This window comes from Rosa chinensis, chromosome 4 (assembly GCF_002994745.2).
Source record: "Rosa chinensis cultivar Old Blush chromosome 4, RchiOBHm-V2, whole genome shotgun sequence".
NCBI lineage: Eukaryota > Viridiplantae > Streptophyta > Magnoliopsida > Rosales > Rosaceae > Rosa > Rosa chinensis.
The window spans coordinates 44,288,206-44,432,384 of NC_037091.1; the positions used below are offsets into that span (position 1 = coordinate 44,288,206).

The following is a 144,179-nucleotide window of genomic DNA, read 5'->3' on the forward strand; positions in this document are numbered from 1 at the left end:
TGTTAAGGGAATAACCTGGTCTCGATTTAAGTGGTGTTGATGTTAATTGAGTTCAGCATAAATAATAGGAAGAATTTCACAAATGGTCACTCAACTATGACTCATTCGATACTTTGGTCACTCAAGTTTTAAATATAATACTTTGGTCATTCAACTATTACACTGTCAATCACTTTAGTCACCCAAGGAGTATTTTTTCTCACTTTAATCACTTTTCCTAATTATTTTAAGGGGAAATGATCATTTACCCAATTTTGGGGTTAATTAACCCCACTTACCCAAACACTCTAAGAGATTGCTCACTTGCCTAACAGTTTTCATGTTTAAACCCCACTTACCCAAAACTCTAAGAGTTGGGCCTGTTTTTTTCAAAATTTTTGACCGTTTTTCCCTTTTGTAACTATCAAGCTCTCAAATCGTAACAGATTGAGATTTAGAGAGAGAAGCTCCCCGATTTTAGAGAGAGAGAGAGAGGATCGGCTTGCAAGGGTCTGGGGTTGTGAGGTCAGAGGCGGCTCGGGGGTGCCATGGTCGTGGCGGCACGATCGGGCTCTGCTTGGACGAAGCCGATCTGGGTTGGTTTCTTGGATTTGATCTGGAGAACGCGTTGTTTGGCTGGGGTGGTGATCCATAGCGCGGCGGGTGGCGAAAGGATGATGAAGGCGGTCTGGTGAAACAGGTGGGCGATGCAGTTAGCCGAAGGTGGAGAGAGAGAGAGAGAGAGAGAGAGAGAGAGAGAGAGAGAGAGAGAGAGAGAGAGAGAGCTGGGGTGGTGATCCATGGCTCGACGGTGGCGGAATGATGATGAAGGCGGTCTGGCGAAACCGGCGGGGCGATGCAGTCCGCTAGAGGTGAAGAGAGAGAGAGAGAGAAACTGGAGGAGATTTTTTGTAGTTCTAACTATATTATTGAGGGACAATAATATGTCTATTGGGGGGCAATAATGTGTCTTAATTGTTATAAAGTTTCCATAATTGTTGTTTATTGATCTTTTACTTTTTGTTCAGAGCATTTTGTTACATTTTCTGACATGTTTTGGTAGTTCTGTCTACATTATTGGGGGGCAATAATATGTCTTAATTGTTATGAAGTCTCTATAATTGTGTTCAGTGATCTTTTCCTTTGTGTTTAGAGACAACTTCTAATGTGTTTTGGTAGTTCTGACTATATTATTGGGGGGCAATAATATCTTTATCCTCATGTTGTCCCCAACTTCCAACCTTGGTTCCTCCGTTGTTATTATGCTCTCCATGAAATGTTGCATAAAAGGTCTGCAATCAGCACTGTGAAGCAGTAAATGAATTCATGTTAGGGTTAATGCTCATTCACCCTAATTCTACAAGAATACTTACTATACACCCCAGTGTATTATTTTTGTTCCTCCTTACACAACTTTTTCCTCTTTTCTCTCCACCTACTCCATCTTATCATTTTTTTTTTTTACCAATAATAACCTTCCGTGTTGACTTGATCAGTTTGCTTTCTTTGCTGTCTCTATCTTTGTTAAAAGTTTTTTTTGAAACGTGGTAGGCCCATCAGAGTTTTATCTGTTTTAAATGTATATGCATGAATTACAATCATCCTCTATTTCAAAGGTAAACAGTGCGATTTACTATTCATAATTTCGATCGTAGACAGACTTGAGTTGATTGCTATCTGCAAAAATACTAGCAAAGAATTGCAAAAGGAGAGAGAAAAATTAAGAAAATTGAAAGCCTATAGAGATAGTCTTAGTAGAGAATCTCCCAGTAGTTGGCTCCAAACCTCTTCAGAGGTTTTTGGCTCCAAACCAGAATCTATAGACTAGAACAAGATATAGATAATCTTTTATATGTTCTAGAAGAGGAACAAAAACCTCTTGATTATTTGAGCATTGGTTAGATCCGCAAATCACTGGTATCAAAGCTTGTAAAATAGCTCAAAGGAGAACCCCTCCTAAATGGGGACAATGTCAGAATTGTTATTAGAGAAAATAAATTCTCTATTAAATTCATCTGATGAGAAGTATCAGAGGCTGTTACTAGAATTATCTAGATGTCAAAACCATCTAGAAAAATTGCCTACTATAATCCACCAATTGGAAAGATTGGAAAACAAACTGGATTATATCAAGGAACTTCCAAAAACGGAAGAAGAAAAGCTGACAGTCGTCAGTAGAAAAATCAATGAACAGCAAAAAACGCTGGATTCTATACTGAAGGACAAGAAAGTGCCTACAGTAAAATCAAAGAGAACTAATGGATTCAAACCATTAGAAAAACCAGATACAAATCTTGTTCGAAACATGATTTTTCTAGAACCATCTACTAGTCAGACTAGTATCCGGTATGAAAACCCGGAAAAAAGAGAAATGAAGATGTTAAGCATCTTTGGAAAAATGAAAGGAGTACAGCTCTTAAATGCTGAAGAGTTCGAATTCAACGAAATCGAATAAGAGGTAAAAAAACTCCTCAATTCCAAAATTAGATTTTAAACAAATCTACAAGAGGGGAAAGTTTGATCTAATGGACAGCCATTATTTTAAACTACTGGAAATCACAACCCCCGCTACAGCAGGAGGAGAGACTGATCTTCTACTGATCACTCCTTTTGAAGTAGCCAGAGCTCAAGCAAAAAAATATCAATTTATGCATATTGGAGCAGTCCAAGTAGGCATAAATCTGCTTGCTCGAGAAGGTATAAACTGTTCAGTCCTATGTGTTCTACAGGACAACAAGTTGACAGACTTCCAAGCTAGTCTGTTGGGAATACTTGAAGCATCCTTATGAAATCAAGTAGCTTATTTCAACTGCTTCCCCAACTTCACCACCAGCTTGAAAGACGCAGCTCACTGTCTACGACTGAGAGTCAAGACAGATGGTATATCAATGAAAGAAGATATGCAAGAACTTGCAATAGTATATAGAATATACTATAAATTGATGAGTACTATAGTAGCCCCCAAGACAAGGATAACAAATATCCCAGGTCTTACTACTGGATTCTTCACCAATCAGAAGAACCATTCACAACAGATTCATAAAGTTACTTGGAATGAAGTGACTTTTCCTCTTGAATGGAAATTATCCGGTCCAAAAAAGCAACCGGAAAGAGCAAAAGCAAAAATCTATGAAAGTAGAAAGACTGGAGAAATCAGTCTCAATTTTGACAATCACAGAAAAAGTGATGTCTGTCCTGAGAACCTCAGGATAAACAAGAATCTCTTCAGAAGAAGCTACAACACTATAGAAGCTAGTGTCAGTGGTACAAAACCCACTATTGAAGAACCAATATCTGAAGAAGAATTATAAGCTGATCTGAACAGATCAGTAAACATGTTTAGAGCACAAAAACTCTATGATCTTTATGAAGAAGTTGAGAATTGTGAAAATCCTGAACGATTAGAAAAACTAATCGAAGAAATGAAAGAGTTCAAAATCAGCAAGACAAGAAAAGTCTTTCCTTATCAAGATATTGAAATGGAAGAAGGAGAAAACTCCAGAACTTTCATTAGCAGAGAAAAAGGGAAAACAAAACTCCCACTTCAGAAAGCCCCCACGGGCAAAAAAGGGGAAAGAAATTCTTAAAGATTTGTCCCAGAGGACAATCTGCCTAGAGTTCCTATCAAGAACTATGGCATCTGGTTAAATCTAGACAAGAGTCTAGACAAAAGAAAAATCATTGACCAATGGGTAGATAGCCTGATGATGGCTTCTGCACTTACCCTTGGCAAATTTGAAGCACCAGATTTGCATGTATACTATGAAACTACTCTTACTGGAGTAGCAAAAAAGTATTACCTATCTTTCAAAGAAACTGCCAGAGGAAGAGACTGGCTAGAAGAAATCAAAAATTCAAAATCTCCGTATGATTTTGCAGTACCCATGTACGATCAGTTCTGTGGAGATCTCTCAAATCTGAGTGAAAAAGCCAAAGAAACGGCAAAATCGAATATCTATGCTCTCAAAATCTGTGACATGAGATATTTCGAAGAATACTTGAATGAATTTCAAGAATATTACTGTACAATTGGTGAACTAGAGAATACTGATCTAGTTAATCTGTTGCACAGAAAACTCCATGAACCATGGAGAATAGTTGTGAGAGAAAGCATAGCTGAAAAACCAATTGAAAGATTTTTAGTTGGAGGAATTGCCGACAGAATCCGGCAATTACTGAAAGAGCAATGCAAAGCCAATCTTAGAGCTAAAATGGCCAAGAAACTACTCAAAGGAGTTGAAAATTTCTGCTATGGAATACTGGATATGCCCACAAACTGGGGATGTCATGAATCCAAATTCCACAGAAAAAAGAAAGAAAGATATTACTCTAAAAAATTCAAAAAGAGTAATCAAAAAAGAGATTGGAAATTCAAGAGAAGTTCCAATTACAAGAAACAGCAGGATGAAGATCCTAAAAAGAAATTCTTCAAGAAAAAGAAGAATACTCATCAGCATAAACAACCAAGCAAGAAAGCTTGCCGATGTTGGTTATGTAAAGCTGAAGGGCACTATGCCAATGAATGCCCGGAAAAGGGTAAAAGATCTACTAAAGCTCTCTTTGAAAAATATGAGTAAAGAGTAGAAGTAGCAAACATGAAAGGCTACGAAATAGCCTATTCTGATGATGAAGAAGATGACGAGTCAGTATATTCTGCCTGGTCTGAAGAAGAAGATTCATCTGAATATGAGTCAGATTCTGAAGTAGAGTACTTCAAATCAAGACAGATGAATATTCTAAGAATCAAAAACTGGGAAGAAAGCAAGACAGAGTCCTTAATGTCTTCTTATCAGGTGAACCCTGGTACATTCGTTTGTGACTAATGCCTATGTCATGAAAAGAATGGTCTCCCTATGTTTTGTGAAGAGTCAAAAAAGACTTATCACAAAGAATGCTTCATAGCTGAAGCAAGAAGAAAAACCAAGAATGACCTTGTCAGCCAATTGGTTGAACAAGAATATGAAGAGTATTTCTCTGAGAAAAAAGAGAAAGAAGTAGAAACTCTATTCCAAGAAATCATGGAACCATCTTCCTCAAAAATAAAGGAAGAAATCATCGGTGAAGAAAAAATCGATGAAGATATTGAACTGGTTGAAACACCAGAAATCGTTCCAGAGGAATGCAAACCATTCGTTCCAAAGGAACAAGCTCAAGAAAATGAGCTTCAACAATCGAAAGTCGTCTCTACTAGTAGATACAACAACTACATAGAGATTGGACTAAAATTCCCTGATCACAAAAATTACCATGTACATGCCTTTGTAGATAATGGATCAGGATTTACTGTTGCAAAAAGATTTGCAATTCCAGATGAACTCTGGAAAGAAGATAAGAAAAAATCTGCTACTGGTGTTACATTTGATGGGAGCCATCTCACCATGAAAAAAGTAGCAAAAAATGTTCAAATCACCATTGGTGGAGGAACATTTATCATCCAGAATGTTTGGCAATCTGAAGGCCAAGGATCAGATTTCTTGTTGGGAAATGATTTTATTCTCCAACAACGATTTATTCAGGATGAAGAAGCAATAGGCTTCAGAAAAGGAGAACGGGTGTTCTGGGCAGACCGACTCACACAAGCAAAAAGTGTGGTAGGTCCTGGTTTTACTACCCAATATCAGAGATCGCAACAAAATTGTGGTGATCTTATCCCCTACAAACCCAAACTCGAAGCCATACTCCAAATCAAGCAACAAGAAGAATTACTTGTTGAAGAATCTTCTGAAGAAGAAGAAGAAACTAGTGAAGATGAAGAAGCTAGTTTCATCCATGAGCACAACATCAAGCATTTTCAGAACAAGCTTGTCACGCCCCTGATTTTACACACAAGAAAATCGATATATATAATCCCATAATTATACATGCGTGAACGTTCAGTCATCAATACAAAATACCTGGAATCTTTTTCCTTTTAACCAAGTACATACTGATGCCCTGAACCCTCAAAGTTAACATACACTCGCTCCATAGAGTATTTATTACAATGCTTACGAATTAAATTGTCAACAACAAAATAAAACGTAAATGCAACTCAGAGTAACTATACAACGGAAGTCCTTATCAACGGTAAAGTCACAAAGATGGCTTCCTACCGTAAAGCTGCAAAAGCGCCACCTCAGCTTCAGCCACGATTTCCCTGACCTGCAGGATTAACCCCTACACCATTCCATTGAATAGTGCACCGGGTTTCCACACAACAAAACCCGGTAAGCTTATGAAGCTCGTATGAGTAACTCAAAACCAATTACACAAATTTCACAAAAGCCTCCTACTCATAACCTCAATCCTAGCATCCAATTACACAAATTTAGGTCAAACAAGACTTCTTCAAGCAATGTTTGACACCATCCTAACGCACTACGGCGAATTCCAAAATCACACTCATTTCCCCTTTTTCCCTAGGAGCTTTTGTCATCAACATGACATCAAAGGCGAAAATCAATGAATCACCTTCTTATCCTCAACACAGAGTACAATTCGTCACCACTGTGGCTCTTAAGATAAATCAAACCATCAATCAATACAATCAAGAAGAAACAAGGCAATCACATATCAAAACAAGCCAAACGATTCATAGTAACCCCTGCATATAATTTAGTTCAGGAGGTCACATTAAATCAAGCAATTCAAGACAAAGTAGTCATCGAAGTCCCACACTCTAATGTCTGTAGGTAGCCCCAACCATCACAGCAGTCCTCTCGATCTTTGTTAACTTAATAACAACTCAGCTCCGCTACCGAGCAATCATCACACTGATCATCACCTAGATTTCAAGGATCATCACATAGATTCACGCAGATATCGCCAATCATCACACAGATAGCGATCACCACATAGATTTCGCTGGTCACCACATAGATAGCGATCATCACATAGATTTTGTTGGTCACCACATAGATAGCGATCATCACATAGATTTCGCTGGTCATCACATAGATAGCGATCATCACATAGATTCACGCAAATATCGCTAGTCATCACACAGATAGCGATCATCACATAGATTCATCATACTGATGTCATCAATTCATTACACAATTATTCCTACCCAAGCTTTACATGACAATCATCACAAAGATTCACCACGAACCCACTAATACATGAATACATATGTATATATATACATCCCATAATATATATATACACACACATAATCATCCACTCAGATTGCCACAATAGCAACTATAGTCGTAGTTAACCTAATAACTCCAAGACAATAGGGTAGTCATGCTCATAACAAATATCGACCATATTCATAACAAATATTGATCCTGCTCATAACAAATATCGATTCTACTCATAACAAATATTGATCCTGCTCATAACAAATATTATCCTGCTCATAACAAATATCGATCATACTCATAACAATATCGATCCTACTCATAACACATATCGATCATACTCATAACAAATATCGATCCTGCTCATAACACATATCGATCATACTCAACAAACGATAACGGAAATTCGTTCACTAATGAACCTTGTGAGATTACTCACCTTGAATCTCCCGCTGCGTCTTCAATACAGAACAAGGCAGCCAATCCACAAAATAGCCGTCCGAGGAGTACTACGTCACGTACCTAAGGAATTACAGCTCTCATTCAGTCAACGAATCACAAGGGATAACGTTCGAAACCCTAAATCGAACCAAAATTCCCAAGGTGACGCCAAATGAGGCGAAACCACATCCGAGACCTCCCAAAGTCCTCGGAATACGTCCACGATCGATGTGACCAAACCACATGTCGATCGGACGCTCAAATCCTCAAGGATCGAATAAATCGATCGGTATGAAACTGCAAAAATCATAACAATCCCATACGAACTCCAAAATTTGCATATTATATATCGAAACGCTTGTATCAACGAGTAGAACATATATAATACCAAAAACAGTTCCTTAAGTGGCCGGAACGCCACCACAGACGGTGGTGCACCGCCGCCGGCCAAAAACACATTATTTCACAAAACTCCCAACATCAAAGTTCTTCATCTAAGCATGCTTGTGAATTCTCATAACTAGCTCGAAGTCAGAAAACAAGCATAAGGGGTCGAAAACTACCTCACAAGCCGTGAACAGTAATCCAATCCGAGTTGATCGAAGTTTCACGTGAATCGATCCAAACAACCACCAAGGATCGATCGACGAGGCCGCTCTGAGTTCAACCAAGAAGACTTGAAGCCTTGCCGACGTCGGAACAAGGAATTCCGACCAGGTCCGAAATCCACAAACTGAACTGCCTTGCAGCGCCGAGGTGAAGGAGAATCGGCGCTAGAGGACACCAGAGAGACGACCAGACGGAGGAGACGATCCTATCTGGAAAGTTTCGTCGCCGGAGACCGCCGCAGTTCGCCGGAAAAGTCGGGTCGGATCGACCGGGTCCGGGTCGGGTCAGTCGGATTATTTCGATTCTGAAGGTGCAGCCGAGAGAGAAGAGAGAGAGAAAGTAAACTTCCGAAAATGGAAGTAATGAAAATAGTAAGTTTCCAACTTGGGAAACTTCTATTTATACCAAAATGGAAATTCCTTCCAATGGCCATAACTTTCTCATACGAACTCCAATTTCCGCGTTCCACATGTCCACGAACTCGTATCGACGCGCTCTACAACTTTCGTGAAGGAAGTTTTTGGATAATCCCAACGAATAAAAAGTCAACCTTTGGCAACCCCCCTAAAACTATATTCTTCAATTAATTATTCGCCCGAAACACTTCCGCTCCATCCACGAGCCACGAAACCGTCCAATAGTTATAAAATTAATTCTGGAAAATTCTCGGAAAATAATTACGAATTTCTGGGGCATCACAAAGCTTGAATCTCAGAAAATTCCCACTCTTGAAAAAATCAAGAAACTACTCGAACAGAATATCGATGTAGATCCTCAGAAGTTTTGGGAAAAAGACCTAGTGGTCTGTGAATTGAGATTGCATGACACGAATGCCATCTGCCATGTCAAAGCCATTCCTTAATACAAAGAGGAAGATCAGAAAGAATTCAGAAAAGATATTGAAGATCTCCTGAACAAGAGATTAATTCAACCTTCCACTAGCCCTCATCATGCTCTAGCATTCTACGTGAGAAATCATGCAGAAAACCTCAGAGGAAAAGCTAGAATGGTAATTGACTACAGAGATGTCAATAAGAAGACTGTCAAAGACAGTTATCAAATTGCTCAAGTAAGAGTATTGATCAACCAGCTCAGAGGAGCTAAAGTCTTTTCGAAATTCGATGCAAAGTCGGGTTTCTGGCAGGTCAAGATGCATCCTGAGAGTATTCCTCTCACTGCATTTGGAACACCACAAGGTCATTACGAATGGCTGGTAATGCCTTTTGGTCTAAAGCAAGCTCCCTCAATCTTCCAAAGAAAGATGGACAACATCTTCAAACATGTTGCGGAGTTCTGCGTCGTCTATATAGATGACATTCTGGTCTTCTCCAAAAACAGAGAAGAACACATGAAACACCTCCACGAGGTTGTAAAGCTGATAGTTCAGCATGGAATTATACTAGGAGAAAAGAAAATCTTCTTTATCCTCGATGAAGTTGATTTCCTAGGAATAAATATCAAGAATGGAGTAATAAAACTCTAACCTCATATCCTTCAGAAGATCTGGAAATTCCCAGATAAAATTCCTGATGCTAAAAGTCTAGAGAGATTCTTTGGTGTCATAAATTATGGAAGAGATTTCATCCCTAAAATCTCAGGGTTAACAGCAATGCTATCTTCTAAGACAAGTTCCAAAAGAAAATGGAACTTCACTGAAGATGATGAAAAAATTGTGAAGCAGATAAAAAATCTCTGCAAAAACCTCCTTCCTCTTCAACAACTAGAAGAGAATGATGAAATTATCCTCCAAACAGATGCGAGTGATAATTACTGGTCCGGTGTGGTTCTGGCAAAAACGCCTGGAACTAACATTGAAAAGATCTGTAAATTTTATAGTGGCAAGTTCAGCCCTGCAGAACTGAATTATCCCACAGGGGAAAAAGAAATTTTGGCTGTCAAGAAAACAATTTTAAATTCTCCAGCTTTTCTTGGAAAACCCTTTACTGTCCGCACTGATTGTGCTAGAGTAAAGAATTTTAAGAATTTTAAACTTGACAAAGCTGCTGATAGAGGAAGATTAGCAAATTGGCAATTATTTCTTAACCAATATGATTATACTGTTGAATTAATTGCAGGAAACAAGAATTATCTTCCAGACGCATTGACCAGAGAAATGGCAATGTTTAGCCAAAGAGATGACGACGAAGGTGGTAATCCCAGAAGCAGAAGAACTGGGAAAGAACAGGAACCTGAAGAGGATCCCAAAGAAACCAAAGAAAAGGTCCTTAAAAGGTTTCTGCTAAGCTCGAAAGGCTTGGCCTCAACTGATCAATCCCAGGGTAAAGGATTGGCTAGCCCGTCTCAAATGGCAGACGGTAAAGGCTCATCAAGACCGTTGATGGCTGCTGCTTTGCCAAAAAGCAGACCAACTCCAACTGGAGTTATAAATGTTTTTAATTATGAATTAAGAACTTTTGATACTCCTGTGTTCAGAACTGGCAGGAGACTAGCTTATCATCAGAAGGCAATCCTGGATAATCTTTTATTTTCCTTTCAAGAAAGAAGCAGTGGTCTGATGTTCCTAGCTCTCTTTGCACTAGCTGAAGAACTCTACGAAAATGGCAAGCCACAATTCTAAGAAAGTCATACACAACAGAGTGCTGTAAGAAAAGAAAAAATTCACTTCCTTGAAAGTCCAGAAAGTGCTAGGATCCCTATCATGGCACTCAATGAATCAGACTGGCATGAATTCCATAGTCTGATAGGAAGGCATAATCCAGAAGACCTAGTTCCTCCAACTCTCTTTATTGTTTCAGGACCTTATGTTGGGAGATACTTAGTCAATGTTCAGAGTGAACATCCTCAAGAACACAAGCTTTGGCTTGTTGAAAATGGTTTTGTCCATAATCTGTGGACCAAAACAAATGATGATCTGAAAGGTTTGCCACCTATTATTGTCAACACAGTCAAAAATATAAGAAAAAATGACTTTATGCTTTGTCTGAAGTTCAGATCCACTCCTCTAGAATGGATCCAGAAGGCAAACGGTGAAGTTGAATATATTTCTCCATATCACTATGTGAGAATTATTCAAAGGAAATATCTTCAACCAGCCTGTGTAGGGTACAATGGTCAACCAAACTCAAGCATTCCATGGATGAAGGCCATGACTCTAGAATACATCAAGAAGATCATCTCTGAAGATATCCACAATACCTTCCTGGCAGCAGGAGAGAAAACTATTATCACTGTTACGATCATCCTGATGTAGTCAGCAGTGACCTATTCCTATCTCTCACCAGAAAAGAGATAGATTCGACAATGGCATGTATGCACTGGGTGGAAAAGCTTGAAAATGACAACCACTACAAAATGTATGTTGATACTGACGTCGAAGATAATGCTACCACTGTTAGAATGGCCCAGGCAGACAACAGCTCCTTTGTCTTTGGCCACAATTCAGAAACAGACGAGAATATGTAGCATCACGGGTGAAGCCACAGATGAAAGAATAAAGCATCAAAACAAATTGCAACTGTTATCTTTTTCAAAAAAGATACCTTTTGCTTTTCAAAAAGAAGAAAGTGAAAAACATTTCACCCAACCACTTTTGCTTTTCCCTGTCCGACCTTCACCAGCAGAAGCACTCAGAAAAGCAGAAGTTCACGGAGTTTTCCTGTACATTTTTATGTTTTGAATTCCAGTTTGAGTTCCGCTCTCTATATAAAGAGCCTTTAGTTTCATTTGGAAGAGATCAGAAAAAATTCCTCCATCAAAACTTTTCATATTTAGTCTAGATCAGAAAATTGAGTAGAAGAGTCTTCTCTCAAAGAGTACGAAAGCCATAGTAGCAGTGTGCTTTCCTGTTCGGTGTGCAGTAGTGTGCTTTCATTACAAGTAAGTACCTGTTCTCATTCTTATGGATAGCTAAACAGCTTTTGCTGTTTACCTGAGAATGAGGCTCTGAATGTTTAGACATGTATATATATTGAAATAAATAAAACCAGATGCCTATCTATTTCTTTAAATATTGTTATATCCTTTTCAGTTTAGTTTCTTTCATGCATCTCTTTCTATCTATTCTCTGTTCATATCCTGTAGAAACCAGAAGTTTCAAAATTCTCTGTTTATCATATGAAACCATTTTTATGCCTCTGAAAAAGACAAGCAGCAGTGATTCCGCCTGTTAAAGTATCAGCAAGGCAGGGAGCAGTTAGGAGAAAAACTTGGGCATGTTGAAGGCTAGATTTGTTTTCTTTCAACAAGCCTAAAAAGGATTTACTAAGGTAAATAGGTTGAATCCAGAGACCTAAAGGTCAACATAGGATACTGTCCTTTGTGGTCTTTTCACAAAAGAATAGTAAGATACATAAGCACGTGTGTAGTTAGGCACAATACTTGGGATATTTGGGTAAACGGGAAATAGCCCTTCATGTTAACTTAATTGGGGACAATAAACCAACATTATTGGGAGGCAATAATCTGTCTATTGCCCCCCAATAGACCACTCTAAAAATCACCAGTTTCTATCATTGACAGATTATTGTACTTTAATAAACTCAAAATAACATAAGACTTATCAAAGCTCTAATTTTAGCAATAAATGAACCACAGTTAAGAAATTATTGGGGGGCAATAATCTGTCTATTGCCCCCCAATAGACCACCAAAAAGACACTCAATTTTCAATCAACAACAGATTAGTGTGTTTTAATAAACAACGCAGTGATTATTGCCCCCCAGTAGACATATTATTGGGAGGCAATAATCTTTTTTCTTTATTGGGGGGACAGATGATGCCGGTGCGAGCCCCGACCCGGAACAAAACCCGAACCTGAACTCCATGGCTTGCAGAGGTTGCAATTGCGACTATCCTCTTCTTCTTGCGTCTTCTTCGCGTGGCAGTGGTGCTCGGGATCGGAGATGCAATTGAGGTCGACTGCGACAATAACAGATCCAGCACATTGCCGATTGGAGATTGAGGGCAAAGGGACGACGGAGAAAGATAAAGAAGAGGAAGTAATCGGACTTGGAGGTCGCAGAGGACGTAATCGGACTTGGTGGCAGAGGACGTAATCGAAGGGTCTTGGCGATATTCCTGCAATGAACTGAGAGAGAGTATGAGGGCAATACTGTCAAACACTCTTAGATTTGGTAAATGAGGTTAAAAAACTCTTAGTGGAGTAAATGGACAATTTTCAGGCTAAAATTGGGTAAGTGGTCACGGCCCCTTATTTTAATACATATTTCTCAATTTTTTCACAATTAAGTTACCAAAGTGATATATTTGAAACTTGAGTGATCATTTGTGAAATTTTCCCTCATTTTATGTGATCTTATCCGCACTGTGTTTTACCTTTGCATGAAACCTCTGCGTTGCTATTGGCCCGTTCCTTTTCAAAACGAGACTTTTCTTTACAGTCGTTAGCAAAAGAAGAAGCTGAACGTCGCGTCACTAACCATGTCTCTTGCTTATATCTCTGAGACCCAAATCCCTCACCGGCCTTCCACACCTTTCTGCTACTTCACCTCTCAAATGGGTCTCCACAGCCACCACCCAAAACCCAGACGACCATCTGCGTCCCTTCTTCAAATCCAGAACGAACCGAACCCACATCGGCTACGAGCGCCAATTGGTCTCTCTTTTAAAATCCTGCGCAACCCTTTCTGCCCTCCTCCAAGGCCAGCAACTCCATTCCCTTGTTCTCAAGTCCGGTCTCGACTCTAACACTTCATCAACAACAGTTTGATCAGCATGTATGCCAAATGCGGCTCCATTTCCGGAGCCGAATCGTTGTTCGGCTCTTGTTCTGTGCCGGACGCGGTTTCCTGTAACATCATGGTAGCTGGGTATGTGAAATCTGGTGACTTGCACAATGCGCGCCAGGTGTTTGATAAAATGTCTCGTATGCTACTATGATAATGGGTCTTTCTAGAAATGGGTTTTGGAGAGAAGCTGTCGAGGTTTTTAGGGATTATGGGAATGCCGGTGTGATGACGAATGAGCTGACAATGGGGACTGTGATCTCGACGTTTTCGCATTTGGGTGGGATTTGGAACTGTAGATTGCTTCATGGTTTGGTGGTTAAGTTGCAGCTTGATGGAATGGTGCTTGTTTCGACGAATTTCGTGAAGGTGTATTGTGCTTGTAAGAGTGTGTGGGAAGCGAGAAGTTTGTTTGATGCGATGCCCGAAAGGAATATAGTTTCGTGGACTGTCATGTTAAATGGGTACTCTAAGGCTGGACTTGTGCATTTGGCCAGAGAGTTGTTTGAGACGATTGATATGAAAGATGTGGTTTCGTGGGGTACGATGATTGATGGGTATGTGCAAGTGGAGTGCTCGAGTGAAGCTTTGATGATGTATCATGAAATGCTGCGTGCCAGGTTGGGACCGAATGATGTTATGCTTGTTGACTTAATTTCAGTGTGTGGGAGGTTGGAGGCGATTCATGAAGGTCGGCAGTTTCATGGGAGAATTGTCAAGGAGGGTTTTGACTGTTATGATTTCATACAGGCAACGATCATAAATTTTTATGCAGGTTGTGGGGAAATGATTGCTGCTCATCTTCAGTTTGAAAAGGCATCAAGGAGCATGTAGCATCTTGGAATGCTCTTATTGCAGGGTACATAAGAAATCAAATGATTGACCAAGCAAGTCTATTGTTTGACGAGATGCCTGAAAGGGATGTTTTTTCATGGAGTTCCATGATTTCGGGTTACACACAGACTGAGCAATCTAAATTGGCTCTGGAACTTTTCCAAAGAATGGCATCTAGTGGGATACAACCAAATGAAATAACAATGGTAAGCGTTTTGTCTGCAATCGCTGATTTAGGCACATTGAAAGAAGGAATATGGGCTCATGAATACATATGTGAAAATTCTATTCCTCTGAATGACAATTTGAGTGCAGCTATCATTGATATGTATGCCAAATGTGGGAGTATCAATACTGCCTTAAAGGTGTTCTATCAAATCCAAGACAAAACCTCTTCTGTCTCACCATGGAATGCCATTATATGTGGGTTGGCGCTGCACGGACATGCAGCAATGTCTCTTGAAATATTTTCAGACTTGCAAAGGCGTGATATCAAACTCAATTCAATAACATTCATCGGAGTCCTAAGTGCTTGTTGCCATTCTGGTTTGGTGGAGGCTGGGGAGAGGTATTTTAAGAGCATGAAGAATGTATACCACATTCAACCAAACATTAAGCATTATGGTTGTATGGTGGATCTCCTGGGTAGAGCTGGCCGAGTAGAAGATGCTGAGAAAATGATAAGAAGCATGCCCATGAAGGCTGATGTTGTGATATGGGGCACATTATTGGCCGCATGTACAACACATGGGAATCTAGAAATAGGAGAAATGGCTGAAAAGAATTTGAAACTGTTGGATCCATCTCATGGGGCAAGTACAGTTCTCATGTCCAACCTACTTGCAGATGCAGGGAAGTGGGAGGAAGCCTCTTTGGAAAGGCGAGTAATGCAGAGCCTAAGACTGACGAGATCACCAGGGCACAGTGATGTTGTTTGGTAAGGGTAACTTAAATATCGAGTTTGGTTTTTAAGAATCCTCCTAGGAGATATGCTTAAGCTGGCAAGAAAAACCAACTTCGGTGGATGGAAGGAACCAAATTTTTCATCCTGTCAGATTACGTCCGAAGTCTAAGACAAGATATATTCCAAGGGAGGTGATCGATTTAGCAACTCTTCTGCACATCAGGGAAGGTTGCTTAACTTTGGTCCAGAGATCACCAGTTGCAAAGGGCTTGAATTTCTCTGTTTTCCTCTTTCAAGCTCCATTGAAGGTAGCTTCCAAGCTTAAAGCATCAACTTTCAATATTTGTAGAGTCACTTTTTTTTTTCTTTGTTCCATTACACTGTTGTATACATAATAACGCATTTGAACTTTTTATATGAAGTATGGGATCATGCTTGTTTTAATTGGGATTCAAGAACAAAATCAGATACTCCTTCGTTTATTTTCAGGTTCTTGGTGATTTAACCATAATCAAATTGTTTTATCATGGTTTGTACCCTTAAGGCTTGCTGTTGTACTGTGGTGTCATTTTTTTGTTTTATTTGAAATGTTTCTTGGGTTTGTTACTGTGATTCAATGACTGTCAGGTAGTTTTTTCATTTCTGATTGAGTGGCATTCGATAATCCTATTGTGAAACATTCACAAGGTAATATTTTTTTTTATGACATAAGAAATGACTGAAATATATAAATGGGTGGCGCAAAAGTTTCTTTTCACTCATTTGCAAGTGAAAATAACAATTATCAGATTGGGAATGAAAATCTTGGAATAACTACAGAGCCCATGATGACATTGCATGCTACATAGAAGCTCCATTCTCCAAAATAAAAAGGGGCAAATATTCAAGTATACAAATATGTCTTTTCTCATTTGTCATCCATTGAGCTTAGAAGTGGGAATGGGTCCAACAGATGCAGATATGCACACTCAATGTGGTATCCAGGTTCTCTGCAAAAGTTATGTACTAATCACTTTAGGGTTCTAGTGTAGAAGCAAGCACATATGGTGGTGAACTCGTGATTTTAACTGAATTCTTCATGTAATGCGTGACTGATTTTTTCTTCAATAGTGAATTATGCACACAGTAATCTTCAAACTTTTCGTATCTCATTTTCCTTTATTTTTTTGCTTTATTTTACAGGAAGCTGACCAGGGACAAGAGAGATGGAAAGAGTTTAATAAATTGATGTTGTCAGTGAGCCTCTAAACGTTGACAGGCATATGAATATCCCTAAGTGGGTGAGGAGGAGTACTGCAAAGTTTTTTTGGCCGATAGCTATTTCAAGAACTAATCCATGAGTTTGTAGGGTAAGTTTGATCATCACTGGTTTTCCTATTCCATAGACTTAGTCTACTGTATGGTATATGCTTGTCCACATATTTCTTTTAGATTAGCAAGTAAACATATTTTGAATGATTTTTAAAGTTCTTGGGCTTCAATAACTAATTTCAGATGATATAAACATGATTAAATAGTATGCGATTGTTTATATGTCCCCTTATTGCTTGCTGTGATACAGTAGTCTAAGTATTTTGTTTTAGTGCTAATTCTTTCTGGGGTTTTGTTACTGCTATTCAATGTTCTGTAGCTGATTTTATATTGATGGAATTGAATTTACATTGAGATAACCCTTCTGAAAGAATGTACAGGCTGGTTGCTAGGTAAACTGTACAGCATAAAAAGGTAGAATCAAAATAAGTGACACCATATTTTGTTCACTCACATGAGTAAATTCCGAATCATGGTTATGTGATGAAACCCAAGAACAAATTTCATAATAAGTGGCAATATCTTCTTTTCAGTTATCTAGGCTTGTTTCTGACTTATAGGTTTAGGCTGAAAATCAGTTTTACAAGTGGAAACACATGCACTGAATACTATTTAATGTTCCCGTGAATGTTCAGCAAGTGAATGCAGAAAAAATTCAATGTCGGAAACATTAACAAGTAAACTGGTCTTTAATTCAATGTTTGCACTGATCAGTGTGTGAAAGGTAGCTTGGAGAAACTCTGGGTATTATAATTTCTTGTGAGTTGCGATGAACCACCACTTGAACATTAACAAGTAAACTGGTCTTTAATTCAATGTTTGCACTGATCAGTGCATGAAAGGTAGCTTGGAGAAATTCTGGGTATTATAATTTCCTGTGAGTTGCCTTACTGAAATTGTATTTATGCCAGTAGCCATCTCATTCATTTGTAGTGGCTTTTGACACACTCGTGATCTTTGGAACAATGACAAAAGTTTACCGGCGAAAGAAAAAGGTCCTTGCCAGGAACACAGCGCTTGGCTATAACTTACATGCTCTGAAATTTGAATGATTACAGTATTATAGTAGCATTTCATGGATTCTAGTTCAATTTATCTTCAATTATATGCCTCATTTCATCTTTTGTTACTTAATATTAGTAGAGATACCAATTATTTCAATTCATTTCCAATAATTTGTCTTGTTTCATCTTTTTCTTAATGGTCATACAGATACCTACTCCCTTGTGTGGTTGCTTCCGTAATTCCAATTGTTGGTGGGGGTGGGACTGGCATCGGTCACTGAGACCTTGTTTAACTGGTGAGATTCAAGTCATATATATCATTAATGCCCACAGAAAACATAGACAAGAAGCTACAGCATAAGAATTGATCGATGAATAAAGGTAAGATTTGATATATTGTTGTATTGCTTTGTATGTGAATACAGATTCTGGAGGGCTATGTCTTTTTTTCTTCTGCACTGGAGTGCTCCTACTTGAACTGCATCACATCCCTAAAAGAGGAGTTGGAATTTTTCTTCACATGTAATTCTCATAAGCATCAACTGTATTCAAATTCTCTCTTACCTCATTCCATAGTGAATTGCAGTGGTAGTTTGATGTGACTTCACTTGCAAGGTCTTGCATGCCAATTCAACAATTTTGGTATCACAATGTAAAGAGCTGACAGTATTGCAATTACTTAAACAATGATGCGGCTACTTTTTATTTATTTATTTAATTTTTTTATATTATAAAGTGATGTTTCTGCACATTGTGAAAGTGCATGACATGAATGACTTTAAAATTCAGTCAATGCCCCTATTGCAGCCTATTCTAATTTGCTCCAGTTCTTTGGCGCAGTTGATTCCGGGAAGAACAAGAGAGCCTGGGAGCAGTTCTTAGAATTGAGATGGGTGCTTTTGCAACACCAGTTATAAGGTCTTTTTCTCCTTTGACAACAGAGTTTGATCGCTAAAGCAGGTATTCGATTGGCCCTTGAAGTTGGAATTCTACCCCTTGAAGTAGAGCCTGATAGTATGAAGGCTGGTAGCTTGGTAACCTCTAATGACTTGTGTTGGGAGAAGAAAGGGGTAACTGCGGACGATAATAAATGCTGTTGAACTGTGGTGCACCGAAGGTCTGCTTCCAACTGAGGGAATGCAGCACAGTATTTCAAGGAATGTATTGATTTCTTTTGTAGTGAAATTGGGTGGAAATTATTTCAACAAAGTTTGAGTTGCTTTAAATTCTACTGTTAGATGTAGATCTAAGAGTGGTTGAGCATAATTTCTTTGCTCATTTACTGAGAAGGGCAATACCACTGCTTTACTGCTTTAGGATTTACGGTCTTCCTCAAGATCTATTGAGCAAATGCATGTTAGATCACAGGAGCAAGCAGAGAAGAGAAGGATCGGTCACAGAGTATGGGGACTTTGGGGAGAATTTGGAGTGATGAGATAGAAAGGCCCTCAAGTTCTAGAGCTTCCTAGAGGAACAAGGTGGCTAGCCTTACTCCTTGCTAAAATCCCCATTTACTCTTTGCTAAATTTCATTAAATACTGTACTTCAACGATAAAAATTTAAATATTAGTTGAATTTGTTATAATCTTTAGCTTCAGATTGTCTATCAGTTGTAACAACTATCAAGTTCCCTTACCCTTTGCAATGGCATTGCCTGATGCTTCAGAAGATATCTGATCGCTTGTATTGTATGGTCAGGACCTTTAGCTTCTCAACTCTTGTGCATGTATTTGTATGAGAAGGGATTTCAAGATATGAAACTAATCTTTTAGAAGTAAAGCCTCTGTTGGGGACGCTAGTCCATGTTTTCTTTTCTACTGTCTCTGTTACTTTGTTAGAGCTTTCCTCTAGATATTTGTTTATTAGTCCTCTTGAATTACTGGTTTACTGTGGAATTAATGTCTTAGCAGCTCACATTAGTTGAATCATTGGTTCTACTTTTCTGAGCCAAGGTTGTAGTTGAACTTGGGAAGCAGGCCACAACTTTATCTGGAATACAGATTTCTCTTTTATATGTTCAAGTAATAATTGCTAGGATGCTATTTACACTTTCAAAATGTTTATCCACACCAACCAACAAAATTTTAAACTCAGTGACTTGACATAACATCCTTCACCAAAATAGTCTTAAATCATAGAAGTCCGGTGGGAGAGTTCTGGAATACGCAGGCGGAAACTTACAGCCATTGGCAAGGGTGACGTGGCGCGAGGGGAGCCACTTATTTAGTCAAAGGAGGGGCTCAAAGTAATTTCGCAGTTGACGGTGCCGTTAGGGTAAAGCATGTTTTACAGAGTCCTTGTGGCGCATCAGTCACCACAACAGCATCCCATCCTTTCCTCTCCAAACCGCATCAACTCAGACCTCACCACTCCACGTCATAACCAAAATCCAATCTTTGAACACAAACCAAGGCCATGATTTTCGTGGGTTTTCCGGGAAAGCAATTGGGTTTTTGTTTGAAAGGAAGTTAAGGGTTTTGTGAATGCAAGAGAGGATGGCGTTGACGAAGCTGAGGAGCAGAGCAGAGCAGAGGGGAGAGTACTATCCCGGAGCGGTTTAGGTACTTGACCTAAGAAGCTCCTGACCATCCTGTGAGGTGGCCTTTGTTTCTGGGTAAAATGCTTCACTATCTTTGTGTGTGTGTGTATATATTTTTGTATTTTATGAGAAATTGGTGATGATTGGAAAAGTGAGCAAAATGAAAGATTGAGTCTTTGGGCTTGTGTTGAATTGGGGCTTGGTAGTGTGGCAATTTCATAGTATTGTTAAAACTTGTAGTTTGGTAGTACTAATTTGTTAATCTTCTGTAATTAACCTTAGGGGATGATGTTAACAATCCCTGTTGTTTGAAATTTGGAACTCTGCATGGGCATCATTTGTTTCTATTTTTATAATATCTATGATATTTTCTGTTATGTAGTTATTTATGACCCTGTTTCTCTGGATTTGTAGACAATAGCAAGACTCGAGAAGTTTAAGAAGACCCTGTCTGTGAAGCCCACAGCCCCAGATAGTGAATCTGGAGATGCTGATGGTGAAGATTTATCTGATTGGCAAAAATCTCGGTTAAAATTTGCTCCTGAGACTGGCAAGGTAAGCTTCTCTAGATCATATTTGATTATGCCTCTGCATTAATTAATTATGTTCACTCACTTACAAAGTATATCTGAATCAGCAACAATGCATGTCCTGAATGTAACAATATATTTTATTTGGCTTAAAATTTCCTGTAAATCACTCTGCAAATGACTCGCACTGAGGACGTAAACCACAGATATGAGCTAGCTCTTTAGTAGAGTTTTTTGAGAACAAAAAGGGAGAGATGAGAGATAGAGGTGAATAGAAGAGGAAGAAAAACTAAAAAGCACGGAGTACAAGTTAGGAGAGGTCATAATATGAACTTGTTGCTGAACAATAAGGTAATGTAGAACAACTAATTGTCTAATTTGGTAATCACCTTTAGCAAACCAAGTTGGAAGTTGGGGTCAGGAAAATTCTTTGGAATGATCATTGAATGGTGTTAATAGTTCTTGATTACCAGATGACATTTGTTTTTAATAAAGTTTAGTAATAGCCAACTTAATTAAAGGGCTTTAATACTAGCTACTATCTCCTTACCGAAGAGAAATGCCCTTGAAATTGCTGTTCACTAAGTGTAGAATAAATTCACTGTTGGCTTAACATGATGACTCTAATGATGCTTGGAAGATCTATTTGAGTGCTCCTCAACTAATGGTGTTTCTGTTTGCACTGATCACTTGATCAGATTATCTCAGGAAAGATCATAGTGCAGGGAAGATCATCCAAGTCAACAAAGGTTGGGGATATCAAGAAAGCTTGTAAAAGACGGGTAAGAGGCAGAGAAGATGGCTACTGATGTCAATTCATATTTTGCAGTCATCAATTGATGCTTGAAACTTGCTTTATCCTCTCTGACTTCTGCAAGAAAAACAGAGGCCAATGTCAATAGGCTCGATATGTTTTTATACGTGAAAAAATTCTATGTAGTCTATAATTGAAAGATGGGACAACATTGCTTTTTGGTAACTAGCTGAGTGTTGAGAAGCACTATCTAGTATCAGAGAAACATTATCTTCCGCATTTTTGCTGCAAAAAGGTGCTGGCCATGACTAGCAATTTAATCATATGCTTTGACATTTGTGAAAAGAAAATTAGCAATTCCTGTGGTTATAAAGCAACTATCGTTCTCTTAAATCTTACACTTTTTTTTCCAAACGAATAGGTAATCATTCATTAATCATAAGAAAGGTTACAAACTTACAAATATTAGCATTGATATTTATCAATCACATAAGCCTGGCCCAATTTCAATACAAAAGATATTAATACATTCCTTCACTATGAATCTAGCCAACACATGAACCACTTTGTTGCATTCCCTCAGTTAGAAGCAGACCTTGGTTGCACCACAATTCTTCAACAGCACTCTTTTAGATCCCTCTGGGGTCTTGGGGATGTCTGATAAAATTAGAACGACACTATTATCATCCCACTCTCTGTCAGCACATCTCATTAGAGACTACCAAGCTACCAGCCGCTCTACTATCAAACTCAACTTCAAGATGGAGAATTCCAACTTCAAAGGCTAATCAGATACCTACTTTTCAGGCCATCAAACTCCATTGTCAAAGGAGAAAAAATCCTTATATGGTGTTAAGAAAGCACCCATTAATTCCATCTCATTTCTAAAAACTTCCCCGTCTGTGGATCTCTTGTAATTATAGAACCAGAACAAACTGATCATGGGCTGCAATAGGTGCATTGACTGCATTTTAAGGTCATATTCCTGTCATGATTTTCACAATGTGCAGACACATCACCTGAAAAAAATAGGCACATTTCATTGTTTACATGTTTGCAATACTAACAGCTATTTGCATTATAGATTCTGACCAAAATTGTTGAATTGCGAAAGCAAGACTTTGCAAGTGAAGTACATAAAACTATAAATGCAAATCTCTATGGAATGAGGCAAGTAACAAGAGGTGGTTCATCGCAACTCAGAGGAAATTATTAAACCTCGAGTAGCTAACTTTCTTGCATGCCATGCCATCAGTGCAAACATTGAATTAAACACAAGTTTACATGTTAATGTTTCCTACATTGAATATATCTGCATTTAATTGCCAAGCATTCATGATTCAGTGTAAGTTTCAGCAAACAGATGCTATTTTATGTGTCAGAAATAGACATCCATTGAATAAAAGAAAGAGGTATTCCATGCAATACTATGCACTAGACAAGAAATGACCATCTTATGCGCTGCTCATTAGTGAACAGCCTCTACTCTCAACAATATACATCAGTGCAGGAAATTACCCATGTTTTGATTTTTGAAATTAATGAGAACACAACCCTCAATTTGTCTGTAACTCTTCAATAAAAGGGACAAGCTTTCACTGAGAATTCTTTCATCTCAATTCACTCAACTATGCCAAGATCCAACAATTCCCAATTTACTTCACAGAAAAGATGCACTAAAAAGAAAATCGCTGAATAGCTACAACTAACAACTAGGAGAGCTATTTTAATATGTAAAGAAGAGCATATCCTACTTATAAAGAAATGAATCTTTGAAAAAGTGAAGAAAAAAAATGTATGAATCCATGAACAGGAGTCATGATAGTAATAAATTATCTGTATGATATAATTTACTCAACTATGCCAAGATCCAACAATTCCCAATTTACTTCACAGAAAAGATGCACTAAAAAGAAAATCGCTGAATAGCTACAACTAACAACTAGGAGAGCTATTTTAATAAGTAAAGAAGAGCATATCCTACTTATAAAGAAATGAATCTTTGAAAAAGTGAAGAAAAAAAATGTATGAATCCATGAACAGGAGTCACGATAGTAATAAATTATATCTGTATGATAGAGCAAGAGATACCTAGTACAATCTCACTATCTTTAACAAAGCCTCAGAGCACATTCCTTTCATTTTGTGCCACGTTCCATACAATCCCCAAACATCTGTTCCAGTTCCACTTGAAAACTACTGCATATAAATGAAAAGTATCACATCTCCTGATGCAGTCTGTAACAGAAAATATTTAGGGTCTAGGAATCAAGGGTCACAGTTTAGAATTTGTTAACCCAATTGAAAAGGTAGAGAAAATTAAAAAAAGGCAAAATATGACCTGTGTAAAACAAAAGAAGTCAACCACTGGAGGACTAGATACCAGAATACTTGTTCTTTCTATATGCTGATTCTACTCCTGCCAGGAGTGCCAGCTCCCATAAGCCATAACATTAGTTAAACTGAAGTTACAGAACACATAAATACAAACAAGACAAAACTATCATAACATTATGATAAAGGAAACAATGCTTTAATCTAAAGTAACCTGCAATTATGGGAAAGACCACCATTTGTGGAACCAAAGTGAAACCGAAAACAAAAACAAATACATAAAGCAGAAATTTAGTTGAAACCAAAAACAAAAGTTAAGTTGGCATGAAAATCGTAACTGGGTACCAAAGTAAAGGCAGAAGGAAACCCCCAGAAAGCAAATACATCAAATACTATCGATCAGAGAGATAAAAACATAAAAAGCATCTTCATTCATCTATAAGAAAAAACCCAGTTTTGAAATAGTAAATATTGAGGAAAAAGAAAGTACCTCAGCAGGGCACTATTACATATTTGAGTTTAAATAGACAGAGGCTCACTCTCAAACTGAAACTCTAGAACTTTGACTGCAGCTGCTGTCCCTGCCTTATACCTGCACAAAAGGGTTCATCAAAATTAAAATCCTTAAGGAGTTGACAAAGCACAAAGAAAAAGTGAACGTGACGCTAGTGTCGTAGATTGAAGGAAACTTAATTATAAATATCTGCTTGGTATCAAAGTGTGGCCAACAAAAGACAATAAAGTTAAAAGCTGTGAAGAGGTGGTGACATAGAAAGATCAAAGAAGAAGGGTTGACGGTGGCATTCTAATTCAATCATAAAAGTTTGATCTTTGACAATCAAGTGTGCAATGACACACCTTTGTTCGAGCACAGTATTATCAAAGCATTTATTGGAACCAAAATTGCCCAGGTACTAAAATTTGATTAACTCTTGTTCTCTTCCCTCACCTTGATAATTTGTTATGATATATTATAACCCAGTTAAACCAATATCAAAATCAAACAGAATAGTGAAGAAAAGCAACAATGAAGGCAAAAACACACAACTTCCATTCCCCAGACTAACACGGTAAGACTATAACATCTTAAATCCACAAAAATGAATGCATACTCAACTCAAAAGGAACCTGGTTGATTACCATATACCAGTTCAACCCGATGTCTTTTAAGTTTCAATTAGAGCCCAAACTCAATAACCCGATGTCTTTTATTGGTACGGTTTCTGCAACGGCTAGAATGAAACAGCGACCTTGAATCTTGAATCTTGATATCGCTTCTGCAAAGGCTATAATGAAACATGGGGCTCCGTTAAAAGCAGCAACCATTTATTCCCCTTCCTCTCGCTGTGGGTTTCCTCTCTCCTCGATCTCGTAAGAGCCGGTGGAGATAAACTTCGCCCTTCGCGCTTCTGCTCAGGCGATGGCCTGTTTCTGCGGCTTCTTGCCTTCTTTTTTCAATTCTGATCTTCGATTTTGTGTTTCCTTTTCGCTATGCTCCAATGTCTTCATCCAATTCCAATGTCCATAGCCTTTCAAAGATTGGAATTTGGTTAGACAGCGAAAGGGAGTGATTTGGTTATGAGGTCCAGTGGTGACAGGAGAGAGAGAGAGAGAGAGAGAAGTGATTTTGGGTCTGAGGAGGGGTTTGGAGAGGAATGGATGGGATGAACTCCAGTTCCATTGTGGTGGCTGACGAGGAGGGCTGTAAAACATTTTTACTCTAACGGCACTGTCAACTGTGAAATTACGTTGAACCTCTACATTGATCCATTAAGTGGCTCTCCTCGCGCCACGTTAACCTCTGCCAGTGGCTGTAAGTTACAGCCTGCGTATTCCAGCCTCCTCCAGTGCGGTGATCATCATTTTAATCATTCAAATATATATTCTTATGGAATCACAAATTGAAAGCTATGTAAAATTATTTCCCAGAGTCAAAATGAATGGACCACGAGCTACAATGATGAAAACAAAGCAGCTGTGAAATCCGCTGATTGAGGAGACTCATCAAGACTTTATGGAATGGTTCTTGAACCATGTCGAGTGAGTGAATGGTACCATCATTGAAGAACTGTTTTATTGTCAAATTGTCATTTGGAAGATGACGGTAGTTTGGAGTATGGATTTACCAACTGCTCTTGCTTGCTAAAGTACCACATTTATTTATCTACATTTTTGTTATTGATAGAGCTATAGCTTCAATAAAAATACGCATTAATTTAGTATAATCAGTAACTCAAAATCTGCACTGCTCTATCAATTCAGTAATCCAATGATATTTAGAAGGTTCCTGCCTTCCTTCCCAAGCTACTAGGGGCGGCTCTTTAGACTACTTTCAATTCTTAACTAAGGACACCTGAAATTTTGATATATCTATATTTTAAATATGAATCTGCTCAGGAAATCCCCTTCAAGCTACTATCAACATCTGCCATCCAATTTCTTGATGCTACTCATGCTAGGTGCTTGACTAGTCTCCTAGCTTGTTAAGTAGTGATAAATTTCTTGTCTATAAGAATGTCAGGGTCTGTGGAAAAAATTTTGAAAATAATTTTCTCGACTATAGGGATTTTTTAATATTTTTTTTAAGGAATTTGGAACCCAGCCAAGCTGAGAGGCTCATCCCCACGCCTGACTTATTGTACTAGCAATAGAATTATGCATCAAATGGGGGCATAAAACCTTGACCTCAAGCATCAGTATATATGAATTCTCAACGAGTACATCCTAAATAATATAGTAGGAGACTCGTTTAACCATATATCATTTAATTGATTAAAACTAACAAGATGGGCAAGTCTATAAGGATATTTCTTGTCTAGAAGGATATCATCTTGTTAAGGTGGAGATATGTAGTCGAGGCAAAAATATCTGGTCAAGGTGGAAGTATCCCGTAGAGGCAAGAATATCTAGTCGAGGAGGAAATAACTTGTCGAGGAATATCTCAAGAGAAGGGAACCTTTCACAGAGGATTCGAGTGAGGAGAGGTTTGCTGGAAGAAAAATCTGAGTAAAGTACAACCCCTTTGAGATACAATCCATTTGATGCATAATCCTTTTGAAGAAGAATCCTCTTGAGGTCGATGGAATGTGGCAGAATCCATCAGCAGGTTATTAGATCATTCAAGTCTGAAGCTAGCGGAAACACTTTCTCACGTTGCCCAAAGAGTGGGGTCATGAGTCCATTCTTGCTTGACTTGCAGACAAGCACACCACTACAAGCACTGGTCAGAATATTCGCTCAAGCTAACATATAAATACTTGGTGGAGTAAATATTCGAGGTAAGCAATCAACCCCATATGCCCATCTAACTTCAATTTTGAGATTTATAGATTTATTTTGTTCTTTTCAAAGCACCATTTTTTATTGCAAATACTCAAATAAACATAAAAGATTATTTTTACGTGCCATCGCATGTGTCACGCATTATTCAATTACAAAAAGTCAAGTCAAGGACTCTTGTCATCAAAAAAGTCGACGACTCTCGGCCTCTGTGACTATTTTTTTTTTTTTTTTTGAGGAGGGGCCTCTGTGACTATTGTTCACCATTGAGATTGAGTTTCAGAGTGAGAGAGATTCTTGCTTCTAAAGACGACGGAAAGATGCATGTACTCTCTGTCCTTACTCCCGTTGCCGGAGGAGTAGTGAGTAAGGTGGCTTTACTTGCTACTGATCAGTTGAGACTCGATATCATCTGGGGGTTCCGCGAAGAGATAAATAAGCTCAAAGAATCCTCAATTCTGATTGGAAATATAATCCATGATGCTGCTCACGAACCTGAAGATGAGGATCTGTGGGCAAGAGCCGAGTGGATGAAGAGGTTGATAAGCGTAGCCTATGATGCAGAAGATGTCCTGGATAAATTTCAATATGAAGTTTATCGGATCGTTATAAAGGAGACAAGCCTCGATAAGAAGATACTCGGCTTCTTCTGCAGCAATCCTCTTGTATTTCGTCTCAAGATGGCCCGCAATATTTACAATATCAACACGTCCTTGGAGGATCTCTACAAGCAAGCAGCTGGCGTGGGAGTCGTCAGATCAAATGGAGGTGCAGCAGCCAGTCAAGGTATGCAGGACAGGGAAACAACCTCATTCTTTGAGAAAAATGAATTCACCTTCAAAGATGCAATCACTGTTGGAAGGGATCAGGTTGTGTCAGATATAATTGCAACCTTGACCAACTCCAACAATCAAGAAAATATTCTTTCGGTGATGGGCATTGTGGGATTGGGAGGCCTAGGTAAAACAACTTTGGCTCGCTTAATTACCAAGCAACTGAAACAAGGTGAAATGGAAAAGCACTTTGATACAACGCTCTGGGTGTACGTATCTAATACTTTTCATGTCAATTCAATTTTACATCGAATGGTGCAATCATGTGGCGTGACAGGAATTGACCCTTCAAATCAGCAAGCATTGATGGAAAGCCTCCAGCAGAAGTTGGAACAGAAAAGGTATTTTCTTGTACTTGATGACGTCTGGAATGAGGATGCTAATAAGTGGAATGATTTGAAGAGTTGTTTATTGCAACTAAATTCTGCCAGAGGAAGCTCTGTGATTGTCACCGCTCGTAGATCCAATGTTGCATCAATCATGGAAACACTTCCTAGGTGGAATTTAGAAACTTTATCGGATGATGAATGTTGGTCCATATTGAAGGATAGAGCATTTGTAGATCCTAATGCTCCCATAGCTTCAGAACTAGAGGAAATTGGAAGGGACATTGCCAAAAAGTGTGCTGGTCTTCCATTGGCAGCCAAGGTACGGTATCTTCAATCACCTAGCTTATTGATTATTTAATGTGTAGAAGAACTATTTGATACATAGAGATTAAGTTATGCTGAAATTTAAAACTCAAATAACTACAGGTTTTGGGAAGCTTGATGCGTTCTAAGACCAGTATGAAGGAATGGTTGTCAATTCTAGAAAGTCCAATATGGCAGTTATCATCCGACAATGAGGATAGTAGGATCATGTCGGTTTTGAAGTTGAGTTATGACAACTTGAAATCACCACTGAAGCAATGTTTTGCATATTGCTCCATCTTCGAGAGAGGTTCCTCAATTGAAAGTGATAGCTTGATCCAACTATGGATGGCTCAAGGTTTTCTCCATCCTTCTTATGGTCACCAAACCAAGCAAGAGATTGAAATGGAGGATATAGGCAACAAGTATTTTGAGACTCTACTGGAGAACTCCTTGTTTCAAGATGCTACAGAGTATGAGGATGTCTGTGGTGTTATCATCACCCGATGCAAGATGCATGATCTTGTGCATGATCTTGCAAATGAAGTATCCAAGTGTGAGAGCTTGATGCCAGACTTCACTCATGAGAAGGATCATCGTGATATACTTATTCGACATGTTGCACGGATTCCTACTCCAACGCTAGAAGAAATGTCAGAAAGAAGTATTTTAAGACTGCGATCACTCTTTTCAAATGGCCCTGTCTCTAATACCATTTTCCAAAAGCTTACAACTTTACATGTCTTAAGTTTCTCTAGTGATGAGATTATGAAGTTGCCAAATTTACTCGGCAAGCTGAAGCACTTGAGGTATCTAGATCTTTCCTGTACAGACATTGAAGCACTCCCAAAGTCTATTGGCAAGCTCTATAACCTCCAAACATTGAGATTACCGCGGTATCTCATAGAGTGTCCGAAGGAGGTTCAAAATTTGATCAATTTAAGGCATCTTTATTGTGGTCTTGAGGGAATGAAATTTAAGGCTGGGGTTTTGGAGCGGTTAACTAATCTCCGAAGATTGTCTTCCTTTAATGTGGGTGAGGAGAGAGGTCCTGCAATTAAGGAGTTGGGTGGGTTGAACCAATTGAGAGGCCACTTACTTATTGATGGACTAGAACATGTAAGGGATGGAGAAGAAGCAAAGAAGGCTCGCTTAGTGCGGAAGAGTCACTTACGCAAGTTGACATTTGGATGGACACACTATTGGCTACGTAATGAAAAGCAGACGGATGTACTAGATGGCTTGGAACCTCATGGTAACTTGCAAAGCTTGGAGATTTACCATTTCAAGGGTGCTAGATTTCCGTCATGGATAACGAGTCTCCAAAATTTGAAGCAGATTCGATTAGTCGAATGCAACAATTGTGAAGGAGTCCCAACACTCGGCCATCTACCTAATCTAACATCTCTTGCGATTAAAAGGATGGAAAAGCTGAAACGTGTGGGAGCTGAGTTTTATGGTTATAGTGATACTAGCACAACTTTATTTCCAGCTCTGAAAACACTATCCATCTCTGAGTGCCGAGAGCTCATTGAATGGACGGAAGCACCGAGGATATTAGCTGAAAGAGAGGTCGTCGTCGTATTTCCTTGCCTCGAAGAGTTGAGGCTATCTGGTTGTGACAGCCTAGAGTCGATTAAGATCACACAGGGCATCGCAGCTCTCCGTCAATTGAAGATCGATGATTGTATGGGATTATCAAGCCTAGAGGTTGGGCTCGATTACTGCACCTCTCTTCAGCAATTGAACATCTTCAATTGCGGTAATCTGATGACAATTCCAACCGCACAAGGCATGCCGTCTCTCCGGAAATTGAATATCGAAAGTTGTGAGGGATTGTCAAGCCTAGGAAGTGGGCTCAACTACTGCACCTCTCTTCAGGAATTGAAGCTATTGAGATGTGATAATCTAACATCAATTCCAATCACACAGGGCATCACATCTCTCCGGAGCTTGACGATTGTTCGTTGTCAGAGATTATTAAGCCTACCGAGTGGGCTCCAATTCTGCACCTCTCTTGAGGATCTGATGATAACTCGTTGCTCTAGTCTAGTATCATATGTGTGCGACCCCCCGGACTCAACGAATCAACCGAAGGAAGTCTCTACAGGAGTTGCTGAGTATTTGTCTGTACAGGAGGAGGATTGCCCTAGTCTAGAATCTATTCCGCCTAATCTCCATCAGTTGTTGATATGTCATTGTGGGAAATTCAAATATGTACCCACAGGAGGATTTCAACGCCTCACTCGTTTGAAGAGGCTCACAATTGGTCCCTTCTGGGAGGAGCTGGACGCCTTCCCTGATTTTCAGCATCCACCACCACATGATTCACAACTTGAAGACTTAGAGTTGCACGGGTGGCCTAAGGTCAAGTCTCTGCCCCAACAAATTCAGCACTTGACTTGTTTAAAAGAACTCTGGATAAGTGATTTCAAGGGACTAGAAGCTCTTCCTGAGTGGTTGGGAAATCTTACATCTCTTGAGGCTCTGAAAATCGGGCTTTGTGAGAATCTCAAATATCTACCTACACAAGATGCTATGAAAAACCTCACCGAATTGAAGTCGCTCTTCATTAGGGGATGTCCCCTGCTCAAAGAAAGATGCACCAAGGAGACTGGCCCAGAATGGCCCAAGATTTCTCACATCCCAGATCTTCGGTGTAATTTAATTCTGACCAAATTCTTCTTATTTTCTCTTTTCTACAAATCTCTTTCTTAGTATATATGTCTCATTTTTCATCTTTCTTAACTCAGTTTGCGATTGAAGATATGCAATACCTGCCTGACAAAACTACAAGTTTGGTCCTTCTTTTAAGAAGAAAATGTGATATCAATTGATCTCATTCAAGTTACAAGGTTAATCAATTCCCAATTGCCAGAGATTTAGTCCGATTTCCAATGCATTAACTAATCGTTGGCATAAATTATATCTTAGCCGGCTCTATCATACTTAATGGGAAGACTGATCAGATGATGCTGAGTGGGTGAAGATCCAGTTGCAGTAGTTCATTCACCTTTCCCATGCCATGTACAGGTTATTTGCTATGTTTCATTGAAGATGAGGTGACCATGATACCGGAGAAGTATACTTTAATCATTTCAAACTAATCATATTATAACTGCTGTCACATGGATGATATAGATACTATTAGAAATCAGTTTAGGATATCTCTTAGAATTGAACATTTTTTCCATGATTTGGTTTGGATGCCATGTTCCTTTCTTTAAGGAAGACTTGCAATGAAATAAAAACATATAACTACCTTTTGATTAACAGTTGATTCCTCGATTACACTGGCAATTATCATTCCTTGCTGATTTAATATTAAGTAATCTTTCTTTCTACAAATATACAAGGTCTGGATTTCTTTTAACTGCAGCCAGAGTTATCTTAAACCAGTGATGCAATGACTTGCTAAAGAAGTCTCCCCAGTATTGTTTTCTTCATTCGTTTATGAAACTTAATGAACATGGCATTTATCAATGCAAGCCTACTAGGATGATTTCTTAATTACTTTCCTTAAATTTATATTCATAAGTTCTATTGTCATTATAACCTTTTTTACTTTCTTTCTGTCAGGTATGGCATCAGGTATATGAATGTAGGTGTATATGTGGAAGCTACGCAATCAAAATATGCACTGAGGACAGCCGACGTGAGTGGCTGACATCTTATATTCCAAAGGTAGAGTGTAATTTGGTGTTTGCTCTTGTTCCCTCTGTTGTTTCATTTATATGTCCTATTATTTCTTTTCCATTACTAGTTTTTGTGATGGGGAAGTTCATTCTCTAGTATAACCAAAAAGACATTAATATGGATGAACATTATTGCTCTGCTTTTAGGTTGAGGGAGAGATGTTCAATGGTCTTAAGATTCCTGCCCTGATGGTTTGTAAAATTGAATATGGATGGTTGTGAAAGAAATTTTGAAGCTGCGATTGGAACCAGAGGATTCATTAGAGATGACAGTGGGCCCTCATTAGTCGGGTTTGCAGCTAACTTAGGAACTGGGGAAATGCTTGCAATGGAGCCCTTGGCATTTTTATAGACTTAAAGTAGCTTGGGCATTGGCTTTAAAAGAATACAACTGGTGCACGAGCAAATGGGATTAGCTATCCCAATTGTCCTAGTCATCAACCATTGATATTTGGCGTTGTGACATGGGTATGCACTTTAGTGGGAACGACCTGGATTACTAGTAATCCTTTTGCGATTCTGTCACTGTCATCTCCTTGAAATCAGTGTGATCAACACCTTCATTCTCTTGGTAACTTAATCGAAGGATGTCAAGCACTCTTATGTAAAGATATTGTTAGTAAAGTGTCTGCCAGACAACTTCAGACCCTTAGTCATTTGCGGTTGTCAGACAATCATGGTCCCTCCAACAATGATGTGAAAAATTACTTACCACTGAATTCAATAACATTCATCGGAGTTCTAAGTGCTTGTTGCCATTCTGGTTTGGTGGAGGCTGGGGAGAGGTATTTTAAGAGCATGAAAAATGTATACCACATTCAACCAAACATTAAGCATTATGGTTGTATGGTGGATCTCCTGGGTAGAGCTGGCCGAGTAGAAGATGCTGAGAAAATGATAAGAAGCATGCCCATGAAGGCTGATGTTGTGATATGGGGCACATTGTTGGCCGCATGTACAACACATGGGAATCTAGAAATAGGAGAAATGGCTGAAAAGAATTTGACACTGTTGGATCCATCTCATGGGGCAAGTACAGTTCTCATGCCCAACCTACTTGTAGATGCAGGGAAGTGGGAGGAAGCCTCTTTGGAAAGGTGAGTAATGCAGAGCCTAAGACTAACGAGATCACCAGGGCACAGTGATGTTGTTTGGTAAGGGTAACTTAAATATCGAGTTTGGTTTCTAAGCATCCTCCTAGGAGATATGCTTAAGCTGGCAAGAAAAACCAACTTCGGTGGATGGAAGGAACCAAATTTTTCATCCTGTCAGATTACCTCTGAAGTCTAAGACAAGATATGTTCCAAGGTAGGTGATCGATTTAGCAACTCTTCTGCACATCAGGGAAGGTTGCTTAACTTTGGTCCAGAGATCACCAGTTGCAAAGGGCTTGAATTTCTCTGTTTTCCTCTTTCAAGCTCCGTTGAAGGTAGCTTCCAAGCTTAAAGCATCAACTTTCAATATTTGTAGAGTCACTTTTTTCTTTTTTTTCTTTGTTCCATTACACTGTTGTATACATAATAATGCATTTGAACATATGAAGTATGGGATCATGCTTAGTTCTTCTGTTTATGGCTAAGCAACTTAACTTTGGTCTTTTATGGTATTTGGTTAGATTGCATAAGAACATTTGCACTGATTGTTTGATTAAATGGATCTGGAAGTCTATCTGTTTTGTTATGCTTGTTTTAATTATGATTCAAGAACAAAATCAGATACTCCTTTGTTTATTTTCAGGTTCTTGGTGATTTAACCATAATCAAATTGTTTTATCATGGTTTGTACCCTTAAGGCTTGCTTTTGTACTGTGGTGTCATTTTTTTGTTTCATTTGAAATGTTTCTTGGGTTTGTTACTGTGATTCAACGACTGTCAGATAGTTTTTTCATTTCTGGTAGATTACAGAGTGGCATTCGATAATCCTATTGTGAAACATTCACAAGGTAACATTTTTTTTTATGACATAAGAAATGACTGAAAAATATAAATGGGTGGCGCAAAAGTTTCTTTTCAATCATTTGCAAGTGAAAATAACAATTATCAGATTGGGAATGAAAATCTTGGAATAACTACAGAGCCCATGATGACATTGCATACTACATGGAAGTTCCATTCTCCAAAATAAAAAGGGGAAAATATTCAGGTATACAAATATGTCTTTTCTCATTTGTCATCCGTTCAGCTTAGAAGTGGGAATGGGTCCAACAGATGCAGATATGCACACTCAATGTGGTATCCAGGTTCTCCGCAAAAGTTATGTACTATTCACTTTAGGGTTCTAGTGTAGAAGCAAGCACATATGGTGGTGAACTCGTGATTTTAACTGAATTCTGCATTAACTGAATTCTTCATGTAATGCGTGACTAATTTTTTCTTCAATGGTGAATTATGCACACAGTAATCTCCAAACTTTTCGTATCTCATTTTCCTTTATTTTTTTGCTTTATTTTACAGGAAGCTGACCAGGGACAAGAGAGATGGAAAGAGTTAAATAAATTGATGTTGTCAGTGAGCCTCTAAACGTTGACAGGCATATGAATATCCCTAAGTGGGTGCAGGGGAGTACTGCAAAGTTATTTTGGCCGATAGCTATTTCAAGAACTAATCCATGAGTTTGTAGGGTAAGTTTGATAATCACACTGCTCATGGTTTTCCTATTCCATAAACTTAGTCTACTGTATGGTATATGCTTGTCCACATATTTCTTTTAGATTAGCAAGTAAACATATTTTGCATGATTTTTAAAGTTCTTGGGTTTCGATAATTAATTTCAGATGATATAAACATGACTAAATAGTATGTGATTGTTTATATGTTTCCTTATTGCTTGCTGTGATACAGTAGTCTAAGCATTTTGTTTTAGTGCTAATTCTTTCAAGGGTTTTGTTACTGCTATTCAATGTTCTGTAGCTGATGTTATATTGGTGGAATTGAATTTACATTGAGATAACCCTTCTGAAAGAATGTACAGGCTGGTTGCTAGGTAAACTGTACAACATAAAAAGGTAGAATCAAAATAAGTGGCACCATATTTTTGTTCACTCACATCAGTAAATTCCAAATCATGGTTATGTGATGAAACCCAAGAACAAATTCCATAATAAGTGGCAATATCTTCTTTTCAGTTCTCTAGGCTTGTTTCCAACTTACAGGTTTAGGATGAAAATCAGTTTTACAAGTGGAAACACATGCACTGAATACTATTTAATGTTCCTGTGAATGTTCGGCAAGTGAATGCAGAAAAAATTCAATGTCGGAAACATTAACAAGTAAACTGGTCTTTAATTCAATGTTTGCACTGATCAGTGCGTGAAAGGTAGCTTGGAGAAACTCTGGGTATTATAATTTCTTGTGAGTTGCGTTGAACCATCACTTGAACATTAACAAGTAAACTGGTCTTTAATTCAATGTTTGCACTGATCAGTGCATGAAAGTTAGCTTGGAGATATTCTGGGTATTATAATTTCCTGTTAGTTGCCTTACTGAAATTGTATTTATGCCAGTAGCCATCTCATTCATTTGTAGTGGCTTTTGACACACTTGTGATCTTTGGAACAATGACAAAAGTTTACCGGCAAAAGAAAAAGGTCCTTGCCAGGAACACAGTGCTTGGCTGTAACTTACATGCCATGTAACTTACATGCTCCAAAATGTGAATGATTACAGTATTATAGTAGCATTTCATGGATTCTAGTTCAATTCATCTTCAATCATTTGCCTCATTTCATCTTTTGTTACTTAATATTAGTAGAGATGCCAATTATTTCAATTCATTTCCACTAATTTGTCTTATTTCATCTTTTTGTTAATTCTCATACAGATACCTACTCCCTTGTGTGGTTGCTTCCCTAATTCCAATTGTTGGTGGGGATGGGACTGGCATCGGTCACTGAGACCTTGTTTAACTGGTGAGATTCAAGTCATATATATCATTAATGGCCACAGAAAAAATAGACAAGAAACCACAGCATAGAGAATTGATCGATGAATAAAGGTAAGATTTGATATATTGTTGTATTGCTTTGATTCTGGAGGGCTATGTCTTTTTTTCTTCTGCACTGGAGTGCTCCTACTTGAACTGCATCACATCCCCAAAAGAGGAGTTGGAATTTTTCTTCACATGTAATTCTCATAAGCATTAACTGTATTCAAATTCTCTCTTACCTCATTCCATAGTGAATTGCATTGGTAGTTTGATGTGACTTCACTTGCAAGGTCTTGCATGCCAATTCAACAATTTTGGTATCATAATGCAAAGAGCTGATAGTATTGCGATTACTTAAACAATGATGCGGCAACTTTTTATTTATTTATTTAAATTTTTTTATTTATTCTAAAGTGATGTTTCTGCACATTGTGAAAGTGCATGACATGAATGAATTTTAAATTCAGTCAATGCGCCTATTGCAGCCTATTGTAATTTGTTCCAGTTCTTTGGCGCAGTTGATTCCGGGAAGAACAAGAGAGCCTGGGAGCAGTTATTCGAATTGAGATGGGTGCTTTTGCAACACCAGTTATAAGGTCGTTTTCTCCTTTGACAACAGAGTTTGATTGCTAAAGCAGGTATTCGATTAGCCCTTGAAGTTGGAATTCTCCCCCTTGAAGTAGAGCCTGATAGTATGAAGGCTGGTAGCTTGGTAACCTCTAATGACTTGTGTTGGGAGAAGAAAGGGGTAATTGTGGACGATATTAAATACTGTTGAACTGTGGTGCACCCAAGGTCTGCTTCCAACCGAGGGAATGCACCAAGGTATTTCAAGGAATGTATTGATTTCTTTTGTATTGAAATATGGTGGAAAGTATTTCAACAAAGTTTGAGTTGCTTTAAATTCTACCGTTTGATGTAGATCTAAGAGTGGTTGAGCATAATTTCTTTGCTCATTTACTGAGTAGGGCAACACCACTGCTTTACTGCTTTAGGATTTATGGTCTTCCTCAAGATCTATTGAGCAAATGCATGTTAGATCACAGGAGCGAGCTGAGAAGAGAAGGATCAGTCAGAGAGTATGGGGACTTCGGGGAGAATTTGGAGTGATGAAATACAAAGGCCTTCAAGTTCTAGAGCTTCCTAGAAGAACAAGGTGGCTAGCCTTACTTCTTGCTAAAATCCCCATTTACTGCAAAATTTCATGAAGTACTGTACTTCAACGATAAAAATTTAAATATTAGTTAAATTTGTTATAACCTTTAGCTTCAGATTGTCTATCAGTTGTAACAGCTATCAAGTTCCCTTACCTTTTGTAATGGCATTGCCTGATGCTTCAGAAGATATCTGATCGCTTGTTGTATGGTCAGGACCTTTAGCTTCTCAACTCTCGTGCTTGTATTTGTATGAGAAGGGATTTCAAGATATGAAACTAGTGCTGAATTTTTTAAAAGCAAAGCCGCTGTTGGGGAGGCCGGTCCATGTTTTTTTTTTCCTACTATCTCTGTTACTTTGTTAGAGTTTTCATCGAGATATTTGTTTATTAGTCCTCTTGAATTGTTGGTTTACTGTGGAATTAATGTCTTAGCAGCCCACAGTAGTTGAATCATTGGTTCTACTTTTCTGGGCCAAGGTTGTAGTTAAACTTGGGAAGCCGGCCACAACTTACAGGATTGTATCACGAATAAGATTTCTCTTTTATATGTTCAAGTAATAATTGCTAGGATGCTATTTACATTCTCAAAATGTTTATCCACACCAACCAACAAAATTTTATACTCAGTGACTTGCATCCTTCACCAAAATAGTCTTAAATCATAGTAGTGCGGTGATCAATCATTTTAATCATTCAAATATATTTGCTCTTATGGAATCACAAATTGAAAGCTATTTGAAACTATTTCCCAGAGTCAAAATGAATGGACCACGAGCTACAATGATGAAAACAAAGCAGCTGTGAAATCCGCTGATTGAGAAGACTCATCAAGACTTTATGGAATGGTTCTTGAACCATGTCGAGTGAGTGAATGGTACCATCATTGAAGAACTGTTTTATTGTCAAATTGTCATTTGGAAGATGATGGTAGTTTGGAGTGTGGATTTACCAACTGCTCTTGCATGCTAAAGTACCACATTTATTCATCTACATTTTTGTTATTGATAGAGCTATTGCTTCAATAAAAATATGCATTAATTTAGTATAATCAGTAACTCAAAATCTGAACTGCTCTATCAATTCAGTAATCCAATGATATTTAGAAGGTTCCTGCCTTCCTTGCCTAGCTACTAGGGGCGGCTCTTTAGACTACTTTTAATTCCTAATTAAGGACACCTGAAATTTTGATACATCTATATTTTAAATATGATCCTGCTCAGGAAATCCCCTTCAAGCTACTAATGTGCCATCCAATTTCTTGATGTTGCTCATGCTAGGTGCTTGACTAGTCTCCTAGGTTGTTAAGTAGTGATAAATTTCTTGTCTATAAGAATGTCAGGGTCTGTGGGAAAAATTTTGAAAATAATTTTCTTGTTTATAAGGATTTTTTTTTTAATTTTTTTTTTTTAGGGAGTTTGGAACCCAGCCAATCTGAGAGGCTCATCCCCATGCTTGACCTATTGTACTAGAAATACAATTATGCTTCAAAGGGGGGCATAAAACCTTGACCTCGAGCATCAGTACACATGAATTCTCAAAGAGTACATCCTGAATAATAGCAGGAGACTCATTTAACCATATATCATTAAATTGATTAAAACTAGCAAGATGGGCAAGTCTATATATAAAGATATTTCTTGTCCAGAAGGATATCATCTTCTTAAGGGATATCTATTCGAGGCAAAAATATCTGGTGGAGGTGGAAGTATCCGGTAGAGGTAGGAATATCTAGTCGAGGAGGAAATAACTTGTTGAGGAAGATCTCAAGAGAAGGGAACCCTTCAAAGTGGATTCAAGTGAAGAGAGGTTTGCTCGAGGAAAAATCTGAGTGAAGTACACCCTTTGAGATACAATCCATTTGAGGCATAATCCTTTTGAAGAAGAATCCTCTCGAGGTCGATGGAATGAGGCAGAATTGGTCAGCAGGTTATTAGATCATTTGAGTCCGAAGTAAGCGGAAACACTTTCCCACATTGCCCAAAGAGTGGCGTCATAAGTCCATTCATGCTTGACTTGCAGACAAGCACACCGCTACAAGCACTGGTTTGGATATTCGCTCAAGCTAGCATATAAATACTTGGTGGAGTAAATATTCGAGGTAAGCAATCAACCCCATGTCCCCATCTAACTTCAACTCAAACAATTACTGACTTATTAATCGGAGTGTCTTTTGTGGGTACTCCCTCCATTTTCAAGCCTGACTTGCTAGACGCAAAATCTAACATCATAAGTTGCTGACCAATTTCTCAACCGCAAACATTTCATTCCTGCTCTAGTCTAAGAATGAGCAAAAGGGGATTCCCCTCCCCCGCCTCAAGTTTCCTCCACGCCCCCATTCCCCATCTGGGGATATTTTCAAATGGGGGATTCCCCGCCCCCGCATTTGCCATTTTCTCTATATGAACTTTTTTGGTTTTCTATTTTGAAATTTTTTATTTTCTATCTTTTTAAATTTTTTTTCCTTTCTTTTTTTGACAAAAAATAATTCACAAATCACAATTATACGACAATCCAACAGTAGGATCCTCACAGATCACCTAGAGGATCATCTTTACCGATTTATACGATGATCCAAAGGTCGGATCCTTACGGATCGCCCTTAGGTTCACCCTCTCAAAATTATACGAAGATCCAACGGTCAGATCCTCACGGATCACCTATAGGATCATCTTTACCGATTTATATGATGATCCAACGGTCAAATCCAAATCCTCATGGATCGCCCTTAAGATCATCCTCTCAAAATTATACGAAGATCCAACGGTTGGATCGTCCCGGATCGCCCTTAGAATCATCCTCACAAAATTTTATGACGATCCAAAGGTCAGATCCTCACGGATCACCTTTTGAATCATCTTTTCACAATTATACGAAGATCCAACGGTCGGATCCTCACGGATCGCCCTTAGGATTATCCTCTCAAAATTATGTGAAGATCCAACGGTTGGATCGTCCTAGATCGCCTTTAGAATCATCCTCACAAAATTATACGACGATCCAACGGTCGAATCCTCACGGATCTTCTTTTGAATCGTCTTTTCATAATTATACGAAGATCCAACTGTCGGATCCTCATGAGGAATAAGAAAAATTATAAAAATGCCCAGGTTGAAAAAAAAAAAAAAAAAAAGGGAAACCCTGCCCCCGCTTGACAAATGAGGGGAAAACCCGCGGGTACCCCACCCCCGTTTGCTCATTCCTACTCTAGTAAGAAGAAATGGGTGAGGAAATCTACTACATAATTTTTTCGCACCAACAGTTGGCGTTGTATGTGGGAATCTCGTTTTCCTAAAAAACTAACATGGTGGGAGTGGAAGGTCTCAATCTGAATTCACCCGACAAGACTGGATCGGGTGGATGGCAAAACGATTAGAATGCAAACATTCTAAAAAGATGAAGATGATGGAGGAGGAACTTGCTCAGCTGCAAAAAAAACAAGAGCTCTGAAAAATCCCATAAACAGAAGTGGAAGGAAAGTGAAGGTCCGCACCGACCAAGAGAGTCAAAGATGAGAGCTGGATGTCTCAGATAGAGAAAATACTGAGAAAAGTACGAAATGTTAGTCCTCAAGAATTGACCACGTCACTTGGTAAGCAATTTTGGTACACAACTTTGAGATTTTATAGATTTATTTTTTTATTTTTTTCCAAGCACCATTTTTTATTTTTATTGCAAATACTCAAACAAATGGAAAAGATTAATGGAGGTAGTTACGTGCCATCGCATGTGTCACGCATTATTCAATTACAAGTTTACAACAAGTCAAGTCAAGGTCTTCTAAAAAAAAAAAGTCAAGTCAAGGACTCTTGTTATCAAAAAAGTCGAGGACTATTGTTCACCATTGAGATCCAATCTCAAATTGAGAGAGACTCTTGCTTCTAAAGACGACGGAAAGATGCATGTACTCTCTGTCCTTACTCCTGTTGCCGGAGGAGTAGTGAGTAAGGTGGCTTTACTTGCTACTGATCAGTTGAGACTCGATATCATCTGGGGGTTCCGCGAAGAGATAAATAAGCTCAAAGAATCCTCAATTCTGATTGGAAATATAATACATGATGCTGCTCACGAACCTGAAGCTGGGGATCTGCAGGCAAGGGCGAAGTGGATGAAGAGGCTGATAAGCGTAGCTTATGATGCAGAAGATATCCTGGATAAATTTCAATATGAAGTTTATCGGATCGTTATAAAGGAGACAAGCCTCGATAAGAAGATACTCGGCTTCTTCTGCAACAATCCTGTTGCATTTCGTCTCAAGATGGCACGCAAGATTTACAACATCAACACATCCTTGGAGGATCTCAACAAGCAAGCACCCAGTGTGGGACTCGTCAGATCAAATGGAGGTGCAGCAGCCAGTCAAGGTATGCAGGACAGGGAAACAACCTCATTCTTTGAGAAAAATGAATTCACCTTCAAAGATGCAATCACTGTTGGAAGGGATCAGGTTGTGTCAGATATAATTTCAACCTTGACCAACTCAAACAATCAAGAAAATATTCTTTCGGTGATGGGCATTGTGGGATTGGGAGGCCTAGGTAAAACAACTTTGGCTCGCTTAATTACCAAGCAACTGAAAGAAGGTGAAATGGGAAAGCACTTTGATACAACGCTCTGGGTGTACGTATCTAATACTTTTGATGTCAATTCAATTTTACGTCGAATGCTGGAGTCATGCGACGCGACTGGGGCAAATCTTTCAAGTCGGGAAGCATTGATTGAAAGCCTCCGCCATAAATTGAAAGAGAAAAGGTATTTTCTTGTACTTGATGACGTTTGGAATGAGGATGCTAATAATTGGAATGATTTGAAGAGTTGTTTGTTGCAACTAAATTCTGCCAAAGGAAGCTCTGTGATTGTCACCACCCGTAGATCCAATGTTGCATCAATCATGGAAACACTTCCTAGGTGGAATTTAGAAACTTTATCGGATGATGAATGTTGGTCCATATTGAAGGATAGAGCACTTGCAGATCCTAATGCTCCCATAGCTTCAGAACTAGAGGAAATCGGAAGGGACATTGCCAAAAAGTGTGCTGGTCTTCCATTGGCGGCAAAGGTACGGTTATCGATCTTCGATCACCTAGCTTATTGAATATTTAATGTGTAGATGAACTATTTGATATGATAGATTAATTTGTGCTAAAATTTGAAACTCAAATAACTATAGGTTTTGGGAAGCTTGATGCGTTCTAAGAACAGTATGGAGGAATGGTTGTCAATTCTAGAAAGTCAAATATGGCAGTTATCATCCGACAATGAGGATAGCAGGATCATGTCGGTTTTGAAGTTGAGTTTTGACAATTTGAAATCACCACTGAAACAATGTTTTGCATATTGCTCCATGTTCAAGCGAGGTTACTCAATTGAAAGGGATAAGTTGATCCAACTATGGATGGCTCAAGGTTTTCTCCATCCTTCTCATGGTCCCCAAACCAAGCAAGAGATTGCAATGGAGGATATAGGCAATAAGTATTATGAGACTCTACTGGAGAACTCCTTGTTTCAAGATGCTACAGAGGATGAGGAAGAGGATGTTGTTATCATCACCCGATGCAAGATGCATGATCTTGTGCATGATCTTGCAAATGAAGTATCCAAGTGTGAGAGCTTGACACCAGACTTCACTCATGAGAAGGATGATCATGATTTACTTATTCGACATGTTGCACGGATTCATACTCCGACGCTTGAAGAAATGTCAAAAAGAAGTATTTCAAAACTGCGATCACTCTTTTCAAATGGCCCCGTCTCTAATACCATTTTCCCAAAGTTTAGAGTTTTACGTGTCTTAAGCTTTTGCCATCCGAAGTTGTTAGACCAAGAAAGAGAGAATCAGGAGTCGCTAAATTCAAGTGACTTTCTGAAACACATGAGGTATCTGTTGAGAATCTCTCATGATATGGAAAGATTTAGATGTAAATGCTAATTGTTTCCCTTCACTTTTTGTCAATCGTTGTAGTTTATTTTTGTGATAATACTTAGGATCTAGATTATTCCATACCATAGAAGGTAGATTGTTTTCTTATATATCTTGTAATATTCTGAATTGTAATCATCATCAATATACCAATTATCATTTTTACATGGTATCAGAGCAAAACGCTCTTGGACCTAAATTTCAAAATATTTTCAACCAGTGTTGGAATTTCTTTGAGAAGCTTTTAACTTCTCCTTTTGTTTATCATGGCTGCCGCTCATTCTACCATCCATAAACTTCAAGCAATTGCTCCCAATCTTACCATTGAACAATGCCTACAAATTATGGCATTGGTAAAGAGTAAGGGTGTTTTTTCATCTCAAGCAAATGGTACAGGTTTACCACATTCCTCTTCTTTTCTTAATCATTGGATTATAGATAGCGGGGCAACAGACCATATTACATCCATTCCTAATTCTTTATCAAATCTTGTTCCTACACCTTCATTTCCTCCTGTGAAATTACCTAACGGTGAACATGCTCCCATTCATTCAATTGGGGATTTTTCTTTTCATTCTAATCTTCGTCTAAATGACGTGCTTTGTGCTCCAAGTTTTAAGGTTAATCTTATCTCAGTAAGCAAGCTTACAAAATCTCTTAAATGTTTCATCACTTTTTTTCCTGACATGTGTCTTTTGCAGGACTTGGTTACGAAGAAGATAATCGGCTTGGGTAGGGAGCATAACGGTCTCTATTACCTCACTCCAAATTTAGCCACTAAACCTTCACATATTTCTTCTGCCAATCATGCAGTCATGTCTACCACCTTGTGGCATCGACGTCTTGGTCATCCTTCTCCAAATCGCTTGCAATTGCTAGCCAAAACAATTCCAGGTGTTTCTTGTAGTGCAGATAAAGTATGTGATGTCTGTCCATTAGCCAAGCAAACACGTCTCTCATTCAATTTGAGTACTATTTCCACAACAAAACCATTTGCTCTCATTCATTGTGATATTTGGGGTCCTCACAAAATTGCATCTCATTCCGGTGCAAGGTATTTCTTGACAATTGTGGATGACTTTAGCAGATGTACCTGGTTGTATCTTATGCATGCTAAATCTGAAACTCAAAATCTTCTGAAATCTTTTTTTGCCTTTACTGAGACACAATTCAATCAAAAGGTACAACACATTCGTTCTGATAATGGAAGTGAATTTTTATCCATGCGTTCATTTTTTCAAGCTAATGGCATCATTCATCAGCACTCTTGCGTTTACACACCCCAACAAAATGGAGTTGTGGAACGAAAACATCGCCATATAATCACGATTGCCCGTGCTTTACTTTTTCAAGCTAATCTTCCATTAGAGTTTTGGGCGGAATGTGTTCTCACAGTAGTTTATCTTATCAACCGTCTGCCTGCACCACTTTTGTCTGGTAAATCTCCATTTGAAAAAATATTTCAACGTGTTCCCCAATATTCTCATATTCGTGTTTTTGGTTGTCTTGCATATGCCACTAATGTTCACCCCAAACAAAAATTTGATCCTCGTGCTCATAAATGCATATTTGTTGGATATCCTTTTGGTCAAAAGGCATATAAACTTTATGATCTAACTACCAAAAAGTTTTTCACTAGTAGGGATGTTGTTTTTCATGAGGATATATTTCCTTATAAGCAAGATTCTCCTAATCTTTCTCTGCAGCCTCATGATGCAGTGCTTCCTAATGTGATTCCTGAAAATGATATTCCTCAAGAACCCTTGTCTGCATCTAGGGTCTCTCCCATTGAACACACCCTTCCTCAAGTTGACAATTCTTTATCTCCAAATGTCTTGTCTGACCATGAGACCCATCCCAATGATCAGACACCTCCATCACCATCTTCACATCATTCATCCCCTCCACTTGACAACTCTTCACCTTCATCACCATCTTCACCTCCAGTACCTAATGAGGATACTGTACCTGCACTTCGCCGCTCAGAACGCGTTAGAAAACCAAATGTCAAACTAAAAGATTATGTTTGTTCTCATGTTGTGCTGCCTACCCAGGAGGATTCATCGTCTTTGTGGCCATTTCCTAATAAAGGTACGCGTTATCCACTTTCTAATTACATTTCCTATCACCGTTTTTCTTCATCTCACCGTTCTTTTATTGCCAATATTACTCGAAGTGTGGAACCTAATAGTTTTGCAGAGGCCATAAAAAATCCTCAATGGCAAGAAGCAATGACATCTGAAATTCAAGCTTTGGAGGCTAACAACACCTGGAGCCTTACTCCTCTTCCTCCCGGCAAGGAACCCATTGGCTGCAAATGGGTGTACAAGATCAAGTATAATTCAGATGGCACAATTGAACGTTACAAGGCCCGCCTCGTTGCCAAGGGTTACACCCAAGTTGAAGGAGTGGATTATTGTGAGACTTTCTCACCCACTGCCAAGCTCACCACATTTAGGTGTCTCCTCGCTATTGCTGCCTCCCGAAATTGGAGTCTTCATCAAATGGATGTACAAAATGCGTTCCTTCATGGTGACCTTCATGAAGAGGTTTATATGCTTCCTCCACCTGGATTCAGTCGACAGGGGGAGAATCTGGTATGTCGACTAAATAAGTCATTGTATGGTCTCAAACAAGCTTCCCGAAATTGGTTCTCCAAATTTTCCAATGCTATTCAAAAGGCTGGTTACAGGCAATCCAAGGCTGATTATTCATTATTTACACGTGTGGTTGGTAATTCTTTCACTGCTGTGCTCATTTATGTTGACGATATTGTGATCACTGGAAATGATCCCAAAGCCATTGAATTATTAAAGGCATTTCTTCATAAGGAATTTCGCATAAAGGATCTTGGCAATCTTAAATATTTCTTGGGCATTGAAGTCTCACGGTCCAAGAAAGGAATTTTCATTTCTCAACGAAAATATGCATTAGATATTCTACTTGATGCAGGTCTTACAGGAGCACGTCCATGTCATTTTCCTATGGAACAAAATTTAAAGCTTACACCTACAAATGGGGAAATTCTTAAAGATCCCACACGTTATCGGAGATTGATTGGGAAACTCATTTATCTCACTGTGACAAGACCAGATATTGTGTATTCTGTTCGGATTCTTAGCCAATTCATGAATCAGCCAAGGAAGCCTCATATGGAAGCTGCCATGAGAGTATTGCATTTTATTAAGGGAAATCCGGGTAGAGGCATTTTCTTTCCATCAGAAAATGATTTGGCTTTAAAAGCTTATTGTGACTCAGATTGGGCAAGTTGTCCAACAACAAGAAAGTCAACAACTGGATATTCTGTTTTCCTTGGTAATTCATTGATTTCATGGAAATCTAAGAAGCAAAGTAATGTGGCGTGTTCATCAGCAGAAGCCGAGTACCGTGCTATGGCAATGACTTGTCGAGAATTAACTTGGTTGAGGTACATTTTACAAGATTTTGAGATTATTCAAGATAAACCTGCTTCTTTGTATTGTGACAACCAAGCTGCATTACATATTGCCGCCAACCCGGTTTTTCATGAAAGAACAAAACATATAGAGATTGATTGTCATGTGGTTCGAGAGAAGCTACAAGCTGGATTGATTTCTACTAGATATGTTCCTTCTTCTCTACAAATCGCAGACATTTTCACAAAGGCATTGGGAAGAGATAGTTTTGAATCTTTAGTTTCCAAGTTGGGACTTCATGACATTCACTCTCCAACTTGAGGGGGAGTGTTGAGAATCTCTCATGATATGGAAAGATTTAGGTGTAAATGCTAATTGTTTTCCTTCACTTTTTGTCAATCGTTGTAGTTTATTTTTGTGATAATACTTAGGATCTAGATTATTCCATACCATAGAAGGTAGATTGTTTTCTTATATATCTTGTAATATTCTGAATTGTAATCATCATCAATATACCAATTATCATTTTTACAGTATCTAGATCTTTCCAATACAAAAATTGAAGCACTCCTAAAGTCTATTGGCAAGCTGAAGCACTTGAAGTATCTTGATCTTTCCGATATAAAAATTGAAGCACTCCCAAAGTCTATTGGCAAGCTCTATAACCTCCAAACATTGAGATTACCGTGGAATCTCAGAGAGTGTCCAGAGGAGATTCAAAATTTGATCAACTTGAGGCATTTTTATTTTGTTTGGGGAATGAAATTTAAGGCTGGGGTTTTGGGGCGGTTAACTAATCTCCGAACATTGCCTTTCTTTAATATGGGTGAGGAGAGAGGTCCTGCAATTGAGGAGTTGGGTGGGTTGAAACAACTGAGAGGCCACTTAACTATTGGTTGGCTAGAACGTGTAAGGGATGGAGAAGAAGCAAAGAAGGCTTTCTTAGTGGAGAAAAGTCACTTAAGTGTGTTGACTTTTAGATGGTTGAGGCCGTTCAGCGACCTCAGGCCACCTAACGACAATGAGACGGATGTTCTAGATGGCTTGGAACCTCACGGTAACTTGCAAAGCTTGTACATTTACCGTTTCTCGGGTGCTAGATTTCCGTCATGGATAACGAGTCTCCAAAATTTGAAGCAGATTGGATTAGAGATCTGCAGCGGTTGTGAAGAAGTCCCAACACTCGGCCATCTACCTAATCTAAGATCTCTTCAGATTATTGGGATGGAAAAGCTGAAACGTCTGGGAGCTGAGTTCTATGGTTATAGTGATACTGGCACAACTTTATTTCCAGCTCTGAAAACACTATCCATCGGTGACTGCGAAGAGCTCATTGAATGGATGGAAGCACCGAGGATATCAGCTGAAGGAGAGGTCGTGAAGGTATTTCCTTGCCTCGAACAGTTGAGCATATATAATTGTTACAGCCTAGAGTCGATTCGAATCACACAGGGCATCGCATCTCTCCGTCAATTGAAGATGAGCTATTGTGAGGCATTATCAAGCCTAGAGGTTGGGCTCGATTACTGCACCTCTCTTCAGGAGTTGTATATGGGGCATTGCCGTAATCTGGTTTCAATTCCAACCGCACGGGGCATGCCGTCTCTCCGGAAATTGAATCTCGTAGCGTGTGAGGGATTGTCAAGCCTAGGAAGTGGGCTCAACTACTGCACCTCTCTTCAGGAGTTAGATATAAGCCATTGTCATAATCTAACATCAATTCCAATCACACAGGGCATCACATCTCTCCGGAGTTTAAGGATTCATGAATGTCGGAGATTATTAAGCCTACCGAGTGGGCTCCAATTCTGCACCTCTCTTGAGGATCTGGAAATAAGGTGGTGCCCTAGTCTAGTATCCATGTCAGTATCATATGTGAAGTGCGACCACCCAGAATCAGCGAATCAACAGGAGGAAGTCTGTACAGGTGTTGATGAGTATTCGTCTATCCTGGAGGAGGATTGCTCTAGTCTAGAATCTATTCCAGACTCACCGAATCGACCGAGGGAAGTCTATACAGGGCTTGTTGAGTATTTGTCTATACAGGAGGAGGATTGCCCTAGTGTAGAATCTATTCCGCCTAATCTCCGTCACTTGTTGATATGTCATTGTGGGAAATTCAAATATGTGCCCACGGGAGGATTTCACCGCCTCAATCGTTTGAAGAGGCTGACAATTGGTGCGTTCTGGGAGGAGCTGGACGCCTTCCCTGATTTTCAGCTTCCACCTAATTCACAACTTGAATACTTGAAGTTCAAGGGGTGGCCTAAGCTCAAGTCTCTGCCCCAACAGATTCAGCACTTGACTTGTTTAGAAACTCTCTCAATAGATAGATTCAAGGGACTAGAGGCTCTTCCTGAGTGGTTGGGAAATCTCACATCTCTTGAGTGCCTGTGGATCTGGGAGTGTGAGAATCTCAAGTATCTACCTACACAAAATGCTATGAAAAACCTCACCAAATTGAAGGAGCTCAATGTTATAGGATGTCCCCTGCTCGAGGAGACTGACCCATAATGGCCCAAGATTTCTCACATCCGGAATTTCAATGTAATTTTTTGACCAGATCAATCTGTTTTCATTTTATTTTCTTTTTTCCTACAAATTTATTTCTTATTATGTCTCATTTTTCATCTTCCTTAACTCAGTGGACTGATGAAGCTGCGGAATCCCCCTTACTGAACTAGAATGTCTGTTCACGTTACAAGGTTAATCAATTCCCAATTGCCAGAAATTTATCCCTAAAGATGGGTAAGCTTTTCAAAGCACCACCTTTTCTTCTATTCTCACATCTCTTTTTTCACTTTAACCAGCAATGAATTATCCAATCCTACTTTTTCCTTTTGGCATAAATTATATCGTAGCAGGCTCTATCATACTTGACGGGAATATCAAATGATGCTGAATAGGTGATGATCCAGTCCCAGTAGTTCAATCACCTCTCCCATGTACGGCTTTTCTGCTGAGTTTTATTGAAGATAAGGTGACCGGCCATGACACTGGAAAAATTTACTTTAATCATTTCAATCTAATTATATCATATTTGTTCTTTCATGCAGGATAGACATACTATTAGAAATCATTTTAGTCTGTTATAAACTTATAATTTAACATCTTTTCCATGAAATCCTGTTCTGGTTTGGATGCCATGTTCCATTCTTTAAGGCAGACTTGCAATGAAGTAAAAATATATCTATACCCTGTTTGATTAATAGTCAACTCCTCAGTTGCCATTTTCGTTTTCATTCCCTGCTGATTTAATATTAAGTAACTTTCCTTCACAAATTACAAGGATTGGATTTCTTTTAGCTGCATACAGAGTTTTCTGAAACCAGTGGTGCAGTGACTTGATAAAGAAGTTCCACAACATTGTTTTCTTCTGATGTTTGTCACATAATGAACTTGGAATTTATTGATGCAACCCTACTAGGATGATTGCTCAATTACTCTGCTTCTGTTTATATTCATAAGTTGTATAGTCATTGTAACCTGTTATACTTTCTTTGTCTCAGGTGTTAATCAGCACCAGCTATGAGAATGAGAAGTTGCGAATGATCCACCTAAAGTGGAAGCTATGCAAACAAAAGATGAGGACAGCTGACATGAGTGGCTGACTTCTAAAATTCCCAAGGTAGATTGTAAGTTTCTTACTCAAATGAGTAATTTGTGTATGTTCTTGTTCCCTGTATTTCATCTAGTTTTGTAACTTATCGGTTATCCTCATTTCTTGTGTCCCATTATTTCTTTTCCTTTGTAAGTACTAGTTTTTGTGATGAGGAAGTTCATCCTCTAGTATAACCAAGAAGACATTGATAAGGTGTACATTATTGTTCTTATTTTGGGTTGAGGGAGAGTTGTTCAATGGCAATTCTTGTTAGTAAAGTACCTGCCAGACAACTTCAAACCCTCTTTCATTTGTGGTTGTCAGACAATTGTGATCCTTCCAACAATGATGTGAAGATTTACTTACTGCTGAATCTAGCAGAAACCTCACCATATTACTGCAACTAGAAATTATTGTTTTTCACCGTCTATGTGAAGTTACGCTGAGGGGTCCCAATTGTGAGATTACTTGTATTCCAATAATCTGGATGGATGGCAAAGTTAACATTAATATCCTAGATGCTCAGATCTTTGTTTAAAATCAACTGTAAACTTTCGAGATACCTTTCACCTCCACATCTGTAAACTATCCACAGATTTTTTCCTTCGCGACTATTCAGTGTAGTGTGTCATTTCTTTGTTGTGGAAAAGCTGTTTGAAGCATTCAATAAAAGAAGTAAACTTGTTATCCTTCTCTGTTTCTTTTCCTCAGCACTGATGAATCATGTTTTTGAAATCAGGTCTGAATTAAAGCTATGAGAGACCTTCTTAAACAGTGGGATATTCATGGGGTTCAAGTTCCAGGGGAAACATGTGCCTTGAATGTTTAAACTTTCAGTTGTGCATGATTACTTCCATTGATGTTCTAAGTTAAACCATATCCTAAAATAATTGTAAGCTTTTCTAACCCTACCTCTTCTTCCCTCCTGGTGTTCCTCTTTTATTTGATTCACCAGTTTTCAAATGCATTGTACTCTGCTCTATAGGCTATTAACTTCTGCTTTTCCCGGGCTGGCTTTATAATTGTTTTGTCATCATTTGTAATTACTCGCCAGGCCCCTCTATCCTGCTCAAATGGAAGAACAGCTTAACTTGACATTGTCCAAACAAAGTTCCGGTACTTCAGTTCTCCATCTTCCGGTACTTCAGTTCTCCATCTTATGCATAAATTCATTTTATTGAATGTTATGCTGTCTCATGTTCTGTTTTATTCCTTTTATTTTCCCTCTTTTGATGGGTTTTTCTTTTTCTTCTCTCTTCGTAGTCAAGTGTTTCATAAACTTTCAAGTATCAAGCATCTTGTATACTAAACTTAGCAAAATAGAATGTAAATCAGTTACCTTTTATTAGTTTCAACTATTCTCTGTATTTCCAATCTCTGCAATCATCTGCTTCCTAGTAACACTTTGTGGTACAATAATGATTCACCTTTACATAATGATAGCATTCATTTATCTGAGGTAAAACCCTGGATAAGTTTTTCCTTTGCAAAACCATTTCTTTTTTGTTGATTTAGTGCTTTCTTCTATGTGCTTTGGATAAACTTATTGATCAATTTGTTCTAGTGGGTTTTGGGAATTACTTTTTTTTTTCCTAATATCCGCTCTGACTCCTATCTTCTCCTACTCAGATTGTCCCAAGGATTAAGGAATTGGAGCACCCAAATCGTGATCTCAGGTGGCTGCTGTTTGTTTGGCTCTCGCAAAGGCTGGTAACTTTACCCGATATTGAGAACAAACTGCATCTGCATCTTGGATAAGCCATTCAGTCAAGCATGCATGGTTTCTAGGAAACAAGCCTTCTATTGTCTGCGAGCTATATGAAGAACCTCCTGTCAGATTTCGCATTTCTGTGCTCTCTTGGTGTTTCCATGAAAGCTTAACAAATGGAGCAACAAACAAGTCCTGGAGGACCTGGTCAATTTGGTACCACGGGCTTGTTTATGAGTTACTCATACATGTTGTGGAGCTTATTGTGAGCTTCTCGGCAGTTCTTTTACTTTCAAGTATCAAGCCCTATTATTGGATATTTGAGCAATTATCTGTGGCTTGGCATCAGTTGCCGTAGTCTAAAATATTTTCGAGTGTCAGTCTTTTGGTTGAAAGTTTTCATGGATGTTTGGGTGTAATGGGGTTCTCTGTTGAGAAGGGTTGTGAGAAAGAACGAGATCACTTAACAAAGAACATGTTAGTGTCTTCTTGCCGTGGAAGTAGCTCAAATTGGGGTGAGCCATATTAAAATTTACCTCTTTGTTGATTGTTGTGTTGTTCTTTATGATTCTATATTTTTCTTTCTATAAAATGGTTGCGATCTTGCGCTAGGAATATGAATTGGCGAAATTCCAAGTATACAACTAATCGAAGATTCCCTTCCGTATTCAAGGATCTGATCTGGGCAGCGTGGTGGTCGAAACAAGGTTCGTTGCCTGCCGTAGGGACGGGGTTGAGGTAGTGATGGCGGCGGCGGTCTGACGGAGGCGGTGGTGCAGCAGTGGTGGCGGCACGTTGCTAGTGGCTACTTGCGGGGTTTGGGCAGGGTTTGTCTCTTGGGCAGCGACCGGTCTGCTCCTGTGGTGGGTGATTGGGCTTGGATCTTGTTCGGCCCGAGTGGGTTTTGCTGTTTTTTATTTTAATTTTATTTTACGTTGTTTTTTTACTTCAATTCTGTAATTTTATGGCATAGTAGTGGGCTTTGCCCCAGATTGTTCGGCCTAGCGAAGCGGTGAATTCCTTCCTCTATCAAGAAGTTGCAACCTCGTGCAGGAAGGCACTCACTCCTTAATAACAAAAACAAAATCACATTTTAGGAGGCTTGAGTGATGCCTTGCAATAGGCTTTACTAATACTAAATGAGGAAATTTATTCGGTAGCTTTGACGTAGTCATGATGGCGACAGCTAAATTAGAGTATGGCAGTTGTGTTTTCTATTTTGCTATGTACTCTATAAGTTTTCTATGTTTTATAAGCCAACAAGCATATGTAAGTGTAACGTTATGTGTGTGAGAGTTATATATATGGACCATGGCAGGTCTCTTTTTATAATGTTGCCACTAAAAAATAAAGTTATAGTTTCCACTAAGAAAAAAAAAATACACAACTAATCTTCCATCTTTTGGATTTAAACGTTTTGCCTTTTCTTTAACAATTTTTTCTATCGTCCATATGGCAAACAGACCAAATACATATATTTGCTATGCTGCTCGAAAGCTGCTCCCAAAACAAAACCTTAAAGTTGCTATTTGTCCCCTGCTCTCCTTCATGGCTTCCGTCGACGAAGTTACTGCTACCTTTACTGCTTCTCTCGCTCTGTTGGGATCAGATGTGGTTGATATCTCCTATATGGATAGAGGGAGAACTCAACATGGAACATAGGCCTTCTTGCTTGCTCATCCCCTGACGATGAAGAAAATCGATGCTCTTGAACTGCAACGCCATTTCCGGTGTATATGGGTTCTTGACAGCGGCTTTAAGGTGCAGAACAAGAAACCAGATTGATTTGTGTTCACCTTTGACCTGTGCCGAGACCGGAACAAAGTCCTCAAGGGGGATCGTGGTATTTCAATCAATCACTGGTTGTGATGCCGGCCTACGACAGCATCTCCCTATTGAATATTGGCTTTATTTAATTGGTGGGCAAAATCCAATTGAATGGCCCATGGTGATCACTTGGGCAAGGCCCCTAGGTTAATCAGGATAACATATATATATATATATATCCATGTCTAGCTTGACTAGGATATATATATATATATATATATATATATATATATACAGATCCGATCCAGAGCGGAGCTCCGTTTTGGAATTAACGTGTGAAGTTCGAGTTTTGGGTCACTTTTCGGTCGCATATCCACATCTCGACCGTTCAGTTTTTAGGTACTAGTGTATAGATCATCTCTGAAAATTTTCAACCAAATTGATGATCGTTAAGGTATCTAACTCGCTTAAACCAATGGACGGACTGAATTTGTCAACCTGAACCGTACTAGCTTTAAGGCAGTTAACAATGCCTTAACGATCATCATTTTGGCTGAAAATTTGCAGAGACGATCTATACACTAGTACCTAAAAACTGAACGGTCGAGATGTGGATGTGCGACCGAAAAGTGACCCAAAACTCGAACTTCACACGTTAATTTTCAAAGCGGAGCTCCGCTCTGGATAGGATCTGTATATATATATATATATATATATATATATATATATATATATATATATATATATATATATATATATATGCTGCTGCTGCCAGAAATAGATAGAGAGGGAGAGTTAACCTAGTTATTGGGTTATTGGGATTTTGGGTAGAGTTTATTCTAAAACTCTAATTGTATTCTCTCCAAATTGATTATAGTGGAATTTCTCGCCGGCTCCGAAGTGGACGTAGCTCAATCACATTGATTGAGTGAACCACTATAAATTCTTGTGTTCTTGTGTTTGCTTTTTTTTTTTCATTGTTCGGTTGCTTATCTAGTTCCACATCAATATTGTGTTTGTTACGCTTCCGCACAACAAACTGGCATCAGAGCTCTGGTTCTGAATTGGGAGTTGATTCATTGATTGGAAATCATGGTTGACAAGAAAAAGAAAGGGACCGAGTCTTCAGGTTCTTCGCGTTGGTCGACTTCCAGGCCATCAATTGGTAATGCCAAATTTGAAGTTGAAAAGTTTAATGGCACCAACAATTTTGGCATGTGGCAGTGTGAGATGATGGATGTCTTGTGTCAACAAGAATTGGATATAGCTCTGGAAGATAAACCTGCAGACATAGATGATGTAGAGTGGGCGAGAATTAACAAGTGGGCTTGTGGTTCTATCAGAATGTGCCTTGCTAAAGATCAGAAATTCTTTGTCATGAAAGAAACTTCTGCAAAAGCGTTGTGGAAGAAATTAGAAGACCAATATATGATCAAGAGTGCTGAAAATCGGTTTCACCTGAAGAGGCGGCTTTTTCGATTTAATTATCGACATGGTGTTTCTGTGTCTGAACACATCAGTGATTTCAATAAGATACTTGCAGATTTGGCTAATTTGGATGTGAAAATTAGTGATGAGGATAAAGCGTTGTGTTTGCTAAATTCTCTTCCTGACGAGTATGAGCATTTGATTACAACTTTGTTGCATGGAAAGAATGATGTGAAATTTGATGATGTGTGTAATTCATTGATAAATAATGAGTGCAGAAAGAAAGAGAAGCAACTTCAGAATGTTTCAGGTGAAGCACTTGTAGTAAGGGGCAGATCTAATGAGAGAAAACCTACTGGAAAAAGAGGTAAATCTCGTTCCAAGTCAAGAAGTAAATTTCCTGCAAAAGATGAGTGTGCTTTTTGTCGCAACAAAGGTCATTGGAAGAAAGATTGTCCTAAGTTGAAGAATAGAGACAAGAAGGATTCTGAAGTGCATGTTGTAAGAGATGATGAAGATGACGATTTTGATTTTGCTTTGAGTTGTTCATCAGCTTTTGAAGATTTTGAAGAAGAAGAGATTGAGTTTGCTTTGGCTAGTTCATCTGCAGTTGGTTATTCTGACAAGTGGATTATGGATTCAGGTTGTTCACATCATATGTGCCCTAATAGGGAATGGTTCTCTACTTTCAAGGAGTTGAATGGTGGAGTAGTTTTGATGGGAGACAACAGTCCTTGCAGAACAAGAGGGATTGGTACAATTCGTCTCAAGATGCATGATGGAGTAGTCAGAGAGTTAACTAATGTCAGGTATGTTCCAAATTTGAAGAAAAATCTTATCTCTTTGGGAACTTTAGAATCAAAAGGGCACACAATTACATTGAAAAGTGGAGTTGCTAAAGTTGTCTCTGGTTCACTTGTGATGATGAGAGGTGAAAGGTTCAGAAATTTATATTTTCTACAAGGGTGCACAGTGATAGGTGAAACAGCAATATCTGAGACTATAGATGATGATGCAGACAATACAAAATTATGGCATATGCGTCTTGGACATGCTGGTGAGAAAGCAATGCAGGGATTAGTGAAGCAAGGTCTATTGGAAGGTGTAAAGACCGGAAAATTAGAATTTTGTGAACATTGTGTCTTGGGAAAACAGACTAGAGTTAAATTTGGCACTGCAGTTCATCAAACTAAAGGTACTCTAGATTATGTTCACACTGATGTATGGGGACCTATCAAAACTGCATCTTTGGGAGGTAAGCATTATTATGTCTCTTTTGTTGATGACTTCTCTAGAAGAGTATGGGTGTACACCATGAAGCATAAAGATGAAGTCTTAAATATATTTGTGAAGTGGAAGAAGATGATTGAGACTCAAACCGGTCGAAAAATTAAGAGGCTCAGGTTAGATAATGGTGGTGAATACAAATCTAATCCATTCTTGAAACTATGTCAAGATGAGGGCATTGTGAGACACTTCACAGTTAGAGAGACACCACAACAGAATGGGGTGGCAGAGCGCATGAATCGGACTTTATTGGAGAAAATTCGGTGTATGTTGTCTAATTCTGGATTAGGCAAAGAATTTTGGGCTGAGGCAGTTGTGTATGCAAGCCATCTTATTAATAGGTTACCTACTGCTGCACTTGAGGGAAAAACTCCCATGGAGGTATGGTCTAGTAAACCTGCTACTGATTATCATTATTTACATATTTTTGGTTGTCCTGCTTATTTTCATGTCAGGGAAAGCAAGCTAGATCCAAGGGCCAAGAAAGCTATATTCTTGGGATTTAATGAGGGTGTTAAGGGATTTAAGCTTTGGTGTTCAGATGTGAAGAAAGTTGTTGTAAGCAGAGATGTGACTTTTGATGAGGCTATTATGGTTGATAAGAACAAGCAGAAAAATTTTGATGAGCAGAGAATGACCGTAGAGAGTTTGTAGCAGGTGGAGTTACAGAAAAAAATTGTTGAAACTCCAATTGATCCAGTGAGTCCTAATGTTGATTCAGATGACTTAAATATTGAGGACATGAGTATTGAAGTAGATGCTCCAACCCAAGAGCCTACACAGCAAGATGGACCAATTGCAACTACAAAGGGAAAAAGGAATGCTCAAAAGCCAGCTTGGCTTAATGATATGGTGACTTATGCACTTCCAGTTACTGAAGAAGAAATTCCTACTACTTATGAAGACGCTGTCATACATGCAGATTGTGTAGAATGGGAAAAAGCCATGAGTAAGGAGATGAAGTCTCTTCACAAGAATAAAACATGGGAGTTGGTTCAGTTACCGCATGGGAAGAGAGCAATTGGTTGCAAGTGGGTGTTTGCTAAAAAGGAAGGATCACGGTATAAGGCTAGATTGGTAGCTAAAGGCTACGCACAAAAAGAAGGAATTGACTACAATGAGGTATTTTCTCCTGTTGTTAAGCATTCTTCTATTCGTATTTTATTGGCCTTGGTTGCACAGTTTGATCTTGAGTTAGCACAGCTTGATGTAAAAACTGCTTTCTTACATGGTGAATTAAAAGAAGAGATATATATGACTCAGCCAGAAGGGTTTAAAATTGCTGGTGAAGAAAATTGGGTCTGCAAACTGCATAAATCATTATATGGTTTGAAACAATCTCCAAGGCAGTGGTACAAGCGGTTTGATAAATTTATGTTCGGTCAGAAGTACACTCGGAGTCTTTATGATCCATGTGTTTATTTTCGCAAGCTACAGGATGGGACCTTCATTTATTTGCTCTTATATGTTGATGATATGTTAATTGCATCTAAGAGCAAGGTGGAGATAAATAAATTAAAATCACAATTGAGTGGTGAATTTGAGATGCAGGACTTGGGAGAAGCTAAAAAGATTTTGGGCATGGAAATTGAAAGAGATAAATCAAGAGGCAAAGTTTGTTTGTCACAGAAGCAATATTTGAAGAAGGTACTGCATTGGTTTGGCATGAATGATAAATCTAAACCTGTAAGTACACCTCTTGCCTCTCACTTTAAGCTTAAATCTACTATGTCTCCTAGCACAGATGATGATATGAAATATATGGCTAAAGTTCCTTATGCTAGTGCTGTTGGTAGCTTGATGTATTGTATGGTGTGTACTAGACCGGATATTTCACAGGCCTTAAGTGTGGTGAGCAGATATATGCATAACCCAGGTAAAGGTCATTGGCAAGCAGTGAAGTGGATTCTACGATATATTCTTGGTACTGTGGATGTTGGATTAGTTTTTCAGCAAGATAAGACGAGTCAATGTGTTGTTGGATATGTGGACTCTGATTTCGCAGGTGATTTGGATAAGTGCCGATCTACTACAGCTTATGTGTTTACTCTTGCTAGTGGACCGGTGAGTTGGAATTCGAATTTGCAATCTACAATTGCTTTGTCGACTACAGAAGCTGAATATATGGCAGTAACAGAGGGTGCAAAAGAAGCAGTTTGGCTTCGTGGTTTACTTGAGGACTTGGGAATTATTCAAGAATATGTGGATATTTTTGTGACAGTCAAAGTGCTATTCATTTAGCAGAGAACCAAGTTACTCATGCTCGTACTAAACATATCAATGTCAAATTTCACAAGATTCGTCAGATGGTAGAGGACGGTGATGTTCAACTCCTCAAAATTGGAACTGCAGATAATCCTGCTGATATGTTGACAAAGTCGGTTCCATTGAGCAAGTTCAAGCATTGCTTGAACTTGATTGGTATTTGTAGAATTTGAAATTCCCTACGGGGATGTTGGAGCGGTGATTGGTTTTGAAGTTCTATTTTGGAGAATTTACATCAAAATAAAGCCAAGGTGGAGATTATTGAATATTGGCTTTATTTAATTGGTGGGCAAAATCCAATTGAATGGCCCATGGTGATCACGTGGGCAAGGCCCCTAGGTTAATTAGGATAACATATATATATCCATGTCTAAATTGACTAGGATATATATATATATATATGCTCCTACCGCCAGAAATAGATAGAGAGGGAGAGTTAACCTAGTTATTGGGATTTTGGGTAGAGTTTATTCTAAAACTCTAATTGTATTCTCTCCAAATTGATTATAGTGGAATTTCTCGCCGGCTCCGAAGTGGACGTAGCTCAATCACATTGATTGAGTGAACCACTATAAATTCTTGTGTTCTTGTGTTTGTTTTTTTTTTTCATTGTTCGGTTGCTTATCTAGTTCCACATCAATATTGTGTTTGTTACGCTTCCGCACAACACTCCCTGCTGCAGTCAGTGCAGATGGAGGCTCTGTTTTTCTGGGTTCGTATCAGCAATATCCCGCATGGATTGGAGGACAAGAAGATGATCAGGAACATCGCTTCCATTGCTGGTACATACCTGGATATCGATCAAAAGCTGCTAGACTCCACTGGTAAGATTTGTGTGTATGTCAGTCATGAAATCTCGAAGCCTTTCTTCCCCAGGAAAACCCTAAAACTTGCTCAGGGTGTTCTTGAAGAAATCTCGTTCTATTATGAGAACCTAATTGGCAAATGTCGGAAATGCAACCTAATCTATCATGCACAGGTTCCCCAGGAACACCCTAAAGCTTGCTGTCACGCCTTGACTCGAGCTAATTTTCTAATCTCGAGTTAAGGTGTGAATCACATCTTAATTATAGAACTAATATTTTTATAACCAAAATGTAACAAAATAAATAAATAAATCGTGAACTAAAACTAGATAACAAGATCTCAAAATTCCAGCGGAAGCATATATTACATAGTCTTTATCACATAGTACACTAGTACTCATTCTTTATTCCAAACAAGCATAAAGGAAACACAAGTTTCGCAACCCATTTGACATTATATACATATCGGAACTTCTTGCTCTAGTATCTTGATTCCATAACTGCAAAATCTGTTAAGGGGTGAGCTCAACCAGCGGCTCAGTAGGGACATAAAACTTCCTCATGGATAATTGACCAAAGATAATACCATCATATATTTCAATTATAACATGCATATCAAACAATGATGCAATCCAACTCTATCTATATACCCGTTAATTCATATACCAGAATACGCAAGCATACAAGTCCCATACCGTGTACTTTACAGTTTTGCAACTGTGACTTGAATATCCAAACATATAAATTAATCCCCTGACTCAATCAAATCCCCTAAAACCCCTTTTCCTAGTCATCTTGTCCGAAACATTGATCTCCAAGCCCAAATCACCCAAATATATCGACAATTATACAGTCGATATTCTAAACCTAAATGTGCACACGGGCTCGCCTGAGCTTGATCTCTACAATGTTCAAACTCAACTACACAAAAGATAATTCTCACAACACCAAATAACCATAATTTTCACCCAACTCCTTTACAGTCGATGAATAGCAACCACTATGAAAACATGCACTACATCGATCAGCGTACATTTAGTACATATAATTCAAATATCATCAAAGAAATCATTCAAAATAATATTAACCAGAATAATATAAACACAAAGCACATAAAATCAATATCCAATCATAAAAAGTTTCCCCAAGATCCCCTACCTTATTTCCGATAATCGTGGATAATACAAAATAAAATCAATCCTCCTAGGTCGTCAAAAATAATTTCTTCAAATCAGACTTTTCTTTCCACTAACAGAAAGAGCTCGTCAAGACGAATCTATAGGCGAAAATGGATCCTAAATCGGACTTATGGTTTAAAAGATATGATAAAAACAAGTTCTAGAGCGAGAAAATGATAGAGAGAGAAAACTCTCCGAATTGCCTACATGCAGCGGTAAACCCAGGTATCTACCATGCTCTTCTACTCTCTGTACGGCAAGAATAGTTGTCATGCTAATTTGCATAACAATAGGCACATTTCTGCTAAAAACCACACTACTTTTCTGAAAATTAATCTTCTGTCCCAAAGCTTTTTCATAGATATTGAGAATTTCAACAATAGTATGACATTCATGAATCGTTGTAGCTCCAAAAAGAAAACTATCATCCGCAAAGAACAAATGATGTAGTGTAGGGGCTTCAGGATACAACTTCAAACCTTGAATAGCACCTACATGAACTGCTTGAGAAAGAAGAGCTGAAAGCCCTTTAGCACATAAGATGAATAGGTATGGAGAGAGTGGATCACCCTGCCTTATCCCCCGAGTCGGAGTAATTATCTCAGTTTGTTCACCATTAACCAGGATGGCATAGGTAACAGACTCCACACATTTCATAATTATATTGATCCACCTCACATCAAAACCAAACTTGGTTAACATAGTTCGCAAGAAGGTCCACTCTAGACGGTCATATGCTTTTGAGATGTCTAACTTGAGAGAGAAGAAGCCTTCATTTTGAGTCCGCAATTTATACATAAAGTGTGCAGCCTCAGTTGCAACCAAAGTGTTGTCTGATATCAATCGTCCTGGGACATACGCACTTTGTAGGGGAGAAATAATCTCAGGTAACCACTTTTTTAACCTGTTGGCAATGACCTTGGAACTTATTATGTACAGAACATTACAGAGTGCGATAGGTCTAAAATGAGTGGCACCAGTGGGATTCTTGACTTTCGGAATAAGGCAAAGATGAGAGAAGTTGGAAGCTGCCCAAATATCTCCTTTTTCCAAAAAAATTCGAATTGCAACACAAACATCAAAACCAACAATATGCCAATATTTTTGATAGAAGAAAGGAGACATACCATCAGGCCCCGGGCTTTTAGAAGGATGCATTTGAAATAATGCACACTTAATTTCAGCATCTGTATAAGGCTGCAGTAAATCATCATTCATATAAGGTAACACTTTTATTGGGGTGGCGCAAAAAATAGTGGAGAGTACACTATCATCCGTTCCCTCAGTTGAAAAAATAGTTTTATAATAATCAACCAACATGCCTTGAACAACAGTAGGATCACTTTTCCAAATACCCACATCATTCACAAGCCCTCTGATGCAATTTTTACACCTCCTATTAATGGCCTTTCGATGAAAGAAAGCCGAGTTTCTGTCACCCTCCTTTAGCCAGACCACCCTAGATCGTTGTTTCCAATATTTTTCTTGCTGTGAAGGAAATTGACTGTGTCTTACATGAAGGAGACGTTGCTCCTCATACTGTTCTGGAGAAAAAGGTTGCCGCATTATATCCGCCAATTTCTCCCGAATCTCCCTCAATTCCACTTTCTGCCTCTCAAACTCAGTGGTGTGCCACTTCATAAGTTGTTTTCCAGTGGCCAAAATCTTTCAACCAACCTGCTGTAGCATGTTGCCTACCGTAGGGATTGCCCAATTCTTTCGAATAATGTCAGAACATTGTTCATGTCCGTGCCATATCTCCTCAAATCTGAATCTGCGCCAAGGTGTTCTAAACCTATTTCTGTTAGTTCTCAGTTCCACTACAATGGGACAATGGTTTGATTCATTAGGTGGCAACACCACCGTTTTGCTATTAGGAAACATGGTTCGAAAGGAAACTGACTGAAAGCTTCTATCCAGCCTTTCCTTGGTAAACTTGTTGGACCAAGTATACCTACTACCCTAGAAACCCATGTCGATGAAGCCACAGTCAATCATCGTTTGCCGAAATGCCGCCATAGGAGCACCAGCACAAGGGGGACCTCCAGATTTGTCTGCTAGACACATAACCTCGTTGAAGTCACCTGCCATGAGCCAAGGCAGATGACAAACTTCTGCAGCTAGGCACGAATTAAGTCCCAAGTTCTGCTACGTTCACCTCTGGCTGCAAAGCGATACAATCCTGTGAAGCGATACTTCTCCTGTTTAGCCGGATCACTAATCTCAACATCAATATTATGAGGGGATTTCGTTCTGAGATCAACATGAATTTCACTACTCCAAAGCAGCGCCAAACCCTGGGATCCATCCTCATGAGGGTAGCATATATGTCTTGCAAAACCAGGCCTGTTCGCAAGAGAGGCAATATGAGATGGATGAGCAAGGGTCTCCGCCAAAAAGATCAGATTTGGCTTCTTTAATTGAACCAGATCAATAAGGGCTCGTTGGGTCTCGTTGCACACAAAACCCCTGCAATTCCATTCTAAAACATTGCCTTGCAACATAGTACAAGGTTGGATACGAATCAGATTCGCTGTAGATGCGAAACACCAGGAACCCTAGCACCACCTTGTTTTTCTTATGTGTTATAAGGATATCATATAATTTAAACCTAGTCTGACATTTAATTAGTTACATATGAGTTATTTATCTTCTTCAAAAAATAAATCTATTTTTTTTATAAGAGAAAAGGAGTTTTTGTTTTTATAAAAATAAGAGAAAAGAAGTTACAATAAAGTTCCTCTTTTACAACCTACACCTAAGCAGTCAAGTAATGCTTATTACAAGCAGACAAAAGAAGAGAATTCTTCAGATACTTGCAGGGGGATGATGCATGTCATGTATCAACAATTGCATCGGCTAGGAAATTATACTCCCCTTTTCTAGTTGGACGTATTCTTTGAGCAAAAACAAAATCCTCCACGTTGGGTTTACTTCCTGACTGGTTTCGTTTTGGTCGATTAAAGGCTGTCTCGACATCTCAAAGATATATTGAACAAAATGTTAATGATTCATACGAGATATGAGCCTCAACAATAGACCCTTTTGGTTGTTCTTTATTGCGCACATATTTTTTTATATATTCTCAGCAACCTATGAATTAAAAATAATTACTTAGTTTATAAATGCACACTGAAAGAATATAAATAAGTTCAAACAAAATAACATACATTACCTCTCAATTGGATACATCCAATGATATCTTATTGAACTAGCAAGTTTAGCTTCGTGTGGCAAGTGGACGGCTGAATGAACCATTATGTCAAAGAATGATGGAGGAAAAATTTATCAATAAGCTTCGATGAATCTATTCTTCTCCATCTTATAGATATTTATAAAAATTACATATTGTAGCAAATAGAGAAGTAAACAAAATAAATATAAGTTGAATAGGATTAGAATCATAATCCAATAAGGAATAGAGAACCTTTTTTTTTTTTGAGTTGAAAAGGTCATCCATTATGCAATTCAGCAAGATGTACAATGATGACTTGCTCGTAAAGGCAGTCAGAAAAAGCCATCACACAGAGTACACATCAAAGTACACTCCCACTCGAGCATACAATGACGCACAACCCTAGCACACCCACCTTTTAGGATTAAGCGCAAATACAAGAAAAGAAACTACCCCAAGAAAAAATAAAGTACCCAAGAAGCAGTTCTTTCTCTTGTCGATCTTTCTCACTCAAGTAGAACTAATAACATTGGACGAGGTAGTCACATCCTCAACCAAATAAGAACCAGCAGTCTCCACCTTATGAAAGCCTAATATGAAAATAAGACTGATAATAAAAACCGAAAACCCAGGATCCAAAAGAATCCACCCCAGGCCCAACAACTTGTGTGGAACCCAACCACTCTTCTCCCATGAAACCCTAGCATCAAAGCAGCCGTCCCACTCATCGGGAACACCATTAGCACTACCGCCACCGCCACAGCCATTGTCGCCGCTGCAAACGACCAACAGCATCAAGACCGCCAACGTTGCTACGACCATCACCAATCCCATCGCTCCCAGCTAGTCGTCCAGACTAGCCACCACATCGCCACCATCCTCCGCAACCCGGACAGCATTGACGAACAGTACGAAAAACAGATCCAATCCACCCGGTTCGAATGACGTGGGAAGAAACAGGAAACAGCCAAAAGGCTCACTCACATTCCTTCCACCATCAACGAGTAGCCCAGAAAAAGCCACATCGCTGCTAGACTCGAAACCATGCTGCACCACTGTTGCAGCCACCATCAGAGCACCACCACCGAGAAATCCCCCCGACCATAAGGCAAAGGCGCCTCTGGGCACCAGAAGATGACCATATGCAACAAACACAGAGACTCGATGAAGCCAAAGCCCACTGCCTTCCCAGGAAGAGCGATCAGAGAGAAGAGAAAATCCCACCTTTCTGATCGTAGGTTTACCGCCGGAACTAGCGTTAGATAGCCGCCAGCGGACATTCTCTCGTGAGAGAGTCAGAGAGAGAGACATAATCCTAAGACCCAAAAAAAGGAAAAGTGAACCTAATCAAACCAGTCTAAGTAATATAATTCAAGTAGGAAAGAAATATTTCAACTGGACAAGAAAGTACAAACAATAGCAAAAAATTCACAAAGAGGGGATTTCTCTTCACCCAGAGTTCACTTGAGGGGATTACTCTTCACCCATGTTCATATTGAGGAGATTTCTCCTCACATAAATTCACCTTGAGGGAATTTCACGTTACTCAAATCAACTTTGAGAGGTTTCACCTCACCTAGATTCATCTTGAGGGGATTTCGCCTCACCCAAATCTACCTTGAGAGGTTGCAACTCACCTAGATTCACCTTGAGGGGATTTTGCCTCACCCAAATCAACCTTGAGAGGTTTCACCTCACCTAGATTCACCTTGAGGGGATTTTGCCTCACCCAAATCAACCTTGAGAGGTTTCACCTCACCTAGATTCACCTTAAGAGGATTTCGCCACACTTAAATTTGCCTTGAGAGATTTCACCACATAAACTCCATATTCCATTATGTATGTTCTCTATGAATAATCGAGTAACTTTTTGATTTTTTTTTATTCGTTTCTCACATTTTAAAGATATTTTTTCATTTTATCGGAATATATCTCAAATATCTAATATATCGGAGAAATTTTATAGAAACGATGGAAGGTAAAATATTTTTCCCCTATGATATATTAGTAGGTTGTGAGAAAGTTCAATTTGTCACATAATCATTAAGCGACAACGGGTCTAATTTGTCGTCTAATTGGGCTTTTGTGAGAAAATTAAAGTTGTCACATAAACACTAACCGACGACTCGTACAAGTCGTCGTTTAATTGGTTTTCAACAAGGGAGTTCAAGTTGTCACACAAACATTAAGTGACAACCTGTAGAAGTCATCACATAATTAGTCTTCTGCAATAAAATTAAATTTGTCACATAAACATTAATTGACAACTGATAGAAGTCGTCACCTACTTGGTTTTTAGCGAGGAATTTCAAGTTGTCCCATAAACATTAAGCGACAACCCGTTGAGATCGTCACCTATTTGGCCATTTGTGAGAAAATTAAAATTGTCACATAAACATTAACCGACAACTCGTAGAAGTCGTCGCTTAATTGGGTTTCAGTGTGGAAGTTCAAGTTATCACATAATCATCAAGCGACGACCTGTAAAAGTCATCACCTAATCAGGCTTTTGCGAGAAAATTAAAGTTGTCACATAAACATTAACCAACCGCTAGTAGAAGCCGTCGCCTAATTGGTTTTTAGTGAGGAAGTTCAAGTTGTCACATAAACAGTTAGCAACAACCCGTTAAAATTGTCACCCAATTGATTTTCAGGGAGGAAATTAAGGTTACCACTTAAACAATAACTGACAACTCCTGTGAGTTCTCGCTAAATCAGTCTTCGGCGATAGAAATCTAGTTGTCACATAAACATTAACTAACCGCTAGTAGGAGTCGTCGCCTAATTAGTTTTCAGTGAGGAAGTTCAAGTTGTCACATAAACATTAAGCGACAACCTGTTAAAGTTGTCACCCAATTGATTTTCAGCGAGGAAATTAAGGTTAATTACCACATAAACAATAACCGACAACTCCTGTTTTGTCGCTAAATCAGTCTTCGGCGACAGAAATCTAGTTGTCATAGAAAGATTAAACGATATTTTCAGAAATTGTCGCATAATTAATCTTTTGTGTGAAAGTTAAAGTTGTCACACAAACATTAACCGATAATTGGTACAAATTGTCACCTAATTGACATTTTACAAGGAATTGAGTGTCGCATAATGTCAAATAGGCAACAACTGTCAATTTGTAGCAAATACCAAGTTTTTGCAACGATTTTTAGGTTGTCACAATGAAATTCCTCGCTTTTGCTAATTTCTCTTGTAGTGCCTCTTGATATATCTAAGGTTAAAGCTTTGAAGCTGAGGTGATGTCTTTAAGGATGGCTTTGAGTCGCTAAGGTGGATGATTGGTTCCATGGAAGCTATCTACCAATAGTTTTGAATCTCCTTTAACTTCCAGATGAGAATAGCCATGAATTATTGCAGCATGAAGACCAGCCCCAGGGGCAAGAGCTTATGACATTAAAACATCATTGAATTCTTGTTCGTTAGAGGCAGCTTAAATAGGATTTCCTTGATAATCTCCAAGAACAAAAGAAACAAACAACATTGATGGGGCTTTTTGTGTGGATGATGGTTGTGGAGGTATTGGTGTAGTAGTCAGAGATCATGAGGGTAGGGGGATTGTAGCCATGGCTAGACCCTTTTTACATGCACACTCAGCCCTTAGTATGGAGGCAGAGGCGTATAGAGTTGGTCTTCTTCTTCTTCTTAGTACTCACCAAGGTTGGGTAGACATAGATATTGAGAGCGATTCGGCTCTTTTGATTGCTGCACTTAGAAGTGAGGAGGAGAATCTTTTGGTGGTAAGTAGAATTTTAGATGATTGTAGAGTACTTTTTTTCTTTTCAATCAGTTAGAATTCAACATACCTACAGGGAAGCAAATGGTGTTGCAAATAAGCTTGCACACCTTGCTAGTGTTTTTGTTATTGATGATGTTTGGTTAGATGAGACTCCTGCTATTATTCAGGATGTTCTCTACGATGATTATTGTCACTGTTTTCTTGTAGCTCGGGGTTCAGGTTTTATGTCCCCCCCTCCCAATGCAAAATTATACTATCAATAAAATAAATGGAATCGGGTGTGGGATTGAGCCTCCCAGGTAGGCTAAGTTCCAAACCACTTAAAAAAAAAAAAAAAAAATCTAATTTGTAATTCCTTTCCTTATAAGGAAAAAAAAAGTTAAGAAAAAATTAAAGAAAAAAAAGAAATTGTAAGAATAAAATAAAGAAAATATGAGTGGAGGTGATTTGTTTTTCAAGTGGTGCCAGGAAATGGACAGTTGGACGCAAAAGCTTTTGCCCATCATGTTGGAGTTGCCACGCTCCCGCGAAGGACGTGGGAAACACGCTTGGTAAGGGTAACTTAATATTCATGGAGAGAACTGGGGGAATCAAATGTTTGTGAGCTTTGGGTGTAACTGGCCGGGATTCTCTGTTGAGAAGGGTTGTGAGAAAGTACGAGATTACTTTAACAAAGAACATGTTTGTGTATTAATATTGCTGTTGAAGTAGTCCAACATCTTCCTCTAGAATGCGCCCCTTGCGCTTGAAGACAGAAGATCAGTACTTCTCTTCCGTCGTGCTGGCGTGTCCTCATGATGCAGTCGTCGGACGGGATTACCTCACTTACGATGGCGAGAGATATGGCTTTAGGGAGTAGTTTGGTGGAGGAGATCGTGGTGGTTGGAGGTTTCATGTATATTCTAGGTGGCCAGGTTGCTGGTTCGTCTTGCTGCTCCAAGTTTTTGTGGCATGCGGGCACATACATATATAGGGGCTAGTGAAATACATCATAAACTAATCAAGTGAATCAATTCTGAATGTGGTTCTATTTATCATCAATTTTGCTTCGCCTCAACTATTTTGAGTTTTGTACATTGTACCTAATAATGAATAATTAGCAAACTACAAAGACCCCCCTAGTAGAAGTCCAAAACACAAATAACTCCTCCACTTTTGATTTTATACATCTAAGGACAAAAGTTTACACTTAAGGACATTTTGTCTTTAGTAAGTCTTTTACTTTCCTTAATAGTTATCTCTTCCTTTGGTAAAAATAAAATTGACGGAGCGTAGTGGGCCCATGCTTTTGAATTTGTTTGTTTAACCATATTGCAGGTATAAATCCATCCTCTATACTCGAAGGTAAACGGTTATTTTTACTATTCATAATTTCGATTGTTGATAGACTTGAGTTGATTGCTATCTGCAAAATTACTACTAAGGAACTGCAAAAGGAGAGAGAGAAATTGAGAAAATTAAAAACCTATAGAGATAATCTTAGTAGAGATTCTCCCAATTACTGGGATATTATCTATAGACTACAGACTAGAATCTATAGAATAGAAGAGGAGATAGATAATCTCTTAGATGTTCTGGAAGAGAAACAAAAACCTCTTGATTATTTGAGCATTGGTTAGATCCGCACATCACTGGTATCAGAGCTTGTAAAATAGCTCAAGGAGAACCCCTCCTTAATGGGGACAATGTCAGAATTGTTATTAGAGAAAATAAATTCTCTATTGAAATCTTCTGATGAGAAATATCAGAAGTTGTTACTAGAAATATCTAGATGTCAAACTCATCTAGAAAAATTACCTGCTATAATCCACCAATTGGAAAGATTGGAAAACAAACTAGATTATATCAAAGAACTTCCAAAAACGGAAGAAGAAAAGCTGACAGTCGTCAGTAGAAAAATCAATGAACAGCAAAAAACGCTGGAATCTATGAAAAATATACTGAAGGACAAGAAAGGGCCTACAGTAAAAAAGAAAACTAATGGATTCAAACCATTAGAAAAACCAGACACAAATCGTGTTCCAAACATGATTTTTCTGGAACCATCTACTAGTCAGACTAGTATCCGGTATGAAAACCTGGAAAAAAGAGAAATGAAAATGTTAAGCATCTTTGGAAAAAAGAAAGGAGTACAGCTCCTTAATGCTGAAAAGTTCGAATTCAACGAAATTGAACAAGAGGTAAAAAACTCCTCAATCCCAAAATTAGATTTTAAACAAATCTACAAAAGGGGAAAGTTTGATCTAATGGATAGCCATTATTTTAAACTACTGGAAATCACAACCCCCGCTACAGCAGGTGGAGAGACTGATCTTCTATTAATCACTCCTTCAGAAGTTGCCAGAGCACAAGCAAAAAAATATCAATTTATGCATATTGGAGCAGTCCAAGTAGGCATAAATCTGCTTGCTCGTGAAGGCATAAACTGTTCAGTCCTATGTGTTCTACAGGACAACAGGTTAACAGACTTCCAAGCTAGTCAGTTGGGAACACTTGAAGCATCTCTGTGCGATCAAGTAGCGTATTTCAACTGCTTCCCTAACTTCACCACCAGCTTGAAAGATGCAGCTCACTGTCTATGATTGAGAGTCAAGACAAACGGCATATCCATGAAAGAAGATATGCAAGAACTTGCAATAGTATATAGAATATACTATAAATTGATGAGTACTACAGTAGCCCCCAAGACAAGGATAACAAATATCCCAGGTCTTACTACTGGATTCCTCACCAACCAGAAGAACCATTCGCAGCAGATTCATAAAGTTACTTGGAATGAAGTGACTTTTCCTCTTGAATGGAAATTATCAGGTCCAAAAAGGCAACCGGAAAGAGCAAAAGCAAAAATCTACGAGAGTAGAAAAACTGGAGAAATCAGCCTTAATTTTGACAATCACAGAAAAAGTGACGTCTGTCCTGAGAATCTCAGGATAAACAAGAATAATCTTCTGAGAAGAACCTACAGCACTAGGGAAGCTAGTGTCAGTGGTATAAAACCCACAATTGAAGAACCAATTTCTGAAGAAGAATTGGAGGCTGATCTAAACAGACCAGTCAATATATTCAGAGCTGAGAGGCTCTATGAACTCTATAAAGAAGCTGAGAATTGTGAAAATCCTGAACGATTAGAAAAACTAATCGAGAAAATGAAAGAATTCAAAATCAGAAAGACGAGAAAAGTCTTTCCTTATCAAGATATTGAAATGGAAGAAGGAGAAAGCTCCAGAACTTTCATTAGCAGAGAAAAAGGGAAAGTAAAACTCCCATTACAGAAAGCCCCCACGGGTAAAAAAGGAGAAAGAAATTCCCAAAGATTTGTCCCAGAGAACAATCTGCCTAGAGTTCCTATCACGAACTACAGCATCTGGTTAAATTTAGATAAGAGTCTAGATAAAAGAAAGACCATTGACCAATGGGTAGATAGCCTGATGATGGCTTCTGCACTTACCCTTGGCAAATTTGAAGCACCAGATTTGCAGGTGTACTATGAAACTACTCTTACTGGAGTAGCAAAAAAGTACTACCTATCTTTCAAAGAAACTGCCAGAGGAAGAGACTGGCTTGAAGAGATAAAAAATTCAAAATCTCCGTATGATTTTGCAGTACCCTTGTACGATCAAATCTGTGGAGATCTTTCAAATCTGAGTGAAAAAGCCAAAGAAACGGCAAAATCGAATATTTATGCTCTCAAGATCTGTGACATGAGATATTTCGAAGAATACCTGAATGAGTTTCAGGAATATTACTGTACAATTGGTGAACTAGAGAATACTGATCTAGTTAATCTGTTGCACAGGAAACTCTCTGAACCATGGAGAACAGCTGTGAGAGAAAGCATAGCTGAAAAACCAATTGAAAGATTTTCAGTTGGAGGAATTGCCGACAGAATCCGGGAATTTACTGAAGGAGCAATGCAAAGCCAATCTTAGAGCTAAGATGGCCAAGAAACAACTCAAAGGAGTTGAAAATTTCTGTTATGGAATACTGGATATGGCCACAAACTGGGGATGTCATGAATCCAAATTCCACAGAAAGAAGGAAAAAGAAAAATATTACTCTAAAAAATTCAAAAAGAGTAATCAGAAAAGAGATTGGAAATTCAATAAGAGTTCCAATTACAAGAAACAAAAGGATGAAGATCCTAAAAAGAAATTCTTCAAGAAAAAGAAGAATACTCATCAGCATAAACAACCAAGCAAGAAAGCTTGCAGATGTTGGTTATGTAAAGCTGAAGGGCACTATGCCAATGAATGCCCTGAAAAGGGTAAAAGATCTACTAAAGCTCTCTTCGAAGAATATGAGCAAATAGTAGAGGTAGCAAACATGAAAGGCTACAAAATAGCCTATTCTGATGATGAAGATGATGACAGGTCAGTCTACTCTGCCTGGTCTGAAGAAGAAATTTCATCAGATGAGTCTGAGATCGATTCTGAAGTAGAGTACTTCGAATCCAGACAAATGAATGTTTTGAGAATCAAAAATTGGGAAGAAAGCAAGACAGAATCCTTCATGTCTTCTTATCAGGTGAACCCTGGTACATTCGTTTGTGACTACTGCTTATGTCATGAAAAGAATGGCCTCCCTATGTTTTGTGAAGAGTCCAAGAAGACTTATCATAAAGAATGCTTCATAGCTGAAGCAAGAAGAAAAACCAAAAATGGTCTTGTCAGCCAGTTGGTTGAGCAAGAATATGAAGAATATTTCGCTGAGCAAAAGGTGAAAGAAGTTGAAACTCTGTTCCAGGAAACCATGGAACCATCTTCCTCGAAAAAGGAAGAAATCATCGATGAAGAAAAAATCGATGAAGATATTGAACTGGTTGAAATACTAGAAAATGTAGAACTGGTGAAACCACCAGAAACTGTTCATCTCTTAGAACGACAAGAGGCTACTGAAACATGGGATCTACTTGGCCAACCATCAGGCAAGTTTGATTATAAAGTCAGATATGACCCTCCGTCATGGTTCGGTGACCCAGACATCAAAGAGATAATTCCTACAAACTGGGATGATACAAAACCTTCTAGTTTTGATAAATCACCTCATCCAGAAAAAGTTCCAAAAGAAGAATGCAAACCATTCATTCCAAAGGAACAAGCTCAGGAAAATGAGCTTCATCAATCGAAAGTCGTCTCTACAAGTAGATACAGCAACTACATAGAGATTGGACTCAAATTCCCTGATTACAGAAAATATCATCTACATGCCTTTGTAGATAATGGATCAGATTTTACAGTTGCAAAAAGATTTGCAATTCCAGATGAACTCTGGAGAGAAGATAAGAAAAAGTCTGCTACTGGTGTTACATTTGATGGAAGCCATCTCACCATGAAAAAGTAGCAAAAAATGTTCATATCACCATTGGTGGAGGAACATTTATCATCCAGAATGTTTGGCAATCTGAAGGCCAAGGATCTGATTTCTTGTTGGGAAATGATTTTATTCTCCAACAACGATTCATTCAGGATGAAGAAGCGATAGGCTTCAGGAAAGGAGAAAGGGTGTTCTGGGCAGACCGCCTCACACAAGCCAGAACTGTGGTCGGTCCCGGTTTTGCTACTCAGTATCAGAGGTCGCAACAGAATAGTAGTGATCTTACCCCCTACAAACCAAAATTCGAACCCATACTCCAAATCAAGCAACAAGAAGAATTACTTGTTGAAGAATCTTCTGAAGAAGAAGAAGAAGAAGAAACTAGTGAAGATGAAGAAGCTAGTTTCATCCATGAGCATAACCTCAAGCACTTTCAGAACAAGCTTGAGTCTCAGCAAATTCCCACTCTTGAAAAAATCAAGAAAACACTAGAGCAAAAGGTGGATACAAATCCTCAGAAGTTTTGGGAAAAAGACCCAGTGGTCTGTGAATTGAAATTGCATGACATGAATGCTATCTGCCATGTCAAAGCCATTCCTCATTACAAAGAGGAAGATCAAAAAGAACTCAGAAAAGATATTGAAGATCTCCTGAACAAGAGATTAATTCAACCTTCCACTAGCCCTCATCATGCTCCAGCATTTTACGTGAGAAATCATGCAGAAAACCTACGAGGAAAAGCTAGAATGGTTATTGACTACAGAGATGTCAATAAAAAGACTGTCAAAGACGGTTATCAAATTGCTCAAGTAAGAGTATTGATTAACCAGCTCAGAGGAGCCAAAGTCTTTTCGAAGTTCGATGCAAAGTCGGGTTTCTGGCAAGTCAAGATGCATCCTGAGAGCATACCTCTCACTGCATTTGGAACACCACAAGGCCATTACGAATGGCTAGTAATGCCTTTTGGTCTAAAGCAAGCTCCCTCAATCTTCCAAAGAAAGATGGACAACATCTTCAAGCATGTGGCAGAGTTCTGAGTCGTCTACATAGATGACATCCTAGTCTTCTCCAAAAACAAAGAAGAACACATGAAACACCTCCATGAGGTAGTAAAGCTGATAGTTCAGCATGGAATCATCCTAGGTGAAAAGAAAATCTTCTTTATCCTTGATGAAGTTGATTTCCTAGGAATAAACATCAAAAATGGAGTAATAAAACTCTAACCTCATATTCTTGAAAAGATCTGGAAGTTCCCAGACAAAATTCCTGATGCTAAGAGTCTAGAGAGATTCCTTGGTGTCATAAATTATGGGAGAGATTTCATCCCTAAAATCTCAGGGTTAACAGCAATGTTATCTTCTAAGATAAGTTCCAAAAGAAAATGGAACTTCACAGAAGATGATGAAAAAATCGTGAAGCAGATAAAAAATCTCTGCAAAAACCTCCCTCCTCTGTAACAACCAGAAGAGAATGATGAAATTATCCTCCAGACAGATGCGAGCGATAATTATTGGTCCGGTGTGGTTCTGGCAAAGGCGGCTGGAACTAACATTGAAAAGATCTGTAAATTTTGTAGTGGCAAGTTCAGCCCTGCAGAACTAAATTATCCCACAGGGGAAAAAGAAATTTTGGCTGTCAAGAAAACGATTTTAAATTCTCCAGCTTTTCTTGGAAAACCCTTTACTGTCCGCACCGATTGTGCCAGAGTAAAGAATTTTAAAAATTTCAAACTTGATAAAGCTGCTGATAGAGGAAGATTAGCAAACTGACAATTATTTCTTAACCAATATGATTATAATGTTGAATTAATTGCAGGAAACAAGAATTATCTTCCAGACGCATTGACCAGGGAAATGGCAATGTTCAGCCAGAGAGAAGACGACGAAGGTCGTAATCCCAGAAGCAGAAGGACTGGGAAAGAACATGAGCTTCAAGAAGATCCTATGGAAACCAAAGAAAAGGTTCTTAAAAGGTTTCTGCTAAGTCCTAAAGGACTAGCCTCAACTGATCAATCCCAGGGTAAAGGATTGGCTAGCCCGTCTCAAACGGCAGACGGTAAAGGCTCATCAAGACCGTTGACGGCTGCTGCTTTGCCAAAAAGCAGACCAACTCCAACTGGAGTCATAAATGTTTTTAATTATGAATTAAGAACTTTTGACACTCCTGTGTTCAGAACTGGCAGGAGACTAGCTTATCACCAGAAGGCAATCCTGGATAATCTCTTATTTGCTTTTCAAGAAAGAAGCAGTGGTCTAATGTTCCCGGCACTCTTTGCACTAGCTGAAGAACTATATGAGAATGCCAGACCACAATTTGAAGAAAGTCATATACAGCAGAGTGCTGTAAGAAAAGAAAAAATTCTCTTCCTTGAAAGTCCAGAAAGTGCTAGAGTTCCTGTCATGGCACTTAATGAATCAGACTGGCATGAATTCCATAGTCTGATAGGAAGACATAATCCAGAAGACCTAGTTCCTCCAACTCTCTTTATTGTTTCAGGTCCTTATGTTAGAAGATACCTGGTTAATGTTCAGAGTGAACATCCTCAAGAACACAAGCTCTGGCTTGTTGAAAATGGTTTTGTCCATAATTTGTGGACTAAAACAAATGATGATCTAAAAGGTTTGCCGCCTATCATTGTCAATACAGTCAAAAATGTAAGAAAAAATGACTGTATGCTTCGACTGAAGTTCAGATCCACTCCTCCAGAATGGATCCAGAAGGCAAACGATGAAGTTGAATATATTCCTCCTTATCATTATGTAAGAATTATTCAAAGGAAATATCTTCAACCAGCCTGTGTAGGGTACAATGGCCAACCAAACTCAAGCATCCCGTGGATGAAGGCCATGACTCTAGAATATATCAAAAAGATCATCTTTGAGGATACCTACAATACCTTCCTGGCAGCAGGAGAGAAAATTATCATCACTGCTTACGATCATCCTGACGTAGTCAGCAGTGACTTATTCATATCTCTTACCAGAAAGGAGATAGATTCGACACTGGCATGCTTACGATGGGTGGAAAAACTTGAAACTGACAACCACTACAAGATGTATGTTGATACAGATGTCGAAGACAATGCAACAACAGTAAGGATGGCCCAGGCAGATAACGACTCGTTTGTCCTTGGTCACAATTCAGAAACCGACGAGAACATGTGAAGCAACAGGTGTAGAAAACACCGAAAGTCCTTTTGGATTTTTCCCAAAAGTGACTTTTGCTTTTCAAAAAGCAGGTGAAAAACATTTCACCTAAAGGAATCTGCTTTTTCCCCGGCCGACCTCCATCAGCAGGAGCACTAAGGAAAGCAGGAAATCACGGAGTCGTTCTGTACATTTTGTTGTTTTGAATTGTAATTTGAGTTCCGCTCCCTATATAAGGAGTTTTATCTTCCCTTAGAAGGCATTCGAAGTAGAAAACATCAGTCTAATATTCGAAAATTGAGCAGAATCAGATTCTCTCAAAAATAAGGAAGCCATAGTAGCAGCAGTAGCAGGTTTTATATAAATCTCTTTATGCAAGTGTGCATCTGATTCCAAGTAAGTATTTGTAATCAAGTTATGAGTAGCTAAGCAGCTTCTAGCTGTTTGCCCAAGAGTGAGGCTCTGGGTTCTGTATCTGTATTTATGTTTGCTGTTTCTGCATTTATGTTTTGGTAACAGTAGCAGTTAGTAAGCAGTAGCAAGCTTTCTATTTTATTTTAAAAGCTGACTCTTATCATACTAAGGCAGCAGTGATTCCGCCTGATAGTAGCCGCTTAGACAGGAAGTCGTTAGGCGAAGTTGTGGCATGTTGAAGGCTAGTCCTTAGGCTGATACTGTGTTTAGTCTGGAAAAGTAAAATATAAGCTGATACTGTGTAAAGAACAAAAAGAGGTAAAAGGAGAATAGTGTGTGTCCTTAATTGTATAAGGGAAAAGGTTGTGGACTTTGTTGTCAAAAAATCTATTGTCTGGTAGTGCTTTATAATTAACCCATGAAAAATCTGCATTTTTTTTTAATTTTTTAATTTTTTTTATCGGAATTGCACTCGGATACCTAGGCACCCTGTATGAAACTTCTGCGTTGCTATTGGCCCGTCCCTTTTCAAAACAGAGCGGGAATAGAAAATCGATTCAATTTTGGTGTAATTAAGAGACTTTAAGTCACTAACTACAATTTATAAACGTCGCGGGAATTTTCATGGCGCTATGCTAATCTACAATTTACGAACCATTTCAATCGTGACCTCTGGTTTCCTCTCATGCTCATATCTCTGAGACCCAAATCCCTCACCGGCCTTCCACACCTTTCTGCTGCTTCACCTCTCAAATGGGTCTCCACAGCCACCACCCAAAACCCAGACGACCATCTGCGTCTCTTCTTCAAATCCAGACCGAACCAAACGCACATCGACTACGAGCGCCAATTGGTCTCTCTTTTAAAATCTTGTGCAACCCTTTCGGCCCTCTTCCAAGGCCAGCAACTCCATTCCCTTGTTCTCAAGTCCGGTCTCGACTCCAACACTTTCATCAACAACAGTTTGATCAGCATGTATGCCAAATGCTGCTCCATTTCCGGAGCTCTTGTTCTGAGCCGGACCCGGTTTCCTGTAATATCATGGTTGCTGGGTATGTGAAATCTGGTGACTTGGACAATGCACGCCAGATGTTTGATAAAATGCCTATGAGAGGTTGTGTCTCGTATACTACTATGATGATGGGTCTTTCTAGAAATGGGTTTTGGAGGGAAACTGTTGAGGCTTTTAGGGATATGAGGAATGCCGGTGTGATGCCGAATCAGCTGATATCAAACTCAATTCAATAACATTCATCGGAGTCCTAAGTGCTTGTTGCCATTCTGGTTTGGTGGAGGCCGGAGAGAGGTATTTTAAGAGCATGAAGAATGTATACCACATTCAACCAAACATTAAGCATTATGGTTGTATGGTGGATCTCCTGGGTAGAGCTGGCCGAGTAGAAGATGCTGAGAAAATGATAAGAAGCATGTCCATGAAGGCTGATGTTGTGATATGGGGCACATTATTGGCCGCATGTACAACACATGGGAAATCTAGAAATAGGAGAAATGGCTGAAAAGAATTTGAAACTGTTGGTTCCATCTCATGGGGCAAGTACGGTTGTCATGTCCAACCTACTTGCAGATGCAGGGAAGTGGGAGGAAGCCTCTTTGGAAAGGCGAGTAATGCAGAGCCTAAGACTAACGAGATCACCAGGGCACAGTGATGTTGTTTGGTAAGGGTAACTTAAATATCGAGTTTGGTTTCTAAGAATCCTGCTAGGAGATATGCTTAAGCTGGCAAGAAAAACCAACTTCGGTGGATGGAAGGAACCGAATTTTTCATCCTGTCAGATTACCTCCGAACTCCGAAGTCTAAGACAAGATATATTCCAAGGTAGGTGATCGATTTAGCAACTCTTCTGCACATCAGGGAAGGTTGCTTAACTTTGGTCCAGAGATCATCTGTGGGAATGGGTCCCACAGATGCAGATATGCACACTCAATGTGGTATCCAGGTTCTCCGCAAAAGTTATGTACTAATCACTTTAGGGTAGTGTAGAAGCAAGCACATATGGTGGTGAACTCATGATTTCAACTGAATTCTTCATGTAATGCATGACTAATTTTTTCTTCAATAGTGAATTATGCACACAGTAATCTCCAAACTTTTTGTATCTCATTTTCCTATATTTTTTTGCTTTATTTTACAGGAAGCTGACCAGGGACAAGAGAGATGGAAAGAGTTAAATAAACTGATGTTGTCAGGCATATGAATATCCCTAAGTGGGTACGGGAGAGTACTGCAAAGTTATTTTGGCTGATAGCTATTTCAAGAACTAATCCATGAGTTTGTAGGGTAAGTTTGATAATCACACTGCTCATGGTTTTCCTATTCCATAAACTTAGTCTACTGTATGGTATATGCTTGTCCACATATTTCTTTTAGATTAGCAAGTAAACATATTTTGCCTGATTTTTAAAGTTCTTGGGTTTCGATAGCTAATTTCAGATGATATAAACATGATTAAATAGTATGTAATTGTTTGTATGTTCCCTTATTGCTTGCTGTGATACAGTAGTCTAAGTATTTTGGTTTTAGTGCTAATTCTTTCTAGGGTTTTGTTACTGCTATTCAATGTTCTGTAGCTGATTTATATTGATGGAGTTGAATTTACATTGAGACAACCGTTCTGATAGAATGTACAGGCTGGTTCTAGGTAAACTGTACAACATAAAAAGGTAGAATCAAAATAAGTCACCATATTTTGTTCACTCACATGGGTATATTCCAAATCATGGTTATGTGATGAAACCCAAGAACAAATTTCATAATAAGTGGCAATAAAGAGTTGTTGGTCTAGCGGTGAGGACCTTGGTTTGCTCCCAAGTGGTCTGGGGTTTGACCCTCTCCCAAGGTACCCACCTAGCAATTGCTAGAGTTTCCAGTTCCCCAAATGTTGTGGGGTCAGGCGGGGGACCTAGGGATTAGTCGGGTCAAAGACTCGGATACCCTAGTCTCAAAAAAAAAAAATAAAAAAAAAAAGTGGCAATATCTTCTTTTCAGTTCTCTAGGCTTGTTTCCGACTTATAGGTTTAGGATGAAAATCTGTTTTACAAGTGGAAACACATGCACTGAATACTATTTAATGTTCCTGTGAATGTTCGGCAATTGAATGCAGAAACAATTCAATGTCGGAAACATTAACAAGTAAACTGGTCTTTAATTCAATGTTTGCACTGATCAGTGCATGAAAGGTAGCTTGGAGAAATTCTGGGTATTATAATTTCCTGTGAGTTGCCTTACTGAAATTGTATTTATGCCAGTAGCCATCTCATTCATTTGTAGTGGCTTTTGACACACTTGTGATCTTTGGAACAATGACAAAAGTTTACCGGCGAAAGAAAAAGGTCCGTGCCAGGAACACAGTGCTTGGCTGTAACTTACATGCTCCGAAATTTGAATGATTACAGTATTATAGTAGCATTTCATGGATTCTAGTTCAATTCATCTTCAATTATTTGCCTCATTTCATCTTTTGTTACTTAATATTAGTAGAGATACCAATTAGTTCAATTCATATCCAATAATTTGTCTTATTTCATCTTTTTCTTAATGCTTATACAGATACCTACTCCCTTGTGTGGTTGCTTCCCTAATTCCAATTGTTGGTGGGGGTGGGACTGGCATCGGTCTCATATATATCTTTAATGCTCACAGAAAAAATAGACAAGAAACCACAGCATATAGAATTGATAGATGAATGAAGGTAAGATTTGATATATTATTGTATTGCTTTGTATGTGAATACAGATTCTGGAGGGCTATGGCTTTTTTTCTTCTGCACTGGAGTGCTCCTACTTGAACTGCATCATCACATCCCCAATAGAGGAGTTGGAATTTTACTTCACATGTAATTCTCATAAGCATTAAGTCATTAACTGTATTCAAATTCTCTCTTACCTCATTCCATAGTAAATTGCATTGGTAGTTTGATGTGACGTCACTTGCAAGGTCTTGCATGCCAATTCAACAATTTTGGTATCATAATGCAAAGAGCTGATAGTATTGCAATTACTTAAACAATGATGCGGCTACTTTTTATTTAATTTTTTATTTATTGTAAACTGATGTTTCTGCACATTGTGAAAGTGCATGACATGAATGACTTTAAAATATAGTCAATGCGCCTATTGCAGCCTATTCTAATTTGTTCCAGTTTTTTGGCGCAGTTGATTCTGAGAAGAACAAGAGAGCCTGGGAGCAGTTATTAGAATTGAGATGGGTGCTTTTGCAACACCAGTTATATGGTCTTTTTCCTTTGACAACAGAGTTTGATCACTAAAGCAGATATTCGATTGGCCCTTGAAGTTGGAATTCTACCCCTTGAAGTAGAGCCTGATAGTATGAAGGCTGGTAGCTTGGTAACCTCTAATGACTTGTGTTGGGAGAAGATATGGGTAATTGTGGACGATATTAAATGCTATTGAACTGTGGTGCACCGTGCACCCAAGGTCTGCTTCCAACCGAGGGAATGCAGCAAAGTATTTCAAGGCATGTATTGATTTCTTTTGTATTGAAATTGGGTGGAAAGTATTTCAACAAAGTTTGAGTTGCTTTAAATTCTACCGTTAGATGTAGATCTAAGAGTGGTTGAGCATAATTTCTTTGCTCATTTACTGATTAGGGCAACACCACTGCTGAGTAGGGGAACACCACTGCTTTACTGCTTTAGGGTTTATGGTCTTCCTCAAGATCTATTGAGCAAATGCATGTTAGATCACAGGAGCGAGCAGAGAAGAGAAGGTGGCTAGCTGTATGGCGACTTTGGGGAGAATTTGGAGTGATTATATACAAAGGCCCTCAAGTTCTAGAGCTTCCTAGAGGAACAAGGTGGCTAGCCTTACTCCTTGCTAAAATCCCCTTTTACTCCTTGCTAAATTTCATCAAATACTCTACTTCAACGATAAAAATTTAAATATTAGTTAAATTTGTTATAACCTTTAGCTTCAGATTGTCTATCGGTTGTAACAACTATCAAGTTCCCTTACCTTTTGCAATGGCATTGCCTGATTCTTCAGAAGATATATCTGATCGCTTGTATTGTATGGTCAGGACCTTTAGCTTCTCAATTCGTGTGCTTGTATTAATTTGTATGAGAAGGGATTTCAAGATATGAAACTAGTGCTGAATCTTTTAAAAGTAAAGCCTCCGTTGGGGAGGCCAGTCCATGTTTTCTTTTCTACTATCTCTGTTACTTTGTTAGAGCTTTCCTCTAGATATTTGTTTAATAGTCCTCTTGAATTGTTGGTTTACTGTGGAATTAATGTCTTAGCAGCTCACATTAGTTGAATCATTGGTTCTACTCTTCTGAGCCAAGGTTGTAGTTGAACTTGGGAAGCAGGCCGCAACTTTATCCGGATTGTATCACGGATAAGATTTCTCTTTTATATGTTCAAGTAATAATTGCTAGGATGCTATTTACACTCTCAAAATGTTTATCCACACCAACCAACAAAATCTTATACTCAGTGACTTGACATAACATCCTTCACCAAAATAGTCTTAAATCATGGTAGTGCGGTGATGAATCATTTTAATCATTCAAATATATATTTCTCTTATGGAATCACAAATTGAAAGCTATGTGAAATTATTTCCCAGAGTCAAAATGAATGGACCACGACTGACAATGACGAAAACAAAGCAGCTGTGAATTCGGCTGATTGAGGAGACTCATCAAGACTTTATGGAATGGTTCTTGAACCATGTCGAGTGAGTGAATGGTACATCATTGAAGAACTGTTTTATTGTCAAATTGTCATTTGGAAGATGATGGTAGTTTGGAGTGTGGATTTACCAACTGCTCTTGCATGCTAAAGTACCACATCTATTCACCTCCATTTTTGTTATTGATAGAAATATAGCTTCAATAAAAATATGCATTAATTTATTATAATCAGTAACTCAAAATCTGCACTGCTCTATCAATTCAGTAATCCAATGATATTTAGAAGGTTCCTGCCTTCCTTTCCAAGCTACTAGGGGCGGCTCTTTAGACTACTTTTAATTCTTAATTAAGGACACCAGAAATTTTGGATATATCTATATTTTAAATATGAACCTGCTCAGGAAATCCCCTTCAAGCTACTATCAACATGTGCCATCCAATTTCTTGATGATACTCATGCTAGGTGCTTGACTAGTCTCCTAGATTGTTAAGTAGTGATAAATTTCTTGTCTATAAGAATGTGGGTCTGTGGGAATTTGACAATAAAAAGAATGTGGGTATGTGGGAAAAAAAGAATCCTCCCAAAAAAAAGAATGTGGGTCTGTGGGAATTTGACAATAAAACAGCTCTCATCCTTTGAGACACAATCCATTTGAGGCATAATCCTTTTTAAGAAGAATCCTCCCAAGGTGGATGGAACGAGGCAGAATGGGTCAGCAGGTTATTAGATCATTTGAGTCCAAAGCAAGCGGAAACACTTTCCCACGTTGCCCAAAGAGTGGCGTCATGAGTCCATTCATGCTTGACTTGCAGACAAGCACAACACTACAAGCACTGGTCGGGATATTCGCTCAAGCTAGCATATAAATACTTGGTGGAGTAAATATTCGTGGTAAGCAATCAATGTCCCCATCTACAGCCACTTCAACTCAAACCATTACGGACTTAGTAATCAGAGTGTCTTTTGCAGGTACTCACTCCATTTTCAAGCCCGACTTGCCAGACGCAAAATCAAACATCATAAGTTGCTGATCAATTTCTCAACCGCAAACATTTCATTCTTTCTCTAGTCAGAAGAATTGGGTAAGGAAATCTATTACATAATTTTTTTGCACCAACATTTGGCGTTGTCTGTGGGAATCTCATTTTCCTAAAAAACTAACATGGTGGGGGTGGAAGGTCTCAATCTAGATTCACCTGACAAGACTGGATCGGGTGGATGGCAAAACGATTAGAATGCAAACATTTTAAAAAAGATGAAGAAGATGGAGGAGGAACTCGGTCAGTTGCGAAAAAAACTGGAGCTCCGAAAAGCCCATAAACAGAAGCGGAAGGAAAGTGAAGATCCGCACCGACCAAGAGAGTCAAAGATGAGAGCTGGATGTCTCAAATAGAGAAAATACTGAGAATCTTGTCCTCAAGAATTGACCACGTTACTTGGTAAGCAATTTTAGTACACAATTTGGAGATTTATAGATTTATTCTATTTCTATTTTTTTTTTCAGTACCATTTTTTATTGCAAATACTCAAATAAACGGAAAAGATTAATGGAGGTGGATGTTGATGTGTCACGCGTTATTCAACAACAACAAGTCAAGTCAAGGACTCTTGTCATCAAAAAAGTCGCCGACTCTCGGCCTCTGTGCTATTGTTCACCATTGTGAATCTCAAATTGAGATTGAGATTCAGAGTGAGAGAGACTCTTGCTTCTAAAGACCACGGAAAGATGCCTGTACTCTCTGTCCTTACTCCCGTTGCCGGAGGAGTAGTGAGCAAGGTGGCTTTACTTGCTACTGATCAGTTGAGACTCGATATCATCTGGGGGTTTCGCAAAGAGATAAAAAAGCTCAAAGAAACCTCAACTCTGATTGGAAATATAATCCATGATGCCGCTGATGATGAAGCTGAAGATCTGAAACCGCTGGCAAGGGCCGAGTGGATGAAGAGGCTTATAAGCGTAGCTTATAATGCAGAAGATATTCTGGATGAAGTACAATATGAAGTTCATCGCATCGTTATAAAGGAGACAAGCCTCGATAAGAAGATACTCGGCTTCTTCTGCAACAATCCTCTTGTATTTCGTCTCAAGATGGCCCGCAAGATTTACGAAATCAACATATCCTTGGAGGATCTCAACAACCAAGCAGCTGGCGTGGGACTCGTCAGATCAAATGGAGGGGCAGCAGCCAATCAAGGTTTGCAGGACAGGGAAACAACCTCATTCTTTGAGAAAAATGAATTCACCTTCAAAGATGCAGTCACTGTTGGAAGGGATCAGGTTGTGACAGATATAATTGCAACCTTGACCAACTCCAACAATCAAGAAAATATTCTTTCGGTGATGGCCATTGTGGGATTGGGAGGCTTAGGTAAAACAACTTTGGCTCGCTTAATTACCAAGAAACTGAAAGAAGGTGAATTGGAAAAGCACTTTGATACAACGCTCTGGGTGTACGTATCTAATACTTTTGATGTCAATTCAATTTTACATCGAATGGTGCAATCATGTGGCGTGACAGGAATAGACTCTTCAAATCGGCAAGCATTGATGGAAAGCCTCCGGCAGAAGTTGGAACAGAAAAAGTATTTTCTTGTATTTGATGACGTCTGGAATGAGGATGCTAATAAGTGGAATGATTTAAAGAGTTGTTTGTTGCAACTAAACTCTGCCAAAGGAAGCTCTGTGATTGTCACCACACGTAGATCCAATGTTGCATCAATCATGGAAACACTTCCTAGGTGGAATTTAGAAACTTTATCGGATGATGAATGTTGGTCCATATTGAAGGATAGAGCACTTGCAGATCCTAATGCTTCCATAGCTTCAGAACTAGAGGAAATCGGAAGGGACATTGCCAAAAAGTGTGATGGTCTTCCATTGGCGGCAAAGGTACGGTATCTTCAATCACCTAGCTTATTGATTATTTAATGTGTAGAAGAACTATTTGATATGTATAGAGTAAGTTATGCTAAAATTTGTAACTCAAATAACTATAGGTTCTGGGAAGCTTGATGCGTTCTAAGAACAGTACGAAGGATTGGTTGTCAGTTCTAGAAAGTCAAATATGGCATTTATCATCCGACAATGAGGATAGTAGGATCATGTCGGTTTTGAAGTTGAGTTTTGACAATTTGAAATCACCACTGAAACAATGTTTTGCATATTGCTCCATGTTCGAAAGAGGTTACTCAATTGAAAGAGATAAGTTGATCCAACTATGGATGGCTCAAGGTTTTCTCCATCCTTCTCATGATCACCGAAGCAAGCAAGAGATTGAAAACGAGGATATAGGCAATAAGTATTTCGAGACTCTACTGGAGAACTCCTTGTTTCAAGATGTTATAGAGCATAAGAATAAGGATGGTTTTATTATCACCTATTGCAAAATGCATGATCTTGTGCATGATCTTGCAAACGAAGTATCCAAGTTTGAGAGCTTGACACCAGACTTCAATCATGAGAAGGATGATCATGATATACTTATTCGACATGTTGCACGGATTCCTACTCCGACACTAGAAGAAATGTCAAAAATAAGTATTTCAAGATTGCGAACACTCTTTTTGAATAACTATGTCTCTAATACCATTTTCCAAAAGCTTACGACTTTACATGTCTTGAGTTTATCTAGTTATGAGATTAAGAAGTTGCCAAATTTACTTGGCAAGCTGAAGCACTTGAGGTATCTAAATCTTTCTGATACAGGAATTGAAGCACTTCCAAAATCTATTGGCAAGCTCTATAACCTCCAAACATTGAGATTACCGGAGTATTGTCTCAGAGAGTGTCCAAAGGAGATTCAAAATTTGATCAACCTGAGGCATTTTTACTTTGGTGAGGCACTGGAATTTGAGGCTGGGATTTTGGGGCGGTTAACTAATCTCCGAACATTGGCTTCCTTTAATGTGAGTAAGAAGAAGAGAGGTCTTGCAATTAAGGAGTTGGGTGGGTTGAACCAATTGAGAGGCCACTTAATTATTAATGGGCTAGAACATGTAAGGGATGGAGAAGAAGCAAATAAGGCTCGCTTAGTGGAGAAGAGTCACTTAAACTCACTGACTTTTAACTGCTTCTCCTGGACCATGCCAACTGATAACAATCAGACGGATGTACTAGATGGCTTGGAACCTCATGGTAACTTGCAAAGCTTGAAGATTTCCGGTTTCATGGGTGCTAGATTTCCGTCATGGATAACGAGTCTCCAAAATTTGAAGCACATTACGATAGATAATTGCTACAATTGTGAAGTAGTCCCAACACTCGGCCATCTACCTCATCTAAGATCTCTTGAGATTGAATGGATGAAAAAGCTGAAACGTCTGGGAGCTGAGTTTTATGGTTATAGTGATACTAGCACAACTTTATTTCCAGCTCTGAAAACACTATACATCATTGGGTGCGATGAGCTCATTGAATGGATGGAAGCACCGAGGATATCAGCTGAAGGAGAGGTCGTGAAGGTATTTCCTTGCCTCGAAGAGTTGCTGATAGTTGGTTGTGACAGCCTAGAGTCGATTTGGATCACACAGGGCATTGCATCTCTCCGTCAAATGAACATCTTCAGTTGTAAGGGATTATCAAGCCTAGAGGTTGGGCTCGATTACTGCACCTCTCTTCACGAGTTGGAGATACGTAAGTGCCCTAATCTGGTTTCAATTCCAATCGCACAGGGCATGCCGTCTCTCCGGAAATTGAGGATTGCTGGTTGTCAAAGATTATTAAGCCTACCGAGTGGACTCCAATTCTGCACCTCTCTTGAGTATCTGGATATAACTGATTGTGACAGCCTAGAGTTGATTCGGACCACACAGGGCATCGCATCTCTCCGTGAATTGATGATCAATAATTGTATGGGATTATCAAGCCTAGAGGTTGGGCTCGAATACTGCACCTCACTTCAGGAGTTGAGTATACTGGGTTGCCCTAATCTGGTTTCAATTCCAATCGCACAGGGCATGCCGTCTCTCCGGAAATTGAACATCTCTGGGTGTAGGGGATTATCAAGCCTAGAGGTTGGGCTCGATTACTGCACCTCTCTGCAGGAGTTGGAGATACATGATTTCCCTAATCTGGTTTCAATTCCAATCGCACAGGGCATGCCGTCTCTCCGGAAATTGAACATCTCTGGGTGTAGGGGATTATCAAGCCTAGAGGTTGGGCTCGATTACTGCACCTCTCTGCAGGAGTTGGAGATACATGATTTCCCTAATCTGGTTTCAATTCCAATCGCACAGGGCATGCCGTCTCTCCGGAAATTCAGCATCCAATGGTGTGGAAGATTATCAAGCTTAGGAAGTGGGCTCAACTACTGCACCTCTCTTCAGGAATTGGAGATAAGGGATTGTGATAATCTAACATCAATTCCAATCACACAGGGCATCACATCTCTCCGGAAATTGAATCTCTACAGGTGTGATGGATTGTCAAGCATAGGAAGCGGGCTCAACTACTGCACCTCTCTTCAGGAGTTGGAGATAAGGGATTGTCATAATCTGGTTTCAATTCCAATCACACAGGGCATCACATCTCTCCGGAAATTGAGGACTGATAGTTGTCAGAGATTATTAAGCCTACCGAGTGGGCTCCAATTCTGCACCTCTCTTCAGCATCTGGGTATTGGTCCGTTGTGGGAGGAGCTGGACGCCTTCCCTGATTTTCAGCTTCCACCTAATTCACAACTTGAATACCTAGTGTTGCAGGGGTGGCCTAAGCTCAAGTCTCTGCCCCAACAAATTCAGCACTTGACTTGTTTAAACTTTTTCTTCATACATAAATTTATGGGACTGGAGGCTCTTCCTGAGTGGTTGGGAAATCTTACATCTCTCGAGTCTCTGACAATCTCATGCTGTGAGAATCTCAAGTATCTGCCTACACAAAATGCTATGAAAAACCTCACCAAATTGAAGTACCTCTACATTGGCGGATGTCCCCTGCTCAAAGAAGGATGCACCAAGGAGACTGGCCCAGAATGGCCCAAGATTTCTCACATTCCAAAAGTTCTCTGTAATTTTTTGACCAAATTCTTTTTATTTTCTTTTTCCTACAAATTTCTTTCTTATTATGTCTCATTTTTCATCTTTCTTAACTCAGTTAGCGACTGGATGCCTGCCTGACAAAACTACAATGTATGGTCGTCCTTTTAAGAAGAAATGTATTATCAATTGTTCTCATTCAAGTTACAAGGTTAATCAATTCCCAATTGCCAGAGATTTAGCCAGATTTCCAATGCATTAACTAATTGTTAGCATAAATTATATCTCAGCAGGCTCTATCATATTTAATGGGAAGATCAGAAGATGCTGAGTGAGTGAGGATCCAGTCGCAATAGTTCAATCACCTTCATGCCATGTATGGGTTATTTGCTATGTTCCATTGAAGATGAGGTGACCATGATACCGGATAAATATACTTTAATCATTTCAAACGAATCATATTATAACTGCTTTCACATGGATGATATAGATACTATTAGAAATCAGTTTAGTATGTCATCATCTTATAATTTAACATTTTTTCCATGTGTTGGTTTGGATGCCATGTTCCTTTCTTTAAGGAAGACTTGCAATGAAATGAAAACATATCACTAACCTTTGATTAACAGTTAATCCTCGATTACAATTTGCAATTATCATTCCTTGCTGATTTAATATTAAGTAACTGTCTTTCTACAAATTTACAAAGTCTGGATTTCTATTAACTGCAGCCAGAGTTATCTTAAACCAGTGATGCAATGACTTGATAAAGAACTTTTCCCAGCATTGTTTTCTTCATTCGTTTATGGATCTTAATGAACTTGGCATTTATCGATGCAAGCCTACTAGGATGATTTCTTAATTACTTTCCTTACATTATATTCACAAGTTCTATTGTCATTGTAACCTTTTATACTTTCTTTGTGTCAGTTATAGTATCAGCTATATGAATGAGAAGTATCCACCTAAAGTGGAAGCTATGCAATCAAAATATGCACTGAGGACAGCCGACGTGAGTGGCTGACATCTTATATTCCAAAGGTAGAGTGTAATTTGGTGATTGCTCTTGTTTCTTCTATCACTTTCATCCAGTTATTTAACTTATCGGGTATCCTCATGTTATATGTGTCCTCTTATTTCTTTTCCTTTATAAGTACTAGTTTTGGTGATGGGGAAGTTCATTCTCTAGTATAACCAAAAGACATTGATAAGGATGAACATTATTGTTCTTATTTTGGGTTGAGGGAGTGATGTTCAATGGCAAGTGTTGTTAGTAAAGTATCAGCCAGACAACTTCAGACCCTCATTGATTTGCGGTTGTTAGACAATTGCGATCTCTCCAACAATGATGTGAAAAATTACTTAATGCTGAATCTAGCAGGGACCTCACCAATTACTGCATCTGGAAATTCTTGGTTTTCACCGTCTATGTGCAGTTATGCTAAGGGGTCCCAATTGTGAGATTTTTTGTATTCCGATAATCTGGATAGATGCCAAAGTTAGCATTCATATCCTAAATGCTCACATCTTTGTTTAAAATTCACTGTAAACTTTGGAGATTTCACCTCCAAAACTGTGAAGTACCCACAGATTCTTTGCCTTATGACTATTCAGTGTAGAAAGTGTGTGATTGCTTTGTTGTGGAAAACTTGTTTGAAGCGTTATTAAAAAGAAGTGAACTTATATATCCTTCTCTCTTTCTTTTCCTCAGCACTGATGAATCATCCTTTGAAATCAGGTCTGCGTTGAAGCTATGAGAGACCTCCATAAACTAGCGCAGATTCATGGGGTTCAAGTTCTAAAGGAAACAAGTGCCTTGAGTGTTTGAAATTTCAGTTGTGCTCGATGATTTCCATTCACGTTCTAAGTTAAACCAGTTCCTAAAATCATTGTAAGCTTTTCAAACCCCTACCTCTTCTTCCTCCCGGTGTTCCTCTTTAATTTGATTCACCAGTTTTCAAATGCATTGTACTCTGCTCTATAGGCTACTTACTTACTACAGTTTTTCCTGGGGCTGGCTTTATAGTTGTTTTGGCATAATTTGTAATTTCTCACCAGGCCGCAATATCTTGCTCAAATGGAACGACTTAACTGGATCTGGTGAGAACTAAATTCAGGTACTTCAGTTCTCCATCTTATGTATGTATTCATTTCATTGAATGCTATGCTTTTTCATGTTCTGTTTTATTCCTTTATCTTCCTTCTTTTGATGGGTTTTTCTTTTTCTTATCTTTCTTTTAAGTCAAGTGTTTCATACTTTCAAGTATCAAGCACCTTGTATACTAAAACTTGGCAAAATAGAATGTAACACCAGTTATCTTTTATTAATTTCAACTATTCTCTGTATTGTCAATCTCTGCAATCATCTGCTTTCAAGCAGCACTTTGTGGTACAATACTGATTCACCTTGACATAATAATACCATTCCTTTATTTAAGGTGAAATCCTGGATAAGTTTTTCCTTTGCAAACTGTTTCTTTTGTGTTGACTATGCTTTCTTCTATGTTCATTTGGATTTGTTCTAGTAGGTTTGGAAAATTACATTGGTGTTTTTTTTTTTTTTATAATGTGCACTCTGACTCCTCTCCTCTCTTATTCAGATTGTCCCAAGGATCAAGGAATTGGAGCACCCAAATTCGTGATCTCAGGTTGCTGCTGTTTATTTGGCTCTTGCAAAGGCTGGTAACTTTGGCCTATATTGAAAACAAACTCCATCTGCATCTTGGATAAGCCATTTAGTCAATCATGCAAACAAGCCTTCTATTATCTGCGAGCTGTATGAAGAACCTCCTGTTACAGATTTCGCATTTTTGTGCTCTCGTGGTGTTTCTATGAAAGCTTAACTAACGGAGCAACAAATGAGTTCTGGAGGAACCGGACAATTGGGTACCGTGGGCTTGTTTATGAGTTACTCGTATATGTTGTGGAGCTTATTGTGAGCTTCTCGGCAGTTCTTTTACTTTCCAGTATCAAGGCATATTTTTGGAGATTTGAGCAATTATCTGTGGCTTGATTTTCATGGAGAACTGGGAGATCAAATGTTTGTGAGCTTTTGTTGTAATTGGGGTTCTCTGTTGAGAAGGGTTTGGAGAAAATATGAGATTATTTGAGAAAGAACATGTTAGTGTATTATTGCTGTGGAAGTAGCCCAAATTGGGGTGAGCCACATGAAAATTTTGCCCTTTGTTGATTGTGTTGTTCTTTATGATTCTAAATTTCTCTCTCAATAAAATGGGTGGAGATCTTGCGCTTGGAATACGAATTGGCGAAATTCCAAGCATGTAATAAAGGGATCGAAGTGTACAACTAATCAAAACTTCAAAAGACCTCTCCGTTACATCATCCTCCTCTAGAACGCGCCCCACGCACTTGAATACAGATGATCACTTCTCTTTCGTATGGCGGCGCGTCCTCATGATGCGGTCGTTGGACGGGATTACCTCACTTACGACGGCGAGAGATATGGCTTTAGGGAGTAGTTTGGTGGAGGAGATCTGTTTGGTCTATTCTCGGTGACCGGGCTGCTGGTTCGCCTTGCTGCTCCGAGTTTTTGGGTGAGTGTTGGTCCCGTGGCGCGCGCATACACAGAGACACACAATTGAAGCACAATTGAAGTTTGATACATTTTAAGTTTCAATTTCTTTTCTAAAATTTGTGGGTGCCCCACTCGAGATTAATTTCTGGCTCTGCCACTGATAACTGATCAAGTGAAATAATTCTGAATGTGGTTCTATTTATCATCAATTTTGCTTGCCTCAACCATTTTGAGTTTGTACATTGTATTTAATATGAGTAATTATAAATACACATCCTTTTTTCTTAATACACACCCGTCAACATATTTTTGTCATTTTTGCTCCAATTTTTTCTTTTTTACCCTTCCCTTTCCTCTGTCTTTATACCCAACTGCAATCCCTTACCTTTCTTCCGATTTATACAATAATTACAATAACAACCTATACTCTTCCTCTCTTTTTTCTCTTCCATCCCAGCCTATTTTCTATTTTTCTTTGATTAATGATTGATTATTGAATTTCTTCCAATTCAATACTATTATTTTGGTCCTGTGAATATAAGTTCTTCCAATGCTCAAGTTCCTAGTGCATGCCTTTTGTTTATTTGCCACTATTCCAAATGAAATGATGACCGAGCATTTTATGTTCTTGTATGTACTGTAATATAAAGAGTTTTGAAGGTTTGAGCTTGATCAATAAGACAACAACATCTACAACTCTTCAAGATAGATACTGCTGCGTAGAGGAAACTAAAAATCGTTTGGGTTTCTATTAGATGCTAATAGTTTGGTTTTTAAATCTCTTCTTTGCCAATGAATTTTGGCAGGATTGCTTGTTGGTGGACTCGTTGTGTTCTTCTGGTGAACCCAGATTTTTTTTTTTCTGTATTAGTTGAGAAAAGGGTAAATTTGAGATTTAAATTGTTCAAAAAACGGGGGTGTGTATTAAACAAATTGGGATGTGTATATAAAAATTCTCATTTAATAATCCTGCATGATTTTTTTTTTGTTTTATCTTTTTTTTTATCCGAATTGTTCTAGAGCTATGCACTAAGATGATATCTTGGTAATTTGGAATGGTGCGGCTATTGCCACCCTATTTATTTCTTTGTTCACCCTACTTGCTCATTACGCCCTACATTTTAATTTCAATTATTAAATTTTCTTATCTAACCCATTTCTCTTTCCAGAAATATCCTTACATGATATATTCAATTAAAAAAGAAATGTTTTTTAACAAAAATCTCTCATTTACTTTATATAAAAAAATTTAAATAAAATATATTAAAGTTTCCTAATAAAATCATAATTTGATTTACTTCCATTTTTTTAATTTTTACATTTAGTTTTAATGTTCGTATATTTTAATCTATATCAAAAAAATTAGTAAGTTAACAACTATGAGCAAATGAAAAAAGAGATTGCCTTTTTTTCTTCGTGTTTTAAATTTTTACTTTCGGTGTTCATAAAGGATATTCAAAGATTTTGATGAAGTTAACAATAATGGTTTTGTGAATTGAATAATGAATTAACGATAAAGATGCACCAAAAAGACAGAAAAATAGTAATAAATTCAAATTTGGGTGGAGAAGATGAAACTAATGTTATTCGATGAGAAATTAAGTAGTTTTGTATTTAATTAATTAATTATGTATTTAGTTAATTATGTATTTAGTTTTCCTTACAGATTAATTTGGATTTAGAAAATTAGTGTACTTATTTGAAATTTTACATTTGGGTAATATAGTCTTTCTTTCTTTTTTGGTCTAATAAATTCATTCATTAGATGAAACCCATATTACAAAGGTAATACAGAAAAGTAGGAGTCCTAGGCCCGAAGACCCAATAGACAACCCATAACCTAAACTAGAACTAACTGACAAGCCGAGGCCCAAAAGCCCAAAATACCAGAAAACCTAGATCTAAAACCAAAGTCTTCGCTGCAACACAGGCTGGCCGCCGTGAGTACCACCATGGCCAGATGAGCTCCGACAGAAGCTTGACTTCCAGAGGCCAAATAACTCTCCACCATCATTCTCCACACTGAAATTGCATGCACAGGAAGAAACAAGAAAAACAGAGAACTTAGTAAAGGTAGTCGTGGAGGTGGAGACCACCATGCATCACAACACCACTGGTCCGGCGATGTCCACACACTGCGGTGGCTTGCCGGTACTGCTGCAATCATCAGGTGTGAAGTTAAGTGAACAGATCCCTGTCGAGACTCCAAGGGTTGGAAGTGAAGATGGGGTTGTGGAAAAAGAGAAAAGTCGGATGAAGATGAGAGGGTGAGGTGTCTGAGATGGAGGAGGATGGGAGGTTTGAGAATAGATCTGGAAATCTGATGAGAAATTGGGCAAGCACAAGGAGAGATAAAATGGAAAAGAGACATGAAAAGATTAAAAACTGAGACCAAAGCTCAGAAAACCTCACCACAAAAGGGTGGAGACGCACCACTGAGGGCGGAGAGACTGGAGGGGCGTTGCCGACTCTCAAAACGGCAGAGAGAGTGAGCTGAGAGAGAGAGAGACCACCCCCAACTCTCAAGCTGTCAATCTAGATACAGAGGGATCAAGATCTGGGCAAGAGAGAAGGGGGAGGGGTGATGGTGTTTTTAGATCTGTTTTCTCTCTCTAGATTTTAGAGAGAGAGGCTCTAAAGCACTTTTAATTCACATATTTGTAGGATGAACAAAGAAAATGATAGGGTGGCAATAGCCGCACCCATGAGAATAGACATTTAACATACCTCTATTACCCCCCAATAGACATTTAACAGACCTCTATTGCCCCCCAATAGACATGTATTGCCCCTCAATAAAACTTTTTTCCCCTGTTTTCATTCCATCTTGACCTTTTGCCCCCATTTTACCCAAAAAAAATAAATAACTAAATAAAAGAAATTGATTTGGGCACCGAACCGAGAAAGCCGATTCCCAACTCCCAAATTGCAGTACCCAGTACTACTCTGCCTCTGGTACTCTCATCTATAGTTCTCTCTTTCTTTCTAGTAGCTTTACTTCCAAAAACCACCACACTTCATCATCAACCTGAGTCCCATCCCTCATCAAACCACTAGCTTTCGAAGACTATAACAATCCAAAGAAGAATATTAACCTCAGAAACCAACAATGCGAAGCTATATTAACAAACCAGCTAAAGCGACTTCCTTCAAACCTTCCCTACTGCCCAATCCCTTCGAAACAACGTCTTCACCGGAGATGATGGTAACGGAATTCCCCAAACCATGATGAGCTACTTGACGAGGATTTTAGGTATTATCTCATGCCAGAAAAGTTCGCCAATGAGGAAGATAACACCGGCGATTGTAATCACTGAAAATTAGGCCCTTTCCGCCGGCGACCATGGTAGCGCTGGGCAACTACTCGAAAATCCTTCGGGGCTAAAACGACCAGTGCCGGAACGATAACAGCGACGACGGCGAGGCTGTGGAGGCGCGGAATCAGCGATCAATCAAACGACGACAAGAACGTTTGAGTGGCTGGAGCTCCGATCAGAGCTTCTTCGTCGTCTTCAGGCTTGGACTGCATCTCCGGCACGGCGATCACAGAGGGAGAGAGAAACCATAGGTGGAGATCAGGGGGAGAGAGAGAGGAGAGAGAGGGATTGCTGGCAACGTGGAGAGAGAGAGAGAGGACAGAGGACAGAGTGGCGTTGTGTAGTTTTTTAATTATGATAAGGGCAAAGTTGTCATTTCTCTTTAAATTGAGTTAGTGGGAATAAAAATCTATTGCTGGAGTAAGTGAGATAATTTTGACTCATTTTGAAGCTTTTGGTCAAGGACCCCTAAACAGTAATCGTGCACTCAAACTCTCTTAAGGAAAGCTCAAATCTTTAAAGGGATAGAAGTAGGAAGGGATCCAGATGAGCCTTTAGCTTGACACAAATGAACACCGCACAAAATGGATTCTTCTTAATTATAATCCATTTTCTGCAAGCTACAACCAACGAATTTGTCAAAAATCACAAAGAATATGCTAATTTGAAAGCATGGATATTATTCAAGGCTTAATTTATAAGTTAATTAATATATTATACAAGAGTTTTGAACTGACATGACTTGCATTTTGATTAATCAATTAAGTAATATAATTAGCAATGACAAGTTTATTAATGTATTATAAAAGAGTTTTGAACTGACAGAACTCAGACTTTGAATAATCAAATAAGTAACATAATTAGCAATGGACAAGTGGGTTAATTTGATAATATAATGAAATCCAATCGTGATCATTCATATCTGTTCTTACTTCTTATGCAGATGCTAAGTTGGCAAAATGGAATTTCATCCCAACTTGATCCTATTAGGAGAAAGACCAGGAGGACATAATTGATTAACACCAACTCAGGGCACAAGTCAAAGTCTTCCAAGGAATAACTGGACAGAAGTCAATGTCACCAAGCTACAATACATGGTACACCAGTTGATTTTCTGAGGACAAAAACCATCTACATTGTTTTTTTCATATAAAGTGAAAAGCAGGATATAGTGGGAGATAACATTATGAACAACGAAGCAAAAGATTTTTCACTTTTGGTTAGAAATAGATGTAGGCTGATTCATCAAGAAACTTCTTAGTAGAAGCAAGAGAAGCAAGACAGAAGAATCAAAATCATTTCCAAACAAAATACATAAAAAACCTAAAACGAAGTAGGCCAAAAACAAAAGCAATATGACGTTTACTCTTTCTTTCCTCCTCATTACCTAACAAAAAACGTGCTCCCCAAGCTACTTTTCCTCCTAGTTTATAAGGCCTATTCCCAATCATTTTCTGCACTGTCAAAAACACCAAAAACTACAAACACATAGACCCAAATCTTGCGTCTATTTCCACTATTCAACTCATATTTTATTGAAAGAGAGAGAGGCATTTAGCACCATGGTTCTGCATAATTCTGCAGAAGGCGAAGAAGGAAACATTCGGCTGGAGATTTCTGACCTTCAGAGGCTGAGTGAGACCGGCAGTGTAGGCAACACAATGTTTCAGCCACAAACCAGTACTGAGAAAAGAGAGAGCAACAATTCAGCTTCTGTTGGTCCATTAACAAAGCCAATGGTTCGTGCACCCGAAAAGAAGCTGACCCTTTTCGCTCTCCGCCTAGCAGTGCTCGAAAAAACAGCAACCGGCCTTGGAACTCTCAGTTTCATCTGGGCCACGGTCATTCTTCTAGGCGGTTTTGCTATTACTTTGGAAAATTCAGACTTCTGGTTCATCACCATCATTTTGTTGATTGAAGGGACTCGGATTTTCAGCAGGAGCCATGAGCTTGAGTGGCAGCATCAAGCCACATGGTCCATCACTGATGCTGGGATCAACAGCTTTCGAGCATTGAGAATGAGTTCGAGCTTCATATTTGGGAGCATCAAGGCTTTTTTCAAGCCTGTTCTTGCAGTCAGGAAGCAAAGTCAACTCATTAGACAGATTGCAGGGACTAATGATGAAAGAAACTTGAGAGGTTTCAACGTTCAAGGAAAGACTATTCGGACTTGGACAAGCTCAGAAGTCCCTTTCCTTCCATATGCTCAATGGATTTTTCAGGCGAGACACATTAGCAAATTGCTCTATTGGCTTCAGCTTTTATCAGCTTCAGCTTGTATTGCTCTCTCATTGATAAAGCTCATCAAGCACAACTATGGTGATGTGGAGAAAGGAGACACTGACAAGAGGAACCGGAAAGCTGCTCTGAGTGTTTTCTATTCCTTGGCCTTGGCAGAAGCTTTGCTGTTTCTGATGGAGAGGACTTACTGTGAGTACAAGGTGAGCTACTGTAAACTTTTGGAAGAGGTGAACAAGGAGTGTGAGTTGGACCGTTCAGATTTGGTTTCGATTAGAAGGTTTTTCTATGATGCCTATTCAAAATGTGTCAATGGAAGCATTTTTGATGGCTTGAAGATGGATATGGTCTCTTTTGGCATGGACCTATTGGGTTCAAATTCCACAGATGAGCAGCTAATTGGAGCTAAAATTCTTCGCCAATTCGCTATGAGCCCCCGGTATTCAGATGACACCTTACAGAAGATAGGGATAAATTTATCAGTTATAGAAAGATTGGTTGAGATACTGAATTGGACTGATCCAGATGAAGAAGTGATTAGAAAAAGGGCTGCAGAAATACTGTCAAAACTGGCTGGGAAGAAACAAAACTCTATCCGAGTAGCTGGAATTCCTGGTGCAATGGAATCAATTTCATCTCTGCTCCAAAGCAGCAGAAGCTCAAGTGGTGCATGTGATGAAATCAGTGAAAAGAAAACTCATTCTGATCATGGTAACTATGATTTGTGGACATTCAACCATTTAGGCCTGCTTATTTTGAAGAAACTTGCGCGTGATCATGATAACTGTGGCAAGATTGGAAACACAAGAGGCCTCCTGCCAAAGATCATAGACTTCACACATGCTGAGGAGTTGTTGCTCAAGGCAGTAGATGTTACACCAGCTCAGCTACGGACGCTGAAGCGATCATTGCAATTGGTGAAGAGGCTTGTGAGCACAACAGGCAACACAGGAAAGAATCTCTGGAGACAGATTTCGGAGATAATTTTCACAATCCGCAATATCAGAGATATCTTGAGGCATGGTGAGAAGCATCCAAACCTGCAACTTTTGGGCATTGAAATCTTATCTAGTCTAGCACTGGAAGAGGAAGCAACAGAGAGAATAGGAGGAACAGGTGGAGTGCTTAAGGGGTTGTTCAACATTTTCCTTCAAAAGGAAAGGGAAAGTGAGGAAACTGTGGTCACTAATAGAGAGGTGATAACTAGTGCTGGGGAAGCTCTAGCAATGCTGGTATTGGAAAGCAGGAACAACTGTCATCGTATCTTGAAGTTTTGTGTAGTGGATAACCTTGTTGTAGCTCTTGATTCTCCATTGGTTCGCATCAATGCTGCTAGAGTTTTGAGGAACTTGTTCACATACAGTGGCAAAAACTGTTTCAACCAGCTCAAGGGAATTGCAAATGCAGCACCTACTGTAAGTACTATCTTTCTACATTATCTACTTGTATTTTTTTTTTTTTTTTTTTTGAGAAAATAGATAACTTCATTCATTTATCCATAGCCAGAAGGCACGTACATCAAATGCGGTCTTACACCAAAATCATAAATGGTATAAACTACCAGACAAAGGACATATGACCCTCAATGTTAACACATTCACTCACTTATTGAGCCTAACCACAAGAAAGAAAATCCTCCCTACCAACTTTACTAGAGACCTCAATCCCACACATTCACTCACTAGAGACCTCAATTGGTGTACAACTAGAGAAAATAAGATGAAAGTAGTAGAAGACTCAACTTCTAGTATTAGGCAAGGAAACCTTGAAAAGCCTAAAGCTTTCCCTTGCCCTTGTCGCTAGGGCTGAGATCAATACCAGTAACTGCAGGGTAAGAGAGTCGTAAAGCAGCGACATTCGGCTTCTTGGTAGGGCGATGATTCTTGTTCCTACTCCCAAGTAGCTTCCCCGACTTCTTCTTCAACATCACCAAAGTGACATCCATCCAGGTACAAAGGAGGTGAGCCTTGAAGGCTACGTTGATCAGTCGGCAGGTCAGAGGCTTCCCAATCAAAAAAGATTTGGAAGACCGACGAACAGGGCTGCCACCAATTCTCCCCAGATCAGGAGCACTACCTCCCTCTACAAGCTCAAGGGAGGCAGCATAGATAGTGGTGATAGCATCAATGGAGGCCATGTGGCTGAGTGAGGGTTGAGGGTGAGAGACGTAGAGAAGAAAGTTAGGAGAAGAGGAGGCGAGGGCGCCGTAGAGAGCTAGGGTGAGAGAGAAAAGCTACCCTAGGGTTTTTTTTTCTGACATTATCTACTTGTATTGGTTACCAGACCGTTTGATATATTATGATGTTGAGATGTTCTACGCCAATCTGAATTGGATCGATCAGAAACAAATGATCAATGATTTAGATTGTTAGTCTTATAACATGTCATACTTGTTCTAGGTAATAATCGTTAACTGTTATGCAAGACAAATGTTGATTCATTTATTCTGCATTTGGTTCACAATGCAGGTGCTCAAGGAAATCATGTCAGAAGAGCACAAACTAAATGTTCTATCACTCTTGTCTCCCGAAGAATCAAGCCTCATGTTTGAGAGAGCTGGAGTTACAGAGGCAGAAGTCGCTTACGAATTAGTCGAGATTCTGAGGAAGTACAGACACCCACGAATCAAAGTTCCAAGAATAAGGAGGTTTTCCATAGAGCTAGCAATTTGGATGATGAAAGACAAACCTACAAATATTCAAAAATTCAAGGAATTGGGGATGGAAAAGGAGCTCGAACATGTGCTAGAGACCACAGCCGAGTTGGAAAGCTTCAACATTTTCTCTGGTACAGTGGGAATGAGCAGGCACAATACTACAATTCACTCATTGGTAGAAACTGCTTTAGAGTTGTTAACTGATGAATGATGGGAAAGCCGATGCTTCATGGATTTATTGCAAATGTGCATCGAGATGAAGTGATCTTGTATATATGTTTGGCCTAAAAGTTAAACAAATTCTTTTCTTTAAGTTATAAATGTAACTAGCTAAATTCTTTATTAATTGTGAAGAAAGATTCTTCTTCACTTTAAGTTAGTCAGTACAAATGAATTTTAGCCATATGAGCTATTGAATTGAAGTTCTACTTATTGAGAATTTTGTTTTTGGTCACAACTCACAACTTAGATTTTAATTACTTTTTAGATGAATATGGAAGAGACTAAAAGCAACATCTTTTATGGAATTTTTCCACAATTGATCAATGAGTTGAAAACTAAAATTAGGAAGGTGGAACTTATATATTGTCTCTCGGGATAAGTATACAATGTGGCTCTTATCAAAAGTATTCCGATAATGAATAACTTTATCAAAAAACGGGGCATTTCATTATACACCCAATTTCTAAAACATCTAATAGAAAAAACCCACCTATTATTTCTTTTCAATTTACACCCTATTATTGCCAACTATGATGAAATATTAGATTTCATTTTTTGAAGAATTACACAAATTGCCATAATTTAAATCTGGCAAACATAAGTCAACTAGCAAAATTAACGTCATCTCTAAATACCTTAATTGTAGATCATTTTTATTGGTCCCATTATTATCGCAATTTTCATTAAATTCATCATGATTGCTAGAATTATGGATCTTTTTTTACATAATTTTCTGAATTCAAAGGTTATATAGATTTAAGTGAATGTGATATTTACTTTTCGGTAATTTAAACTTTCTATTTTAAAAGTAACTTTCTGTTTTACTTACAACCTAACCGAAAGGTAGGGGTTTAAAGTTTTTAACCCAACTAATAGATTGTTTTTTTTTTTTTTTAATTACAACCTAAAGATTAGACAGGTATGTTTAGCTAACTTGATTTCTAGAAATTTTCATATCAACCTATTTATTAGAATCATTTTCAACATCAGCCTCTTTTTTAGGTATTCTATCATTGCGAGTTGACCATGTTTATTAGGTTGAAAGTTTCTATAATATATGCGTATACCTATATAATAAAGTACTTGATCATCAGAACACTTTTTCTAGTTAATTTGATTTCAAGTATGCATCTAATATATAAGAGGTTTCTTTTTGTTTCTTTTTGTATGACACAGACACCTCTATATTACGATCATTTTTTTTTTGTATCATACCTCTTTATTAGGTTTTCTATTATATTATACCTATGATCGTAGAAGATACGACCTTTTTTTAGATTGAAGGTTTATGGTATTCAAGCCTCACTTACATCTAATTACTCAGTAGGTAAATTAGAAATGTAGTTGTTGAGAGTAGAAAGCTATCATGGGATTATTATGACAATATACCTAAAAAGAAGAAGAAAGTAATCCAAGAACAAGATACATACCTTCTAATTAGAAATCTTTCGAGAATATAGAGAGCCACCAAGTGTGAACCTAGAAGTGAAAACACAATAACAAAAGCTTTTTTCCCATTTCTTGACCCCATCTCGAATCCTTTTCTTTTCTTTAAGAACATTTCTTTAGTCGTTCTTTATAGACACAAGAGAGAAGTATCATACCTGCTTGCCCCCCGCCCTTTCTTTCAAGCAAGAAAAACATTTTCTCCCAGTGATTGAATCAAAATCTCTTTCCATCTTTCGAAAACAAAATACCTACATATAAGGAAAACAATAATTGAAATTTGTGCTAGAAATGAACTCCTATTGTAATGAGCATATATAGAAATATATACTCAAGTCAGTAATCAAAATATAAAGTAAGGACGTAATTGATTATGATTGATTTTTTAGCTTAATATTTCAAATTCAAATGGATGATAAGATTAAGCAAGTTACTTAATTCAACCCTCCATAATCAGAAGGGCATTTTAGATATATCAAAAGAATGAGAAAAACCATTAATTATAGACATATACTCTATATGGACGGTTTGCTTATGTAGAGTGGGTGTAAATTGAAAGAAAAATATCTATGGGTTTTTCTCAATAGAAGCTTATAGTTTTGGGTTTATATCTAATTTTCTCTCAAAAAACACTTTTCTTTTCTTAGAAATTTGTTTGAGAAGTACAATTTTTATAAAATATGATAGGAGAATTGATAAAGGAAATAGGGATCATACGACTGAGAAACAGAAGAATTCCGTACGGGTACAACTCTTATTTGAATGAAGTGAAAAAAATGCAATTAGGTCATGTATAGAGAGAAAAAGATGCTACAAGTACAAATAACTATTATATGACTATTTTATATGTCTTGCTATATTGTGCTGTAGAGGCTCGTTCTAGAGAGAATCCCCATGCTTTAAGAATTTTGAAGATTTTTACTATTTTACACTAGTATATGACCTAACTCAGTGATTTCAACTGTTGTTTTTTTGGATTTATATGAAAGAATTGTGTCTATAAAAAAAATCAACCAATCCATAATCATTTGGTCATTCAAAATTATGTAAACAAATGTAATCTGTTAGATAAAATCAAAATGATCATTGTGTTAATCAAAAGATTAAACGTGTTCCAATTTGACTAATTTTTTGTAGGATTCATATGTGTCTAGAGAATGAATGGTTTAGATTATTAAATTACATACTAAAAATAAAAACATCCTCACATTTCTAGTTTAAGGAGGTTCTCCTTAGATCCTCCCTCTTGTGCTGTATAGAATCATTAATTGGCAACAAGAGTTCTTTAGTTTTAGGGAAAAATTCTGTTTAGTCTTGTACTATGACTCTATCATCGTTTCAGTCCCTGACATTCTAATTTAATTTGAAAAGTCCCTGAGGTTACAATTTTCGTCTAATAGGTCCTCACCGTTAAGATTCCGTCAAATTGGGCTGTTAAGTTGCTGACGTGGCAATCTAAGTCACGCATCTAATTGTGTGCCACGTCAGCCAGTTAACGGAGCATTTAGACGGCGAGGACCTATTAGACAGAAATTGTAACTTCAGGGACTTTTCAGATTAAATTAGAATGTCAGGGACTGAAACGATGATAGAGTCATAGTACAGGGACTAAACAGAATTTTCCCCTTAGTTTTATTATTCCATTGGATATCAAAGTTGAGATAAGTACGTGGGAAAAATTCACCAATGGTGTCTAGACACTTAGGGGACTTTCAGAATGATACCTGAACTTACAAAGTTATCAATGTGATACCTGAACTTATTTTTTCGTATCAATGTCGTACCTATGGACGATTTCCGTCATGGCTCCATTATCAGTAGGCACGTGAGGCGCACGTGATCAAAAAAATGAGGGCAAAACAGACTTTTTATACCTAAATCCCTCTAAAGTAGATCAAAAACTCAATTCCCTCCAAGGAGGTTCGAACCCCTAACCTCTCTCACACCAACTCAACTCCCCACCACTAGAGTGCAAACTGTTCCCAATGCAATGCCTCCAAACTTTGTATTTATACTCTTTTTATGCGATACCAAATAATTAAACAAAATATATAAACCTTGGAAGGCATGAGGTTCGAACACCCAACCTCTCACGAAACAACTCAACTCCCTACCACTGGAGCGCGAAGAGTCCTTGATGCAATGTCTCCAACCTTTTTATTTATAACATTTTTAGGCAATACCAAATAATTAAACAAAACATAAATACCTTGCAAGACGTGAGATTCTAACCCCCAATCTCTTTCACAATAACTCAACTACCCACCACTGGAGCACGAGCTACAGCTCTTATACTTCGAACAAACTTTATATTTATACTTTATACACCGGGGGGGAGAGAGAAGATTCTGTTTTGTGTTTAATCTATCACCTAAGAATACTAGAAATATAAAGTTTGTTGGATTTATAACAGCGGCAGCTCGTGCTCCAGTGGTGAGGAGTTGAGTTGTTGTGAAAGAGATTAGGGGTTCGATTCTCATGTCTTGCAAGGTGTTTATGTTTTGTTTAATTATTTGGTATCGCCTAAAAATGTTATAAATAAAAAAGTTGGAGACATTGCATCAAGGACTTTCGTGCTCCAGTGGTAGGGAGTTGAGTTGTTCCAAGAGAGGTTGGGGGTTCAAACCTCACGCCTTCCAAGGTTTATATATTTTGTTTAATTATTCGGTATCGCATAAAAAGAGTATAAATACAAAGTTTGGAGGCATTGCTTCTGGGAAAGTTTGCACTCGAGTAGTGGGGAGTTGAGTGGGTGTGAGAGAGGTTAGGGGTTCGACCCTCCTTGGAGGGAATTGAGTTTTTGATCTACTTTAGAGGAATTTGGGTATAAAAAGTCTGTTTTTCCCTCATTTTTTTTATCACGTGCCTACTGATAACGAAGCCGTGACGGAAATCGTCCATAGGTACGACATTGATACGAAAAATAAGTCCAGGTATCACATTGATAACTTTATAAGTTCAGGTATCATTCTGAAAGTCCCCTAAGTGTCCAGACACCGTTGGTGAATTTTTCCCTAAGTACGTAGTACTTAAACTTGAGATTAATTTTTGGCTCTGCCACTGATAACTGATCAAGTGAAATCATTCTGAATGTGGTTCTATTTAACATCAATTTTGCTTGCCTCAACCATTTTGAGTTTGTACATTGTATTTAATAATCCTACATGATTTTTTTTGTTTTATCTTTTTTTTATCCGAATTGTTCTAGAGCCATGTGATAGTTTTGTATGAAAAGCAGAGAAAAACAGAGAGAAAACAAACTTGTATTGAGAAATAGAGTTCTGATTCACTGATAAAGAATAGTAGATGCAGTGCTTATACTATGTGAGAATGCACAGATGCAAGCCACGTGTTATCTAACTAATGATCAGGATTGAAAAGCTAATGGTGCCTTAACACCCCTCCTCAGCTTGAAGATGGGATACAAGCTTCAAGCTGACTAACACTCCGGTTTGGAGCATCAAGCTGCTGCTCTTTGGTGAAGATATCAGGCTACATACTCGCTTCATCCAAGAGGAATGAGTGGCAGTGATTGGCATAGCTTTAGAGGATAAGAGGCATGCCTACATTTCAACATAGTAGTATCTAGAGGAGTTGCCATAACTGTAGTCACTGGAGCAAAATTTACAAGGCCATCAACTTCAAATGTGGTAGTAATAGATGTACTTGGCACAATGGTCGATAACAGGGAACCAAGTAAGTCCATTGCAGCATTGTTTGAATTAGGTGGCGCAGCCGAAACAGAACCATGCGGATCAAATTCATCAAAAAGCTGTAGTTCCTGTTTTGCAGAGGATGCAGAAGTAACTGAAGCACTAGTTACTTGCCTTGGATTATAGCTTGCAGGAGTAGAAGAAGATCAGGGAACAGAAGAAGTTTGAGCAGTGGTTGCTTTGCTTGGACTACTGGTTGCAGGTGGAGAAGAAGCTCTAGGAGTAGAAGAAGATCTGAGAACAGAAGAAGGAAGAAGTTTCAACTCTGGGAGTAGAAACTCTGATATCAACAACAGGGACACTAGCTTGTGCCTTTCGATCATCCCTTATCTTGTAATCCCCCATGACTTGATCAAATTTATTGACAGCTGCATTTGAGTTGAAGTTGCCCCTGAAAGTTCCTATATTTTGCGACTGTACCAACTTGTGCTGTGACATAGGTCTACGAGAAAAGCTTCCAACATTATTTGGCTGTGTTATTTCATTGCCCTCCATTAAATTCTCAGCAGGATATTGAGGATACTCAATGTATGAAATGTTCTGTGACTGAAAATTCCTGTAATGCCACTTATATGTCGAGTGATCATGTACAAGTTTGTTGCAAACTTGACGCACAATGGAGCCACCAAAGCCTTGATTTGAAATGTCAGGTAAATGAGATACACCTCCTTGTGAACTGTAGTTCTTGTTTCCTCCATTTTGTTGCTGTTGAACAACAGGTTGTTGTAGGAAGAAGCCATTACCATTATACTGTGAAACATTTCCTTTGTAGTTTGAAGCAAGTTGCTGATGTTGGGGATAGTAACCATTTTGATGTGAATAACTTGTTCCAGTGCTCAAATTATGTTTCTGCATCCCTCCATTGTAGAACATATGACTTCCCCCTCCATTTTGAGCAACAAAAACAGCAGGGGACACCATACTACCAATATCAGCACCATTCCATTACATTCCTTGATTTAAACCTGGATTACTAGCAGGCATTCCATTCTGCATAGTCTTCATAGATTGATCCACAGTAGACTCCTTATCAAGTAAAAGAAAACGAAATTTAATCATTGTCATAGTTGTAATATGAGATTTGATCACGATTTTGAAAGTTAGGTACTCAGAGGGAAGGCCATTGACAGCAATGATAATAATCGCTTCATCGGGAATATGAATGCCAACAGAAGCTAATTGATCAGTAATGTCCTTGATACGCTGAAATACTTGTCTATAGTATCATTACCTTTCTGGATTGTGTACAATTTTGTTTGGAGTTGCATTGCGGTTGTTCTAGAAGAGACACCATATCTCACCCTCAAATTTCTCCAAACTTCACATGAATTATTGCTTCCAACCACAAATGATAATGCTTCACTAGATAAAGTGGCGGTGATAAGAGTCATCAATGCTCTATCATTCTTTTCCCATTCTTGAAACTCCCTTGTAACTCCAGCATTTATGGTACCATCAGTCACCAAGAATTGAGGTGGAGAAGAATATGAACCATCAATGCATCCCTCTAAGCCAAGACTTATGAGCATATTTTTCATTTGAAATAACCAAGTAATGTAATTGTTATCATCCAGCTTCACAGGCAGTAAATTGCAAATGCTCGAAAGCATATAGATAAGTGGCTGGTTGTTGTTTTTCATGGCAATAATGATAACAAAATACCAATGCTTCCACTTCAAGTGATTATGACACAATCAATAAGAAGCAGTAAACTTCATCCTTTATCAACCACATAAGAAGAGATTTTCCATTATGACCTTTACTGAGAAACAAAACATCCAGACAAACCCCAAAATATGCCACCAATTATCTTCACTTAATCAACCAGACCATAAGGCTTGAATCCGAGTATGAATAAGAGAATCTGAGAGCTCAAGTAACTAGAAGAGCAGAAACTGTATGCTAGAGATGAACAACTTCAAGGAATGACCAAATCAAACATAGGTAATAAACTGAAAGCTTGAATATCAATTATCTCTTGCACAAACGAGAAGCAACAAATCTGAGTCTTCAATTTCTTCAAACGAAAAAAAAAACTAGGGTTTCAATTTTCGCTTTCAACTTCACTATGAATCTTGTATAGAATATGAAAGTAGTATACTGTAATCACCGATCCAAGGCTTCGAAGCCACAAATATCAACAAATTTCAATAATCTTGATGAAAATCCCTAAATCTTCCAGATCTAGAAGGATGAACTTATCTGAACCAATCTGAAACTTGAATCGATCTCTGATATGCAAGAATCTGAAGCAAGAAGATAGAGAAGCTTCATGAAATACAAGCAGCTAGAGCTCCGATACCGAATCCCGATCGAACCTGGCTCTTGATGCCATGATAGTTTTGTATGAAAAGCAGAGAAAAACATAGAGAAAACAAACTTGTATTGAGAAATAGAGTTCTGATTCACCGAGAAAGAATAGTAGATGCAGTACTTATACTATGTGAGAATGCACAGATGCAAGCCACGTGTTATCTAACTAATGATCAGGATTGAAAAGCTAATGGTGCCTTAACACCATGCACTAAGATGCAATCTTGGTAATTTGGAAGGGTGCGGCTATTGTCACCCTATTATTTTCTTTGTTCACCCTACTTGCTCATTACACCCTACATTTTAATTTCAATTATTAAATTTTCTTATCTAACCCATTTCTCTTTCCAGAAATATCCTTATATGAATATTCAATTAAAAAAGAATTTTTTTTAACGAAAATCTCTCATTTACTTTATATCAAAAAAATAAAATAAAATATATTAAAGTTTCCTAATAAAATCATAATTTGATTTACTTCAATTTTTTTAATTTTTACATTCAGTTTTAATGTTCATCTATTTTAATCTATATCAAAAACTTAGTAAGTTAACAACTATGAGCAATGAAAGAAGAGATTGCCTTTTTTTCTTCGTGTTTTATATTTTTACTTTCGGTGTTCATAAAGGATATTCAAAGATTTTGATGAAGGTAATAGTAATGGTTTTGTGAATTGAATAATGAATTAACGATGAAGATGCACCAAAAAGACATAAAAATAGTAATAAATTCAAATTTGGGTGGAGAAGATGAAGACTAATGTTATTCGATGAGAAATTAAGTAGTTTTGTATTTAGTTTTCCTTACAGATTTGGATTTAGAAAATTAGTGTACTTATTTGTAATTTTACATTTGGGTAATATAGTCTTTTATTCACATATTTGTAGGGTGAACAAAGAAAATGGTAGGGTGGCAATAACTGCACCCAATTTGGAATTGGAATTTTTTAAGGGAATAACGTGGTCTCGATGTAAGTGGTGTTGATGTTAATTGAGTTCAGCATAGATCTTATGTGATCTTTTATGCTAATTACCTTGGCTATTTGTGGGTAAGCACTCTCTTTTACTCAGTTATGCCAATTACCTAAGCACTCTCTTTTATAGCAAAAGAAGAGGCTTTGTGTTAGGGGCCGCACTTGTAATGCCGCAAGTAACCTTGTCCAGGGTCATTAGTTATGCCTTTGGTTAGTTTGCTTGTGTGCTAGGGATGTTTTGGTAATTTATAAATTAGTAATTTATTTTATTTAGCATTTAGTCTTCTCGGCCAAATGCATGTATCCCACTGCCTTGGCCAGTTAAGTTCGATATGCTCTTTGGGGAGAGGTTCCTAGTCGGCATAGTTTGGACTACTGAACTAGTATAGGTAAGCACATGTACTTTTGCCTCCCTTACCGTCTTACCATCAATAAAAGAGGAATTATTTAATCATCTGTGTCCCGTGAGATTACTCCTTGATTTTTCCTTTCGATTATTCATTTGTTCTTCGTGGTTGCCCAACATTTATATCATTGTGTTTTTGCTTGCCGCTAGCACCATTTTAATATCGTGTGGTTTTCATTGTTCCTTGCAAGGTACTCACTTGGCTGACTTGCTTACTCGCAAGCGCCACGCGGTCCTCTTTGCGCAACACAAAGTAGGCCTATGATAGTTGGTATCAGAGCCAACTCGGCTCAAAACGCTCACTAGGATGACAGGCACAATGGCAAACCAACAAAGATTAGATTGGTATGACTAACAACTCAGTTAACTTGCGGGGGTGCCCGACTGATTGATTGATATAACTACTGTGTTGGACCACGTCGACCTAGATGGGTTGGCGGTGCGGATGTCAGAGGTGGAGAGTTTAAAGGATAGAGTTGTGGCCCTTGAGAAATGTAAAGCTTGAGGAAGCGGAAGGGAGAGAAATGAGGAAGAAGCTCACATTCCGAATGAGAAAATGGGGGCAATGAGTGATGCCCTTGATACACTCCAGGTGACTGCGGACAATATGGCAAAAGATGTCTGAGCCACCATTGATGCTTTCAGGAACGAGCTGGTGGAAATGAATACCAAGCTCAACCTGACCATTCGTGCGATGGGAAACCAACCTGTGACGGACTACAGGAAGGTAAAGATACCGGAACCTCAAGCTTTTGGAGGGGCGCGAGATGTCAAGAAGCTTGAGAATTACTTATTTGATATGGAGCAATACTTCCGAGCAGTGAAGTCAGACTCGGAAGTGGTGAAGGTGAACATGGCAACAATGTATTTGTCGGGAGATGCTAAACTATGGTGGAGAACCAAGTACAATGACATCCAAAGAGGAGTATGTATCGTTGACACTTGGGAAGATCTTAAGAAGGAGTTCAAAGCTCAATTCTTCCTCGAGAATGTAGAATACATTGCCAGACGGCAACTAAGGGAGCTTAACCACACCAACAACATCCGAGACTTTGTGAATAGGTTCTCTGTGCTCATGCTTGACATCCCGAACATGTCAAAGAAGGATCGGTTGTTCTATTTCCTTCAAGGCTTAAAGCCATGGGCGAGGACAGAACTTTAGCGGCAGAAGGTCCAAGATTTGGCCTCCGCACAGGCTGCTACTGAAAGGTTGAAGGACTACACATTCGAAGAGAACTCTACTAGGAAGACTCAGCCGTTTTCGAATGCGAATGTCAACAGAAATATAAGGCCTGGACCGAGTAGAAGTGGGGGAGCGAAGTCCAAATTTTCCAACTCAGGAGGAGGGGAAAGGAGAACAGTGAATGCGAGGGACACGTCAACGTCTAAGCCTGCTGCCTCGACAGGAGTCTTCACCCCTCGACCTTTTAATCCCTCAGGCAAAGCTCCAAAGTCATTAGCGTGCTTCTTATGCAGAGGACCTCATAGAGTGAATGAATGCCCTCACAAGACTGCCCTCTCTACCCTACAGGCTCATATTCAATCAAAAGAAAAGGAGGACTAGCAAGAGCCAGAGGAGGAACCTGGTCACATGGGAGCTTTGAGATTCTTGGGTGCAGTGGAGAAGCAACCACAATCTCCTAAGAAGTCCCAGGCTAAGGGCTTGATGTTCATAGATGGTAGTATTAATGGGAAGGTAGCCAAGAGCGTGATGTTTGACACAGGGGCCACTCACAACTTTGTGTCAGAAACAGAAGCACGGAGGTTGGGGCTGAAGTTGGAGAAGGATGTTGGCCACAAGAAAGCTGTGAACTCTAAGGCTTCACCCACAACTGGACTATCTAGAGGGGTATCGCTCAAGTTGGGTCACTGGCAAGGGAAGGCTAACCTCGTCGTTGTTCAGATGAACAACTTTGATGTCATATTGGGGATGGAGTTCTTGTTGACAAACAAAACTATTCCCATTACTAGTGCCCAACACTTGCTCATTATGGAAGAAAGGTCGTGTGTGGTTCCAGCAAGAATCGAACAACCAAGTGAACCCCTTCTCTTGTCTGCCCTCCAGTTCAAGAAAGGCGTGAAGCGTCATGAGCCTACCTATGTAGCAGTTCCCCTGATAAGGGATGAGACTAAAGGAGAAGTGATTCTGAAGGAGATCGAAGGGGTATTGGAAAGCTATGTAGATGTGATGCCACCCGAACTTCCAAAAGAATTACCTCCAAGAAGGAGTGTGGACCATGAAATCGAACTACTTCCAGGGGCCAAACCACCTGCAAAGGCACCTTATAGAATGGCTCCCCCAAAACTGGCTGAACTTCAAAAGCAGCTCGAAGACCTACTACCAGAATTGGCAGGATTCATTAGGGCATCTAAAGCCCTCTTTGGTGCATCAGTGTTGTTTCAAAAGAAGCATGATGGAAGCTGGAGATTGTGTGTGGCAGGCTCTCAACAAAGTCACAGTGCGCAACAAGTACCTGATTCCCCTTATAGCAGATCTGTTTGATCAAGTATTTCACAAAGCTAAACCTCTGCTCGGGGTACTATCAAGTCCACATTGCAGAAGGCGATGAACCCAAGACCGCGTGTGTCACCCTTTATGGCTCCTTTGAGTTCCTGGTGATGTCGTTCAGGTTGACCAACGCGCCAGCCACATTCTGCAGTTTGATGAACCAAGTCTTCCACGACTACTTAGACAAGTTCGTGGTGGTGTATCTGGATGACATTGTGGTGTACAGCCCTACCCTGGAAGAACACGTAGAGCACCTGAAGCTGGTGTTCCAACAGTTGTGGGACAATCAACTGTATGTCAAGCGCGAAAAGTGTTCATTCGCGCAAGTGACCATTAAGTTTCTAGGTCACGTTATTGAAAGGGGTCGAATCAGGATGGATATGGAGAAAGTAGAATCCATAAAGGAGTGGCAAAACCCCAAGAATGTGAAATAGCTTGTTTCTTTTCTTAGGCTAGCTAATTACTACCGACGTTTCATTGAGAACTACTCAAAGAAGACAACCCCCTTAACTAAGCTCTTGAAGAAGGGAGTGACATGGGACTGGAGTAGTGATTGTGAGAAAGCCTTTCAAGATTTGAAAAGGCAGTGATGGAAGATCTAGTCCTTGCCTTACCCGACCTGAATCAGCCATTTGAAATTCAGACAGATGCTTCTGACTTCGCCTTAGGAGGAGTCTTGCTATAACGGGGTATCCTGTTGCTTATGAAAGTCATAAACTCTCGGAAGCTGAGAGGAAGTACACGGCTCAAGAGAAAGAGTTGCTAGCCATAATTCACTGTTTGAGGACGCGCGCGGCAACACTATTTGCTGGGTCGAAGTTTGTTGTGAAGACAAACAATTCTATCGTCAGCCATTTTCGGACTCAGCCAAAGTTAACTCCAAAGCAAGTTTGATGGCAAGAGTTTCTCGCAGAATTCGACTTCCAGTTCGAACACAAGGCTGGTCACACAACTAAGTTGTTGATGCTCTAAGTCGCAAGGCCGACCTTGCCACCCTTAAGGTGTTGGCCACTTTGTCGAGCAGTAGCATTACCACATACATCAAGCAACGTATCAAGGAGAGTTTGGAGAAGGATCCCATGATGCAATCCCTCATAAAAATCGTAAAGGAAAGGAAAATACATCAGTTTTGGATGGAGGATGGCATATTGATGGCCAAAGGAGGACGAGTGTTTGTTCCACGAGCTAATGGACTACGAAGAATGCTCACGAGGGAGTGTCATGATACCTTGTAGGCAAGTCACCCTGGATGACAGAAAACCCACGCACTTCTCAAGCAGGGTTACTATTGGCCCTAGATGCGGGACGATGTCACAGAATACACCAAGACCTGCTTAACTTGCTCGCAAGACAAGATTGAGCTTCAAAAGACTCCAGGGCTATTAGAACCACCGTCTATTCTGACTCGCCCGTGGGAAAGTGTCTCCCTTGACTTTATATATCACTAACCTCCCGAAGGTGGGAGACTTATCAAGCATCCTTGTGGTGGTTGACAGGTTTTTGAAATATGCCACCTTTGTGCCAACCCTAAAGTATTGCTCGGTAGAAGATATAGCAAGCCTCTTCTTCAAGCATGTGGTGAAGTATTGGGGTGTGCCTCAGAACATTGTCAACGATCAGGACATTAGGTTCACGGGAACGTTCTGGACCGAGCTATTCAAGCTGTTCGGGTCTGAGCTCAACATATCTTCAAGTTATCACCCATAGACTGATAGACAAACAGAAAGATTCAATGGGATGTTGGAGGAATACTTGTGCCATTTCGTTCATGCCAATCAACAAAATTAGGCGCAATTGCTAGATGTTGCACATTTTTGTTTCAACTCAAAGAAGAGCTCATCCACCAACAAGCTGTGCTTTTCGAAATTTTCACTGGCCAACAGTCTCTCTTGCCTCATACCATGCAAAAAGTCTACAAAGGGGCGAATCCACATGCTTTCAACTTCACAAAAGAGTGGAAGACCAACGCCGAGATTGCTCAAACCTACCTAGAGAAAGTGGTGGGGAGAATGAAGAAGTGGGTAGATCAAGGCCGCAAGCCCAGGGAGTTTAAAGCAGGAGACATGATTCCTGTCAAGCTGCTTTTGGAACAACTCAGGTTCCTGCGCTCCAGTGACAAGCGACTATTCAGGAAGTATGAAGAACCACTCCCCATCATTTCTAAAGTGGGGAAATGCTCCTACAAAGTTGATATTCCCGCCTGGATGAGAGTTTACCCCGTCTTCCACATCAGCAACCTCAAGCCGCACCAGCCAGACAGTGAAGATCAAGCACACAACCAGCCTGTTCGAGAGCACGTCGACATCAGACCACCCAAGCCTAAAGAAGTGGAGGAGATCCTAGCAGAGAGAATGATCAGAGTGTCAAAGCGCTCATACCAGCAGTTCCTGGTCAAGTGGAAGGGTCTTGGAGATGAAGAAACTAGTTGGGAGAATGCTGAAGCCCTGAAGAAGAAGTTCAAGCAGAAAATTGAAGACTTCAAACCAAAGCAGTCGTTGAGAGCGCCAACAGCTTAAGTGGAGGAGGATGTTAGGGGCCGCACTTGTAATGTTGCAAGCAGCCTTGTCCAGGGTCATCAGTTAAGCCTTTAGTTGGTTTGCTTGTGTGCTAGAGATATTTTGGTAATTTACAAATTATGTAATTTATTTTATTTAGCATTTAGTTTCATCGGCCAAGTGGATGTATCCCACTGCCTTGGCCAGTTAAGTCTGATATGCTCTTTGGGGAGGGGTTCCTAGTTGGCATAGTTTAGACTACTGAACTAGTATAGGTAAGCACATGTACTTTTGCCTCCCTTACCATCTTACCATCAATAAAAGAGGAATTATTCAATCATCTGTGTCCCGTGAGATTACTCCTTGATCTTTCCTTTCGATTATTCATTTGTTCTTCGTGGTTGCCCAACATTTATATCATTGTATTCTTGCTTGCCGCTAGCACCATTTTAATATCGTGTGGTTTTCATTGTTCCTTGCAAGGTACTCACTTGGTTGACTTGTTTACCTGCATGTGCCTCGCGGTCCTCTTTAAGCAACGCAAAGTAGGCCCATGACATTGAACGTTGCGTGACAAGCTTTGTTTTTTTTTATTAGCAAATTCACTGAACAAATCGTCATGTAAATGTTACAAATAAGTATGGACCCAATAAGCATAGAAATTACAACAAAAACACAATGGGTCCAAACTGAAGCCCGACAAACAAGATCGAAATTTAATACATACTAATTATCGAAATGAGCACGTCCTTAACCATGTCTCATGTCCCTATGCCAATCTACAATTTATGAACATGCATGGTTAGTGACTATGTCAATCTACTCGTACATAAAATTTATGAACATGTGATCAAAATTTTGAAGGTACTTTTATATCTCATTCTCTTCTATCAAAGAATTTGTCCAACTTACTTCTCAAAAAATAAAAAACAATTCCATCAGTAGTCTATATTTGCCCTGAAGGGCAAAATAGGAACCAAGTCAAGGATTAGATGGAGTAATTTAATATAAACTTTAAAAATTTATGGACTAATTTTAGGATATCATATAATTTAATCCACAGGGATATATTACTCTGTCTAGAGGGTTACGACAAGGAGACCCTCTGTCACCCTATTTATTCCTTCTTGGAGCTGAGGGCTTTTCAGTGTTGTTGCAACAAAAACAAGCTTTTGGTTTACGACCTAGTATTGAGGTGTGTGCTAATTCTTCTTTGGTGAATCATTTATTGTTTGCGGATGATAGTATGCTCTATGCACAAGCTTTGTTGGAGGCTTGTTATGAATTACAGGAGGTTCTGGAAACATATGGAAGGGCATTTGGACAATTGGTTAATTCTGCCAAAAGTTCAGTGGTGTTTAGTAAGAATGTGCCTGAAGGCATGCAAGAGTAGATCTCAAGTCTTCTTGGGGTGGAAATTATGGAGTCATATGAGAAGTAATTAGGTTTAGGATTAATTTCAGTTTACCCCCCTGAGGTTTGAGAGTGAAATGATTTCACCCCCTCAACTTTCAATTTTGAATTTTTACCCCCTAAACTTTTCAATTTCAATCAGCCGTGTCCAATTTTTACTGTTTCGTCCAAATTGGACGTTAAGTTTGACTTTTGAGGGTTAAAATGGTCATTTCAACATAAAAAAATAAAAAAATAAAAAAATAAAAAAATAAAAAAATAAATTTTTTTTTTTTTTTCTGCTTTTTAGTTTTTTTTATTTATTTATTTTTTTTTTATAATTTTGTCTCCAACCTATATACCACAAGTTATAATAGGTTTATAAAAACAAAAAAAATACTCTAGGTAGTTGAAAGCCGCTCGCTGATCTACGATATTTGTGACATATCTTCGATAAAGTGAAGAATTTAGGATATATCCCAAATAAAGGGAAGAAATATTTGTAAAAAATAATTTTACACTTTATCTGTAAATAAATATCTGTATATTCCCAATAAAGTGAAGAAATATCTGTGTAAAATCATTTTTGGTCTGCGATATTTGTGATATATATCCAATATTTATCTGTAAATAAATATCTGTAAAAAATGATTTTACACAGATATTTCTTCACTTTATTGGGGATATACAGATATTTACAGATAAAGTGTAAAATCATTTTTTACAGATATTTCTTCACTTTATTGGGGATATATCCTAAAATTCTTCAATTTATTGGACATATATCACAAATATCGTAGACCAAAAATGATTTTACACAGATATTTCTTCACTTTATTGGGAATATACAGATATTTATTTACAGATAAAGTGTAAAATTATTTTTTACAAATATTTCTTCACTTTATTTGGGATATATCCTAAATTCTTCACTTTATCGGAGATATGTCACAAATATTGTAGACCAGCGAGTGGCTTTCAACTACCTAGAGTATTTTTTTGTTTTCATAAACCTATTATAACTTGTGGTATATAGGTTGGAGACAAAATTTTTTAAAAAAAAAAAAAACTAAAAAGCAGAAAAAAAAAAAAAAAAAAAAAAACAGAAATATTTTTTTTTATTTTTTTTATTTTTTTATGTTGAAATGACCATTTTAACCCTCAAAAGTCAAACTTAACGTCCAATTTGGACGGAACAGTAAAAATTGGACACGACTGATTGAAATTGAAAAGTTTAGGGGGTAAAAATTCAAAATTGAAAGTTGAGGGGGTGAAATCATTTCACCCCCAAACCTCAGGGGGGTAAACTGAAATTAATCCTTAGGTTTACCTACTTATGTGGGACGTAAGAAAACCTCAATCTACTTTTCAATATATTAAGGAAAAGTTGGCGAAGAAGCTTTTTGCTTGCAGAAGTTGGCGAAGAAGCTTTCTGCTTGGCAAGGGAAACTTTTAAGTGGTGCCGGAAAGGATATCTTGATACGGGTGGTAGCCTAAGCACTACCTACATATGCTATGAGTGTCTTTCAATTGAGTAAGAGTTTTTGTGAGGATCTGGAACAGATGTGAGCACGGTTTTGGTGGGGTAGCACTCTAGATAAATGGAAGATTCATTGGAAGAATTGGAATTTCTTGTGTAATCCTAGAGAAGAATGTGGACTAGGTTTTCGAAGCCTTCCCAACTTTAACTCTGCTATGTTAGCCAAACAAGCTTGGTGTATCCTAAATAATCCATTGTCTATTATTGCTCGCTTGTACAAAGCGAAATTTTTTCCAGAAGGTTCATTTTGGGATGCCTACCTCATGCTTCTCCTTCCTATTCGTGGAGGAGTATTTCTCCACTAGAAGCTTATTACAAGGCAGCTATTATTGGCAAGTGGGTAATGGCTCTAGTATTGACATCTTTTCTGATTGTTGGGTAGCGGCATTACATAGTGGGAAGCCTGTAGCTTCATAGATGGTTGTAGTGGAAGTTAGAAAAGTGAGTGATTTGATGATCGACACAGGGGTGTGGAATGTTCCTTTGATCAACAGGTTGTTGTCGGTGGAGGAGGCGGCTGTGATCACTGTTATTCCTTTGAGTAGCCATAATGTTTAGGACTGGTTGTGTTGGAAGCTAACACATGATGGTAAGTTTTTGGTTAAAACAGCTTACCGCTATGCTTTTGTTCATTATTCAAGTCATTGTCCTCTGCTTTTACCAGTTGGAAGTTTGTTTTGGAAAAAGTTTTGGAAGGTTTCTATACCAAACAAGGCGAAGATTCACATGTGGAGGGTGTGTCTTGATATTCTATCATCCTTAGGTAGTTTGGCATCGAAAAGAGTGCTCTTGGATTCTCATGCGTGTGTGTTGTGCGAAATCCATAGTGAAACTACTCTTCACCTTTGCAAAGAGTGCCCTTTTACTAAGTTGGTGGTTCAATCAAATGCTATCCATCGACAGTTATGCTATAGCCCTCATAATGTGCAAGGTGATGTTCTCATTTGGTTGAGTCGTTGTGCCCAGGATCTGTCTTTACTTCAGTTTGGGGAGCTCTTGTTTCTTCTTTGGGGAATATGGAAGTAAAGGAACGAACAGGTCTCGAACCAAAAGTGATGTAAGGCATGTGATATGAGTTTGGGTGTCACGCTCAGATTTTCAAGCACAATTAATAAACCAAATAACAAATACAAATACACCGAGCGTGATGATTAGTACATCGACCCTAAATACCAGGGAAATTTTTCTTTTTAAAACAAGTGTACGACTAAGTTCCGAACTCACAATGTCAATACAGACTCATTCTTTAAAGTCATATATTACATTACACAAGTTTACGAATTAAGTTGTGTTAACAAAATAATAAGTAAACGTTGCCTCAGAGCTTACTACAAACAGAAGTCTGAAAGAGGTCAAAGCAACAAAATTAGCTTTTGAACACCTACAATTGCGACAACAAGACTCCTATGTCAGCCACGATTACCCTGACCTGCAGGATCAAGCCCTACACCATTGAATAGTGCACCGAGTTACAACAACGAACCCAGTAAGCTTTTGACAACTCGTATAAGTAAACTTCAATCATAATAGAAGATCAGAATAATAAATCAAACAATATAGTAACCCCTGCATATAGTTTAGTTTAGGAGATTACAAGAAGATAAATCAATATAGAAAAATAGTAATCCCTGCACATAACTTAGTTCAGGAGATTACATGAAGATACTACGAAGAAATAGTAATCCTTGCATAATACTTAGTTCAGGTGATTATATTAAAACCAATCAATTCATAAAATAGTAATCCATGCATATAGTTTAGTTAAGGAGATTACGAATAAAATCAAGCAATTCAATACTAGAAATAACTAAAAATCAATACATATTCATCCATTGATAACACCAATCCCCACAACATCAATCACTCAACAACAACTCACATCCTTCACAACCAAAATAATCCACATCCTTTATACAAAATCATCACATAGATCACCACACTGGTTGTCACATAATATTGTTTCCTCATCTCCAATAACCTCAAAACAATAGCGAAATCATTTTCAAAATAATATGTTCACATCTCAAAACCATCATCAAAATCGTAAACACTTCAATTAAAGCTTAAAGCCGACAAAACCGTCTTTTCTTTCCAAATTCATTTATTTTCCTCAAAATCACAATTGCACAACAAAAGTGAACAAAATGCCTAATTCTACCAAGATATATATATTTCACACACACACACACGTAGTCATCCACTCAAGGATGCCACTAATACTAACTATAGTTTTACAAATTACACTACTTGAGAATCATTTTATAACAAAACATTGTTTTAACTTACCCATGAATTGTTGATGATCAAGTTCATATATTTCAAAACAAATATATATTTTGATAAATACTATTTTACATGCTAACAATTAAATCTACTAAATTAAAACATAACTAATTTAACTACTAAAACAATTTACTTACCTCAAAATCTCGCTCTCACAGCTGAGATAACGTACAGAACACTCTCCGTCAAACACCTAAGTAAATTGAAGCCTCAACTTAGTAGACAACCAACAACAAAAATGGTTATAGTTCCAACCGAGCACTTGAACCAAAAACCGTAGATTTTGTCAATCGAGAAAAACTTCCTTCGAGACCTCGCAAGGTCTCCGAAACACTTCTGGGATCAATTTCTCAAAATTATATGACAATCCAACAGTCGGATCCTCACGAATCGCAAACTGAGTAAACCGAAACGACGTTAAACCTATACATGACCCCATAATATACCAGCATACTCATATCGACAAGTAGAAGACAACAACGAAAACAGAAACCCAAATAATGGTGGGAGGCGCTACCACTTGCCGTCGCCAGTGGTTGTGCGTAGGCTCCACGCGCCGCCAGTTAACTACCACACTAGCTTAATTCAACCATCCAGAATTTAGATATATATTGATGAGAGGAACAATTTTCATACATGGAGTTAAGGCCAATTCAACCGGGATCGGCCTAGATCGACGCCAAAAGCTCAAATCTTCAAATCAGGATTTCGAGCTCCACACTACAAATCGAGTTGCAAGGCTGGTATGGATGTGATCAAGAGGAGGAGAGCGTCAAAATTTGACCAGTTTCAAGTTCAGCCGTCGCCGGAATTGGAAAATTCGACCTGGTCCGCCGTCTCTAAAACGTCGGGCTTCGATCTCCAGTTTCTGGCTTAAATCAGCGGAAATTAGTCCAGTGGGGACTACTAGACGAGTTGGTCTGTGGTGGTGGCTTCGCCGAAGGAAGTCAGACGGTGCTGGAAATGTTGAGTCTGGTTGGCGGCGGTCTGATTCTAGCTAGGGTTTCTGAAGAGAGAGAGCAGAGGAAAGGGGGTTTCTAAAAATGGAAATCCGAAATTTATGTAAATATTTTTGGAAAATTTCTATTTATAGGAAAAATTCTGAAAATAGAAAATCTTCCGCTGACCATAACTTTTTCATACGATCTCCGATTTTCGCATACCGCATGTCCACCAACTCGTATCGACACGCTCTATGATTTTCCTGAAGGAAGTTTTCCCAAAATCGTAACATATAAAAATTCAACCCTTGGAACGAAAGTTTCAAGCAATTTATTCTTTCAAAATAAAATAATTCCTATTTCATGACAACATACGAACAAGGCATAAGAACAAGAATTTGTACCAACTGGGACTTTATTAATTTTTAGAAAATTACAAGAAATTACTAACAAAAATCAAGGTCATCACATTGGGTTTGGCTTCAAGATTACAAGAGTTTCATTTCCATAATGTGAAACAACCCCATGTTAAGACTGGCAGGGCTTGGGCAGTATGTTGGGGAGCACCTCCGAATCAATGTGGATGTTGCGTTCCATCATCTTACCCGGACTAGAGGTCTGGGGTTTGTGATCCGGGATAAGTGCAGGGTTATGTTGGCAGGGGGAGCTTGTCCTTTGAGTGGTTTATTATCTCCCAAACAATGGCGGATCCAGGATTGAAATCTTGGGTGGGCTAGGATTTCTTAAGCTACTCTAATAATGGACTCAACCTTTCGCCATTCACTTTGTGTTCCAGTTCGTAGTTCCAATTTATAGTGCCATTCACAATTAAACAAACAAACATAAAGAAGCCTTCTGTTTGAAGCACAAAGTTCATTAGCACAGCACTTTAATTAAACCCAAACTTGATTAGCACTTTAGCAAAGCATCGTTATACAACTTGATTAAACCCAAACTTGATTACTCATTAGCACAACAATTGCTGAGTTATACTTTAATTAAACCCATTGACCTTGATAAGTATTGAAATCAATTAAACCCACAACAATTGCACAGCAGAAAGAAGAAAACTGAATGAACTGATCGACCTTCAGACCTTGATAAGTTTTGAAATAAATTAAACCCACTGACCTTGATAATGATAAGTATTGAAATCAAATAATCAATTAAACCCACAACAATTGCACAGCAGAAAGAAGATTAGAAGACCCACATCAGTGCATCACATTTAACCCACATCAATTAAACAATAAATTGCAGAAAGAAGACCCATATCAGTGCATCACATTTAACCCACATCAATTAAATAATACATTGCAGATTTGCAGAACAAGGAGAGTAGGAGACGGAGACTCGGAAAGCACTCAAAGCAGGCTGCATACCAAATAAGACTTGATGTCTGACTCTCTGACTCTCTGAGAGAAGTGGAGAAGGGAGAGTCGCATGCTGCACTGGCGGAGGAGGAGAGAGTGAGACTGTGAGAGACGATTCTCCAGTTCGAAACTTCAAATAGCTCAATAGCCCCGTAGTCGATGAGTGGAAGCATGAACCAGAATTTGCTTGAATCAAGAGGTTGAAGAGGAAATTAAGAAATGGACGCTTGTCTGGAATGATTTTTGATGAGATGAGTCATTCCTTCAGGAAATTGAGGTTGGATCTGAAATTGACGGAGACATTCTTCAAACTGTCGGGAGTGGGGAGTTACTTCGGCTGGGCTGGGCTTCTAGAGTCTGGACTATGGACAATACCCACTTAAAAAAAAAGTATACATCTAATTTTTTTTTTAGGCCCAAAAATCTCGAACGGGCTTGAGCCCGTCCTAGTCTGTGAATAGATCCTCCAGTGCTCCCAAACATGCATAGGTGTTGGCGTGCAAACATGCTTTGGAGTTTGCTCTGGATCATGGTTTCTTGCCAGCCATCTTGGAAACAGATGCAATGGAGGTGCAGCGTCAACTCAATGCACACAGTTCTAATAATACTTTTGCGTTGGGCAGGATTTATGAGGATGTTGGGGTACTTTTGGAGTCTCAGAACAACCTGAAGGTGAACTATATAGGTAGGAAAGGAAACATGGTAGCTCATCAATAGGCTGCCCGTGCTTGTACTCTTAGGCAAGTTCAGTTTTATTTTACTGCTCCTGCTTTTCTTCTAGCTGCTGTTATAGCAGAACTTTGTAATGTTTAATTTCGTTTCTACTTCTTTGGATTCAAAAATTAATTAATTAATTAATTATATGTGATTTATTTATTGTTTCTTCAAAAAAGAAAAGGGAAATTATGGAAAAGTTCATATTAGAGTGTGAAATGATAAAAAGGTCACTTAGTTTCCTACTTGATAAAAAGGTCCACAATAAATTGTTAGTAATATTAATTTAATCCTTATGAATAATGAGGTGATGTTAAAAAGGGTCAGTTTTTAATTTTTTTTATTCTGATTCTGCCCTTAAAGCCTAATTCATGTTTATAACCTTAATACACTAAACCACAACCTCTCTACCTCCGATGTCCTCCAAAACCTACGCCTCGATCCCGTCCTCCAAGTCCAAATCGAACAGTTGCCGATCACCGCCGCGCTGTCCAAGTTCTTCTCCGACGTTCTCCCTCAGAACCTCGCCGTCGCCTTGCGGACTTATTTGATGCCCCGAAACGGTGCGGTTTCTGTTCCGGAAGCAATGCGGTTAGGGTTTCGGAGGTAATTCATTGTATCAGAGTAGAGAACTGGCTTATCGTATCAGAAATTTGGCAATTGTTCATATCTTCGTGAATTTTAGAATTTAGTTTTGGATGAAACGACTGTTTATGCTTCTTTTTCTTCTTTTGTTTCTTAAAGGATTTGATAATTCAGTATGAGCTATAGGTAATTCAGTATGAAGCTTCCGCACTTTCGTTTTTGCACTTGTTTTCTCAATAATTCAATTTGTGTATACAATGGATTTGATCCATATGTAGATCGAATTTTAGGTAGAAGATTACTGATTTGAAGCGTTTAAGTATACTGTGGAGTAGTTCATTTTTGTTTTTTTTCAGCATCAAGTTCTTTGATTATGGCTTCGTGTATCTCGAGCTATTCATAGTCCATGTTTTTTTAATTTGTGCATGGGTTGTTTCTCAGTTGCATTTGACATAATAATTGAGAATGATTAATATTCTAAAAAGTAGCTGCTGGTTCAATTATGGTGTATCTGGATCTACCGTGTCGTTGAGTTTTTTTGAATTGTAGTTATGGTGTTGCTGCATATGGTAATTTGTTTGAGCATGTTCGGTATTATTACTCCAATTGTGATCGATTAGATTTGGACATGTTTGTTCTATGTTTTTGTATTAATTACTGTAGGCATTGTCCCAATAAAACCTGAAGTTCTAGATCACGCACCAGTTTTTTTTTACATCCACTATTTGCTTCATAGCCCTTCTCAAACATAAATTTCTCTAGAAAACGATGCTATAGAGCTCTAAGAAAATCTGTTCCATGTGGAAAAGAGGCTCCTAGCAATTAGAAAGTAACTATTAGCTTTCTTGTGTAGAGAATGCAAAAACAAAATGGGACCAAAATTTTTCACTTCACTAGGCTCACTATCGGCTACATTATCAAGTAGAATCCTTCCCTGTGTCAAGTGAAGTTAGTTTTAAAGATCACCTTTGGCTTTGGATTGCTTGAAGCAATGCAACATTTCTGACATATGCTTGGTTGAGTTTCAAGTTTCTTAGGTATTGGATCGTTGCAGCTATGATGTTTTTTTTGTTTTTTGTTTTATGAGAATTTCTTCACAATCCTGGATATCTTTGACTTCTTTTGTTGATTAACTTGCTTTTGGGTCTTGTTCTGTGTCCTCGGCATTCTATTATAAAGTGCTTTCAAAATGATTGACACCTGAATATCACTTTCATGCAATTAAAATGAGGACCAGTTTGATGCAATATACAGCATGTGATGCCATGATTTTTGGTGCAAAACATCCTTCTTTGCAGGATGGGACCAAGGAATTGTGGGAATGTGCATTAGCGAGAAGCGCAAGTTGAAAATTACTGCACATATGGGCTATGTGCATTAGCGAGAAGCGCAAGTTGAATCCCAGGTAATAAGATTACTTCCATTTATGAGATTCTCGTGTATAGACCTCCTGTTTGGGCAATGAGTATATGTGTAAAGGAAATAAAATGGTTGGAGAACATTTGACAATAATTGATGAAAATAGTTAAGATGCAAAACCATATTTAGTTAAGATGAAAATTATTGATGGAAGCTGTAGTGGAATGATTCCTAGCTTGAGCTTCCTTTTTTGGTTTTTCATATTTAGTTTTCCCAACTTAGATTGTGGTTGTTTGAACATTACAGGTGGTGCCACACTGATATTCGACACCGAGCTCGTTGAAATTTTGGGAAGAGATTCAAAGAACGAGAGCTGTAGTGGAATGATTTCTGGCTTAAGCTTCCTTTTTTTTTTTTTTTTTTTCCACATTTAGTTTTCCTAAAGAAATTACTTGTGGTAACCAGTGGCTTGGCGAGGCAAAACGTTATTTTGCTTTGGGTTATTATCACAAATGGTACCTGAACTATACCTCAATCTTATCGATGGTACCTGAACTTCAATTTTGATCACTACCAGTACCCGAACTTTTCGATTTCATTTTAAATAGTACCTAGAGCCACCTCCGGTCACTATTTTGACTAAAACGACATGTGAGACGGTCATAGTGATGATTTATTGGTAATACACTTGCCTTGATTTTTTTTTTTTTTTTTTAGATTTAGCTTTTTGGGCCGGAATAGTGACCGAAGGTGGCCTTAGGTACCATTAAAAATGAAATCGAAAAGTTCGGGTACTGGTTGTGATCAAAATTGAAGTTCAGGTACCATCGATAAAATAGAGGATAAGTTCAGGTACCATTTGTGATAATAACCCTTTTGCTTTATAGTCATTATCAGATTACACTGCTTTTTTAATCTAAGATTGAAGTTTATGTTACAATTATGTCACTTGCGGCTCCCCTATTTCCATTTGTGCAGTTTTTCACTCACTTAGTTTGTTCAAGGTGAAAAACTTAGTTTGTTCAAGGAGAATGGCCTTGAATGGTCTCCAAGAAACTGACCATGTAACTGATCATGTCACTTACAATGTATGCAACTGACCAAGTAATTGAACATGTAACTGATCATGTCACTGACGTTGTCATTGACATGGTCAATGACTTTGCCTGTGACTTAAGGTTAACAGTGACTTGGACAACGATTGACAGTGACATGTTCATGACTGTGACATGGCCAGTAACTTGGCCAATGACATAGCCAATGACTTGAGGTTAACAATAACTTGGGCAGTGACCTCACAAACTAGGGACTTGGTCTAGCTAGTGACTTGGCCAGAGATTGATAGTGACTTAGCCAATGACTTGGCCAGTAATTGATACAGAGACATGGACAGTAACATAGCCATTTATATGGAAATAATGAATGTGTGTGATGTTGTTTAGGTTGTATGCTATACTAAAATGGAAGTGTTGCTAGTTTAAGTACATACTTTATGATGGGGTGAATATGTAACTGAACATGTAACTGACCATGTAACTGACAATGTATGTAACTAACCATGTAACTTACAATGTATGTAACTGAACATGTAACATGATCATGTAACTGATCATGTAACTGACCGTGTCACTTACAATGTATGTAACTGACCATATAACTTACAATGTATGTAACTGAACATGTAACATGATCATTTAACTGATCATGTAACTGACCATGTCACTTACAATGTATGTAACTGATCATGTAACTGAACATGTAACTTACAATGTATGTAACTGATCATGTAACTGACCATGTCACTTACAATGTATGTAACTGACCAAGTAATTGAACATGTAACTGGCCATGTCACTTACAGTGACATGGCCAGTGACTTGAGGTTAATAGTGACATGATCAATGACATGATCATAACTGTGACATGGCTAGTAACGTGGCCAGTAACATAGCCAGTTACTTGAGGTTAACAATGACTTGGTCAATGACCTCAATCACTAGGGACCTGGGCTGGCCAATGAGTTCACTAGCCAATGACTTGGTTAGTGACATGTGTATAACAGTGACATGGTCAGTGATATGCAATGTGACCTGGTCAGTGAGCTGACTATGACAGTGACTTGGCAAGTGACATAAGATTTGGTTAGTGACATGGTCAGTAACTTGGCTACTAACTTGAAATATAGATACCAACAGGGGTTGACAGTGATATAGTAAGTGACTTGGCCAGTGACTTGTCTACTGACTTATGATCAACATTGGACATGGTCAGTGACATTGACTTGATGAATTCAGAAAATGCCTAAAACCTGAATGTGCGTAAAAGATATATTAAAGTAAAGTTTCATTAAGGAAAACTAAACATAAGTGACAAAAAAAAGATACAAAAAGCTAATTGATTTAGTAATTTGAAGTTTACAATTGGCCAGTGACTTGCATCCTAAGCAGTGACCTGGCCAGTGACATATGTGTAATATTTTACATTGCAAAATATCTTGTAGAAATCCAATTGTGCTTATGTTTCGCAAATGTCTTGAATATATGAGCTCTATATTGCAAAATATCTTTCTTGCTAAGTTTCTTCAAAATCCGCTCATCCTTCGAAAGTTTCCATGTAGTACGTCACAAAAATTCCACAATCCAATCTGTTGGTCATAGAAAAATTCAAGTCAATGAATTTGAACAATATAACAATAAAGTGACATTTTAATATGTTGTATACTTATGAGGTTTCTTCTTGTGAAAATGAGAAGATTATCAGTGACTTTAATAGTTACATGGTTAGTGATATGTTCATGACTGTGACATGACCAGTGACTTGAGATTAACAGTTACCTGACCAATGACCTGGATATAACAATGACTTGAAAATTCCAAAATATGTAAGTGACATGACCAGTGACATGGTCAATGACATAGATATAACAGTGACATGGCAAGTGACATGTGATTTCCAGTGACTTGGCTACTGACTTGTGATCAACATTGGACATGGCCAATGACAACAAATTTGACACCTAGTTCTACAATTAGCACATATCCCACAAAACAAGAGCATGTCACAAGTAAAATGAAAACTTTAAAACGCTAATAAAAAAATCGTAAACTAAATTCATTTCCAAGCATAGCAAGACAAACTATGAGCCTCTTTATCCATGTATTCATATATTTACAAGCCTCTTCAAACGAGGACCGCGCATCCAATTATATTAGAAGTGGGGTAAAGCCTCCGATAGTAAGATAAATGTCAAAATACAAGTACACATGTGGATGAGTAATCAAGACAGAGAATGATATTAGTGAGAATGCATAAAATCTTTTGAAAAGAAAAGGTACATAGAAACAAAACTAAGAATAAAGAATAGCCTATATGTTGATAATCTAATTTCAACGAAATTGGGCGTGCAAAGAACTGCCACTAAATCCAATGTTTCATTAATCCTATAACCATTGAACAAGCACCAACAAGATAATGGGTGCTAGTAAGACAACTACCCAAATCTCTGTTCTTTTTTGTTCAAGTTTTTCATCATTATCGTTGGCCTCAAAATCAATTTTAACAAATCAATAGCATCTAAGGATTCTCTACACTAAAATACAATCTAAAGCTTCATCATTATACATATTACTCACTAACAGTAAAACCTATGTACAATGCAAAGCCAACAAGATAGCAAATTCTAATCATACCCAGTGATATTGAATATAGCAATGAGAAGCAGGTTCCTCATCTAACATTCACATCAAACACTATAGTATTCAGACTCCAAATTCACAATACTATTGCCAATTTCCTCATCTCAGTCATACAAAACTAAACACCTAGCAATCAATCATGATAATCTAGGGTTTCTTTCAACCAAAATTCAATTGAATTAGCAATCATTCAACTAATTCAAGGTCTTTCGAAGATATGAAGGATGCTCTATACTTTACATAAATTCAAATCATTAGAAATGAGCATACTTCTTACAATCATCAACTCAAGGAATTAAATTAATAACAATGATGCATAATGAACTGCAACCTAGCATTCAATGCATATGTAACTTCAACAATAATGCATATGCAGCACAGGAATTTCATTGCAATAGTATTCTTCAGTAAACCAAATAAACTTCACTTAATTGAGGATAACGTTGAAATAGACTATACCAACTTCACTTAACTCAAGATTACATATCCAATTAACCCAAAAAGATTGTCAAAAGGTCTCCGATACAAGAAATCACAAGAACCTGATTGAGGCTGCTCGATGGCTTTACGTTCAGAATGAAGATGAAGAAGGAAAGAACATTATCGACAAAAATTGATGGAGGCGATGAGGAGGGCCGGAGTCGTGAGATTCGGACCAGGCGACGTCGTAGACGCCGTTGGCTGTGTCAAAGGAGCCATGACGGTGAAGTCAGTTGAGAGAGAGGGGGTGTTAATTATAGTCTGAAATAGATCGGGGAAGAGAGAGAAGATGAGACAATGGCATGAGTTGTAATTTTTGTTATTTTTAATGGCAGGTTGTAAAGAGGTGACCCTAATTATCATGGAGACATTTGTGTGGGCTGGATTATAATAAGACATTTCAAAATGACATCTTTTATCATTAGCCCAAAAGAAATCTAGTTTTTTTTTTTTTTTTTTTTTTTTTTTTTTAAAAGATAAGAGAAAAGAAGTTACAACGAAGTTCCTATTTTACGACCTACACCTAAGCAGTCAAATAAATGAGCATTACAAGCAAACAAAGGAAGAGAATTATTCAAGCGCTCGCAGTTGGATGGTGTTATATATCAGCAATCGCATCGGCTAGGAAATTAGCCTTCCCTCTTCCCTCTTGATATGTCCAAGGCTAAAGCTTTGAAGCTGAGAAGATAACTAGGTGATGTCTTTAAGAATGGCTATGATTCGCCAAGGTGAATGAATGGTTCCATGGAAGCTATCAATCAATAGTTTTTGAATCTCCACTCAACCTCCAAGATGAGTATAGCCATGAATAATTGCAGCATGAAGACCAGCCTGAAGGGCAAGAGCTTATGACGTTAAAACATTATTGAATTCTTGTTTGTTAGAGGCAGCTCAAATAGGATGTCCTTGATAATCTCTAAATACAAAACAAAAACAAAAATCTAATTTGTAATTCTTTTCCTTAAAAGAAAAATTTAAGAAAAAGATAAAGAAAAAAGAAATTGTAAGAATAAAATAAAGAAAATTTGAGTGGAGGTGATTTGTTTTTCAAGTGGTGCCAGGAAATGGACAGTTGGACGCAAAAGCTTTGTGTTCTCATCATGTTGGAGTTGCCACGCTACCTCGAAGCAAGTGGGAAACACGCTTGGTCACCACACGACGCAACGCGGCCCTAATCCCCCGCCCCGCCCCCTATGTGGTCCCCACTCCGACACCGTCATTGGAAAAATTAAAGCGCGTATAAATAATCAAAGCAATGATCACCTCCATGATCTCCCACTTCTTCGTCTTCCAGCAGAGCAAAATAAGATTCATACTTACCCTGTTTCGCTTCGTTTTGACTTGCATGTCAAAAATTACAGTTCTTATTACCTGCAGTGGTAATTTCTTGGTTTTGTTCATGAGGTTCTGAGTTGAGCGGGAGATTATTCCTGTTTGGTGATCCCATGCATGTGACTGAAGCACATGCACCTGGGAACAGGATGAATGTTTATGTTCAGTGTATGACTTCCGATTAGTTTACTACTGCTTCAGTTCCGATCCAGTTCCAGTTACCAATGTGGGATAAGCTTCACCGAGTCTGAGTGTTCACCCAACAATACATGGTACCAGCTGTTACTACTGTGTTGCATTATGATACTGTGACTTCATTTATTTTTAGCTCACTGCAGAAAACACAATAAAGGCCACATAAATTGTTGACTCTACCACTTATCCGAATTGTAGAGTCTACAATTTATGCATCACTGAGTTATAGAATTTCTCCTCAACAACTTCTCCACCTAATTGTGGTCTACAACAAGCAAGGTCTATATGTAATAGATTAAACCCTGTGTTGGATATGGAGTGTGGAGAAATTAGGTCTTTTTCTTGGCAAAGTTGGAGAAATTAGGTCTAAAAGGAAGAATTTAGACCACAAACTGGAGATGGCCTATGGTCACTTGGCCTAGGCTTACAGTCACACATGTTATTTACACTAGTTAATACATGCAATGCCCTTAAGTTAATTTCATAGGGAGTAGATGTAGAAATAAACTAGCTAAGTTGGGCTTAATTAAGTTAGCTTGGCTCATTTGTAGCCATTTCATATATATTTGTAGTCATAAGTTAGCTTAGCTTATGTAAATTAACGAGTTGAATAGCTTAATGAGAGAACATAAGTCGTATCGAGGGTACTGGCTTAACACTTGCTTAGATTTCTTGATATTTATGCAAATCACTAGTGAGACTATCTTTTTTTTTAATTTTTTTTTGAGAAAAAGGGCGGTGCGGCAGCCCTCAAGCCTTGATAGCCTTGATTAAAGAAACTGTCGAATACAAGGGAGGGACATTGAGCCTACACCCCTGATTAAAATAAGTAGAACCTCCTGAAATACTATCCTGAGTCTCTACTAAACGTTTGTACTCAACAAAGCACCAACTAGCAACGAGCGCACAAATGGCGACTCTATTTGCTTTAACTGCTTTGACGCAGCGGTGACACAATGGAAAGATAACTTGAACTGCAACCCGACTACAGCAAAGCATAACTTCCATACGCACAGCTTTCCCATCATGATGCCCCCAGACACTACATCCAGTGACACTTAATTTCACTCTGCTACTAAGATGCAGCGACCATTTGCGAGTGCAAGGAACTCGCCACCTACCTAGAGCAAAACAGGCACACAAGGTGCAAAGATTGGCACACAGGCCACTGTCTCCAACCAGAACAAGGTTGGAGTTTATTACCGGCAAAGCAACAACAGAAAGAAAACAACCAACAAAAGCAAAAGTAACTAAAGCCCGGCCCAACCACCATCTCCACAGCATCCAAGGGTCCAGCGTCGACAGCCAACCACGCAGCCAACACACCACAGCATCACCGAGCCTCCGGCCTGCACTTCCACGCCGCCGCACCACATCCGTACGCCGCTGCTTCGCTACACCATGTCGGGGACTGCCGCAAAGCCCTGCAGAAAACCGAGGATGAATCCCCAACCGAAGCAGAACCTCACGGTGTGTCTCTCCGCCATGAGATCGCCATCTCTGCCACTGCCCAGATCCCTACTTCAGTGGCACCGTCAGAGCTCGCCACCTGCCAACACCCCAGCTCAGCGTTGTGCTGGTGCTCGCCCCAGAAACACGACTAGATCTAGATCGATCTGGCATCACCGACAGCCATAGATCCCAGATAGGAATGAGGACTACGGCTGCAGACGACAATGAACTAGGGATGTCTCTATAGGAGGGTTGGGAAAAACCAGCTGCTAAAAAAACGACAAAGGAACTGGGACAAGAAGCCCGAACAAGAGTGTGCTCCCCCAACTCTCAAGTCGGAGATCAGGATCCGGTTGGATCTAGATCTCGGCAAGAGAGAAGGGGGAGGAGGGTTTCAGATCTACTTTCTCTCTTTAGTTTCTAGAGAGAAGGCAGAGAAAGATGTTTTTCACCGAATGAACTATTCTTACCACCACAGTGAGACTATCTTTTTATGTGAAGTAATGATTCAAAATGTAAATTTCTAACCCAATTCATAAAGGGTGATGCTAAATGTTTATGCAAATCACTTGTGACTTGTGAGACTATTTTTTTTGCGTGAAGTAATGATTCATATGTTTCTTTTACTTATTAAAATAAGGGGTAAAACTACAACTAAGAAGCAAAATTCATGCCACTGATGTCCCGCAACATCTTTGTTGAGAGCAACTCTAACAGCTTCCTCATATTTTGATTTTTCTCTATTTTAGAGAAAAATGAGATTCTTTTGCTCCAACAGATTTTCTATAACTATCCTCATTTTAGGGATAGTGAGGAAAAAGAAAATAGATTTTTTTAAATTTTCAGCAATCTTTAAAATTTTAAAGAATAATTATGAGATATTAGAGATTGTAGGGAACATGTTAGAGTTTGAGGAACGAAGTGGTGTTAGTTCAGTGGTTAGAGCACCCACTACCTATGTACGAAGTCATGGGTTCGAGTCACTATAGGGGCATGAGTGAAACCCTTTAATCATCTTTTAAGAAGAAAAAAAATGTTAGAGTTTGAGGAAAAAAAATTATAGAAAGTTTTGACTTTTACTTTCCTATAATATTAAAATTATAAAGAAACTGTTGAAGTTGCTCTGACTAGATACATATATCAATGCTCTATAAATTCTTTAATTAAATTAGATACCGTAGAGCGAGTTACATGGAACCACCTAAATACAGAAGCATGCAAATCATCATGCTAATAATCAAATAACTTTGTGACCTTCCATTTAACTAATTTTTTAGATAAAAATTGATTTTTTAAAAAAAACAATGCAATCTCAAATGGAGTCTCAATGACTCAAAGTTATTGTGCTTCTTTTAATTTCATCACTTTTGATGTTTCTTTTAATTTCATCACTTTTGATCATCTTTGATAACTAGGTGGTCGATAATGCAGTTAATTGCGATTCAATCATATTTGTATGATGAGGTCATGTCTCAATCGTCATCAATAGTAAAGAGATGGAAGGATTTTGAGTTTTATTACAATTATTTTATTGATTAATTTCAATAAATCCTTACTCTATTGAGCTAAAATTTTGATAATTTGTTGTTTTGAAAGAAATTATCTTTACCTTCTGTAGAAGTTAATGATGCCTCGATTCCCCCCATGGTTGTAATCGTTCTTATTACTTGTGAGAGGATCAAATGCGTTTTTGAATTCATAAGAAAAATGAAGTTATAAAATATTAAAAAATTAGAATAGGTCTTTGATAGTTTTATAAGCACTTGCAAGTGATTTCGAGAAGAACTAGTCAAATATTTTCTCATTTAAAAGAGTTTTTTTTTTCTCGAATTAGTAATAACCTCAAATTTAGGGCTAGTTTGGGATTGCTGTGATTTTTTAAAAAAACTGTTGTTGCTGTGTTGTGAGAATAGTCAGCTGTGAACTAAAAAAGTTTCGTGTTTGGTAAATAATATTTTTAAAAGTGCTGTCAGTACATAAAACAATTGCAAAATGTGTTTTGATCCATAGCAGCTTCTAAAAGCAACCTTTAGGCTGTTTCTAAAATTTGCTGCCAGTGACCTATAACTTTCAATTAAAGCTGTTTTTTATTTATTTACCAAATATAATAAAATCTTAAATTTTAAACAAAAACTGATTTTTCGAAAAGCGAAGCAATCTCAAACGTGGCTTTAATCTTTGAATAAAAATTTCTTATTTATCCAAAAAGAATACTACCACACATTTTAATTTCCTTATATCCTTTAATAAATTAAAATAATAATTGTTCGAAAAAATCAAATAAAGAAATAAATGAGTCGAAAGCTTAAAGTGAATGACAAACAGGTCTTTTCAAAACATACAATTATTGTTAAGATAAATTTTCTACGTAAATTCTCAAATCCCAGTTTGTAATACTATTTTGCAGATAATTGTAAAATATAATATATTTTTTATTTAAGAGTATAATACAAAATTGCCCCATCTCTTTCCCTTTGCTGCTTTCCCTGTTCCCATATTTTACTTCTCTCTCTGTTTTTCTCTGTCTCTGTCTCTGTCTCTCTCTTCGCTCCAAAGGCTCCAGCTTGAAGTGCAACGCCGTTCTGGGATTCTCTCTCTGAGATCCAAAACCACTCCTCTCTTCCAATCTGAAATCTTTGCCTCTTCAAAACCCAATTCCAGCCACAAACCAAACCCACTTCAACTCCACTCACAAAACCCATTACTTTCTTCTCTCAAAGATTCTATCTTTTTCCCATTTTTTATGTTTATATATATTTCCTAGGAAAAACTTTAGTGATTAACGCCTTCTTAGATCCCCCAAAGTTAGTTTTTTCCGCTCGATTACTCTGAAGAAGTTATAGTTTTTCTCTCTGTGATCTGTAAAATCTTCGTTTCCAGCTGAATTAGATTCCATTTCAATACAAGGAGTAGCCATTCTAGTCCCCTAAGAACTCAAAGACTTGTAAAGTTGCTTTCTTTGTTTGACAAGTTGCAATTGGAATTTTGGGTTTGATCATTGCTTGATGTTATTGAGCATCTGGGTACTTAAGTTTGTGTGAAATTTGGATTCTTTCCTGCCTTTTGTGATCTGGCTCTGAGCTTGAACTCAGGGTGTTATATGCGCCTATTGGATTGTTGCTTTGAAAGTTTTTGGATGCTTTGTTACTGAGATGCAGCCTGATCAAAGAAAAAAGGTAAATTCAATCGATTCTGATGTTTTCTGATGCTTAAACCTCGCCTCTGTTTGGTGTCTTGTTGTTCATGTTATAGGATGAATTGATTTGTATGTGTAACTTGTTTTGTCTTATGATATTTGGAAATCCAGATTCTCCTGCTTGGTGTAGATTTTTATGTTCATAATTCGTTGTGGTTGTCTGATATTGTGTGGTGCATAATCAGTGGTTGTACATGCTGTGTTTCTATATGTGGATGGGATTGAACAGTGTGTCTTGTTCATGTCTCAGTTTTATGCCATATGTTTTTGGAGTTTTGGTCATATTGCTGTCTGGCAAGGGCCCACTTTAAACCTTTTTTCATGTAAAGCTGTAACTGTTTGGCTCTTGTTTAGTTCATGGACCAAAACTGTCTAGCTGAACTGAAATACATGACAATGCATGAATTATCTTAATACTTGACATAGCATCACTTATAGAACCTATCTATAATAGATATGTTCAGCATCCTATAAGTTCTTGTAGTTACTTTGGTACTCTCCAGTCAGAATTAGGAAAATTGTCCAGAGAAATATTTAGTGGCATGGTGGTTTTTGAGATGCTCTTATTGGCCTTGGCTTTGTTGTCTATCTTTCTCTGCTTAATTTTGCAAAGTTCACTAGTTTATAGCTGTCTAGTGTTCCTAAAGTAATAGTAATAATAGTACATTCTCTTCTAGTAATAGTAGCACTGCTGAAGGTACAGAACAACTGTTTGCACAAAATGTTGTCAATCATTTCAGTCGCATAATGACTTCAGACTTATGGTGTGGTTTTTTTCGGTCATGCAGTCTGTGGATGTGGACTTCTTCACTGAATATGGTGAGGGAAGTAGGTATAAAATAGAGGAAGTAATTGGCAAAGGAAGCTATGGAGTTGTTTGTTCTGCATTTGATACGCATACTGGAGAAAAGGTAGCTATCAAGAAAATAAATGATATTTTTGAACATGTCTCGGATGCCACCCGCATCCTTCGTGAGATTAAACTTCTTAGGCTCCTGCGTCATCCAGACATTGTGGAGATCAAGCACATTTTGTTACCTCCATCCAGAAGGGAATTCAAAGACATATATGTTGTTTTTGAACTCATGGAATCTGATTTACATCAGGTTATTAAAGCAAATGATGATTTGACACCAGAACATTATCAGTTCTTTCTTTATCAGCTTCTCCGAGGAATGAAGTACATACACACAGGTCATTTTCTTAGACATTGTTTAACCTAGTCCTGACTTTTAAGTGCATTTATTACAACTAGTGTCAGTGCTGAATTTTTATTATCATATACTTGAAGTACATGACAATAATGTTGGTTCTGATTTTCTTCATTTATTGGTTTTTTAGCAAATGTTTTTCACCGAGATCTAAAACCCAAAAACATCTTGGCAAATGCCGACTGCAAACTGAAGATCTGCGACTTTGGTCTTGCTAGAGTAGCTTTCAATGATACTCCCACAGCTATATTTTGGACGGTAAGTTTCTTTTTGAGTAGCTAGTGAGTTTAATCCAGGGTATCAGTGCATATATCTTAATTAATGGAAATTATAATTCCACATCTCATCAATTTATGATTCCATTTCGAGCAGGACTATGTTGCCACAAGATGGTACAGGGCTCCTGAGTTGTGTGGATCATTTTTCTCAAAGGTGCAAGAATCATTATCCCTTTCACTTTCTTAAATGCAGTTGATATATTTGGTTTTGTAGTTTTTCATGATCATTATCTTTATATGTTTCCAACTTCCTTTTGTGTTATACTGAATTACTACATTGTATTGTTTCTTTCTTCCTCTCTTTTCTCTCCAAAATATACTGAAAACAATCTTGTGGTGAACTTTATAATTTAAGATTATTAGTGGATTTAAAACAATGTTCCCATCTCTCCTTTAATTGCTGAATATAAGTGAGCTCCCATCTCTCCTCTACCCAGTAATGGCCATTTTGTTCTACTGCAATGAATGTGGGCTGTTAGTCTTTGTTCTTTGTTATGTTTTTATTCTTTTTATATCAGGTGTTTCAGTCTATTGATATTTCTTTTCTCTTTTCAGTATACACCTGCAATAGATATCTGGAGCATTGGGTGCATCTTTGCAGAGCTTTTAACTGGAAAGCCTCTTTTTCCGGGCAAAAATGTTGTCCATCAGTTGGACCTCATGACTGATTTATTGGGAACACCATCTGCTGAAGCAATTGCTAGGGTTAGTTTTCTGTAATTAGTTTAGAGATTTTGAGATAGATCTCATATATACGTATGTGTCTTTATTTACCCATTTCTAGTGCATTTTTTTGTATGAGAAGCTGTTGTCTAAGTCAAAAATTTTAAAACAGGTACGCAATGAGAAGGCTCGCAGATACTTAAGCAGTATGAGAAAGAAGAGGCAGATTCCTTTTTCCCAGAAATTCCCAAATGCAGACCCACTTGCTCTACGTTTATTAGAAAGAATGTTAGCTTTTGAACCGAAGGATAGACCTACTGCTGAAGAGGTAACTGTTTATGCAAGTTCATTTTACTTTCCAGTAAGTTTAATAGCTCGGCCTATTTCTTTTTTCATTTTTTTCTAAGGGAGAAATATTGTTGCTTCTTTTAGGCTCTTGCTGATCCCTATTTCAAGGGTTTGGCAAAAGTGGAGAGAGAACCTTCGGCTCAACCAGTTACCAAGATGGAATTTGAGTTTGAGAGGCGAAGGATAACCAAAGAAGATGTTAGAGAGCTTATTTATCGTGAGACTCTCGAGTATCATCCTAAGATGTTGAAAGAGTACTTAGACGGATCAGAGCCAACAGGATTCATGTATCCAAGGTATTCTCGTATAAAATTTTATATTTAGTCTGGTATAACAAACATTCCTCTCATGTGTCACTCTGACAAATACCTTTTGCTTATTGATACAAATCCCTCATTGACATGGTTCACGGTTGTAAGTGTTGCCTGACCAACTTTCTGTATTTCTAAAACACTAATCCTGGTCAACCTTGTTGAGTTTATAAGCCTGCTGATGTTTCTGGACAACATTTTGTCATACTAAGTTTTGAAAACCTGAAGTTATTATATCAATTTTGTTCATAGTAGGAATGCTGGATAGTTGAAAGTTCCATAAGATGATGTCTTTGCTAAACCGCTTCTGAAAAGTATAAACAAAGAGTGCTAGAGTCCATAACCATAGGTCTATATTGTTTAGAGGTTTTCTGTCTGAGGAACCATAGAAATTTATTCTCAAGATTGGAGCTGTTTGAGCAATGAGTTACAGCAATCAGGATACAAGTAATGTTGATATGTACAGGTTACAATAGTTCTTGAGCTACAATATAGACCTACATTAGTTCTCTCAGTAATATGGCATAAATATTTACATGGCATAAACATTAATAAATATAGGCCTGAAATAGGTCTCTCAGATATAAATATATTAGATTGTCTGTAATTAAGTATTTGGGATTTGGAGTCTAAACCGTCCAATATTGGGAAAATATACTTCCCATGAATCCTGATTGTTCTCTTACGAAGCAGCTTTATCATAATTGCTAATATACGTACTTTTGCGTGATAGTGCTGTTGACCATTTCAAGAAGCAATTTGCATATCTTGAGGAGCACTATGGAAATGGCACAGTTGGTGCTGCACCTGAGAGGCAACATGCATCACTACCCAGGTATACCTTGTAGCTGATGTTTTCTGAGCATGATCTGTGAATCATGATGGTGTTTCTTGTCAAGCTGCTGTTATCAATCGGATCAACTTCATCTAACCTTGACTATGGGTTTTACTGTACTTTGTGCAAGCAGGGCATGTGTTTCGTATACCAATAACTCAGTGCAGCAACCAACAGAAGTCACAGAAGACCTTGCAAAATGCTGCATCAAAGAAATTGAGAAGCCAGTGGACAGGAACTGCGGAATCCCTACAACAAAGCCTCCAATTCAAGCTCCTCAGACCATCCAAGGTATGGATTGTAGTTGAAGTTAAGTTACTTGTTGCTAGATTGTTTGTGCTTCCCTTGGTCCGAAATATGCTGTGCACTTTCCCTACACTAGTTCATATTGGTTTTCTTACTTACGATTGTCCAGTTCTAAGTGGTTGTAACCAATTTTGATGCAGGAGCTGCAAGGCCTGGCAAAGTTGTTGGCTCAGTGTTACGTTTTAATAATTGCGGGGCAGCAGCTGCAGCAGAGACTCTTGAGCAGCGAAGGATGGTTAGGAATCCAGTTGTTCCAACTCAATATACGGCTGCCGCAGGCTCTTCATATCCTAGAAGAAATGCATCCTGCAAAAATGAGAGGGAAGACAATGAAGTGGAAGGTTCAAATGGGTTGCTGCCAAAGCCCCCTCAATACATTCCAAGGAAAGTTGCTGCTGCACAAGGTGGATCTGGAAGTCAATGGTATTGACTACATGATGGGTTCACATGGTGGAATCCACTGGCCACAACAAATGTTGGTTGGGACAGTCATGTACCACATGCTAACCAGGATTAATTCATCACTAATTGGAACTTCATCAACTTAAGTGATACAGTTGCCGGTTCCAGGTATTGCATAGCCACATCTGATGGAGGAAGTTTAGCTACTAAGTTCTACTTTATATCACTAATTTGAAGTGAAGGAGTTGTATGATCTCTCTTACATTACGATTATCTGATTCAGATCAGAACCAAGACATAAAAGGGCGTGTGAAAATTTGAATGAAGTAAATGTCTAGTTATTCATTAGCTTAACCAGTTGTTTCTAGTCTGTCATTCTTTGCGAGCTAAGTCGAGTTCTTTTGTATGTTATCACTTCAGGTATAAGATCAGAGACTCTATGTTATCACCTATGTTATTTTCTTAATGAAATAAGGATCTCTGCTTTTGTTCAAAATGTTTCAAAATATGTGCAATAACTAAAGCTCAAAAGTAACTAAAAAAAATAGCCAAAAAATGTTGATAAATTCAAGAGTTGAGGATTACAATTTACAAAGTTCTTTTCTTGTTGGGGAAGTATTTGTCGGTATAGGTGCTTCTCTTTTCTGCAAGGGAATCCTCTTTTTTATGTTCTAAAATATGTTGTTGTGAATGAATTGTCGGCGGTAAATGTTGGTCTTTTTATTTCTTGTTTGCTTATGGAACAATTTGTTTAACGGATTTCTTTTATGGGAGATCATTGTCGACAATCAATTTTTCAGAAAAGGAGTGTCGTGACTGTCGTCTACATTTTTATAACACTCTTGCAACAGGTTGCTTGTCATCGAGAGTGTTCTTTATGAGAAATTATTGCTGGAAAATAATTGTTGGTAAAAGTGTCCTTTTATTTTTTGAGGAGACTAGTGCTGACTGCTGACCAATATAAGAGGTTTAAATTTTCTTCACTATTTTGTTTTGTATGGGGAACCAATTTCCAGACCATGCACTTACCAAACACGAAACATGAGAAAGCCAGCACGTTTTCGTTCCTAAACTTCAAATTAGTTTGTGAAATAAATGAGGGCTTAGGGACGTGAAGTTTTTCTTAGTTTGTAGGCTCAGTTTAAGCGAGTTTCAATGTTTCTAACGACTTTTACTTTTTTAGATGTGGTGTATATATCTCTCTAGCTAGCATTTTGCCTGCATACTGTTTTCTTCTACGGGTGGGGCTTTAACGAAGACTTCTAAAATGAGGATTCCATGAGAATTAGGATAACTGATAACATGTGTGTTAAGGAAATATTGTTGGAGAGAAAAGATCCCACATTGGAAAAGTGACAAATAAAATATAATTTATAAGTGGGTGGATCTCACCAAATTGTATCGAGACCTTTTGTGATTAAAACCCAACACCTATCGGGTGGTTAAGTTGGGACAATATCTGTACAATGGTGGGCCACGGGCCACGCTTGTCGCTGTTTAACATGGTATCAGAGCGGATCTCTCTCCAATTGCGTCGTCATCATAGACCTGGATATGGGTTCATTCATTAATTGATTTACCAATCTCCTCTCCAATCATGGACCTAGTTTGGGATGGGACTTGTGACCCGATTTCCAATGAGGAATCGGGTTTGTCAATTCATTCCACGTGCATACCTAGAGCTAGATTGCACGTGAGGGGGTGTGTTGGAGAGGAAAGATCCCACATTGGAAAAGTGATAAATAAAATATAATTTATAAGTGGGTGGATCTCACCCAATTGTACCGAGGCCTTTTGTGATTAAAACCCAACACCTATCGGGTGGTTAAGTTGGGACAATATCGGAACTGTTTAACAAATAATACTTCAACTAAAATTTAGATCACTCACCGATTCACGAACTGGTCTTCTTGATTTGTCATGTGGTATGAACAAATGAAATTGCAGACCCATTGGTGCCTAGTAATGGGTCCGCTTCTGTTCATCTGCATTGTCAGAGGCTCAGTGAATAGAGGTTTCAGTTAGGAGGTGGAAGCACTGCTCATAATTTTCATTAGTCATGCGTTTTACATGTCATTTGCCCATTACATGCATTGAATCAGAACAAAAAAAATGCAACGTAATCATTTGATATGGCCGGCAAACTTAATGGCTCTTGTTTTCTATCCAACAGAAGAGATGATATGGTGCATTTGCTTCATAGCTGAGATTATGTGTGAAGGAGCCTGAGCTTCTCCTTCAGGAATTTACACACCTTTTCTTTGCTAAAAGTTAAAATTCAATTGAATGTTTGGTATGTACAAAACCAATGTCAAGTTCTTAGTCTACCAATTTAACTATTCAGATCATCTCTGATCTCTACCTTGGCACATCCCTGGAATTGACTTTATCCAAATATAAAGTGATCCAGACCCTCTTTGTCAGCTGTTACATCACTGTGTGATGAACCACAAAATTAGACATCAGTGATATTATGTCCCTTCTTTTTCTCCACTTATACAGCTTTAAGGTAACTGTAATGATAGAAGATGAAACAGATGAGGCAACAACCATCATAACTGGAAAACAGGCAGAGGAACTGTTCGGAACCACATGCGATGATCTAATCCTCAAGAAAAACTATAAAAATCCAAATGTGCTGCCATCAGAGATCCTCCAAGCATAGGGACAGATCAAACTGCTGAAGCTCAAAGTAGGCACCTCGCAAAACTTCGTTGTCAAGGGAGTCTTCCAAGATATTCAGCCACAAAACATCCAACCCTCAAGTTCAACAGCCTACAAGGTTGCATCCACAAAAAAGAGGAACCTTGAGACATCTGGCAAGCAGCTTTTCAAAACAAATCCAAGCAAAAATCTGAAAAGGTCATCTCCATTGCTTTCTACGTACTAAATCCATTTCAATTCTTACACTAGCAGCATATTCTACGTTATTACTTATCCCTATCTAATTCAGAACTAAACCTCTTTCTTTTTTCTTCCATATTAATTGGTAGAGTAGGCTTTAATTTGCTACCATTATTTTTACCAGCTTTTGGAAACAGAAGCATACCTCCCAGTTATTTACAATACTGCTTAACCCTATATTCACGCTGGCAGCATCTCTCAGGGTACTTGACTAGTATAATCACACAAAACTGACCCAGGATTCACAATTACATGGTAGTAAACAGTATCATAAAACTTACTTAAACTGCATGTGAAAAACTAGAAAGAAACATAACAATACAAGAGAACATGATATCCTTTCAGAATGAGTTATAACTGGGAATTATACCCAAAAAGGAAAGCCAATTCCCATAAGCAAAAGTAGTGTAGATAACCTATAGAGCTATTTCTCCCACTCATTGCATCAACAGTCTCAAAAGTCTAACCCAACAAGTATCATAAACTCAAAACCCAGAAATCTACACCAAATTCACTTCCATTTCCAAGCGTACATTACTACTGTAACTACTGATTTCATTCAAGATACCAAAGCTCTGTTTAATATATATTCACGCTGGCACCAACCTAATCAATAAAATCCGAAACAAAAGAAAAGTGAAAGAGCTGAAACTTGTCCTTCTCAAGATAACAAGTTAAAATAAGAACAAGTTTAAACAACAAACAAAAGAAAACGATCTCATATTCTCATAACTTAATCTAAGTCTTCTCATATGCAAACATACGTACACTAAGCATAACAAGCACAGAACAATTAACAATTTAATATTGAAACCAGCACCAGAAAGTAGCAAGTGAAAAACCAACCAGAACTAAATTTATTGGTATATGACTCAGTGATGAAACCATATATGTTACTACAATCATTCTTATCAACAATTTGAAAGCAATATATCCATATTCAACTAGCAAGGATTCTTTTAATTCACATAAAACCCTCACCAGATCAATGAGCATTTTGAAAATGGTAAGATCACACTTATATGGTACTAAACAGTACCAAAATTTTCATTAGATTATAGAAACTGGCAAAAAGATAATAAATTCAACACAATAAGAACTACTTTAGAGCACCAGCCCTTTATTCAAAAAAAAAAAAAAAAAAGAACTACTTTAGAGAACTGTTGACTGGTGGTTGTTGTTATAATTCCATTTTGACATGTATTAACAGGAGTTTAAAGGGAAAGTACTGAAAAACCACAAATGTGAGATTGTAGCAATGGAAACAGAAACAGTAGTACAAGCAGCAATAACGACAACATCAGCCATCATAAACTAATGTATCATCTTAATAATGACTTAGTATTTGCAATTAATGTATCACAAGTCATAACTGCATATTGAGACCTAAAAAGTGAATTAGAGGAACCTGATATATGGTCTATCAGCACATTCCCAAATCTGTCAGCCGGAGTGTGTGTGTGGCTGGTTGCTCCATACATTGGAGGCATGTCCCTGCAATCCACACCATTGCCGATAAGCTTGATGTTGCTCTTCCACTTCTCTAGCACATCTCTCTGAAAAATAAAATACAATTGGCCGCTGAGTAAGCAGTATATATCCAACAGAACTTGTTCAAGCAAAGTTATGAAACACTTCACGTAGAATCTAAGTGACATGAGAATGAAATTCTGGGAGGAGAAAGAAAACAATGGTATATGACTACTTTCGAATTTTTGTAAACTAGATTTATTAGTAAGTGATCTACATCTTGTTTCATCATTAGGTTGTTCTATTCAATATTTTTCAATTTACATGTTTCGAAAAGAAGAATCTGATCTATATTTCCATCATCTTAAACTATGAATGTCAAATTCTAAAACTTGAACAAGATAAAGAAAATAAAATTTAAGATATGCATGATGCATGTGTATAGATTTATAAACGTGTATATTGGAAAGTAAAAAGATAGAAAGATAAAATGCAAGTTTGATTTAGAAAGTGCTGTAATTAAATCTCTATCTGCCTGTCCAATTAATGCCCAAAGTGGAATGATGAACTCATGACATTCTAAAAGGTCAAATTGTGCTGTATCATGAAATAAGTTGCACCATAGCAAACATGCATACTTTCTTCAATATAAGTTCTTTGATATATCTGCAAATTCATGAATTTTATTACCAAATCCAGCTATGTTTCCCAGAACCACTTATTTAGACATTACACAGAAATGAAGCGAAAGGAGAAAGTACGACAATCTT

The 144,179-nt window shown here is 38.3% G+C and overlaps 5 protein-coding genes, 2 long non-coding RNA genes and 1 pseudogene across 28 annotated transcripts; 7 read left to right on the forward strand and 1 right to left on the reverse strand.

Annotated features, from left to right (window-relative positions):
• The first annotated feature begins 13,497 nt into the window (after window positions 1-13,497).
• On the forward strand, window positions 13,498-19,606 carry LOC112199377 (annotated as a pseudogene).
• A 524-nt stretch (window positions 19,607-20,130) lies between these two features.
• On the forward strand, window positions 20,131-22,051 carry LOC112199151. The gene is made up of 3 exons (XR_002936042.2): window positions 20,131-20,465; window positions 20,805-20,945; window positions 21,619-22,051. It is a non-coding gene; the product is annotated as an uncharacterized LOC112199151 (long non-coding RNA).
• Window positions 22,052-22,057: 6 nt separating this feature from the next.
• LOC112199149 lies at window positions 22,058-25,779 on the reverse strand. 2 transcript variants are annotated; one of them, XR_005809115.1, is made up of 4 exons: window positions 25,149-25,772; window positions 24,499-24,600; window positions 23,766-24,093; window positions 22,058-22,693 (listed from the first exon to the last, which is right to left on the reverse strand). It is a non-coding gene; the product is annotated as an uncharacterized LOC112199149 (long non-coding RNA). The 2 variants fall into 2 exon arrangements; XR_005809114.1 differs by having other exon boundaries at window positions 23,766-24,600; window positions 25,149-25,779.
• A 1,664-nt stretch (window positions 25,780-27,443) lies between these two features.
• On the forward strand, window positions 27,444-81,747 carry LOC112199148 (disease resistance protein RGA2). 12 transcript variants are annotated; one of them, XM_040517553.1, is made up of 9 exons: window positions 27,444-28,768; window positions 28,876-31,411; window positions 31,506-31,607; window positions 31,687-31,834; window positions 32,332-32,436; window positions 32,595-33,876; window positions 34,901-35,067; window positions 36,267-36,440; window positions 36,890-37,258. In XM_040517553.1, the coding sequence occupies exons 1-3, from the start codon at window positions 27,608-27,610 to the stop codon at window positions 31,514-31,516; spliced, it is 3,708 nt and encodes a 1,235-aa protein (XP_040373487.1). In that variant the 5' UTR covers window positions 27,444-27,607; the 3' UTR covers window positions 31,517-31,607; window positions 31,687-31,834; window positions 32,332-32,436; window positions 32,595-33,876; window positions 34,901-35,067; window positions 36,267-36,440; window positions 36,890-37,258. The 12 variants fall into 12 exon arrangements, with proteins under 12 accessions (XP_040373487.1, XP_040373484.1, XP_040373494.1 ...); XM_040517550.1 differs by having other exon boundaries at window positions 31,687-31,785; XM_040517560.1 differs by having other exon boundaries at window positions 27,444-28,461; window positions 28,552-28,768; window positions 31,506-31,785.
• Window positions 41,398-53,494, forward strand: LOC112199378. Its single transcript, XM_040518760.1, has 12 exons — window positions 41,398-42,583; window positions 42,695-43,235; window positions 43,883-44,064; window positions 44,146-47,088; window positions 47,374-49,386; window positions 49,485-49,587; window positions 49,704-49,819; window positions 50,349-50,467; window positions 51,180-51,332; window positions 51,495-51,579; window positions 52,070-52,663; window positions 52,761-53,494. Exons 1-5 carry the CDS (start codon window positions 41,423-41,425, stop codon window positions 49,351-49,353), a joined length of 6,807 nt encoding a protein of 2,268 aa, XP_040374694.1. The 5' UTR covers window positions 41,398-41,422; the 3' UTR covers window positions 49,354-49,386; window positions 49,485-49,587; window positions 49,704-49,819; window positions 50,349-50,467; window positions 51,180-51,332; window positions 51,495-51,579; window positions 52,070-52,663; window positions 52,761-53,494.
• Window positions 81,748-83,958: 2,211 nt separating the features above from the next.
• On the forward strand, window positions 83,959-91,495 carry LOC112195813 (putative disease resistance protein RGA3). Of its 10 annotated transcripts, XM_040517549.1 has the most exons (9): window positions 83,959-85,238; window positions 85,346-87,280; window positions 87,422-88,352; window positions 88,440-88,532; window positions 88,615-88,732; window positions 89,252-89,362; window positions 90,060-90,212; window positions 90,380-90,438; window positions 90,922-91,495. In XM_040517549.1, exons 1-4 carry the CDS (start codon window positions 84,075-84,077, stop codon window positions 88,460-88,462), a joined length of 4,053 nt encoding a protein of 1,350 aa, XP_040373483.1. In that variant the 5' UTR covers window positions 83,959-84,074; the 3' UTR covers window positions 88,463-88,532; window positions 88,615-88,732; window positions 89,252-89,362; window positions 90,060-90,212; window positions 90,380-90,438; window positions 90,922-91,495. The 10 variants fall into 10 exon arrangements, with proteins under 10 accessions (XP_040373483.1, XP_040373478.1, XP_040373482.1 ...); XM_040517544.1 differs by having other exon boundaries at window positions 85,346-88,352; window positions 88,612-88,732; XM_040517548.1 differs by having other exon boundaries at window positions 85,346-88,352; window positions 88,612-88,697.
• A 5,155-nt stretch (window positions 91,496-96,650) lies between these two features.
• Window positions 96,651-100,506, forward strand: LOC112196066. Its single transcript, XM_024336348.2, has 2 exons — window positions 96,651-98,826; window positions 99,880-100,506. The coding sequence occupies exons 1-2, from the start codon at window positions 96,736-96,738 to the stop codon at window positions 100,276-100,278; spliced, it is 2,490 nt and encodes an 829-aa protein (XP_024192116.1). The 5' UTR covers window positions 96,651-96,735; the 3' UTR covers window positions 100,279-100,506.
• Window positions 100,507-133,951: 33,445 nt separating this feature from the next.
• On the forward strand, window positions 133,952-139,480 carry LOC112197376 (mitogen-activated protein kinase 16). The gene is made up of 10 exons (XM_024338010.2): window positions 133,952-134,661; window positions 135,470-135,875; window positions 136,023-136,150; window positions 136,265-136,324; window positions 136,726-136,875; window positions 137,006-137,161; window positions 137,266-137,477; window positions 138,226-138,327; window positions 138,461-138,618; window positions 138,774-139,480. The coding sequence occupies exons 1-10, from the start codon at window positions 134,638-134,640 to the stop codon at window positions 139,061-139,063; spliced, it is 1,686 nt and encodes a 561-aa protein (XP_024193778.1). The 5' UTR covers window positions 133,952-134,637; the 3' UTR covers window positions 139,064-139,480.
• The last annotated feature ends 4,699 nt before the right edge of the window (window positions 139,481-144,179 follow it).

Excerpts from the sequence above, each read along its gene's own strand:
- LOC112199378 (XM_040518760.1), top strand. The coding sequence starts at position 41,423 with ATGCATGTACTCTCTGTCCTTACTCCTGTTGCCGGAGGAGTAGTGAGT. Across the intron at positions 42,584-42,694 it reads GTCTTCCATTGGCGGCAAAG|GTTTTGGGAAGCTTGATGCG; the intron begins GTACGGTTATCG and ends AAATAACTATAG. Across the intron at positions 44,065-44,145 it reads TTTGTGCTCCAAGTTTTAAG|GACTTGGTTACGAAGAAGAT; the intron begins GTTAATCTTATC and ends TGTCTTTTGCAG.
- LOC112199148 (XM_040517553.1), top strand. The coding sequence starts at position 27,608 with ATGCATGTACTCTCTGTCCTTACTCCCGTTGCCGGAGGAGTAGTGAGT. Across the intron at positions 28,769-28,875 it reads GTCTTCCATTGGCAGCCAAG|GTTTTGGGAAGCTTGATGCG; the intron begins GTACGGTATCTT and ends AAATAACTACAG.
- LOC112197376 (XM_024338010.2), top strand. The coding sequence starts at position 134,638 with ATGCAGCCTGATCAAAGAAAAAAG. Across the intron at positions 136,325-136,725 it reads GTGGATCATTTTTCTCAAAG|TATACACCTGCAATAGATAT; the intron begins GTGCAAGAATCA and ends TTCTCTTTTCAG. Across the intron at positions 136,876-137,005 it reads CTGCTGAAGCAATTGCTAGG|GTACGCAATGAGAAGGCTCG; the intron begins GTTAGTTTTCTG and ends ATTTTAAAACAG.
- LOC112195813 (XM_040517544.1), top strand. The coding sequence starts at position 84,075 with ATGCCTGTACTCTCTGTCCTTACTCCCGTTGCCGGAGGAGTAGTGAGC. Across the intron at positions 85,239-85,345 it reads GTCTTCCATTGGCGGCAAAG|GTTCTGGGAAGCTTGATGCG; the intron begins GTACGGTATCTT and ends AAATAACTATAG. Across the intron at positions 88,353-88,439 it reads TCACATTCCAAAAGTTCTCT|TTAGCGACTGGATGCCTGCC; the intron begins GTAATTTTTTGA and ends TTCTTAACTCAG.
- LOC112196066 (XM_024336348.2), top strand. The coding sequence starts at position 96,736 with ATGGTTCTGCATAATTCTGCAGAAGGCGAAGAAGGAAACATTCGGCTG. Across the intron at positions 98,827-99,879 it reads TTGCAAATGCAGCACCTACT|GTGCTCAAGGAAATCATGTC; the intron begins GTAAGTACTATC and ends TTCACAATGCAG.